The sequence below is a fragment of the Odontesthes bonariensis genome, chromosome 1, assembly GCF_027942865.1.
Source record: "Odontesthes bonariensis isolate fOdoBon6 chromosome 1, fOdoBon6.hap1, whole genome shotgun sequence".
NCBI classification, from domain to species: Eukaryota; Metazoa; Chordata; class Actinopteri; order Atheriniformes; family Atherinopsidae; genus Odontesthes; species Odontesthes bonariensis.
In genome coordinates, this window is record NC_134506.1 from 14,904,984 (window position 1) to 15,018,719 (window position 113,736).

A 113,736-nucleotide genomic window follows, 5' to 3' on the forward strand; every position below is an offset into this window, starting at 1 on the left:
GTACATATCACTAAATGTTGTTTATTGTATGAATAGCTTGTCAAGGCTAAAACAGGACTTACTAACAGGAGTGATTTGCATTTGAGCTTTTTTCTTGGTCTCTACTGCCCTCTAATGATGGTAGAGAGACACATCTCGCCTGCACTACAGGGGAGAAGGTTGACCCATTATTGAACACTAATGAACTCTGGGGCTTTTTAAAACAGTCATATAAAGACAATGTAATTGTAAGTTATTTGAAGCAATGATTTCAGCAATCCATTTTTTTTTTTTTACCTGAGGAGTCTCACACAGAAAGGTTAAGCTAAGATGACTGCAGCACTGTAGAAAAAGGGAGGAACACTTTCTTAACACTTCATTGTGGCATATCTGAATCAGCTAAATCACAGAGTCTGCAGCACTGTGCGTGCTGATTGACCTAATTTCATATCACCCACTGTCTACGGAAATTATCAGACTAAGCTTTGTGTTTTCAACTTATCAGACCCACCAATCGCTAAGTGTCAGGCAGAATGAATAAGGTGATAATGAGGGGTGTCAAACACAGAGCTGCTGTTTAATCTAAGGGTGACAGCCACTATTAACCTTTAACCTCCTTTTCTTCCTATTTTCCCTTTCCATCATACAGGTCAGCTCTCATCCCAAATTTTAATTGCTGTAGTTCAGAGACATCAAGGTTTGGTTGTCACAATGTTTCTTTTTTTTTTTTTATATGGCCATGCTAATTACATCTTAGTAATTATCCCATATAAACATAAACACATGCGTCCTAAATGGGCATGGAAGCTAAACAAAGACCTGCTTTCAGGTTTGGTTTTGTTATTTTTTTTTACAACAATAAAGACTACATTTGTGAGTCCTCACAGTGTTTAAATCAGAAAACAGAACGCTGTGTTGAAAATTAGGATATAGGTGAGTAATGTTGTCTAACTGTGCATGTAACCAGTGAATATCATCAAGCCAGACCTTTTTCTTTTATCTTACAACACTTAATGATGAACATGTAGGGGGTAGTCTGCACTCTTCTCATCTTCAAAGGCCACTTCCAGTTGTTTTGTTCTCACTCCAGGCTTCATTGTCCCCTCAGCAGATAAGAAATCTATTATGAGCTCCCTGTAAAATTTACAAGGGCTGCCGTATGACCATCATCAACCTCAAGGTCTTTTAATGGGAGATGTCTATACATGCTTTCTTTCTCTATTCACATGGCTATCAGTGTGAGAGTGATCTCTAGTTGCTTCTCTCTTTAGAAACATCTTATCAGACCTGATAGTTCAGATTAATGATCAGCCAGAGCACAGTCAAAGAGAGACAGTCTTCTTTTAAATCAGACACTATTCAAAAGCAAAATGTATTGCTGCAGTCCTTTTCCTCTCATCTAATCTTCATTAAAAAAGAATGGAAGAAAGAAAGAACACATTGTTAAACCTCATATAGTTCTTACTCTAAAGTAGCTTCTGATACAGTTGTTTTGACACATTTCTCCAACCAGCGCGTACCATTTATGATTATCCTTTGGTATAATCCAATAGACAGGTTTCTTGCTTACAAACATTTCTGGATGTTTGAGTACCCAGAGGGCAAAACTATTTTTTGCAGTAATCGGTTAAATAAACTTTAATCAGAAATGTACATTTCCATCATTTGTAAATTCTTTTTGGTTCAATAATGAAATAACTCAATCATAAAAATCTTATCCCATGATTGAAATTGTAAATATATTTACAATAACAAATATTCTTAATAATCTTACCTGTTTTTTTTTTTTTTCCATTGGTTTGGTTTATGAGCTCCTCTTCTGACAATATCTACATGATAGTAGTAATGTTGGTTTGACTGGGCTCAGTATGTAATAATGTTTATAACAAGTTATACTTTACAACCTGTAACATGAACAGAAATGAAGCCTTCTGTACAAAACACCTTGAGCCATTCATGGTCAAGCCACGAGCTGACCAAAAGCTTGGAAATATCCAAGTTCCCAAGCCTTTCTGGCCTGGGAACCTAGTTAGCCCAGATGACAGATAACTCTGCTAGTTCACAGGGTAGCCTGTCTCCCAGCCTTATCTACCCTGTTGCTCCTAGGGTTGACAGAGGATTCCTGTTGGTTTTTACAGAAAACCAACAGGAAATATTTCATGATTCTGAATTCTAAACCACACTCTTCTTATACATACATATATAAATAAATAAATAAATAAATAAATACATATATATATATATATATATATATATAGACACAAGTGTGACAGTGGGGTGGTGGGCCCGAGCTGCCCAGCAGCAGTGGCATCGTGTGGTGTAATCATTTCCTCCAGCTCTATAGGTTACTGCATTCCTGTGGTTCACCCGTCTGCCTATGCCAGACACACGTGTATCTATGCTGCATGTGTGCATGCCGGGATATAGCAGATGTTCAAAGACTCGCACCTTCAATGAATTCATTTATATGCAAACATTAGGGCTGCACATTGCTTGTACAATTTTGGTGTTGTCTTATTTCTACTACCTCTTATTTCTACAGCTTCTATTGCCATTTGCTATTCAAGACTCGACAGCTGAGTTAGAGAAATAACTCAGGCTTCGTGGGGTTTATTTCTACACCAAAACCACTCTGACCAGGCCTTAACCCAGCTGCCTCTGCATCACTGTGATTGAAACATCAGGCAACAGTGCCATCTTCTGGCTACAGCTCATTATTACAATGTGACCAGGTTTTTCATTATACTTCTTCTTCAGCACTTAATTAATCTACAGAGTGCATAATATTTCATACAAGCTGGGAAAAAATGGTAGGTTCTCAAAATATTGCAATCAATGAAAAATCTTTTTTCACCAAACAATTGATTGCTGGTGGACTACCCAACAGTTTGAGCTGGCATAAAGGCTTTAGGTCTCATTTTCTGTCATGTTTAACTGTCGCTAGATCTAGAATACAAATTCCTATTTGGCTAGAAGAAAACAATAAAATTGAGGGAACAAAACTGCAGGAGAGATGATGTTAATCACAGCCCTGGTTAAACAGCTATTCTGGGTAAAACACAGAAGGATGTGTTTATTTGATACTTGTTAGGACATGTATGTTTTCACAATGCCACCAGATCACAACGTTCTTGTAGTGGAACAAGTTAAATAGTAAACATTTAAACAAGTTAAATGTTGGATACAGTACAAAATGCAGGGTCAATTCAGCTACAAGGGAGATACCCGAATTAGGGGAACACTCCTATCCACACAATGAGAAAAGCATAGGCTGGCATATCTGGCATATGTTGTTTTGGATCCAAGTGGTATCCAAACTCCTCATTTTTTGACATTCCATAATAGAGCTGTAGCATTACCCTGATACATTTCAGGCTTAAATCAAATAAGCCTCTTAGAAACACACACATACAAAATAAACAAAAGACTGTTCACCATATTAGAGCTCTGACAGGTCAAAGTGAAATATTAGTGAAGAGAACATGCAGGGATTGAAGCTGGACAAAGGTCATTCGTCACATTCAGGCCACAAAGTGGGGTTGCCTCGCATGCACTTTAAACCTCATGTGAGTTTTATTGATACAAGAAGAAAACAAAAACTTGACAGGCCTTGCAGTCATGAGAGGAATCTTTTATAAGCCTTGTTGGAAGTGGTAATTATCTACTTCAGGAAAAGTATTCGTACAGCTAAAAGTCCAACTGAGGTAAAAGTAGAGAAGGTAGTTATGACCAGCTGAAGTAAAAGTACCAGTTTGGTCCCTCTAACTTAATTATATACAGTATGACAGAATTAGATCAGGTATGGGGTACCAGATAAACCTGAGAGGTTGTGAGCTAATTAATGGGAGAGGAAAGTTGAAAAATAAAGACATGATACACTATTCTGTTTTGGGTTTTCATACTTCTCTAATTTTTGATTTGTTGTTAGCTATAGGAATATTTGAGCAGTCATTTAAAGTGAATTTGTAGGTCTATTTGGTGTCTGATTGTGATCTCGACTACACACAGCATTTAAGGATACCTTTGAAGCGAAACATGTTGGAAACTTTTAACTTAACAATGTGTGTTGTGTGAAATGTTCACCCTCATCAACTGGAAACTAAACATGTCAAGAACATGTAAAGGAGCAAAAAGTAAAATACGCTATGTCCCTCTGAAGAATATTGTGGTGTAATGAGTCAAGTAGTAAATACAAGTTAATGTCCATTGTTGGCTGCTTAAAAGGATTCTTCAAACATTTGTTTGTTCATTGCTCATTGCTGCAATAGTTTTACTCGTAAAATGTTGTAAGGCCTGTGATGTCTCTTTAGTTTTTTTCCAAAATCAATGTTTAATTAATAAACATTTTTATTAACTTATTACCCTGGCACACACACAGACATGTACAGCAACATATGCGTGAGCCATGTTCGGAGATTGAATCAGCCTTGCTGAATGGCAGCCAGGGTTTTCCTACACTGACTTCAGGCTCCACCTGCTCCAGCCTTTGACCCTGCTGTGCAAACTGAATATCAATGAATGATCTCACAGTGATGTGGTCTCGTCAATAGTCCATAGATGCAGTACTCTCTTGGAAAACAGTAGCATTTCCATCTCCTTATGACCTATATATCCATTTGGGCTTTTACTGAAGTTAAAATACAGATTAAGTAAAATGACTTGTATACTCATAATTGCAGATTTGCATGCTCCGATGAATCCCAGAGTAAATTAATCTGACTTGCATGCATCTATACAAAATGCAAAACATAAGCAAAATTATGGTACAGACCCCATCATGCCATATTCTCTCTTTGTTCATCAATTTCTATCACAGTGTTTCAGTCCCCTGTACCAACTCAGCTAGGATTATAAGCTTTAGTAGTGTGTGTGTGTGTGTGTGTGTGTGTGTGTGTGTGTGTGTGTGTGTGTGTGTGCGTGTGTGTGTGTGTGCATGCGTGTGTGTGTGTGTGTGTGTGTGTGTGTGTGTGTGTGTGTATGCATGAGTGTTTGTGTGCCAAGCCCTTGGATCTTCTCACACTTCAGAGTGACCTCACAAATCTGCCCACACCCACCATCTGGTCTTTTGTCCTGAGTGCGTGTCTCTCTGTGAGTGTGTGTTTGTGTGAAAAAAATGATACAGTTTAATAATATGTCATATGTCATATGCAAAGGTACCTGGAAATTAGACACATACACACACAATGCAACTACACGCCTGCCAAAAACAGAACGGATTTGCAGACAGTCCAAACGTGAATGAAACGAACAGACATAATAAAGCTCAATAATGTGGTGATAAAACAGGTAATTCTGCAACAGCACAAAAGGGGCTAGGGACACTTCAATCTAATAACACAGATAAACACAATTACATTGAATTACTGAGCACAGGAACTGACCTGAATAGAATTCTAAACCCCTAAAGAGCAAAGAAAATAATTCACAGAAACACACCGACACACACATCATCAGTGGCTGTGAATCATCTCTGAAATAACTGCACTTGTGAGAGATCCATCAATTGGCCCAAGGCTGGGTGGACAGGAAGGCACAAGAGACAGATGTACTAGTTTAACCACAGTAAGACAGACTGACCTTCTTCAGAGTGAAGAGGAGAGTGGACAGCGTCTTAAGCACAGACAGAGAAAAGGAAAAGAAAGAATGTATCAAAGTCAGAGGCGATACTCTGGGTTAGCCGTCATTAATCTTCTGTATCTCTACAGACAGAGAAATCTCAGAGAGTCTAAGAGGAACTGCAGTGTATGCAAAGGAAGGATGGAGGAGGGACATAAGACAAAAAGCAAGAGATGAGCTTAGAGCACGATACTAATGCAGCTGTACGGGGTTAATAAGCTTTCTCACCAAATTCAAATAATGTGGAAGAGAAAAGAATATTGAGTCTGAGGGAATGTGAAGAACTACTAACACTCAAAAAATCAGAAAACACCTCCACTTATGAAATTACAAATACAACTGTTACAGAGAAACAACAAAATGTGCATCCATGATGTTTTTCTTTTAACCCAAACCTGGTAGTTTGGATGCCTAACCCTAAGTGGGTGATGTTATTTCCTAAAAACAACCAGGAGGTGACAAAGTGATGTTGGAACGTGTTGTTGTTTTGACATGTCACCAAGGCATCCATTAGAGTGACTGCTAAAAACAATGCATTTAGCACAAGCCATCATTATTTTCTCGCCCTTATCCAGAGGCATTTCTAACTCTCAACAATCAATGTTATAGCCGAGCCAGTAAATGACAAAAGTCACATCGTATAATTGAAAGCGTTAGCGTTAGCATAATTGCATCATCCACATTCCTTCTTCCTCTTTATGAGGACTTTATGGCTGGATAAAGGAAACCTTTTGTATTGGTTCAGTGACTGGTTTCCTCAGTTCTCATATGTTTAGAGGCTGTAGTTAAAAGAGGAGGGGATGCTACACAGTGGTAAACATGGTTACATTTTTGGCATATTATACTAAAGGTCAAAGGTGTCCAAACCATCAATTTGCATCATCATGGGAAGACCTTGCCCTGACCAAAGCTTTCAATCTACGTGACACAGTTTACTGCAATTAATGTCATAACAGGCTTTAAAGAAGGCCACATGTCAAAGTTCAATGCCTCTATCTTCAAAAGTGTTTGAAGATACTTTTACACATATTTACTTGTATATAGTTAAATAGTTTGACAGACGACACATGACAAATTTGTAAATTTTAGTGAAAAGGCCTTTTTTTTGTGTTTAATTTTGTTAAGAGTAAAAAATCCCTCTGCCACTATGATTAATTACTTGTCACTGTTAGTTCATATTTCACTTTTTTTTTTCTTTTAGTCCCTAGCGATTGTTGTCCTGTGTTTTAAATGTTTACTCTTCCTCATTACACATTTATATCATGGTTAGTGCCTCTTCAATTATTCACGTATTCTATTAGTTTGAGCAGCCATAATGCGAGAAGTTGTCATTAGTCTCAGATGTTACAGCTGAACACATTCAGGATTGTTAAATAGTCAAAAGAAGCACACAGAACTAGAAATTCAGAGACTACATGCTGAAGGATCTGAGGCCGGGAGCGTTTACAGCACATCTGTTCATGACTACCACAGAGCAATGAACACTTGAGTGGTCCGCTTAAAGCCAACTTCTAAATCCCTCTCTAGTTCTTTACTTTTTGGTAAGTAGATTGAAGTAAAAAATATTTCATTGCAAGCAATACTAAGAAAAGAATCCTTTCAAAATCTTGGATTAGTTTTAGAAAAGCAAATCATGCCCATCTTGAAGCCGACAAGACATTTAATAACGAATTAGATGTAAGGTTTTTTGAAATGTTAACGTGTAATGTTAAAAAAGAAAAAAAGAAAGAAAACCAGGTCCAGATGCATAAAAAATAAAATAAAATGGCAGTTTCCCCCCAGTTGTATCAAGACACACCAGGCCTTCAGCTCACTAGTGCGCTCCACAACGGCACGGGTGCTTTGATGCGTATATGTCTGCAGTCTAGTGCTCCGATTATGTTTGGCACTCCAGCCATGGCATGAAAGTCCCTCTTAATTTGTACTTGTTGGACAGCGGTGTATGGGAATTTGATGTACCATGGGTGATAAACTGATGAGAGTTTTGATGACTGAGGGGAGCTCACGACTCACAGAGGAATGGGACACCCCCGATCTGTCTCCAATCGCCCTCTGAAATGTTTCCGTGGCCAAAAAATCCAAGGGTGTTGACCTGGACGTGTGGTGGAATTGGGTTTGATCGGCGTGTTTCTCTCTGGAGTTGTGGCTCTAGCAAGCTGCATACTTGCAGCAGCACAGTCCTTGGCAATCTAAATCGCGATGTCAGCCGTATGGCGAATATTCGTCTGTCTCCGCAAGGATATCTACCCGGTCTCGGAACACACACTCTCTTCCAAGAGCCTGGCAAGCTAAGACATCCAAAAGTAGCAAGTCAGCCGCTGGTTACACTTCCCATTGACCTTGTTATATCCAGAGTGAAATTAACCTTCAATTAGTGCATAATTTCAAATAGTCAAACAGAATAATATCAGCATCATTATGGGGTATAATGTATATGTTTATTTATGATTGCTTCAAAGTAATTAAATGTACAATCCATTAGTCAAGCAAACTTGATTGGAATAACAGCGGACTATTTTACAAAACTCCTACGACAGCTTAGCCTGGCTGACGCATCCACATCTCGATGAGATGGTGGTCTGGGAACTAGGTGTGCATTTTCTCGTATTTGAGGCGTGGTTTACGAATGCCTAGAGCCGTTTATTGGGCGCTACGAATGTCTATCAAATGGCGTCTGGTTCTTCCCATGCTGCTTTGCGCGCGATTCATAGCCAATTGTATTACTTATACCAGATGACGTGTGTAGAGCGACAGAAATTCGACGAGGAAGAAGAAGAAAAAAAAGTCAAATAAAAGTAAACTTGCGTTCTAAGCTACTTAAAACACTTTCTAAAGCTGCATCGAACGGTAACGTTGTGTCCGCTGCCATGTTGAATTAACACTCTACAAGCTTCGGTGTCGCGCATAGACGTCGTCATCGTCTTGCTGCCCCCCCCGTTCTGTGATTGGTTCCCTAACTCAGGCAAAAATAAGGGCGGTGGTTTCCAGGCTGCCTTTGCAGTGTGAATGAAATCGCGCGCAAAGCAGCATGGGAATTCTTAGGCTAACGACAGCTCTAGATCACTCGTAAATACTGTTCGTACCTGAAAGAAAACTTGAAATACGAAAAAATTGGTGAATGTGCAAATTCTCTTTAATCAATCGTACGCACGATTTAAGAACAAATCTGTTCGTCGATGGTTGTTGCATGAGGCCCATTGTTATACTGGAAAGTTATGATTCATTATAGTTCAGCAGTAGCACTGATATATGTGCATTTGTGGTGTCTAGAAGCTTTGTCACGTTTTTGTCCCTAGGAGCAGAATGTTTTGCACCTCAGGGCTAGACTTAAACTCCTTACAGCAAGAAGCCATCCATGAAATGAGAAAATCTATAATGCATTTAATTTTGCTCTCTGTAAATCAAGCCTCTTTCTCCTGGTACCACGGGAGGGACTACAAACGCTGCATCAACCCTCTCCCAACCTTACTGCAATATCCATAGATACAGTAACTATAACAAACAAGTATCCAGCCCACCTTCCTAGTCTCTGAACCTCCTTTACAAATGCACTTTTCTTCACAAACACTTCAGCATTTGAGACTCCTCATATGCTTCTCTGTTGGCTCTGTTCTCTCGGCTATGATCTCAGCATTCTTGGCAAGCTACACAACCTGTCTGCTACTCAGGAGATGAATTCACTGCTCTCTTATAATCTAAAGTAGTTCCCTGCCATCATCCCAAGAATAATCAGTGTAGATAGAATACATGAATAAACTTGCTGGGGATCTGCATGAAACTGTCCCTCTGCCCAACTCTGTGCTGATGAAAGGGGTCCAGAGTACAGAACCATCTAAAATAGATATATTAGGAAGATTACATTTTCAGTCAAAGAGAAGCGTTTCAAAACTTCAGCCAGCAGGGATGCACTCACAGACTAAGTCATATTTCCTCAGTGCAGTCTGCCCTTTAATATCACCCAAAGACAGAGAAGATGAATGAGGCACATTTCTGGCAGCATTTCACTGAATTTCAATTTACTAGATGGCTCTCTGGGTTACATAACGCCAAACATGGATTTTACTGCTGATTTATGATGGCTTTTAATAGGCCTGTCACATCCTGGTTGTACAATGTAAATAATTACTTGGATATTTTAATGATTCCGTAATTGAAAATGCTAAAATATGATAGCATTTTGATAACATATTGATTCATCTGCAGTCGGTCCATAATATTTCATCTCCTCATTCAGCACATGCTTTCCTTTACATGATATATTGCTTTTCATTAGTCATTATGGCTGGTCTATGATTAAACAACAGCTGTAAAGTCTGACACTTGCTGTTCAAAAAATGGTTGTCACCAAATGCTAAATGGACAGACACAACATGCTATCTGATGATTTTGTTCCTCCATTGTTGTTAAGACTGTTAGTGCATGTGTCACATTCTCTCTGGGCTACTGCCTCCCAGTTTTCTGTTCTGTTCAGTGTGTCATGGTGGCTTGCAGGCAGGCCTCTGTCTGAAGATGTCACTATGGTTTAAATAACTAGGCCACTGCAATAATAGTTGGTTGTTCATCACTTCTACGTATCCTTCTTAACATTTTTCTGGACGCAGTGAAAGAGATAGTGTTATGATTCATCTGTAAAAGGTGGTACAAGAGGAGAAATTATATACAGTGAAATGGCTACACAGAAAAAATAGGGGTCTCATTTCTGTACCCAAATTTATAGCTCTCAGAACACTACAGAATTCCAAACACTGTTCTTCAGGTAAATACTGTTGACTTTTATTTCATCGTACAGTTACAAAAGCTTGACCCTTTAATAACCTTAATGTGAAGGCAAATTGATAAGCTAAACTATTAATAGCTTATTCTGAGCTAAAACTTCTATCCAACTTAATGGCACGACATATTCTATTATAATGCAAGTTTGTTAATTTAATTGGTGTAACAGAGTTACACTTGATACCATAGTAACAACCCCATTGTACTTTTTTATTATTTTGATCATTTTTCTTTACATTTTCATTGTTAAAGTGTTTTGGCTACTTCAGCTGCTCCAGTTTCCTGTTACAGTCCAGTGCATGTTAGGTTAACTGGCGATTCTAAATGGATTGGTGACCTGAGCAGGTTGTACTCTCACCATAGCCCAGTTGATAAAAAGGTCTTCTTGTAATCATAAAATTGGAAGTTTGACTCCCAGCCCCACTTATTGCCCTCAATAAGCTCAGTGGTGTGTGATTGAAGAGAAAAAGGTTCTGCATGTATAAAGTGGAAATACATGAGTGTTCGTGGATGAGGTTAAAAGGCATGTGTGAACTCCAGCTGCCCTTGAACAGGATGAAACAGGTTGATAAAGGAACTTGATGCAACTAATTAGGTATACTGGCAACAGGTCAGTAACATGATTGGAGACAAAAAGAGCACCTTAGAGAGGTAAAGTCTTTCAGAAGTAAAGATGTTCTGAGGTTCAACAATCTCCAGAAAACTGTATGCATCTACAAATTGAGGTGCTCCATCATGTGAAGATAAAACAACATGATGCAGAAACACTGCTGTCTTCTTTGGGCTAACTCTCATTTATAATGAACTGCAGCAAAGTAGAAAACTGTTCTGTAGTTTGACAAATTGAAATTTGAAATAATCTTTTGGAATCACGGACACAGCATCCTCTGAACTAAGGAGTAGATGGACCATCCAGCTTGTTGTTAGTGCCTATGTCAAAATCCTGCATTTGTGATAGTACACAGGCGTATTAGTGTCTATGGAATTGACAACTTGCACATTTGGAGATGCACCATCAATGCTGACAGGTATGTACAGGTTTTAGAGCAATATATACTCCCATCTAGATTATAGACTTTTTTTGCTTCATAGAATTTTCACTGATAAAAAAAAAGACTCAGGTCTGTTGAGCAGCTAGAATCCGACATCAGAAAAGAATAGGGTAACATTTACAGCAGCGATGTGTCATGTATAAAGCACAACTGATTTCCAATTCCTGAAGCAGCACCCAACATTTTTGGAATTAGGGTTGTACCACATGTTATGTTTTTGTCACTAGGGATACAAACTTCTTCTTGCATAGATACAAATAGATACCAATTGTCAATGTAGCCTATAATGCTTAAACTCTATTACGATACAGCTAGGGTAACAAAGCATTTGTACTTTTTTGGGACCTTTACAGACCTTTGATTTCTTAGTGTTTAGGCACTCTACTAAAGTAATTCAGTGAGACTGATGGGCGCAGATAAGGCAAGACAAGGCAAGTTTATTTGTATGGCACAATTCAACTACAGGGCGATTCAAAGTGCTTTACAGATACATTAAAACAGTAGAAATAAAAAGCAAGACTTAAATTTTAAACAAAAAAGAAAGAAATAAGAACAATAGATAAAATCAGTAGTTAAAATGTGATTAAGTTTTGAAACTCAAGTTTCAGATTTGGAGGTTTATTCAAATGCAGTTGAAAGTAGGTGTGTTTTCAACCTGGACTTAAATACACTGAGTGTTTCAGCTGATCTGAGTCTTTCTGGGAGTTTGTTCCAGACATGTGGAGCATAGAAGCTGAATGCAGCTTCTCCATGTCTGGTTCTGACTCTGGGAACTGATAGAAGACCGGATCCAGATGACCTGAGGGGTCTGGAAGGTTCATACTGGGTCAGGAGGTCACTGATGTATTTTGGTCCTAGACCATTCAGAGCTTTATATACCAGCATCAGAACTTTAAAGTCTATCCTCTGATGGACAGGCAGCCAGTGTAAAGACCTCAGAGCTGGACTGATGTGGTCCACTTTTTTGGTCTTAGTGAGGACTCGAGCAGCAGAGTTCTGAATAAGCTGCAGTTGTCTAACGGACTTTTTAGGTAGACCTGTAAAGATGCTGTTACAGTAATCAAGCCTACTGAAGATGAATGCATTGACTAGTTTTTCCAGGTCCTGCTGACACATCAGATCCTTTAACCTTGATATATTCTTAAAGTGATAGTAGGCTGACTTTGTTATTGCCTTAATGTGTTTTTCTAAATTTAGGTCTGAGTCCATCACTACACCCAGATTTCTGGCCTGCTTGGTAGTTTCTAGGTGTATAGATTGAAGTTCTGTGGTGACCTGCAATCGTTTCTCTTTGGCTCCAAAGACAATTACCTCAGTTTTGTTTTTGTTTAGCTGGAGAAACTTGTGGCACATCCAGTCATTAATCTCCTCAATGCATTTACCAAGAGCCTGTACAGGGCCTCGGTCTCCTGGTGACATTGTAATAAATATCTGCGTGTCATCTGCATAGCTATGGTAGTTTATTTTCTATTTTTTTTTATAATCTGTGCCAGTGGGAGCATGTAGATGTTAAACAGAAGAGGTCCCAGGATGGAACCTTGGGGAACGCCACATGTGATTGTTGTCTGCTCAGATGTAAAGTTACCTATTGACACAAAGTACTTCCTGTTATCTAAGTATGTTTTGAACCAGTTTAGTACAGTTCCGGAAAGACCTGCCCAGTTTTCCAGTCGTTCAGTAATATATTGTGGTCAACTGTATCAAATGCAGCACTGAGATCTAGTAAAACGAAGACTGACATTTTTCCACTGTCTGTATTCAGACATATGTCGTCAAACACTTTGGTCAGAGCAGTCTCAGTGCTGTAGTGCTGTCTACAACCTGACTGGAAGGTGTCATAGCAGTTATTTTGTTTTAAAAAGTAATTAAGCTGTTGAAAAACTGCTTTTTCAATGATCTTACTTAAAAATGGGAGATTTGAAGGGGATGACAGAGAGTGAGAGAAGAGTTCCCTTTCCTTTCTCTCACTCACTCTATAGTTCTTATAAAATGTGAGGGGAGGATATTATTGTCTACGAGTCTACAAAAAGACTGGTCTTATGGTGTTTTATTGAATCTGAAAATCCCATATCAGGCGTGCAAAGGGCAGGACACATCTTGTGGATTTTTAGACTTTTTCCTCAACGTATTGCACTGTTGGGACATCAACAAGCCTGCTGTAGGGTGGAAAGTTTTAAAAAGTATTACAACTGATGGAACAGATGCCTGTTTTGTATGTGTCTGTTTCTTGGCAAAATTATGCAAAAAACTACCTCGAGCATGGAGCTGGAGCACGGGGAAAGAAAAGGACCCTTTCAGTTTGGTGCATATTGGGATCACTTTTATTAAAACAGCTAAATGCAAAATAGCCTCACAATTTTGCTCTGTGAAACTCTTGTTAATTCAGTACATCCACATAACATGACCAAAAGATCTCCCCCCCCCCAAAAAAACTGTGAAAATTAGGTGTTTTTGCGTTGATGATACAGCTCAACTCAACATGTTTCTATTTGACTTCTCTTTACTTCTTTTCCACTGCAGACACCATCCCTTCAACGTAGGTGTGATCATTGACTCACTTGTGAAGCAGCGATGACACACAGCAGTAAAGCGGATGTACCACGTGTTAGTGGTCAACCGGCTTTGAGTGCAAAAGTGCTCGATATCTTTTCAGAGAGATCTTAACAACTGTGCTCACCAAGTGCTCACCAAAGGAAAAAAGCCAGCTGCGCAAGATTATTAAAGTTTATACATGTACTCAGGGATTCATTCACATTGATATGTGATCCACGCCAACAAAAAGGATATTTGCTTCTTATGTTTTGCGATTCGTTCTCACAGATTGGGCGAGGTGACAGGCATTTAATAAAATGAGGCATCCCTGCTCCAGAGCTGTCATTTTAAACCAAGGGTAACTAAATATGAGAGACAACTGAATCATCTAACCATTGTTTAGTTGCAGTCTGCCACTTAATTAATTATGTCTGACAGATGAGCAATGAATCAATCTGTTTGTTACCAAGTAGATTTTAGATTTTTACTCAATTTACCCCCCACCCCCTCCTGTTCACTGCTGTTTAAGAGATGTTGTTGTCAGAGATAAGGATTCCCTCTGACCAATCAATGGCTGGCAGCTTTTTCATGTCATCACTTGGCTCAGCTTTATGGGGACCACAACTTAGGCACTACTTAAAGTTTCACATCTGTGGTAAACCACTCCCACTCAAGCTTAGCTGTCTTTCAAAGAAGGTGTACCCCACTTCACACTCATTATTTTCTTGCACTCTGCACCTCAACTATATTTAAACAATATATATGAACAAAATTTATCTCAAGAACAGTGAACCATGTTGATTGCAAAAATGCAGCATGACCCAGTTCACAACTTACGATTCTACTCAAATATTTCAGATGACATATGAAATGCATACACAAATAGATATTTCTTCTTTGACACTGAGGCATAATTTCATATGGATGATGATAACTGAAAACTGTATTTTTATTTATTTTTTTATTTTTTTATTTAACCTTTCTTTAACCAGGAAATGGTCCCATTGAGTTACAATAACTCTTCTGCCAGGGAGTCCTGGCCAAGAAGGCGGCTTAAAAAAAGTTACATTACAATAAAACACAAGATACAAGACAAAACCACTACTACATCACATCTAAACAGAATTAAACATATTAAAAACTGAGTATACACAGACACTAAAAAACAGACAGCGAACAAGGAATGAAATTAAAAACAATTGCAGTGGTCAGTTAATGATAATTTTAAAAGGTCTTTAAAAGAATTTATGGATGGAAGAACTTCAAGATTTAGAGTAGCTTGAAGTTCATTCCAAGCTTTTGGTGCATTTGATGAAAAGGCTGTTTTCCCAAGTTGAGTTCTTGTAAGTGGAATATGTAAAAGTATTTTTTCTGATGACCTCGTCCTGTAAACACTATTTTGAAAAGAAAACAAATTAAAAATGTATAAAGGTAGTTTACCCATTAGGGCTTTAGCAATAAAAGTCAGCGCATGGATTTTTCTTCAGATGGAGAGAGAAGACCATTGTACAGTTTCATAAAGAGTGCAGTGGTGAGAGTGAGACCAGTGGTATAAACAATTGAACTGATATACATTCCCTTAGTATTGTGGGAAAGTTTTGTGTGAAAGGTAGTGAGAGTTAAAAAGTGAAACTCAAACTCAATATTATTTTTCTTTTAACTACTGTTGCGTTTTAATGCCGTTTTCTGTCCTCTGTCATTCTGTCATAGCTCAACTTAGGCCACAGACAAAAAAAAAAATTATTACCCATTGTCTTGATTGCCCCCCATGCCCCACATTTATGATCAATGAACTCAAATCTACAAATTGTAGCCACGTACGCATAGAACAGCAGTGCTAGAGCCGTTACACAGACTGCCAGAAATAATGGAAAAAAAAAAAAAAAAAAAAGGTCGATAACAAAACACATTTTGAGCTACTCTGGAGTTGTTGAATATAACAACGTAAACACACGACTTTCTTATTAAAGGATACGCCCAGTAAGGCTGTTGTTAACCTGAGAGTGCTTTACGTTTTCCAGTCTAGTTAACGGCGCTCTATGGTGATCCAGTCGTGCCTCGACAACGCCGTGAACGCGCATGTCAGGATCGCTGCAGAGATCCTGCTGCCTCGGCTCTCACGATTAATCGTGAGGATGGTGTTGACAGCGAGAGGCGACGGACGGGCAGTCTTATTTGTTTAAATGCAGGTCAAGACCTGATGAAATTACATTGCCACGGGTCGAAAACAACTACTCCGACGTCCCCGCCGTTTGTGGAGGAACACGACGCTGCCAGGCCAAGGACAACGTTAATGTTACTGATGGAATTCCCAGTGGTTGCTAGATGGAGAAACCGAAAGGGTGGACTCGTTGTAAATAATTAAAAAAAAGCCATCTGCTGCTAAAATAGAAGGAAAATGCATCTGCACCAGGTGCTGACGGGAGCTGTAAACCCTGGAGATTGCTGCTACTCGGTTGGAAGTGTGAATGACATTCCTTTCACGGTGGGTTTTCACTTTGATCTTATTTGCACAAGATGACACCCATTGGAGCTATACCGACTGACTGACTAGCTAGCTGGGTAGTTAGCTCGCTAGCGGTACATTCACCGTAAACGGGCTGGCCGGCGAGCTAAAGCACTAGCTAAGCGGGTTGTACGTCAGCCAAACTGCCGCACCGACAGATCCACTCACACTGAGCCGAGACTATCAGGGGGGCATCCTTATCCCAAGCCCCCGTTTCCTTTACTTTGACGGCCAGTCAGTCATTGGCGAGCTCGGATCCTGTCAGCATCTGCAAAACTGTTATTAACGCCAACGTTATTGGTGGTGTATGCATTGATTCAACACATTGTACGATAGCCATTCGGATGACCTTTAGCCGCATCTCGTAACGTTAGAATTACTGCAAGGGAATCCCTCTGCGCAGCCATAACATTATAGGGGGAAAATGTTTACTATGGGACACGCGCCGACGAAATTCTGCAGCTCACACAACACTTTACTGAGTATGGGGCTTTTGACAGGAATTGCGCACCTCTACAGATTGAAAGCACTGTATTTTGCCTGGTTGATGAACTAGCTAAGCTTGCTACCATTTGGCGTTAAATCCTCCTCACGGATCATTAGCCCGCTGTCATCCAAGCATCAGCTGCGCCAGCCGTGACGTAGAGAGCCTTATATGGATACATACGCTAAGAGGCTGCTTGTTGTTGAAAATAAGAATATATTGAGAAACGTGGGCCTATCTTTCACCATTCTGACCGAAGTAAATTCCAACATGAATTGCTGTGTGAGCTACAGGTCCATCATTCAGACGCCATGTGTTTGTAGCATACTGATTAAACAGGATTCTGTGTTTGTGATGTGTTTGACCTCTTTAGTCTGTGAAAAAATCTATTTGTCTGTCTGAGGCCTGGCAGCTTCCCAAAATTTCTCTTCGTGCCTCAAGTTGATGGAAAAGAAAAGCCCTGGGAATTCTCCATTTAACCGCAGCAAGGCATGGCAAAAACCTATGGTTTGGTACGCAGTGTTTCGTAACTCAAACATTGCTGGTCCTGTGTTATGAGTCGGAAGTTCAGAGTCAAAAGGTAGTTTAAAAACAAACAGAAGCAGGGTGTTTGGATGATGCATTTTTAGTCAGTTTTCCTTTGAATTCTGGCTTTATCAATGCCTGTATGATCGTCAGTGATATGCCATATGGAAAACCCCTCAAAAGCTAAACTAAAATAACGTGAAAACCCATTTCAAAAACAGCGTTTACTAGAACAATCAGGTTTATTGTAATGTGAAAAAGCAGCCTATCTTAATGTCTTCTATTTCACCAACTCTGCCGTGTGAATTCTTGTGAAAGTATGTTGCACAGCAACATTTTCAAATGCTGAGAGCATTGTAAGCCTGTGTGATGGCTGCCAGCTCTGCGTTTGGTCTGTTTCTGTTGTCTGTGAGTGAGATATTGTTATTGCCTTGTTTTAATCAATCAATTAATTTATCTTTTTTTTTTTTTTTTCATTTTTGGGAGTCACACACTCTCCGATTTCCCCCATTTTACTTGAATACGGTGAAGTAATTCATTGTCCTGTTAATCACTGTTTGAATGATAGGAATGTCCCCCTTTGCCCAAGCACTGGCTCCAGATCAAAGCAGTTTAAATGTAAACAGGTGAATGTCGTACCTGTGGTCATATCTGCTCAAAAGCAAAGGGCAGAGATGGTGGTGAAGCTAAGCCTAGAACGCAGCCGCAGGGCCCGAGTTTCTGTGCCCGGTGCTGTCTTTCTGTGTCGGAAAGGGTATTTGAAGAGCACTAGACATCATGTCCAATGCATTTACACTCACACTGACCCTTGGGCTCCTAGGCTAGACCCTGACAACCTAGACACACATGCACACATACGTAAGTACATGCTTCAGCATGGCATTCACAGCGTTTCATGCTCAAATTTGTCCTCTCACATATTGAAAGATTTAAGATGAGCTGGACAGTGACCTGCGGGCGTCTCGTTTTTGCCAGCCAGTGGATGGTGGTTCGTATTTGGAAGGCATTGTTGGAGTAGTTGGATCTACCAATAGGAACTGGTTGAAACTAAAGGGCAGGAAGTACACGGTGAAAACATGATTGTTGATTATTCTTCGTGACTGAGTTTTTCAAATGGTTTGAATCTGTTGCCAGTCATGAGACATATACACACGTTACTTATATGCGTCTACATTGTGTCAATGATAGTTGCAGAGAACATTTCCAGGTCTTTTACAGTGCCTCTTGACCTGTCGTTGATGCAGTTAATGTGCCTACAAACAGCCTCGTGGGTTTGATATGCAGAGCTGCAGATGTCTGATTTGCTAAAAATAGAATAAAAAGCACACGGATGAAGGCGGTGAGGGAGGGAATGCATAGCCCACTAAGACTCCATATTTAACTAAATTTTGGTATTTTTAGAGATGTGCTGATTGAAAGTCACACTTGCTGACTCTGATTTGCTTTCTTTCTAATGAATGAAAGACCGTGTTAAAGGACCCCTCTTTCACCTGAACAAATGTGATGAGAAAGTGATCCAAATTGCTGAAAAGTGGCCTTTTTATGAATGAAAATGAGTTGCAGTGTATTCCATTTCGTCTGCTGTGTATTTTTCTTCAGTGTTGCACTTTTGTACCGTAGACTAGTCTCCTGCTGTGGTGGCTGCACATCGAGGTCAGTGCTATATGTCCAGGTAGTAGGAACACTTTGATCAGGGAAGTTCAAATCTGAAAATAATAGAAAACAATAAGCCCGGCCTGTTCTGCTGGCTATTTGTACACACGTGTGTGCACGAATAAGCCATATGGCCAGAATAATTTGTGAGCTTTGGTTTTTAACTGCTCCGTGGAGAACTTCCTCACCGACAATATGTGCTGTATGTGGATATGATTTGAACCATCCTATGGTTAATGTGTAAATTCCGTTTTTGGTTGAATATTTTACAGACTGCCTGGCTGACTTTCATGATTGATAAAGGCACAACCGAACGATTGACAGGTGCATGTGAAGTTAATTTGCAACTTTATCTCAGTTAACATAAGAATCCAGATATCGGCTTAAAATCTAAAATGGGAATGCAGATTGGCCAAAGAGGAGCATCATTTTCTGAGATTGTTCTGTCTGTGAATGTTTCTAAGATTTTTAATTTTATGTGGAAAAAAACATCACAATCTGTAAGAAATGGGTTTAACCTAATCTAAAACTAGATTGTGAAGCAAAGACAAACATCCTCAGAGTCATAAGTCAGTATGGCATGAGCTTTATAATTGGTGTAATTGTTGTATAGCATTGTGTTACAGCATTAGGTCCATAAAGTCGCTTCAATGCAGCCACTCTGTCTGGCTACATTGATTAAGTTGTGAGCAACTGACATGAATGGAGATATCGATTTAAGCCTGATCTTGTGCAGTTTGGTTATTAATGCTCCTTGTTTTGTTGTGGCGACGCTGTAGAAATAAATATCAAGGCTTGTGTGGTATGAATGTAGACGGAGGGTTCAAAGTACGGACTATAGGCTTTCAAAGGAATAAACTCTTTATACGAATTGACAGAACACCGGGTTACTCCAGGTCACAATTTATCAGTTAATGTTTTAACAAATCAGCTAAAAAAGCCTGCTAGCTCACACAAACAGGAAAATGTTACATTTGGTAACATTTGTGGTTGTGAAACATTTTTACACGATTGTATTAGGCATGGGGAAACAAGTGTTGTTTGATGGAATGAAGGCAGAAGTATCTATCACTCTCTTCCTCTTATCTACTTTCATTAGCATAGCACATGACTGCATTCACTCCTTTCCACTACTGTGTATTTACCCTCCAAATCAGCTACATTTCTGTATCACGGTGGTTATCATACAAGGGAAATAGCATTTAAGATGTCCATAATCAGTGTTATGTGCATAGACTTTAGTAAACCGGATTAGAAATTGAACAATTATCTGGATCTTGCTGTTTGTCATTAGACGATCATTGGAGTTTGCTGAGCTTCTAAAAGAATGATCCAAAGAAATTCCAGAACTGTCCTAAAAAACAGCAAAGTTGATGATTCAGTTTGATCTGTATTTGGTACATTGGACAGTATTGTTATCATCACATTATTGCACATCAAAATACAATAATGGGATTACTTTAAAGCCTTGCCAAGCACTCTGGGGTCTAAAGCCCACCGGTGGGCATTTTTGACACATCTCCAAAAACACATCTGTAACTGTGAGTTTTTGTCATTGAAACATATAAGTGACACCTTGAAACTTCTAGTTTTCAAATATATATATTTTAAAATAAATTATATAGCTGGCCCTTTTTAAAGAGAGTGAACAGAAATCTTTGGATTTTCTGTAGTCTCAGACTGCAGCAGCTTCCTAGGCCACACCTATCACTATTCACATGTAAAGTACCAGGTGATTGAGTGGCTATTCACAGGTGAGAACACGCCCCATTTAGCCAGCATGTGGGGGAAGGCAGCAATGTCCTAGCCTGGCGACGCCATCCTACGTACTTCCGCCCAAAGATTTTGGCTCTGCACATAGTCTGGCCAAATTCCCCTACCTCGGTTCGCTCAGTGTTTTGCCAATCAGCAAACAGTTGCGAGTGGTGACGCAGAACTCACGCGCGGAGTCCATTGTAGTCCATATAATTGTAGTTCAACCGCAGCGGAAATAAACATGGCGACGGAAGAACGCTAGAAGCTATCCATGAAGTTGTCTCAACTCTGGAGATCATTACACAATTAAAACGAGAGCAAGAGGAATGCCTCGTCAATTTTGTTAGTGGCAAGGATGTCGTAGCTCTCCTTCCAACTGGCTTTGGGAAAAGTTTGATTTATCAAATGGTACCGGTATAATGAAAGCGGATGTGGGAAGCGTGATTCGCGAGCTAGAGCCTCGCGAGAGTAAGCTTGAACCTCGGCGCATAACCAACGTCATTTCTAAACATTATGATTGGTTAAGGGAACTCCGTTACTCCAATGAATTTAAGTTGCTGGGTAAGGTCCCGCCCTCCATGGAAACGGATTCCTCTTGGGTTTTCCCAGACTGTTTGACAGAGTCAACAGTTGGCTTTCGCCCAGGCTAGCAATGTCCTGCCAGTGACAGACAATTATCACATGGAGAGTGACAGGGGGGTGGGGGCAATCAGGCGTGTTACACACCCATCTAATTTGTATTCAACTCTCAGAGACAATGCCTGGAGTTACAATTACTTTTTTACAGTTTGTGTGAAAACAAAAAAACATTTCTGACTGCACTTTTTACTTTTATGCAGCCAACACTTTTGTTTACAAGGTTCAACCTTCAAAAGTCTTGGCTAGATATATTTATAGTGTGTTTTCTTGCACTGTTTGAAGACCTCTAACACTTGTTTTTTTGTACAGTTGTGTTTCCCCTCAATTTAAATAAAACTTGTTTGTATTACATTCACTTCACTCTCATATTGTTTTTTGTTAGGCTTTTCAGAATACAACCATATGTGTCACTTTTGCATAGATGTTTACAGTTAGTTGAAATACTTGAAAATGTCAAGGTGGTGACAACTGCCTCAAAGTCTCTGAAAAGGCCTTTAGACCCCAGAGGGTTAAGAAGATCCAATGCCATTATCCCAAAGAGGTGATAGACAAAAAAAACTATTTCTCGCTAATTATCTTTCAGTCGATTCACTTAGAAATATGGTCATCTGTTTACATGACAGTACGTTTACTTGTCATGATGTATTTGCTGTCCTGAGACGTAGCTGGGCTGAACATGGGTCTCCTTGTGCTTTCCATTAGTGCCTTGCAGATGCATATCTACATGTTATAGTGTTATACAGTCTGAGCTGTGGACTGCTCTTAGTTGTGTTTGCCGTTGTTGGTCCTTAAAGCTGCCGTCGGCAGGTTTTCAAAATTCCGAGTCTAAAGTCGGAAAATTCGAACTGATACAACTCTCAGGTCCCTCCCCCAACCTCTAACAAGCTCCGAATCGCCCCCCAAACCCCTCCCCCTCTGTGGATGAGGTTGTGCACACCAGTGTGAGCGCACACAAGCTGGGGCAGACTCACGCTCAGCAGCGTGTGCACAAGCTGTGATTGACAGGTAGGATTCCTCCACCCTAACTTGATTGGTTAAAAACAGCCGGGAGCACTCGATTTTTGCAAGCATGATTACAGGCTTCAGAGGGAGCTACAGATTTCGTTATTTTTCCTAAACAGCCTATTTAATATTCTACTTCCAGAATCCCATGACAGTTCAAGCTAATATGACTAAAAAAAAGTTGCCGACCGCAGCTTTAAGCTTTGCTGTGGAAAAGAGAGAAAGTTTGGAGGGAAACCAGGTGTTAATATTCTAAAGATTGTCCATTACAGCTTTTGCCATTGGTTTTCACCTTTTTCTTTGCTCTGTATGATTTTTGGCACTTTGTCCTCTTTGTTGTGAAATTTTTTGTTGTTGGTTCCCCCTCACTTTACTCAGCGCAAGCTTATTTCAACCAATCAGCATTCGATCAATGTGTAGCATTCAGAAACTGTGCATTATTAGCTTTCTGGAGAATTGCAGGTCATATCTGTCTTGGTTGGAAAAAGCTAAGAGCCCCACAGACACATACCTCGATAAAATGGCCTTTCATAAAAACAGCTAACATTAGCTGACAAAGTGGAAACTTTGTTACTTCAGATTCACACTCAACCAGTGCATTTATATGCTGCTGGTACTTAAGCCAACGTTTAAAATGTTCTGCTTATTGCAGGCTGCAGTGTAACATTTTTTAAACACTACTGAGATTGTTGGTGCTGCCCCCTGGTATTATTGGGTATCTCCATTTCTATTAATGCAATGCGGAACACAAACACTATAAAAACAACTGATCTGCAAATGGACTTATAATGTCTTTGTTGTCGTGTTGTGAAGGCACAAATGACATTTTAGCTGTGTTTGTTGCTGCTCTTAAAGATTGAAATAGCTTCAGTGTTCATCATAGCTGTGCAATGATAAATATGTTCATCCCCAGCCATTCACTCATGGACATTCAGTTTGTTATGAGTCCTCTGTTAAGTATGCTCAGTGACTCAAACAGTTACTGAAAGAAATCAGAGTATGTCAGAGTACGACAGGTAAACAGACACTGCAGTTTATATTAATCTTTTATGTTGAATCAATTTTTTTTTATTGTATGTTCTTCCTAAATGAACATTCTTTCCTGCTTACACTATACAACTAACTTAGTTGGCCACAAAAGAGAACAAGACACAAACCACCCTGTCTGTTTTGTCCCAGGTAAATGACAATCTATTTTAGTTGCTTTCCTAATGATACCAAAATCCTAAAACATTTTATGCACGGCTTGTTTTGAATGGTGCCATGCGTCAATATTATAACGCTACTATCTGCATTAATAAAATATCCTTTGTGTGTCTTGCGCAGCATCTTAATATTCTTTGTGTGTGTGTGTTCTCAATGTGGATTTCATGACCATAATAGAAATATAGAAGACAAACAAAAATCCACACTATTGGAACAAAACAGTGGCGACAGTCATCCTGTTTAAGGTGTTTGTGCTAAAGCTTACAACCTCAACATCCACACAGATCCAAAACAACTGGCCGACAAAGAAAGCAAAATAAGCTTACATATTCCCGTGTTTGTGTGTGTGTGTGTGTGTGTGTGTGTGTGTGTGTGTGTGTGTGTGTGTGTGTGTGTGTGCGTGCGTGCGTGTGCGTGCGTGAGAGTGAATAAATGAGAGAGAGGTGCAGAGCTGTTCTAGACGGTGCATGACGGTGACCGCATTTAATTTCTGCTGTAATGTTCCGTAGCAAATGCCGCAGTAATAGTAAAGCACACACTGCGCCTCCCTTACAACTTTTTCGTCCTCAGATCTTATTCAGTCGCATCAATAGGCTGATGAAAGTCTTCATTATAACTTCATCCTCTGGCTGTAGTGTTGTCCTGTTGTGTGACCCAGGTAGTTCTCAGCCTCTACTCCTGTTCTCCTGAATAATGAAAGACACGAGCCGTCATCCTGACTGTACGGATGCTGTGAGGCCGGTTTGCCTGTCTCCCAGGTGCTGCTATTGCTGCCAGTTTCCTTTTGTGTGCCAGCTACCGGGAACAGCCAGTGTATCAGTTTACATTCAACCCCATGCTCCCAATATTAACACAGGTCTGCCCGTTGAGCTTGGGGAAATAAACATCTGTTGCGTTTAATACATGCGAAGGCATATGTTTTTTTAAAAAAAAAAAATTTATTTTAGGGCTTAGGGCCAGTGATTTGCTGTGTTATATCTCACCTCTATAATTAGGGCCGTGCCATTTTTGAAATTTTTTTCAGTTATAATTTTGACTTCCAGTGATTTTATAAACAATACAGTGGTCTGACATGCAACATGTTTTTTTGTTTTTTTTTGCAAATTCAAAAAAGGATTAATTGTTACCAAAGTTAGCAGCTTTGTTGAATAATTATGATCTAAATATCTAATTCTGTATCTAAAGATCTCATTATTATCTAAATATTAACAACTGTCCTATATATATATATATATATATATATATATATATATAGATATATATATATATATATAGATATATATATATATATATATTAAATGAATATAGTCAAATGTATTCTTGCTATTGTATATTGGCCTTTCACTATTGCCACAAATTGACCCATTACACACAGTATGATAATGATGATAATGGCCAGTTGTTGTGTCATGGTTTATTGTATTGCTGCAGCTGCAGATGGGACTAGCTTTATGTTTATTTACACACTTGTGAGTGCCACACTTGTATTCAACATCTGCCAGCCCTTCAGCACATTGCTCTGCTGGACATATATGAGTCTCAATGACAGGTGCACTGGAGACGCCTACACAGAGCCTTCGTCTTTGTGCTTACATGGTTCAAGTAGGGCTTGAAGTGCTATGACAGTGCTTTTATTTACATTTTGTCTCCATTTTAACTGCGTTAATGTGGAAATTCAAAGCAGCAAAATGCATACTAGACATAGCTGTGAGAAACTAGAATGTGTTGTATAAAGGTGTATTCATGAATGGATGGTTCTGCTTTGCAGATGTATTTTTCAACATCTGATTTCCAGAGGTTTAGTTTTTATTTGTTTATTGCCATTTATTCTATGTTTTTTTCTTCTTCTTCTCTTTCAGGCCTACGGCTCAGGTTGTGATTTAGTGATCTTGGCTAGTGACTTTGACTGTGTTCAGATTATCCCGGGAGCTCAAAATGGAAACATACAGGTGGGCTGCGTGGAGTGCTCCCACCAGCTCGGCAGGGTAAGTGTTGATTGCACTCTCCGATGCAGACGCACGCGCAGTTTTAGTTTTCTGATGAAGCCCGAGAAGATGGTCAATTATGCTAAGCACAAAGTGGTACATTTAGCCAAGTCTGTGCCCTTCTGTTACTGTTCATGCTCGCCTTGTCATCCTGTTTGTCCTCCTCCACTCCCCATCTACATTCCCCTGTGGGAATGACTGTGCAGAAGCCCCGATGGGCTAAGTAACAAAATGTGATGATGAATGCAACTCTTTATTTTTAGATTGCGGCATCTTATGGAAACACAGTCTGCATCTTTGAACCTCTTTCTACCAACCCAAATAAACGCCACAAGGTATGTATGAATGTTAGTATTTTAGCTTCACATAGAGATTTCAGTCAGTATCTGGTGGGTTTAACCACATTTGTATGCAAATAACATTGCATGGTGTGTGTTGCTCTCCTACCACTAACAGCAGCTTAGCTATCAGTGGCAAAAGACAGGACAGTTCTTCCTTGACGCCATCACCTACAACCTGGCGTGGGACCCACAAGGTATACCTGTGCTTACTGTGTTTAACCTACGTCTGAAAAAAAAAAATGAGTCCACATGACACACAGCTCCCATCCCTCTCCCCTTTGGTTTGTCTGGAGCGACTCTAACATTATGTAAGCGTCACTGTATGCATGTGGCTCTCTGTATTGTAGAAGTCGTTGTGGGACATGAAGTGTGTAATAAAGTGCTTTTGTGGCCCCAGGGAACCGTATCCTAGCAGCAACTGAGCGACTCCAGCTGTGGGCTCCACCACTGACAGATGCCCTAATAGAGGAGGAGGATGGACAGATGTTTGAGGACAAACCCCACCCTGTCCTCAATGACTGGAACTGTGTCTGGCAGTGCAAGTATGTTTTTTTCTTTTCACATGCTGTGAAAATATCCAACAGGATTGTAAGGTATATGTGAAAAAGGGGATGACACAAATGCATCTTTTCCCACAGAACTAAGCAGTAAACAGTGTTTTTTTTTTTGTATTATGTGATTTCAAGTGAAGAAATATGTTGCTCCTCTCAGTCATACTGATAGTTCATTGAAGAATAAAGTGAGCATTGAGGGAACAGTATAGTATTACACTTGCTTGCTTGTGGAAAGTGAAACAAAAGCTACATTTTTTGTGGTTTTTTTTGTGCTTCTCTGACTGCTGATGATTTTATGTTCTATCTGTTTGTGTCTGTCCTGAACAGTCAAGAATAACCTGAAATATTTTGTGCAATGATCGTTTTGCTTATAAAAACTTAGTTACTGATTATCCAGATGCATCTGCCCTAATGTGACACACTTGTGTGCCCAGTCATAAGCCACTCATGAGTCTGCAGCCTGCACTTAAAGCTGTGTAAATAGACGTAGACATGTGATACCTTGTTGGTAATTGTCATTCGATGACACACGGGTAGCTACTAGAACAGAGAAGTGCAAGTTCAGAAATGACCAGCGATAGCCCTTGCGCAAAGCTATCACACTCTCACAGCTGACAAGAGACTCACTTGTTTGTGTGTGTGTACTTTGTTTTTTTTATATTTGTAAGGCCCAAAAAACAAGGAGCCCACTATATTTGTCTAAAACTTGGTTTTATGGTTAGGTTTAGGGTGAGTGGGTAAGAAATTGGGACATTGTAAACACGTTTGTGTGTATGTGTGTGTTTGTCTTTGTGTAGCATGTCTCCTGGAAAAGTGAATACAGCTGCTATTGTTGTTCTTCCATGTGTTTCTCCCAGGACTGCTGCATCTGTCCACATTGCCAAGTGGTCTTCTGATGGGGAGTACTTTGCAACAGCTGGGAAGGTATAAGATTCATGTCTAAACTTTTCAAAACACCTTATAGTTAAGCCATTTTCATAATTGTGAGCTGTGTTTGGATGTTTGCATACGATGTGTGTTGAAATGTTTGCGTGTTTGTGCACAGGATGACTGTTTGCTCAAAGTGTGGTATCCCACCACCGGCTGGCGCTCCGCAGTGGTGGTTCAGGACCACCCCTCGGATAAAAAGTCTCCTCCTGTTCACTTCTCCTTTGTTTACCTGGCTCATCCTCGCTCGGTCACTGGTATGTCCTGGAGGAAGACCAGCAAGTTCATGCCCAAGTAAGAAAGGACAAGCAGTCACATGGTCTTGGTTGGTGTTTTCTAGAGCATGACATCATGTTTACACTTGTCTTCTAGAATATATGGTGTCTGTCGGAGGTTTTTTCTTTTTTTTTTTTTTTTTTTTAATTATTAAGTCATTTACCATGGTTTTCACTCAAACAGTCAATCCTTAAGGACCATGTGTGACAACATAGCCAGCAGAATTTTTACATAGTAAATGCAAATAAGCTACATAGAGGGCACAAAAGCTGTTCAATATATCAATGCAGCCGCACATTTTTGGAAGGACATTTAGTGATAAAATGCAACACTATAATTGCAAAAAATGTTGGTTAATATTTTTGATACCAATGTTTTTAAAATGCTCACATTCAGCTTCATTGAATTGTATCACAAAACAACTGCGATTATGTCACAAAATGTGCGCACGCCTTATGCTAATAGACAAAAAACACCTACTCCCTTTATAAAAATAAAGAAAAGCACAACAAAATTATTCCTTTCTCTCCAGCCTTCACATTGCTGCAGCAGGCCAAGCCAACTGAGGAGCAACACCATCGGTGTGCTCGAAACTGGCCTCAGATAAAGAAACATACCCAGATGAAATTGATGTGAATTGTTCCACATTTGTGCGTCTACAGAAAATGGCCACAACAGATGTGGGACTCAACAAATGTGTCTTGTCCTCCTAAAAAGCAGATTCCAGACACCTTAAAAACCTGCTCTAGCTTCCATAAACTGCCTCTAGAAAAAATCAGTGAAACAGTTTATGTACCTGCTGGGTGCCATCCGAATTGTGATCCTGTGCTCACAGCTCACCACAGGTGGGACAGAAGGCAGTGAGTTATGAGACACTGATATTCAGCAACCCATGGTGTTGACCGATATTACTGCTGATCTTAATACATAGAAAAAAAGTTGAAGTTGAGAATTTGTAGCATCCCAACACAGAATTTCCAGAACACTTGTAGCTCAGATATGGCAGGAATATCTTGAAACCAACAATATGGAACTTCTTACCTTGCCTATAAGACTTAAAGCCTATTAGAAATATTGTTGGTGTTTTGTCACGGTTATGGGAGTCTGATAGTATGCAAGCCGTAATAAAACACAACCCCACATCAGACAGCAGAGGAAATTCCAGCCATTTTGAACAGCTTCATCAGAATGTGTTGTTTCTCTGTGTTTTAGCGGCACAATTGCTAGCAGTCGAGGCCACATTCATCAATGTCCATATCGTGGTTCTCCTGTCTGAGGCTATTTTTTTACATGTTCATAAATTCTCTAAAACAAAGGCTGTTTTTTTTGTTTGTCTTTTTATTTAAATGAAAATCTCATTTTGGAAATCATCAGAAATGGCCAGAGGGGTGCGGAACTCAACGTGCTGTACTTTAATGATGGACCTTTTTATGATGGACAATTTGCAGGAACCAAATGTAGACGAATAAAACCAAAAGCAATGATTGACTTACAGTTGCATTCTCGTTCTCTTTTATAGAGGCTCCGTGTGCAATGTTTTGCTGACATCCTGCGAAGATGGTGTGTGTAGGTTATGGTCCGAAACCCTTTTACCAGAAGATAGTCTGCTTGGTGGGCAGATTTCTGAGAACGCGCAGTCCTTCAGCTCAAGCTTGCCAGGCCTGGCAGGAAACAAGGACAAGATCCAGCATGCTCTGGAGGTAGATTAACCGCAAATATCACATTAAAAAACAATAAGTGAAAAGATGATGCGAGTGGAAGACAACTATTCTGTTGGTTTGATTTGCTTGTTCAGTCGATCCACCACCTTAAACAACTGCGCCGGGGCCGGCGACGGTCCTCTGCCCTGGTGGCACACAGTGAGCTGCTGCCTTCTCAGCTTGGCACACAGGACTCGCACACTCACCGCCACATTGCTCATCACGCCAATGCCCTGTGTCACTTCCATATCTCAGCCAGTATTAATCCCAACACAGGTACGTTATTTTTGTTGGAATAGTTCAAAAGAGAAGTAAATTACATCAGTTAGCTACCTTTTCTAAGCTTTGGCGATATTCATTTTATATTTGCTATATTTGAGCATTTCTGTCCGGTCCGTCATGTCTTCTCCTTCCTCTTTTAGACATCCCACCAGTGTTAGCTGACTCTGCGGTATTCAATCCTGAAGATGGCAGTGGTGGTGGTGGCTTCATGGTTCACTGGCTCAACAACAAGGATCTCAGCTTCACTTCCTCCATGGACCTCTTTATGCTGCAGCTCCGTAAGTTCTCTGAACAGCAGCTGGACCAGACTGCCGAGGACCCCCTGGACCCTGAAGGATCCGCAACGAAGTTTGACTTTGGTATCATCCACAACTAAGCCAACATATGATTCCCTTAACAAATCAAAAGCAGCATCATGAGCTAAAGCTAAAAGTTGTTTTCTTCCGTCCTAGACCTGGACGAGATGTCTGACAAAGCGTCCTCAGAGCACGGAGAGGAAGCCGATTCAGCAGAGCAAGGAAGCACCAAAGCATCCTCCCCCGGATCGAGCTCCAGCTTGCCTTTGCCCTCCATGCTGCTAGAGAGGAAGATGGAGACGCTGATTACAGAGTGGAACAAGAGCCCAGATATGCTGTTTACTATCCATCCCACTGATGGATCTTTTCTGGTTTGGCATGTAAAGTACTTGGATGAATTCAACCAGGGCATCTTCAGACAGGTTCAGGTGAGCGAAAGTGAAGAAGATTAAAGAAAAATGCTCAATTTCCGCAAACTCCTCTACTTTAAATCACTTTGAATTAAGTAGTGGAGGTGTTGGCCGTTGTGGGGCTTAAAACTCGAAGAATCATAGCACTTCTTTGTTTCTATCGAGTGACTCATGGAGTTCATGTTAAGTGCCAACAGCTGACTTGCTGTGGGTGTTCTTTTTTTAGTGGTGAAGGTGATTGTTAGCGCCAGCTACATGTTAAGAGCCACTGTGTGAATGATTAATAAATGTTTTACTGTTTGCTAATGAGTGAGGGCACGCTGATCCAATCCAACAGGCTCCAATCACTGATGGCTGAAAACACTTATCAGCCACTGTGGCTAGATTCGTGTTAGGTGTGTTTAACAAACACTTTGAGGGTGATATTTGTCCATCACTGTTTTTAAAAGGATTAACAGTTGCTGGGAAGATTTACTGCACTTCAAGTAACATAATCAGAGTTAACATCAACAAGACTAACATCACAACGTCACATTGGAAAAGACCAGCCTGCTCTCATGGAAAAAAGCCTTTTAAAATAGTGAATGTTCGTTGGAGGTAGAAATTTCATCTTCTGTCATTTGTGGACAAGATGGGATTTGACAGATGAAAAAGCTAGAAAACTGTGATTTTTAAGTATCTAATGCTTAAACCCAACCAAATTGTTGAGATGCATTAACCTGAAATAACGTGACCACGAGGGAATGTGGAAGTAAACATCTGGAAAAGCTAATGCGCAATGTAAAACAAAATAAAATGGAAAAAGGATGGGCTTGTGAATGAATGCCGGACCACCGCATCCTGTAACCGCCTTATTATTTTGTCCATTGAACAAAATAACTAAAAGATAAGACTCGGCAACTCTCTTATCCTCCTTATGTAAAACAAACAAACAAAAAAATCAAACAGAATCATCTCCTCTGTTTGTCTTTTTAATCCCAACACAGGTACGTTACTAGAACGTACCTGTGTTGGGATTTAGAGCAAACTATTTAGAGCAAATGTCAACCGATAACTGCCCAGAGCACCCCTTACTAATGAGAACAAGATGTAAAGATATGTATATCTGGCCAGTCTATGTCTCTGAAATGAAATACTCTCACTTAATGCACCTGAACAATTTCATGCACATTCACACACACACACAGACACACACACACACACACACACATATATCTCACTTTGAGATGCAGTGAAAAGCTTTCTCTGGGGAGCCTGGCTTTCCTGAAGAATAGTGGTGCTAAGAAGGGCAAAAACACAGTTCAATACAGAAATGAAAAGATGAGATATATTTTGAACTTTATTTTAGCTGTTACAGGTTTCTTTAAAATATTCCCAACAAAATCAGCTGGAGACATCCCTACGATAAGTCAAGGTAACATTTCACTGGTCCTTACTTAATGTGATTATTTTGTATGGAAGGCAGTAACGCAGTGCTGTTTGTGGACAGCGTCTCTCTGGGACTGTACAGAGAACACACATTTTCCATCGTGCCGTGTACACATCTACAGTACATGTATGCAGTGGAAGGAGGTTGAATATATTTCCATATACTATCCATCTGTATGGTTATGGTTAAGTTTTTGGCATCTTTTATTTAGCATATTGTTAGTATTGCCATGGATGAACTACAGAGCTGATATCATATTAGTTTAACTTTCTAATTAGAGCTGAAAGCTTATAGAGAATATGTGCCAACGTTGATTTTGGTTTTTATCTTCCTCTGTCTCTTCCACCAGGTGTCCTTCTCCTCCCGCATTCCGGTAGCTTTTCCTACCGGTGACGCCAACTCTCTTAGTAAAAACATCCTGATGTACGCCTGCACTTTGACTGAGAGTGAGAGCGCTGGCACCGGTGAGCAGGGAAGGATGGTCCAACGTCTCTCCCGCTCTGCTTCGGTCTCAGCCGGCCTGGGCTCATCCTCCGTGTCCCCCTTACCCAAACTTCGCCCTGGCATTAGTCCTGCTGTCATGATGGTCTCCAAGCATGTCGATGGGTCTCTCAACCAGGTACATCTTGAGAATCACCATTTTGTTTGTTTCAGGGGCTTTTTAAAAAAAAAACACGAAACACGAAAAGATTTTTTGACTTTTGACCAAGATGCTTCCTATAATTAAATGTTTTCCTTCAAGCACAACGAATGTAACAACACATACCATAATTTCATATTTTAATCAAAAAAGTTATTTATATTTTGACTCCTCTTTTTACAGTGGGCCGTGACTTTTGCGGAGCGTTCTGCCTTCTCCAATGTACTGACTGTATCGCACAAGGTCCGGTACTGTGGCCACCGTTTCCATCTGAATGACCAAGCCTGTCACACTGTGCTGCCACTTCTGCTGACCTCCTCTCACCACAATGCCCTGCTCACCCCTCCATCAGCCCCTGGAAGCCTGGAAGGGGAGCAGCCTCCATCCTTTCCCATACCAAAGGGACTTCCCAGGTATCAGACAGAAGGGAGGAAGTGAATGTTGGACTCTTTAATCTGGGGTCTTGCTAGGAGACTGATCTAGTGCCATTCACTGTTAGAGGGTATCTTGCTTTGGGAAAATATCAGCTGTCTGCAGACCCATTTCTAACACTTTTAATGCCAGCAGTAAGAGAACCGCAGTCTTGCTTACTCTGGCTTTGCTTCCATCCCATGCACTGTATTGCAGTGCTAATCAATCTAGTTACTTTTGGTGTCTAAAAAGAAGGTGTCTGTGAGGTAACAGTCTGCACAGCGGGTGCTTCTATGTGTAGGATGAAGGCTGCGTTAAAACAAAAGCTGTCAATTCCGGCTGTAGTGTGTAATTTGCATGCCGCAGTACATGACTAAACACATGTTCTCTGCATGTGTGAGTGCAGCTTTAAAAAAAGAGACAAGATGAACAGAAGGTGAATTGTCATAGATGCTGCTTCTTGTAACACATTGTCATTGGCTTTTACGTTGATTTGCTCCATGTGCTCCAAAATGATGTGACACTTTTGCATTAACAGGAAGCAGCTTCGTAATGCAGCTACAAGGACCTTCCATGACCCCAACGCCATTTACAGTGAGCTGATTTTATGGAGAGTTGACCACATTGGACCCCTCTCCTGCACCGGAGGCGTCTCTGAACTGGCTCGTATCAACTCTCTGCACACCTCTGCCTTCAGCAATGTTGCTTGGCTACCCACACTAGTGCCCAGCTCTGTGCTTGGTAGGTGCACAATGCAGTTTTTTACAGAAATTCAAGCTCGATACCAATACCAAGGAAAATACTCCTGACTGAAGGAAAAATGACAAATTAAGAGGCTAAAACATCCTTTAAGAACAAGTTTCCTGACTAACAACGTAAGAGCACAAAAATAAACACCCCTTTAATTGACTTAAATGCAACACTTTTATATAAGTTCATGAAGACCATACCTCGCCTTTCCGCGCAATATTTTCACCTGTGAGCTCGTTTCATGTCTGAGGGTGTAGATCTCTGCCCGCTGATTCCTCATCATTAACCACTGTTGTGTCACAGATGTGAATGCTTGTGTTCTTTTGAAAAATGCACCACAATTCAGAAGACCGAGCGAAGCAAGAGTGACGGTTCCGCTTCTCACCTACTGCAGTCATTTCCTAAGGAATATGATGATGATTTATTAATGAAGCGAGGGCAGCAGCCATATGTCTGTCTGCAGCTTTGCTGTAAAGTTGCGTCAAATTGTAGGAAAGGAAGATGGAACCGTTGCAAATCAGTTTCTAATTACATACTAATTTTTGGTATCAAATAGTATTTGTGTATGAATAATAATAATTAAAAAAAAAAACGGTTATTTTTGACAACCCTATTTTAAGATACGTTTTGTCATACTGTTGTGACTTATAATCGGAAGAGCTGAAGTATATTTGCAATGAGTTGATAGTTGTAAAGAGGGTTTGTCTTTAGGAGAAAGTGTGTCTGTTTTTGCCTCTGTAGCAACATGATATTTAGTTAATTTGATCATTTCTCAAGAAAAATCATTTAAAGCAAATAGTCTGAACGTATTCTTTAAAACCGGAATGCTTCACGCCGGCTTTGTGCTGTGTTTATCAGGGACCTACTGTAACAGCGCCAGCGCCTGCTTCGTGGCATCAGATGGTAAAAACCTGCGTCTCTATCAGGCTGTCGTGGATGCCAGAAAACTGCTTGATGAGCTGTCGGATCCTGAAACGTCCGTAAGTAAACACACACGGTCATAGCTGTACATCAGCAAATGTTACTGCTCGCTGGGATGTGACAGTTCCTCTCTGCAGTATCTGTCTGGTGACTTTTATGTATCTGGGTCTTTATATCTCACACAGTGGGTCTTAACTTTTTATCACAAAGGACCAGGGATTGAGTTTTAAGCGGGGTTAGAGGCGGCTTTATTTAAGTCTGGCAGAAGTAAATCAACCACGAAACGCCAGAGAACTGATATAACCAAATAATCCACAGGTATTAAAACTTTGTTATCCGCTAGCTCTTCAACATCTGTGATGTTTTTAACATTTTCTTTGTTTCATTTATTGACGTGAAGAAAACCCAAACCAACGATACACATGCACTCATATTCAGTCGAAATATGGGTGCATACTTTACAAAGAGAAAGGTCTTTTGGTCCGCGACATTTCTTACCATACTTCAAAATGTATAATGTTAAACTTGAATAAATCAAATGGGCACTTAATCTGGGTTTTTTTTGTTTTTTTTTGCTGACACATTGTCCGTTTAGAAACTGGTGGGGGAGGTGTTCAACATTGTCAGCCAGCAGTCCACGGCCAGACCTGGATGCATTATAGAGCTGGATGTCATTACAAACCAGGTAGGCAGCTCTTCTAGTGTTTTTTTTCACATTCAATGACTGGTGAGCAGGAGTTCCAAGTTCTGGCTTGAAAACACAGTAAACGGTTTGATGCTTTGTTCATGTGCATCCAGTGTGGCGCCAACACTCAGCTGCTGCATGTCTTCCAAGAGGACTTCATTCTAGGTTACAAACCTCAAGAAGAACCAGAGGCATTCACAGCAGCTTTTTCAACTGGAGAAGGTATCGCACACTGTTAGATTAAGCTCAGCTTAGGTTTGTTTTTGTATGTTTCTTTCTTTTTCTAACCTGATTGTCACAAGATGAAAATTATTCTTACTCAACCCAGACTACCAACCTGCCCCATTCTCTGAGAAGTTCTTCCTGGTGGTAATAGAAAAGGATCTCAACAGGAACTCTGTCCTGCAGATGTGGCATCTGCACCTCAAGTCTGTGCAGGCCTGTGTTGGTAAGTGCAGGGGTGCACCCAGTCAAGCAGGCAATGATATAATAATGGACATTACTTAGATATGTTAAGCATGACTCCATGTGCTAATCTCAATTTTGAAATTGAAATATGGACTTGTGGACTACTTCCTATATTTCTGCGTCTTTGTGTCCAGATGAGCCAAGTCCAGATTTTAGCTTCCAAAGCCAGCTAATGGTTCCCAATCAAGCAATGAATGCCGATTCATCTCCGGAGACCTCTCCTATCAGACCCCTACCGCGGTCAGCTTCTACAGCCAACTTGCAATCAGCCAGCAAACTCATTCTCAGCTCCAGGCTGGTGTGCAGCAAGCGGCTTGACCTACCCCATGGTGTGGAGGTTACCAGAGCCACGCCCTCTGCAGGTTGGATCACATCTCTCTCTCTCTCTCTCTCTCTCTCTCTCTCTCTCTCTCTCTCTCTCTCTCTCTCTCTCTCTCTCTCTCTCTCTCTCTATCTATCTATCTATCTATATATATATATATATATATATATATATATATATATATATATATATATATATATATATATTTATTTTGGTTGACGAGGTGGCATTTCAAAATTCCAAGAACTACCCAAGTAATCTGTTTGTGACATGCTATGGTAATGGAGCAGCATGGCCTCAGAAAAACACATCACGTGTTTAGATGCTTTTCTATATCTTTGCTGAGCATTTCTCTGATTTCCTTTGCCCCCACTTTCTGCCAGGTCACCTGAGCTCCTCCTCCATCTATCCTGTGTGCCTGGCCCCATACCTGATTGTAACCACCTGTTCTGATTCCCGCGTGCGGTTCTGGCGCTGTGCCGTGGAGGGTGATGGTGCCTGTAATGGAGATGACCAGGATGACCGCGCGTACCGCTGGGAGCCCTGGGCCCTCATGAATGAGGAGGAGGACAACAACAGCGCTGTGTGCGTGTCAGGACGACCCGTAGCTGTGTCCTGCTCCTACATCGGTAGACTGGCTATGGCCTTTAAACAGCCACGACCGGGACAGGTAGTAGTAATAGTTTCAGGTTTATGGTCCACAGTCGGGAAAAATTCTGGGTTCTCAGTGTACTTGAAGAACTGGTAGTTTAGAAAGATCCCTTCAGGCACTAATGAAGTATTCTCATGAGTCCACATTTCTTTATACGTAATGTATTTCAAGTGCACTTAGCGTAATCATCAACATTTTCTGCCGTATCCTTCCTACTCTCATGAATATTATAAAAAAACACTTATCTTCTCCTCAGCTGCAGGGTTCGATAGAAGATTTCTCTATGCATGTGTCCATCTATGAGTGTGAGTCAACCGGTGGCTCAGAGTGGGTTTTAGAGCAAACTGTACACCTTGATGACTTTGCCAGACCCTCATCAACCCTGGATCCAAGAGTCAGTGTGGACTCCAACCTCTTTGTCTACAGCAGGTCAGAATGCTACTACCTCTGTGTTTATATCATATTCTGTCTGTCCTTTCTTGTCAACTGTCCTCTTAAGTTGATACTTTTCCCCATGACAGGTCTGACCTATACATGAGCAGAGACCATAGCTCACCCAATATTAAGCACTTTGTGCACCTGGACTGGTTGTCAAAGGAGGATGGATCTCACATCCTCACTGTTGGGGTGGGCTCTAACATTCTCATGTATGGCCGTATATCTGGCATGGTCAATGAGCAGACGAGCAGTAAGGAGGGTGTGGCTGTCATCACGCTTCCCCTAGGGGGCAGCATCAAACAGGGGATCCGCTCTCGCTGGATCCTGCTTCGCTCCGTGGACCTTGTGTCCTCCGTGGATGGCACGCCTTCGCTGCCAGTGTCCCTATCTTGGGTGAGGGATGGCATCCTGGTGGTGGGTATGGACTGCGAGATGCATGTTTATGCTCAGTGGCATCAGGACAAGAAGCCTGGCGAGGGAGAAGAGGGCAACCTATCATCAGCCGACATTGCTGGAGGTCAAATCACTGGTTCCTCCTCGGCCTTTGAAGGGAGAACAAGGTTGAAGAGTGTGTTTGAGGGGAGTGCTGCAGTGGATGAGGCCCTCCGTGCCCCAGCAGGACTGCAGGAAGGGGGACTGTTTGAGGCAGCTCACTCCCTGTCCCCAACTCTACCGCAGTACCATCCAACTCAGCTGCTGGAACTCATGGACCTGGGCAAGGTCCGCCGTGCCAAGGTACGATCGTTTGTCCCTGATTCACTGGTTTTTAAGAAATGGAACAGAATTATTTAGAATTTTAAATTATTCATCAAAGATAACTACTGCTATGTGTAGTTATGCACATTCTTACTTGACTGGACAATCAAGATGTTTGGCAGTCTCATTGTATCCACTTTTATAAACAACTGGTTTTGTATGCGTCCAGGCCATCCTTGCACATCTGGTCAAGTGCATTGCCGGAGAAGTTGCTGTGGTGAGGGATGTGGAGGCAGGTGAAGGTGGAGCCAGGAGACATCTCTCTCGGACAATCAGTGTGACTGGCAGCACAGCAAAAGACACCATAGTGGCCGGCCGAGATGGAGGCAGGGACTATACGGAGATCAACTCCATCCCCCCTTTGCCGCTCTACTCGCTCATGTTGGCTGACCTGGACACTTCATACAAAGGAGCAGAAGAGAATGCTATGGGTACCAAGGTGGCTGATGGTGATGTAGCTCAGAAGTCTGCAGAGGACCAGTATGCTGACCTCTTCCAGGTAGGAATGATTAAAGGATCTTAATTGGTTTTGTGGTTCAAGATCCACCTCGGTCTGCTGATGCATTTAACTGTTTCTCGTCTGTCTTAACAGGTGTCAACAGTTACCACAGATGACTTTGTGAACTTTGCTACTGATAAACCGGAGAAGAAATCTCGAGTCATCAACCTCTCTCAGTACGGACCCACTTACTTTGGACCAGAGCATGCTCAGGTATTGTGCATCATTTAAAGCTTGTAAAAATGGTGGTAATATTTTCGTTTTAATGCTGTATGGGTGATAATTGGGGAGCAACGGAATTTGTATTAATATGCTCTGTTTCCTCTTGCCTGTGTCCAGGTATTATCCAGTCACTTAATGCACTCCAGCCTCCCAGGACTGACCAGGCTGGAGCAGATGTTCCTGGTGGCTTTGGCTGATACAGTTGCAACTACCAGTGCTGAGGTCACGAGCTCCACTGATCAACAGTACACAGGTTACTATTTATTGTGTTTTCTTAGGTGTCCACTGCTGTCTTAATCTACTGTGCACGGATACACCTGTGTGAACGCACTGACAAGTATGGCAGCCTGCATTGCACTAAGAATGTTGGGATGGTATGCTTATTATCAGATTTGATCATGTTTTGCCTTTACATTTCTTATGTTGATGCTTGGTCATTATGGCAGTTAAATTGCTATCTTGACTGTAGTATTAGATGTGTTGTTGGATGCTTGACAAGTTGTAAAAATGGACTAAATGTGGCACCGACATTGTGCATATAGTGTATCCACATTAATGGAAGTATTCAAACAGAGAATCCTCTGTATTTTAAACTTGGGTCTTATGCTTAGTTCTTCCCCCAGTTGTCTGATTCATGCATATTTTCACCAAACAAAATGGTTCTGTGTGTCAGTCAGTCAGTGGGGTTACATGGCACTGAAAGGATCTGATTATTGGCTAAATTACAATAATCCATCCATCCATCCATCCATCCATTATCTTCCGCTGCTCCGGGGATCGGGTCGCGGGGGCAGCAGCTTGAGCAAAGAGACCCAGACGTCCCTGTCCCCGGCCACTTCCTCCAGCTCTTCTGGGGGGACTCATTTCGGCCGCTTGTATTCGCGATCTCGTTCTTTCAGTCACTACCCACAGCTCGTGACCATAAGTGAGGGTAGGAACATAGATTAACCGGTAAATCGAGAGCTTCGCCTTCTGGCTCAGCTCCTTCTTCACCACGACGGGCCGGTGCAGAGCCCGCATCACTGCAGACGCCGCACCGATCCGCCTGTCAATCTCCTGCTCCATTCGTCCCTCACTCGTGAACAAGACCCCGAGATACTTGAACTCCTCCACTTGGGGAAGGATCTTATTCCCGACCCGGAAAGAGCATTCCACCCTTTTCCGGCTGAGGACCATGGTCTCGGATTTGGAGGTGCTGATTCTCATCCCAGCCGCTTCACACTCGGCTGCGAACCGCTCCAGTGAGAGCTGAAGATCACAGCCCGACGACGCTAACAGAACCACATCGTCCGCAAAGAGCAGAGACCCGATTCTGAGGTCGCTAAATTACAATAAGACTGAGTTATTAAGTGCATGTATACACCTTAATCTGAGAAGAAATTAAGATTAAGACTGCGGGATAACTCGGTTGAAAGTCAAAATAAACATGCTTGTAGACGGTGAAGCACGTGGTGAATTAGACTTTGCGTTCTGCGCATGCTCGAGATTTTCATTCATCGCCATATATCCAAGGATAATTACCCTTGCTCAACTAAGGAGCATACCCCAACTATAGCTGGGTCTACAGGATGAGAGTAATTCGATTATCGATTGTATCCCAGTTGTAAAAAATGTTGAGGAGGCTCGGGTGATTCATCAGGCTTGAAAGATCAAAGCACGCATGTGTTGCTTCAGGTGTTAATTGGTTAGTTTAAAGCGAACAATATATTTTGGTTTTCTGACGTTCACTTTCATCCAAGTGTGTTCTTATGTTTTATTTTTTATTTGTTTTAATTTATTTCACACTGACAGGCATTTAGTGAGCCAAGCCAAACTCAGTGGGGTTACATGGCACTGTAAAATTCTGTTTTCTTCAGAAGCGTTATCTTGATTGATTCGGGTTCTGTTCTAGAGTTCATCAAGAACTTTTCCTTTGTGGATGAATGAAACATGGCCACATTCATTAATATTGCTTTAAAGTTGTCTAAAGGTTAGAAACATAAAGATTGTGTGTTCCTGCATCTTGCTAATCTCCAGCCATCAAATCTTTTATTAACATAAACAACAGTGCATATACTGTTCCTTTGCACTTTGTCATTATCGTTGTCTTTTTTCTCTAATTTTCCATCCTATTTATTTAGTCTTTTGAGAGGAGGACATAAGCAGGTTGTTCCAGGGCTACGTAAGCATAGAGAGGGTAAGAAGGTTCAGGGACAAGAGATATATATTCTTTGAAAGGATTGCATGAACTGAAATGATACTGGAGTTGGCTTTTTCTTTATGGTAATAAAAGGCTTTTTTCTCTCTGCTAGGTATTTTTGCATGGTCGTCTGTTGAAACCTAGTGACAAACCTGACTGCTTCCTGGTGTTTATATGTAGGTGGCGAGGCTCTTGATGAGTGCGGACTAAGGTACCTGCTCGCCATGCGTCTTCACACCTGCCTGCTCACCTCTCTGCCCCCACTTTACCGTATGCAGCTGCTCCACCAGGGTAAAAAAAATAAATAATACTCTTGTTTATGCTACCGCTGGGACAAAAATGAATAATTGTATTTGATTGCAAACATAGGATATGACTGTGAGTTGATTTCATTTTTGCGTTGAGCCTTGGACATTTTGCATGTCTCCCCCACGGTCTGTCTGTGGTAGGTCTTTCAACATGCCACTTTGCATGGGCCTTCCACTCCGAGGCGGAGGAGGAGCAGCTGAACATGATCCCCGCCATGCAGAGAGGCAACCCGCAGTGGTCTGAGCTCAGAGCTGTGGGAGTGGGATGGTGGATACGTAACATCAACACGCTGAGGAAAATGGTGGAGAAGGTACCAGGAGAAATATGGGCAGAATCTGTATATTCAGTGCATCTAATTAAAATCGGTTACATTTGACCAAGTGATAATGCAAGAACAATTAACCATTTTCTGTAGATGTTTAATTGGTTGTCAGTTCTAGTTGTAGGACAGTTGTATATCTGCAGTGGCCTAAAAAAAACAATGGGAATGGGAGGGAATCTTCTGCAAAGTAACTTGGGCAACCAAAATATTTTAGACCAGGTTCAGATGGTTCTCTTCTAAAGCTACAGTTATTTTAAGCTTCTTCCCTTCACCACAAGCTCTATTTACACTGTAATTGTGTTCCTGTGGAAAGTATCTTTTTAGGATAATGAGTAATTCCCTAAAATCGGTGAAAAGAGCAGGGTAAACAAAAGCAAATCATTTACACGTGTTGCTCCGCAACAGCAACTAAGTAAGGGAATCACTTGTGGTAAATTACAGGATGATTTGTTGTATGTGAGATTTAATATTTGGAGCTTAAATATTGTGAGTGAAAGCATACTGTTTTAGTAACTGCAATGTTTTTTTTGTTTTTTTTTGTGTTTTTTTTTTTTTATATTAGTTGGGGAAAGCTGCGTTCCAGAGACACAATGACCCTTTAGATGCTGCACTGTTCTACTTGGCTATGAAGAAGAAAGCTGTCCTGTGGGGACTCTTTAGGTACAGTCGGACATTGTCTCTAAAAATCAATTTATTCTGAATAGTGCTACTGTTTAACTTTAACGAAGGCTCTCTCCAAACCAACATAAGTTATGGAGCCTTCTGGTTTTCCCCTCTCAGGTCTCAGCATGAGGAGAAGATGACTCAGTTCTTCAAGAACAACTTCAGTGAGGATCGCTGGCGAAAAGCAGCTCTAAAGAATGCCTTCTCCTTGCTGGGAAAGCAACGTTTTGAGCAGTCCGCTGCCTTTTTCTTATTAGCCGGTTCCCTTAAAGATGCCATTGAGGTGTGAACAACACACGCACTCATTAACACACTAGATCCCCAGACACAGCTTATTCCCCTCCGCTCGTCATTCATTTTATTTACAGAGGCAATACAGTGTAGATGATGAAAGAGTCTCTGTATGACAGTTAGACCTCTACATCAGTGGTTGTGCAGCTAAGAGAAGCTAGTTACTCTGCAGACCAGAATTATTAAAAAGCAGCCTAAATCATACCGATAGAATGCATAACAATCTTGCATAGTTTTCAAACACCCAGTCAAAATATAGTTTCAGCTGCTTGTATTGGCTACAGTGATAAAAGACTCCTTCAAAAGTCCTGGAACTTCTGACATTTTGGGCTTACTTAACCTTCCTGTGTAAACTGTAGTGTTAACCCTCTTTTTTTGTGATGTGCAGGTGTTGTTGGAAAAGATGGAGGATCTCCAGTTAGCCATGATAGTAGCAAGGCTGTATGAGGCTGACTTTGAGAACTCATCCACCTGCCAAGGCCTTCTTCACGAGAAGGTTTTGGGCTGCAACAGGGATGGGAGCGGCTACCACTGTTCCAGGCTGCATCCCGACCCTTTCCTTCGCAGTATAGCCTACTGGATCATGAAAGATTACACTCGAGCCCTAGACACACTGTTGGAGCGTATCCCGAAAGAGGATGATGAGAATCCTGGTCAGTACGGCACGTTAAGGCTTGGTGAACGCTTGTTCCGCTAATTATTTTCATTGTATACTATTCTTATTTTGTTTCCTCTCTTGCCTTCATTCTTGTGTGGTAGATGTGACGGTCAAATCTTGCAACCCGGTGGTGTTTAGTTTCTATAACTACTTGAGAACACATCCTTTAATCATTCGTCGCCACTTTGCTAATCCAGAGGGCACAGCAGCAGCTGTGGGCCTCCCTGCTGAGAAGAGCAGCGCAGACGAGATAAACCTTATAGAGCGCAAGTTGTTCTTCACCACTGCCAATGCACATTTCAAGGTGGGCTAGTTAGTTTTGTTGCTGCACTCTTTACAACAAACCGACTGAACGTGCAACGGATCACACATCTATGTTTTTTTTGTCATATCTCAATTTTCTTTAGGTGGGCTGCCCAGTTTTGGCTTTGGAAGTGCTCTCCAAGATTCCCAAAGTTAGCAAAAAATCGAACTCCTCCCCTCTTGGTAAGGCTTCATCCAAGGGTAAGGAAAATGCGAGTCAACCCTTGGAAAATGGCACACAGAGTGGTGTGGACTGGGGCTCCCCGGCTCCACCCACCGCTGCCTGGGGAGGAAACGATGGGGCCGGTGGGTTGGACTGGAGCCAGCCTTTGGTCAAGGTGGGAGAAGACGAATTGAAGCTTGACTGGGGAGAGGACAAGGGTGATGATGATGATGATGATGATGAAGATGAAGATGATGGTCTTACCATGAAGAAGCCGGACCTTGAGAACAAAGCGGACGAAGGCCCAAAGACTGATGGCCCCAAACTGCAAAGAGAGGACTCACAGGTAGCAGTAACACATCTAGAATCTCCTGAAAGATGCATATGTCGAATATTAAACGTGTTTGTTTAGAATTTATAAAAAAGAAAGACTTAATCTTTCTCAACTGATTATGACGGGTGGCTCTGTGCTGGAGACAGCTCTGGAGCGCCTTGAGATGGTGGAAATAAAAAAAAAAGTTGAACAAACTTTTCAATATAACGGACGAGACTGTGCATCCTCCACACATATTTGTTTCCAATACTGATAACACAATGGAGTGGCTTCAGTCAGAGGCTTCTCCAACTCCACTGCTGGGACTCGTACATAAGGTCGCGATATATAGCGATAGTCTTACATAATCAATCCTTGAAGTGACTATTTGTTCTTTTAGTTCTATTGAATGAAATAAAGAAAAAGAAGCACACAGGTTGGATCTTTAATTTGTGCAAAGCCAGATCCTTTTCAGATTCCTGTGTTGGAACTTACCTGGGATATAGGGTTATTTGATTCATAGCCGAAATGTTGAATTCAAATGAATATGATTTGGATTGAACTTGCCAAATAGGAGGTTGTTAAAAGGTATGAGGGAGACTTGACTTGTAGTCAGACCTTAATCATTCCCAACTATAAAGCCAGAACTTTATCTATCCAAGAGGCATCTAAAAAAAAAGCTTTGTTTTTGTTTTTTTCACTGAGGAAAAATTCTTTTCTATGTTTGTGGAAAAAAAAAGATAACATGAAATATATGCATGCATCTTCCGTGAACTCTCAACCAAATTTATATCCTGAGAGCCTGCAGCAACCACTTGCTGGTCTGAAGTTTATATTTAGGATGGCACTTCATTATGAATAGCAGAAAAATGCTAAAGTTAAGTTAATACATCTGCAAAGAGCAGGCCTTCACTTTTAAGCCCCTTTCTTAATTTCAGGGTGAGTCAGAGGTGGATGTGATAGCAGAGCAGCTGAAGTTCCGTGCCTGTCTGAAGATTCTGATGACAGAGCTGCGGACGCTGGCCACAGGCTTTGAGGTGGATGGAGGGAAACTACGCTTTCAGCTCTACAATTGGCTGGAGAAGGAGATAGCAGCAATGCATAAGATCTGCAACTACAAGGTACACTTTCAGAATTTCGATTTTTACTCAGCACTTTTTTTCTCATACTAGGTATTACACAAAGTTGTGTATTTTTCCTTCTTTCTTGTAAGCCATGGCAATTTACTGTATATGTTGACACACAGGTGGAAGGGAAGGAGGAAAGGTCAGAGGTCGAGCGGTGGGGAGATCGCACAGCGTCTGTGGACATATCAGACGACGCACTAGACTTTATGGAGGCTGGCGCATACGAGCGGCACCAGATGGAACGGCGTCGCCTTCAAGCCAAGCAGCAACACTCAGAGAGACGCAAGGCCTGGCTGAGGAAGAACCAGGCTCTGCTGAGGGTGTTTCTGTCCTACTGCAGCCTTCATGGAGCCAAGGGAGGGGGGGTCACCTCTGTTCGCATGGAGCTTCTGTTCCTTCTCCAGGAAAGCCAGCAGGTACACATTTACATTAGTGCACGCATTTGTTTTGTGCCATTTTAATCTCCTCTAAAAGCTAAATTACATTGTCTTCTCTTACTGTGTAGGAAACCACAGTGAAACAGCTGCAGTCTCCTCTCCCTCTGCCTACAACTCTGCCTCTGCTATCAGCCTGCATCGCCCCCACCAAGACAGTCATAGCCAATCCTGTTCTCCACCTCAGCAACCACATTCACGACATCCTCCACACCATCACACTGATGGAGACTGCGCCACATCCAGGCATCATGGATGATGGGGTCAGAACTTGAATATGAATCGAGCTTTATACAGATGAAGGCAGAATGTCTGCATAGCACTTTCTGTTTCAATTGTGTCAAAGGAAGACGGAGGAGATGAGGCAGGCTGGAAAAAAAGGTTGTCTCCTTTTTTTTCCAGCCAATCTGAGCGCTGGGTATTTTTATAAAATCTGAGAACCTTTCAGAAAGGCAATTTGTTGTAGGTGTTGTCACTGTCACTTATTAAGTATATAGGAATAAATCATCACTTAACGACAAAAAAGGGATGAGAGTTCTGGCTGTTTCTCTCTGTCTTCAGCTGTACTTAAATGATATGTTAGAAATTTGAAGACAGATCAGCACACTAACCTTTCAGCAGTAATACTGACTGTTGCTGAAAAGATTTATGCTTTAATCACTGCATGAGTTGCTCAGCAAGTTGAGACACTGGCCAAAAAAATGCTCTACCAGAGAGAAATGCTTTATGGACACAAATGCTAAATCTATAGTCTTCAGCCTTTCATAGTGATGATACTGATTGTTCATGACGATGTTCAATAATGAACTGTGTCTTTCATCCTCAGGTGAATACCCTGCACACACTGGCGGCATCCCTGTCTGCTTGCATCTATCAAGCACTGTGTGACAGCCACAGCTACAGGTAATTGTGTCATCAGCACAGTGCCATAGGTCCAGCATTCTCTGCAGGACTTTATGCCACGTCCTGAAAACAGCCTTGCGTGGTTGCAGCTGATGGTTTCTTCTTCCGTTGTTGTTTTTGCAGCACTCAAACGGAGACCAGCCAGTTTACAGGCATGGTGTACCAGGGCCTGTTGCTCAGCGAAAGGAAACGACTGCGCACAGAAAGCATCGAAGAGCACGTAACTCCCAACTCTGCCCCCGCGCAGTGGCCAGGTAACTACGCTTATACTTTACTAGCCGCTGGTATTTTGGGTGTTGGATTGAGATCGACTCAAAACGCAAAAATCAGGGGAAGTTGACATTCTTTTTTGTTTAATTACTCTTGATACAGCTTTAGTAAGACTGGACTTTAGTTAGTAATTTTCCAGAATCCTCACTGGATGCAGTGGATGGGGAAATGGCACATATGTGAGGATCAAATACACGACTGAGAGAGAATATGAATAGCAAGAAGGAGAGGAAGAGCAAAGCAGGCAATCTGTGTTTATGCAGAGAGGCAGATGGTGTTCTATAATAGGAGCTCCATGGCCTCTGGGAAGGAAGTGGAAAGACAAAGACTTATCACATCATCATGCAAATGTTCCATCAAAGAGTTCTCTTTTGTGCAGAGATGGTGTTTTTATTTAGCTGTGGAAGTTATTTTCGTAAATTGCAGGTTAATCTATTACACAAACGCCATGTACTCTCTCTGCAGGTGTGTCGTCACTGATTTCTCTGTTGACGTCTGCGAGGGAGGAGGACCAGCCGAGGCTCAATGTGCTGCTGTGTGAAGCGGTCGTGGCCGTTTATCTATCACTGCTCATCCATGGTCTGGGCACTCACAACAGCAATGAACTCTTCCGCCTGGCAGCGCATCCCCTTAATAACCGCATGTGGGCTGCTGTATTTGGAGGAGGGGCAAAAGTCATTATTAGGCCAAAGAGACCTGAACTTCCACCAGGTAAAATTGTTTTGTTGTTTCCAAAAAAAACGTAATGCTTTTCTCATGCCATGAAACCCTCTTTGAGGTGCTCCATTATCTGCCTTTTATCACGTTGTCTTCCTCCTATTCATCTGTTGGCTTTTTACATCCTGAAACTTGTCTGAGCACATGGATCTAAGCCAATGGTTCCATCCTCTGGGTCTGTCTAAATAATAGATATTCAGCTAGTCCTGTCCTGTTCTTCCAAACATGCTGCTGCTACAGGTGTGTAGTGTCTTGTGTGAGTGTGCCCTCTGCCCTGTGTCCCAGTGCCAGCTGATTTTCAGGCAGCCAGGCCAGAGGAGTCTCAAGAGACAGGAAGACCAGAGCAGAGCAACCTCACCCCAAACCCCACTCCCATGCCCACTGAAACCCAGCGCCCCAAACGACCACCTCCTCCTGTTTCAAGGGGAGACGGTCTGGGCACTGTGGCACCTGCAACTAAGGCCAGCTGTGAGTAACTTGGCCGGTGGATTGCAGTGCTGGTTTGCAGGATTGCAGTGCATGGTAATTGTACAGGTTTGCGTTGTTGCAGATGCTTGACTTACTCCTCTGTCTCTCTCGTGAAGCTGCCGCTGAATGCTCATTACAAACAACAAAGCCCACTTGTGCTATGAAGACATCTGTGCTCAGTGTTATGATAAGCCAGCAACCGTGTGTGTTTGCAGGAGAGTGCGAGTGTGTATACTGCATTGCATGTTCATGTTGTAACGTCCTCTGTGCTCATCTTGTTATATCACTGAAGCAACAGCTGGGCCTCGCAAGGAGTGTTCAGAGGCCAAGGCTGAGCAACCCTCTCAGACTAAATCTGAATCTGAGACGAATCCAGGTACACTTTACGAGGTTTTAGCACCCGTGGAACAGTGCTGTAGAGCTCAAACTGTGTTTGATCGAGTTTGTAGAATGAAATATTTAAACAAATGTGAGTGGACCAGAGTTTGTGTACATCAGTAGCTTGTAGTAGAGGTACTGATTTCATCAGAAATTGATCTGGTTTGTGGCATAAATTAGTATTTTTCAATTTGTAGAAAAGAACAGGTCGTACCCTGAGCAGCTCCGACGTTAAAAGCCTAAGGATGGCTACACACTGTGTGATTTTAGTCATCTTATTAGTTCACTGCAAGCTATGCTGTGTGACAGGCATCTAATGTGGCTACATCATGTTCTGATCTATGCAGACGGTGACACCTACTTAAATGTAGTAGGGTGTAACTGCGAAGAGCAACACAGTCTAAGTGTCACATTACCTTAAAGCTGGTTTTATTAGCTGACAGACGGCGCTCTTTACTACAGTGTTTGTTTATTTGCTCACTGGTTTGCTTCTTGGGAGTTCGAATTCCACGGTTTCTTCCTTCTTGGTACAGTCATAGTCTGAGCTGGAAGACACAACATACAGATAAGGCTTCTGCGGCCACAACTCGACCCGATTCGCTCCTTTGTTTGAATTCCACAACTTTTAACTAGTTTGGCTTCCATTTGGACTGTTTAACATAATGCCACCAGGATCCTGTTGATAAATCCATCATTACAGGCTACATTTCTAATGCCGGGTAAAAAGATGTAGGTCTTAGCAGCAGTTGCACTGCAGGGCGATGCTGTTAAATTTCTGACACTGTCAGAAACTCGTCTCTGGCTTTCTTTGGTTGCAAGACCATTACAACACTTGTGTTCTAATCTTTCACTGTCCAGTGTAGAACAACTGAGTCAAAGACTTAATGCACTTCTTTCACGCTGGTTATCTTTTGTCTGTGACTGCCAAGAATCACACAGTGTGTACCCTGTTTTAAGTTCAAAGATTGAACTTGATACAGGCCATCCATAATCATGAAGCAGAAGTGTTCCGTACTCGAGTGTTACGTGTGAGCGAGGAAGAAAGGCAATCTTAAATGTCAGACTGTTGGTAGGAATTGCTTCTTAAAGCTCTGCCATTTTTGTCTTGTATGCATGTCACAGACGCATAGCTATGCAGAGATGATGCACATTGATGCATCCCTATCACATTCCAATCAAAACTCATTTTTTGAATAAACACGTTGTAGTTGTCACTCTTGTCATGTGTCTCCCTCAAGCGCTATGGAAACAAGACAACGCTTAGCACACGGCTACTCGGCTCATTCGCCATCTTTGTCCTGTTCGTTGTGTTTTCTGTGTGTATTTTGTGTCTCGCTCTACATCAAATATTTACTGATTCAATTATGTAATGGACTGTGTGGAGTCTGTGTGTCTAACTGCACTGTCTACTCTGGTTTGTGTCTTGTCTTGTTTTGTCTGGTGCTATGAAAGAGATAGTCATCCAGGATAATGGTGCAGGTTCGTGCACAGCTGTGTGTATCTTGCCCTGTGTCTCCATCCTGAGTGTTTGTGTGTTTGTGTGTTTTTATCTCTCTCTCCCAAATGTACTAGTGATCATTTGTGTGTTATGACCCGTTAAAGTCACTAAATGGAAGTGTTTTTCTCAGCCGCTTTAACAGGATCAGGATTGTTGTGTACAGTTTAGTTCATTTGTTGGTGTAGATGCAGATTTCCCCTCCCTCTGCTGTTTTTGTTTCCCTTTTGACCTTCTTGTGGGATGAAAATAAGGTTGAGGTTCTGCTCATCATCATTCTAGGTACAGTCAATGAGCTCACGGTGAAATCTGCCATCTTCTTCCTCCTCTCCTACCCCGCAGCAGCCCCCCCTCAGGCCCCAGCAGAAGACGACAGATACAGACGTAGATTCAACATGAGGATGCTGGTTCCTGGTCGCCCCGTAAAGGAGACACCTGCCACCCCACCTCCTGTTCCGGCAGAGAGACCCGCCTACAGAGAGAAGTTCATTCCCCCAGAGCTGAGCATGTGGGACTACTTTGTCGCTAAAGTAAGACGGCGAATAAAGTGACGAGCGAATTCCGTGACTCACAGCCTCCAGATTATGTAAAGTTGTTCGTCTGTTGCTCTTACCTTCTTTGCTTTTTGCTTAACCATCATTATTTCCTCCCTCTCAGCCCTTCCTGCCGCTCTCAGACAGCAATGCTTTGTGTGACTCGGACGAAAGCGGCGCTGAGGAAGATGACGATGATGATGACGCCTTCCTTTCTGACACACAGATAACAGAGCACTCCGATCCCAACTCCTACAGGTTGAACCCAGCCTCTCCTATTTTTGCCATTTAGTTATGAAGGCTATTGTTCAGATTTTAACCTCGCGCTCTGTTTGTGGGGCTCGTAGCTGGGCTTTGATCCGCCTGGTCATGGTGAAACTGGCTCATCACAATGTAAAGAACTTCATCCCTCTCACTGGCCTTGAATTCACAGGTACACATTCACCTCCTCATTGATTTAAGCAGCTCCTTAAATCTAATTTACATCAGAATTCTTTTATGGATGCATTTTTATATTTCTTAAATCATATCATCCACTAACATAATTTAAAGTCGATCATTGTTGGCCTTTTTTTGTTGGTGTTTCTGCCACAGACCTGCCAGTCACTTCCACTCTCAGTAATGCCGTGCTGAAGGCTTTAGAGAACTGGGAGCAGCTTCTGCTGGAGCGAATGAACAGGTTTGATGGTCCGCCTCCCAATTACATCAACACTTACCCCACTGACCTCAGCGCAGGAGCTGGCCCCGCCATACTGCGGCACAAGGCCATGCTGGAGCCAGACAACACACCCTTCAAGTGAGTATTAAATATTTTACGGCAGGCAAAAATGCAGACGCCTTATCACACACTAAGGCTTTGCATTGACGCATATAGCAACTTTTACATTCTGGTTTTATTTTAAGATTCAGAGCAGATAAAAAGCAAAATTGAAGACATTTACTGAATGATTTTTCACTTCAGCCGCCACTGAATTGATCAGTCGTGTAATGGGTCAAAACTGATGTCGGCGGTACGTCCACATGTCAACAGTTGTTTAAGCTTTTAACATGCGTCACCCTTTCCGCAACTTTACTTTGGAGTATCAGAACTGCGTTCTTATTGTTCGGTAACGACAGTCACCTTTAAGCCAATAACATCAAAATATTACAGTTCAAAGAGTTCAAAAACAAACATTGTGACAGTAGTGAATGTGTAATGTACTGTACTGAAGTTCTGTTCTGTTATATATCCCTAATGTTTGAACTACTTGGCTACTTAACCCATTTCCATACAAAAGTTACCTTTTAACTAGTTACCTATTGTCAGACATGGCTCACATTTTTATTTATAATATGTGTTAGTTGTCCAAAAACAGTACAGAGTGCAAATTACTCCATTGCATATAGGGTTCCTAACATGATATCCAGATTATTTCTATACATTACAGCATATAGAAGGATGTGTCATTAATTTATCCCACCGAAGAATTTAAATTACAATCTCAAAGTTTTGGCCTAATTTTATTTTCATTATCTTAAAAGTGTTTGCAATTGTGTGACTCAGCAAAGCACAATTTCAATTATCTGTGCTGTGTAAGATGTGAGATCTTATATTACATCTAAGTGAAAATGATGCCTTCTGTAAGCAGGTGACTTTCTCCCGTCTGCTCTTTGTCTTCCAGGACGAAGAATAGTCAGTCCTTTCCAGTTCGGCGTCTTTGGCATTTCCTGGTCAAACAGGAAGTTCTTCAGGAGACTTTTATCCGTTACATCTTTACCAAGAAAAGGAAGCAGAGTGAGGTCAGCAGACGACATTCATAAAGAAAATTATATTTCAGGTTTCCTCAGTTTAAGTAATTTTTTTTTTTTTAGAATCATATTATATCATACATATACCAAATGTTTTTCTTTTTTCTATTTAGTTTGGTTTTGTTTTTTGTTTTTTTTCTCCTTTTTTGAGCACATCTTCCAGCGCAGTTGAGATTAGGTGGATTTTTAAGGTGGGTCTGTCACGTTTAACTCGTAAAGTTAAATGTCACATGTGTTGGATGACACTGACCTTTTGACAGGCTCGAATTACTAATCACTAATCTATAGTGCCAGGATCAGTAAGCAATAGCGTCCCTACGACATTCATCGTCATCATCATCCAAGTAGTTATTAAACAACTGTTAAGAGGCCAAGAAAATAACTTTTTTATTTAAATGTTTGTTTTTTTTTTAGTTATTTTACAGCAAGTCTGCTGTAAGAGCACGATGAGAACCAATAACAGAATCTACACATGATGCAAACAGTGCCTGCGTTGGAAGAGTCTTATGCTTGCAGATTAGGATTTTTGAGGTCCTTTTTTAGGTGTTTAATCTGGTCAATAATGCACCAAGAATGAACTGTTCATCATAAAAATGTAGATGAATTTGGGGTATTTTTAACCTCCTGTATTAAATCCGGGCCTGCTGCTGTAATACACAGAGATGTGCCCCTTGAGCATTTATCTCTGTTTTAAATGTTTTTGTTTGTGGGATTATCTTTGCTTTGACTCCTCGGACATCTTAAATCAAGCAAAGTGCAGATCACTGGCCTCTGTGATGTCTGGAATTATTCATTATTGTGCAATCACTGATTACAAACTTGGCTATTTAGCTGCAGGTGGAAATGTAAAGAAAATTCCAGAGGTTATCGCCCCATGCGCTCTTACTCTTGTTATCGTAGCAGGCTTTGCAAATGGGATGATCCATATTAGTCAGATCCACTGTTCTTGACACCATGCTAATAAGGAAGACTGATGACGAGGGCTTAAAGTTTACAGTTGCTGTCATTTATTCCAAGTATACAAGATCCTCTCAGTCCTCTTCATGTTCCTTTCATTTCATGTTTTTTTTTTTTTTCCTGTGTTTGTGCATGTGTTTTGTGTTGTGCCGTGTTGGTGTTTTCTGTGTCTATATTGCCTCTGTGTGTTGTGTAGTCTTTAGAGAACCATGTGGACCGTTTAAACCCAAACTGCATAGCTGGAGCTAGCAGTCCCTATAAGGTAGTATAATTTACTGTACCAGCCCAGGCCCTGGCTCTGTCTGTCTGTCTCAGATAGTCACTGCGAAGCCAAGCTTGAAGGTGCAAATGCATTTAATATATAAAAAAATAAAAATAAAGAAGTAGTGTGTCAGTTGCATCAGATTTTGGGATTTGCTGTTTGAGGTTAGGAGGTCACACTCACACCGAACTTGGTGAAGCACTTTTTTTTTTTTTTTCCCTCCCCTCCAGCTTGGCCTCATAGTGACTGCTCTGGCTCTTTTTCTGGCATAAAAACTCCTCCAGGCTCTGAGGCTTCGATCTCGATGTTTAACTTCTTCCTTTCACTGGGACACCTAAGACCTCCACTCACATAGCCTCACACCGATCCCTAAAAATAACACGTCTCCCTGTGTATCACACTCCTTTTTCCTCTCTAGCTGGACTGATTCTACTGGACCCAAAAGCAAGCGTTTAAGAGGGTTGGCACATACAGTAGATCTACTAACTCGCATGCTCACTGTCAACGCTGTGTAAGGCTTGCTAATTGTGCCATGTGTTGTCACAGCCGAAACCCAAATCAACAGGCAATACTGTCAATATTTACAGTAGCTGTATGCGCCTCCACGTGACGATTACTCCTCTCCTCTGTTGAATGTGGCTGCACATGTTTCTACCATTTTATGAACTGGGAATAAGTTTTTAATCAAAAACATTGGTGGCCCAAAGCAAGTACGGAGCTTTTCTTCTACCTTACTACTCATCGAGGGAATTTAATGTTGTAATTACAGTATTTTCAAAGAACAGACCTCTAAGCGTACAACTTCTCACTCAGTGGCCACAGGTACTCTGACTGTGGCTTTTATGTCTCTCCTCAGCTTTGATCTGTTTGTTTTTCTTTACTTTTCCAGGTGGAGGCAGATCTGGGCTACCCCGGCGGAAAGGCTAAAATTATTCACAAGGAGTCTGATATAATCATGGCATTCGCCATCAATAAGGTCAGTTATACGTGTGTTCAAACAAGGGAAATTATGGCTCTGTGAGCCGGCCTGGGTTCAAGGCTCGGGCCCTTTGCTGCATGCCTTCCCCTCTCTCCCACAACTTGAAACCAAAAATTCTTTAAAAACTATCTATCGGAATGTCTCCTTTTAATATGTAATTTGGCACTATGTAATAGGGTGAATAGATAAAACATCACAAGACAGGAACAGTTTACACAGCCAGGAATCTTTCCTTGAACTAACAGTAATGTCAGTTTTTTTCTGGAAAATGAAAAGCAAGTTTTGACAAGACTTTTCCCTGTCTCCTTCCCTTCACAGGCTAACTCCAATGAGATAGTGTTGGCCTCCACCCATGATGTCCAGGAGGTGGATGTCACTAGTCTCGTGGCTGTCCAGCCCTACACCTGGATAGGGGATGACTTTGATAAAGAGTCCCGCAGGTCTGATTCCCGCTGATTATAGACTGCTTTCTCTCTGTCATGAGAACACAACCAGGAAACAATGACTAAACCTTAGTGATGGGTGATGGCTGTGTTTTTGTTTTCCAGCTCTGATGACATAGACCATCGCTCTTCTCATACCAATATCGCCCAGGCTAGCTCTGTCTCTTTTGCACCACCGCAGATGCCGGTCTCTGCATCCATGCCATGGCTCGGTAGTGGTCAGACCAGCATGGGGGCCAGTGTGGTATGAGCTAACAAAAGCACACAGTCATACACAAGAGCAACAAAACCAAATAGTAATGGTTGTGCAGTTCTCAGTAACAACCAGTAGGGGGAAACCAAGGCCCTTTCTACAGCCCTACAGATGAAATATTAAGAGTGGAATGACTCTGCAGTCTTTATATTGCAGAACATTAGGATCTAGAAATGCTTTAATAAAGTTGAAGATATACTAACATCAAAATATAAACAGAGACCTAATCCAGAAAATAAAGTGGCCTCTTTACTCTGCTGCCCATTCTCTACACATTTTCAGACAAAGTTTATGTTTGCAATTCTTATCAACGTCAAGCCAAACAGAGCCATGCTGACTAAACAGCTTTCCTGCTGAGTCTATAGAGGTTGATACAGAGAGGGGGCATGTTTGCATGGCAGAGATGGCCGCATATAAACACAGATAGCAGCAGCTCTCACAGCCGACTACCCAAGGTACAGATTTGCGTCACACTAACTCGCAGCCGGGGTTCTGCATGTCCCAGCCTCACTGATAAATGTGTAGTGTGATACAGTGAGGAAGCTGGGATAGAGGGTGTCACAGAATGTGTAATAAGCTAGTGTTAAGCAAACAGAAGTTCTGCTCTTATACTGTACAGGATTAATTTGTTCTTATTCATGTTTTTTTCAGATTATGAAGAGGAATCTGAATAATGTGAAGAGAATGACATCACATCCCATATATCAGTATTGTAAGTGGCTACATTTAACTATAGGACAAAAAAAATCATCCTTGATTATTTTTATTTTTTTTTATTTTATTTTTTTTCCGAATGCTCTTCTGACTTAATTTTTCCTGTGCGCGTGTGTGTGTGTGTGTGTGTGTGTGTGTGTGTGTGTGTGTGTGCGTGTGTGTGTGTGTGTGTGCGTGTGTGTGGCCGTGCTTCAGACATGACGGGGGCTCAGGATGGCAGTGTAAGAATGTTTGAATGGAACAGACCACAGCAGCTCATTTGCTTCAGACAAGCTGGCAATGCTAGAGTCACGCGACTCTATTTCAACTCCCAGGGCAATAAGGTACACACACACACACACACACACACACACACACACACCCACACTCACAGAGACACATTCAGTTATGGCTGTGTTTTGTCTATATGGCCCCATTTATCTGGATTCTTCTTGTAGTGTGGAGTTGCTGATGGAGAGGGTTTCCTCAGTCTCTGGCAGGTCAATCAGACGTCCTCCAACCCCAAACCATACCTGGTGAGGTCATCCCCCCCCTCTTTACCATTTCAGTAAGAACAAAGCTTTCATTGAACTCAAATAATTGAAAGGAATATGCTCTCTTGTCCTTTCTTGCTGCCAGAGTTGGCAGTGCCACTCTAAGACCTGCGGTGATTTTGCCTTCATCACGTCCTCCAGCCTGATCGCCACAGCCGGACAGTCCAACGATAACAGGTCAGCATCTGCACTGAGGAACACTTCATTTGAACCGTTGCCACTCATGTTCTCTTTTTAACACTTGACTTACATATTTGTTTTATGTTATCCATAGAAATGTTTGCCTTTGGGATACTCTGATTTCACCTGGCAATACCATGGTCCATGGTAAGACACTTGAAATGCCAAAGCAAGGCCAATTTTTTTTTTTTTTCCCCCATTGGGGGATGAATAAAGTATTTTTCTATTCTATTTAAAGATGTTCTCTAATATCAAGCAGCTTTTATGATCCGGTTTTAACATTTCTTCCCTCCCACCACTTCAGCCTTCCCCTGCCATGAGAACGGGGCCACTGTGCTTCAGTATGCTCCCAAACAGCAGCTGCTGATCACTGGGGGCAGGAAGGGCTTTGTGTGTGTGTTTGACATCCGTCAGAGGCAGCTGCTTCACACTTTCCAGGCCCATGACTCAGCCATCAAGGCCCTCGCACTGGATGCCTACGAGGACTTCTTTGTCACCGGCTCTGCAGAGGGCAACATGAAGGTAACGTATATATTCAGTTGCTCAATCGCTGACTTGGCAAAAACACACAAACTTTTATTCTTATATTTGATCAGGCACCGTCGTTTACAAGTCGTCTAGCAAGAACTGTTCTTGGAGTGTGACTTTAGCACAGTCCTGGGTGATTTTGATTTCTTTTTTTTAATTTCTTTCTCTTTTCAAATATGTGGGAACAATATAGTGGTTCTTGTGCTCTCATTCAACCAGAATTGCCAGCGGTCTAGCTACAACAGTGTAATTGTTTCCTTTGTAATAAGCCGCATGTGTGAGATTTCCTGCTTAAAAACAAGTTCAAATAGTGGAAGCTGCAACCGCTGACAACAAAATAGTCATCTTAGCTCGGTTTCGCAAGGTCTTACATGAAACGGAGCACAGTTATGGAATTTTTTTTCTGTGCCATCAGTTTGAATACGAATTTCTAATATTGAATTTTTACAGCATCAAAATCAGACTTTGAATTTGAAAAACCAACAGTGTAAAAAAAATCAATTTCTAAAAACAAAAATCAGTGTAAAAAAATTCAACATCTAAAAATTCAGTGGGAAAAGAACCAGACTCAACATCCGGGTAAACAGGGAGAAGCAATCGATCCCTGTCTCAATTCATCCAACGGCAGCCAATCAAGTTACGCTCCATTGGACAGATCAGCCATGTCCACCAATGCGGGTGATGGTGATTGCCATTTGTGTTAGTAAAATTGAGTAATAGATATTACTAATATCTATTGAGCTGATCTGTCCAATGGAGCGTGACTTGATTGACTGCTGTTGGATGAATTGAGACAGGGATCGATTGCTTCTCCCTGTTTACCTGGATGTTGAGTCTGGTTCTTTTTTCACTGAATTTTTTGAAGTTGAATTTTTTTCACTGATTTTTGTTTTTAGAAATTGATTTCTTTTTCCACTGTTGGTTTTTCAAATTCAAAGTCTGATTTTGATGCTGTAAAAATTCAATATTAGAAATTCGTATTCAAACTCGGATGGCACAGAAAAACTTCCATACAGTGCTCTGTGATGGTTGTAATAGGTCTATCTGAACTAAAAATAGCAGCCAGACAAACCTTAATATCTGCCTCCTTTCCCGACATCACCCTTGTGAACAGATGAGGCACTGGTGGAAGGACATAGCAGAAGTATTGGCATTTTCTGTCTGGTAGACCGGGTTTGTCAGGATGCTGAAAAATGAATCAATGTCGAGAACAAACTACTGAGCGATGCATGTTTTCCCGAGGTAGCATGGCCCCTTTTTTTTGTTCTTGTTTTTGTTGAGAATGCCTATTTAGATGAATGGTGCAGAGTTTATGAATAAGTAAAGAAAGACCATCATAACGAGGAAAAAAGATATAAATCCAATTATTTTATACCAGCTCAAATTGAATTTTTGTTCAATGACATATGCACCTCATGCAAGTTCAATGCTTTATGTATTACAGTCCTGATGGATACTGTGCAGACATTTTTTGCACCAAACGTGAAGATTGTTTAAAAACCGATTAAATCATTTTCATATGTCAATTATTTTCTTACACTTTGCAAGAAAAGAGAAATAGTTCATCCATAATTTTCAAGGTGCTTTGGCCCATAGATATAAATATTGGGCATGACCTTTTGCCTTTCAAATAGCACTCATGGTATGTTTATGTGCAGTGTTTCTATGTACTTCGGTTTTACTTCGCTCTTTTTCATAGTTCCGCTAACTCAGCCTGACTCTGCTGCTTCTCTATCGTAATGCCAAAATGATAAACTGATCGGAGACCTGGGGGTTATATCATCTTGTAAGAGAGTTTTTTTTATTACCTGGCTTCAAGAATTTGGACTTTGTCAGTAATAAAGTCTCAGAGTACATATATCACATCAAAGGAGGTCATTCTCTCCTACAGGATTGTTGCTGAACTGTCAGAAATGCATCATCGGTGTCCCAGGAAACACCATGCGATACATTCGCATAACCTTTGCCCAGTGGCTAGTTTATCACACCCCAAACAGAAAGTGGACAGCTGGCTCTCACTCTGCCATTTTCGACCACACAGCTGATCAGTCAATTGCTAAAAAAAAAAAAAAGAAAGGTGACAATAAGTGTTGCAGCGATCTTCAGAATCCGAACCGGTCTTTTCAATGTTAAAGAATGTAAACCTAGTGAAGCTGGCCACCAAATCTCACATTAAACCTGTAAATGAGCATAATAATGCATTCTTTAAAGTTCCAACCCATCAATTGCTAGTACTGAATACAAGTCAAATGCATTTTACTGAATAATAGTCAAGTAATGATCACTTTTATCATCAGGAGATAAACAAATTTTGTTTTCAGATAATTGATTTGTTGACTAAATGAGATAACACTACATTCCCAAAAGCCTATTTTGATAACTATATCAGATTTGTTCAGCTGTTCACCATTATCTCTTGAAAGGGACTCAGCTGGTTGCCTGGCAACCTAACAATGATTATAAGGCTCCGGGCCAAGAAATACTATCCAAAAAGCCTCATGTCTTATTTTTAGTCTTTCATCAAAGATTGTAAAACGCAATTTGATGAGCTCACATAATGACAAAATACCTAATTTTATTACCTTATTTTATCTGTAGGGAGTGCTGCTCTTATTGGGCTCTTTATGGTGACATTTGTCAGCTTCATTTTCTTTTGGATGAGCTCTAACAATGAACAGATATTTTGTTTAAGAAAGCCCCAAAGCTCTCACTTACTTAGGGTACTTTCTGTACTGTTCTGTTCTCTGCTCTCACTGACTTCCTCTTTCTCCAGGTCTGGAAGTTGGCCGGCCACGGGCTCATGCACTCTTTTAGCACCGAACATGCCAAGCAGTCCATCTTCCGCAACATCGGTGCAGGTGTCATGCAGGTGGAGACGCGTCCAGGGAACCGAATCTTCACCTGCGGAGCAGATGGCACCCTAAAGATGAGGGTTCTCCCTGACCGCTACAATATCCCTAGCAGCTTGGTAGACATCCTGTAATGCCTATTTCGAACCTCTGAGGGTCCAAAGAGAAAAGATACAGAAAGAAAAAACACAAAAGCTTATCTAACACTCTCTAGGCATTAATGGTGTAATCGATAGGGAAAGCGTTTGTCAAAAGATCACCATGCTTTTGGGTATCTTTGGGTGTGCAGTGTTCATGGTTTTACTGCTGATGTAAGTCATATCCAGAACGACAAATGGAGCTGCAAACATTTTTTCCCAAAGGCTGAAAACAAAGTTACAAGCAAAAGGTATCATACTTGATTTTAAAGCTAGATTTGTTGTAATTTTATTGAAGAATCTCTACTCATAGAGTGTGTCCATAGGGAAGCTATGCATGTCCTGTTCTCGTTACGCAGTGCAATCACAGGTCTATTGATAGTGCTCTGTAAAAGTGCTCAAGCAAAAATTTTAAAAGTGTGTAACTGTCGTCATTTTGTGCCCACAGCTGAAATCTCTTAGCATCTACTGTAACCAGCACTGTGGTTTGTTAATAAGTCAGTGGTTTCCAGTGTGAATCAAGTTGTTGGATTTTGTTTCAATGGTTTTGCCGCCCTCCCCTGCCTTTTTGCCCGGCTTTTCTCAGCCCTTACGGAAGAGTTGATGGTGCATTGCTCCTAAGTGTGACCCCCCCCCCCCCGTTTCACTGGCTGCCCGTCGCTCACCATGGCCTCTCCTGGTTTGGGTTCGAACCCGGTCATGTTTGGCCCTCGAGTGTGTGCTCACTCTGCTGTGTCTGCCATCTGTACGCCCGCCCCGCCCACCTGCCCTCAAATGCCTGTTTGTGTGGCAGACTCACTGCTAGAACATTCTTGTTGGGAAGATTGATGTGTTTTCACTCCTGTGACTGTGATTTTTAATGTCTCGTCTGTCTGGTCTAAAGCTTAACACGCACCCACTCAAAGCAGAAACACAAAGGTTCACATCTGGTTTTTGCACAAGAAAATCTCTAAATTGTTGTTTTCTTTTTTTTTTTTTTTTTATTAAGGTGATTTTATTATTTAAATTATTTATATGTTTGTGTTTGTTTGGTTGCTTGACCATTCCTTTGTAAAACAATTTAACTTATTGCCTTTTATTTTAGGAATGTAAGGGGTTTTACCATATCTGACTGGGAGATGTGCAACACAGTCTACTGTATGTAAGTGTGTGTTAAATCGCTAGTTGTTTTTACTGTTTCATCCATAAGGAATAGATATTTGCACTCAAATTCTGGAGACACTAAAAGTTTATTTGGAATATAGGTTATCAAAGAAGAAACTGTTATATACAAATGAATGTCTGGCTTTATTTGGCCTCGTAGTAAAGCGTTTGAAATAGTTTTAATATATAAATTATATAAATATAAATATATATATATATGAACTACCACAACAGCTTGTACAAACATGAAAGCATTTCTTTATTTTTGGTTTGTATCATACCAGTTTGATTAGTTGTAACTTTTGTTTAGTGTATGTATGGTATTTATTAAAGAAATTTGTGTTTCTCTCCCTCTTTCTGCCCACAATGCATTTTGTGTATATCTTAAGTGTTTTACCGGCGGTGTTTGGTGTATAGGTGTGTGTGTGTGTGTGTGTGTGTGTGTGTGTGTGTGTGTGTGTGTGTGTGTGTGTGTGCATGCAAAAGAAAGCAATACCATGGGTAGACTCTTATCAGGGCGTCTGAGCCTGAGGGTGTGTGAGAAAACGAGTCGTAGTCAGTTTTATCTTTGTAAAGTGAATAAATTATTTTTATTTCATCAGGGTGATTTGGCACAGTTTTTTTTTCTTTTCTTTGCTATCATTTCATTTTCAAGAGGAGTAATAAATCAGGGCTCATGCTGCTTGGCAAAGTAAGGTGGAGTGTATAGGTACAAAGAAATGTACTTTATAAAAAAAAAAGATACATTAAATGAGACGGCCATGCAAACACTACATAGAGCAACAGCCACAAAATTTAAGTTATAAAACGTCATCTGAAAATGGAACCTTTTGAACAGAAGGTTTTTTTTGTTTTATTTTACATATAACCAGCAAAACACAGGTGCAATTTATAATGCTAAGATGCTCTCCACTCGCATGACTCAGTCACTGCCTTATTTTGGAACACCAGTGATTTTTCTAGGACATCCATTTAAAATCTATGCCATGGAAAAGGTCCGTTGTCAGCTGACACAAAATAAGTTTTCACACTATTAGTTTCTTTACAATGTCCATAACAAACTGGATATAAATGCAGCATTATTTATTTTTTTGACAGTATAACTTAACCAAAACCAGCTTTGCAAGGTCTTACATAAGGAAACGTTGATGGACTCATTTAACTGGAATGTGCCACAGTGCAGTAAAGACAGTAACAAGGTAAGAAGTGAAATAAGATCCATCTGCTAAAAATCTAAATCTCAAGCTTGTTAACATGTCCATAAGATGTCTGCGTCACAAGATATGAGAAAAGTCATCAGTTCCATTGCAGGGGTTTCTGCTTTGAGTGAGCAGAGCAACACAGACAGTCTCAGAAAGATGGGCTCAGACAGCCCATATGTTCCAGAACATTGGAGGAACCAATCCTGACCACTTACAGGGATGGAGCTGTACAACCTGAAATGAGGAGCTATTGCAAGCTACAAGAGCAGTTAACCGGGAATGGGAGTGGTTGTTCCCCTGATAAAGGATTAAGTGGGAACTGGTTGTTTGCCACTAAGACTCATTCAGGATATGGCCCAGTCATAGCAAGCAGCCAGCGACTGCTTACAGCTGGGACTCAGCTCCAGCAGGTGGCCGCCAGCCCCTGACTAACCTCTCCTCACAGCTTGCATTGCTTTCTCAATTCATGGTGGCAGAAAAAAGGTGTAGAGTCATACCCAAGGCAGTTTATTACCAAAAAATTTAAAACGTGTGCAATTTTGAGGGACACTGAAGTGGCACTTTGAAACCTAAATATGGTTGTTTTCTTAAGGGTAGAGTGAGTAATGCTTCGATACTGTAATGTAAAACTTTTCTATGCATCTATCTGTCATGTTCAAACAGCATCTTTTTCACTCATCAGAGATGAAGTGTACCACATAGAGCCTGACGTAGCTCTGGTCCCACACATAGAGGTGTCTGTCTTTCGGACCATAGGAGAGCATTGCCAGCACTCCACCTGGAGACCTCAAGTCAAAGGTCATGTTCACTGGCTTTCCCTTCAGCAAGTCAAAAGCAAAAGTGACTCTGGTATCCTTGGTGTCTGTCACATACAGTACACCACAGGCGATGAAGGCGTTGCCAGCCTTGGTGCGGGGGTAGGTGGTATTTATGTAGGACGTGACAGAGAAGGTCTTCTGGTCCAGCTGGGCCACCATGATGCTCTCATCCACACTTGACGCAAAGATCAGCCACAAGCCATTTTCATCCGCTCCTAGTTTGAAGTAGGTCTTGGAGTTCGGGAGCAGGTAAGCAAGGTTGTGGTACAAAGCCTTTTCTATAGCGAGGGTGTGAAGCCTCTTTGTTTTGAAGTCAAATCTGAAAACAAGCAAGTAGAGTTTTTAACTGGATGTAATAAAGCACATCTAAACTATGTGAACTCAGTTAAGTCTGCCTGGCACTTTCAGCTGCTTACCTGGCAATGCTGGCAGTACCAGCAACGTGATAATATAAGGAGCCATTGTGGACAGTGTGGCCACAACCTTGGTAGAACTTTCTAACGTCCACAGTGTCACTGCTGTTGTTCTGGAAGGCAGCAATGCTTCTATACTCCTTCACTACACGGCCTGCGGAAGAACAACCAAGGTTCAAAATATAACATTCTATAAGATCGACAAGACCTGGGATTGAAGTGGAAAAAGGTATCCATTCCTGACCAGAAAAGTGTTCTGCCACCCATATTCGCTCATCGTTCAGCTGAGCAGTGTCTTTCATCCATGTGCCAAATGTACTCTCCATCTTTGCCACATTTCTGGGATTGATCAGTGATTTAATCAGGCACTCTAAGGGAAACAAAACAATATGTTTAAACGTTTTCCTCTGCACATTATATGCTATTGTGCAGGTACACTTTTCGGAAAACGCACCGTTCATCTCAGCAGGCTTCTTCTGTGGTTTCACAGCCTCCTTCACTGGCAAAGTCTCATCATTTGGAATTGCATGCAACAACCCTGTTAGACATATTTCATCCATTCATCAGAAACAAACACTGAACGTCTGCAGTTCAGAAGACTGTTTGACATGATCAAAAGACCAAACTTGTTGTAGTTGTAAAGTACACAAAGTCTACTGTTATTACCCAGAGTATGAGCAGCCTGAAGGTGGGCTCTATGGTGCCGTGTTCTAGGGGGCCCTTGAGGTCCAGGAGGTCCTTGAGGCCCCATAAGTCCAGGAGGTCCCGGAAGTCCCGGGGGACCAGGAGGACCTGTGAGGACAACATCTAAATGTTCTCAGTGCAAAAGTATATTTATTCTAAATACAGAAAATCTTTGGGTATTTTCAAAGCTGTTTTCACTTTATTATTCAGTTGTTAAGCTGTTTAAGTGAGTAAAGCTCTTCTTGCCCTTAATAATGACATCATTGGATGGTTCGGCCGTCTCTCCAGGCAGACCTGGCTCTCCTGGCTCTCCTTTTTCCCCTTGTTCCCCTTTCTCACCTGGTGGCCCTGTGAAGGACATTGTGTGAAAAAGCTAAGATATTGTATTTAATACACTTCGTCCCATTGTTAAAGACGTGAATTATTCCGTTGACTTGCTAGCATGAATCATGCAATCCACGGTGAAGAGGAGTGAAGTGGGAGAATATTGAGAGAGATTTCCAGTTCATTCAGCTGAAGCCCAAAACCACAAAAATGAATAATCTTGGCTGAGAATGTGGAAGAAAAGCAGCAGCTTCCACCTCCTCTTTAATTCATGAATTAAATTTGAATAAGATCTGATGTAATCACATTTGGAAGCATGGACAGGAAACAGTTGTGTGCATATGGTTTTAAGGGACTGTGAGCTTATTTTTACCCTCAGGTTATGCTCAACCCTTTGATTGTTATATTCTATTAGTATTTCTTAACTAAAATGGCCGTCGTTGCCTGAGGCTTTCATGAAGATGATGGGGAATGAGAATAGAATAGAGCCTCGCTCTTTGCATACCTTTTTTCCCTCTTTTTCCATCGGCCCCGGGCAGTCCATTCAGTCCTGGAATGCCATCAGTCCCATTGTAGCCAGGCAAACCATCTGCACCAGGCAAACCTAGAGATCAACCAGAAAAAAACTTCATGATGCCCCGAATGGATAAAACATCCAACAAAGACGTGGTCGATAAAAATTTCCCTGTACTGTATAAGTGAATATAAAAATTTGGCTTCAGATTTAGGTATTCACATACCTGGTGGTCCTGGAGGTCCTGCAGAGCAAAGTTTGAGGATGTCAGAGATGAAAAAAGTCTTGTTTTCAATATTATTGGGTGTCTTATATGAGTAATACATACCAGCTATGCAGACTCCTTTAGTGCTGTTGCAAATGTCGATCAATAATTTGATCTGAAGATGAAGAGGGAATATCAAAACCTAATTAAGATACTTAGTTGCATTATATTTCAGCAATAAATAAACAATTTTAACAATTTTAACCAAAAGCAAATTACTTCTTGCATAATACACATATAAAATAGTACTAGATTACAGGACTGTCATTACTGATGCTGAACAATAAAGAAGCTTTTTATCATTGAAACTGATTAACCCAATAGCATAACTACTATAAATGCAGGTTAATATGTAACCTTGCTTAGTATTAAGCTTAAGACATTTCTATGATATATAGAATAAATGTAGTTTAATCTAGTGGAATAGAAGGATAATGTAAAATGTAAATATAAGTAGAAATAGCTCAAAAATGCTCCTGTGTAATTTCAACCATTGCAGTTCATCCGAGCTTTGAGCAATATGCATGTAACACTTTATAATAGCCGTCTATTGTAGTTCAATATTTACTGTAGGAATATGCTACATAAACTAAAATGTTAAAGGGCCTGAGACTGAAATCTAAATTTGAAAGGTAAATTCGCATCCAATCAAATTACCACCAACTGGACCTGCCGTATTTTACCCCTGATGGCTACATCAGTTTCAACCCCATGGAAATCCAGCACATGTCGGCAATGACAATCTGGTTTAGGATATTAAAGATTGTATAATTAAAGATAAGCTTGATTGCACTCTTTCTCTCGTGCTGTCTTCTCATCTCACCGGGACCATGGAGTAAGTCATCATCGTCATCATGTCGTCCTGCACTTGTGCCTTGTGGTAATGCTGGCTGTGTCGTTGCTTGTGCTTCAGCTCGTGCTTCTTCGTCTCTTTTTCCTCTCCAACCTCCTGGCTGGCCTCCTGCTGATGCAGTCCTTTTCCCTCTTCTTGGTAAAGCTCATGCTGCAACTCTTTCTCCAGCTCTTCACTCCTTTTGTTCCTAGAGTACTGATATTGTGGATTTTCTCCAATGCTCGCCCGCAGCCCCGCCGCTCCTCTTGGCACTTCCTGGAGGAACTCCACCACCGAGCTCTGCTCCACTTCTGTCAACCTCGCCTCTGACTGCTCCTGCCAGATTTGCTGCTGATTCTGCTGGACCATGAGAACCAGAAGGCCCACAGAGTTCAGCAGTGCCACGGCACACGTTCCATACAGCACTATCCGCTGTGGGATAGTCATGCTGGGTGTTGGGATCCACATGGTTACCACTTCACTGCCTCTCTTCTGAGGGTCACCCGCTAACCTTAACATTCACAGAGGAATAAAATTCCAGTCGAAATAAAACAGAACAAGTTCAATATATTTCTATGAAAGTCCTAGATACTTTCACTAAAAATCTGTCCAAGAGTCCAGCTAATCCAACAAGAAGCAAGGTCTTTGTTGTTCTGTCCAGATTATTTGAAAGCTCCAAAAAGGTCCCCTCAGCTTCAGTGTCTGAGCTCCACCCGGGTGGTCTATCTGAAGGCTGACTGGTAAATACAGTGGTTGTTGTGTTGTTCGCCAATTGGAGAAAGGGTTGTGTGTATGTGTGTGCATGCACATCCAAACCAGTAATGTAGGAGTGGGCATTACACAATCTTCTGGGCTCGTCTGGGAAGAAACCCCCGCCTGTTCAGTCACCTGATTTATATTCATCACAAGCCATTTGACTGCACTGCCGTGGGCAGACTGACATCACACACACACATGCACATATGTATGATGCAGGCACAAAACTGCTCACATACATAAAACATGCAAACATGGAATACTGCAAACAAAGTGACCTGTCAATGATTTAATTGCCCTCATTTTAGTTTGGAATAAAAAGAAAACACATTACATCGAAACACATTAACGTCACTGCAGTTGCAGTCGGTGCGTCTCCCTTTCTCCCTGGTCTTGTGTCCTCCCTGAACTTTCCCTCCAGCTCTCATCCTTGTAATATCTTTCCGGCTTCCATTCACCAACTGCAACAATGACCCATTTCCATCACTTTGATTTTAGCCAGAACAGTGATATTTCACCTGAAAGGTAGCAGTTTAGCAGAGAAAACACACTGAAAGTTGTCTCCACTGTTGGTACCCCTAATATGCAGGTGTATATACTTCATAACTGTGACCCTTTTTTTTAAACAAGTCAGTTAATTGGCCTTTTTGGAGCAGGATTTTGTTCATGTAGCTGACCTACATGCTCTTGCATCCATGTTATCCTTTCTGTAATTTCTGGGCACGCAAACACACAAGCTCCACACTGGAAGAGGAAGAAAGAAAGGAGCAACGCAACATTACTGTTAGATCCCGAGTCTGAGCTGTGTCTGTGGTGTGCAGGCTCCTGCCTGGAGGCTGTAGGTCACTGACAGCCAGTTGTTGGGCAGCTTGAATTGCTCCAACAGATGTGTAGATGTGTATGCATAAAGTCTTAAGAACACGATGGATGTTCATTTGTTGTGTCTCATTTACTGAGCTCAGCCGATACAAAGCAGAGAGAGGCAATTTTTTGTTAAACGGATCACTGAGTTAAAGTTCTCGAGAGAAAGACTGCACTGCAGATCTTATGCATGACTTGTTGCAAAACTTAATAACATCATTTAGATAAAGTGAAGATTCATGCCAACGAAGTCTCCATCCTCCAAACATTTATTAAAATTAATAATGCACATTGTTTTAAAAATGTAAAACCTTAAGTTTTAAGTGGACATATTACATGAGAGGAGTGAACAAACAAAAACCTGACCTCTATGGCCTCCCCGTGTTTTGGGAGAGAACTGTTGGGGAGTGAGTTAATCTTCCAGCTGTTATTGTATCTCACTGCCAACCCTGCCGTGCCCTTTTAAATTTAAATTGTGAGATAAATGCCTCAAGGTCGTTTAGGCAAGTCACAGAGCATAAAGTTTATAGTTTAAATTCCTATCTTCTCACTTTAACTTTCAGTGATACCCCCATGTCCTTGATTAAAGATTCATCAAAGACATCATTCACTTACTTTTTTACAATTTCTTTATATCTGGTTTTTCTACTTCTCTCCTCAAATGCAGTGAAGACAAAGATGTGGTTGACCAAAACACTGAGCTCAGAGACAAGGTTACAGAGGGGTTGCCACTGCTTAATCACGCAGAACAATCTTGGTCTAAGCCATCATACAGGGCATCGTTATCGAGGCAGGGCCTCACCACACAGTTGGCCATTTGAACAGCGCACATTCTTGGACTCGGACGTGGGCGGTGAGTGAATTCACAGAGTTCTTCATGCAGAAGAGCAAATACGGCAAGACAGAGACAAAGCAAGACAGCGGGGGGTTTGTTTCAAATTGCAAATTAAAATTAAATCATGTATGTAAAGAAAGAATGCAATTGAAAAATAATAAATATGTATTAATATAAGTCTGAAAAATGAAGTGAACAAAGCCAGTAAAAGTTTATAGTCATTTCATTGAGTCATTTAGTTCAGGTTTTACATTCATATAACAGCTTCAGTATTAACGATGGATGAACACAAAATAAGATTTTTACAAGGGAGACACATTTAAGCAAATGAAGCAAAAGTATTCTATTTGGTGATCTACAATTTGATTGAAAAGATGTTGGGACGGGGACAAGTTTATCACTGTGTTTATCCCCCCTTTTCTTTAAACAACAGTCTGAAAACGTCTGGGAACTGAGGAGACCAGCTGCTGGACCGTTGGGAGAGGAATGTTGTCCCATTCTTGTCAGATGTAAGATTCTAGCTGCTCAATAGTCCTGGGTCTTTTTTGTGGTATTTTGATGCTTAAAATATTTTCAGTTAATGAAAGGTTTGGATGGCAGCCAGGTCAGTCCAACATCTGGACTCTTCTACTATGAAGCCATGCCGTTGTGATAGATGCAGCATATCATTGTCTTGTTGAAACATGTAAGACCATGAGAAAGACGTTATCTGTATGAGAGCATATGTTGGTCCCTCTGCCATACCATCGGAGGTGCAGGCTTTTGAACTGAGCACTGATAACAATTGTCCCTCTGCTCTTTAGTCCCAATGATACCATGTCTGTGATTTCTAGGAAGAATTTCACCACAGAATAGTTTTCCATATTGCCCCAGTCCATTTTAAATTAGCTTTGGCCCAAAGAAGATGTCAGTGTTTCTGGATCATGTTCTTCTTTGCTTAATAAAGCTTTAACCTGCATATGCAATGATGTGATCCTGAGTCTATACAGTGATTTCCATGACTCATGAATGATTTAATGCAATGCAGCCCAAGGACCAAAAATCACAGGCATACAATATAGATTTACAGTTATTTCTTTTAAGTTCCACTTTTACTTCCTTTTGTTTCCTTTCTCACTGTTCATGTTTGAGGAATGTGCTGTGGCAAGAGCAAAGGAGGTTTTGACTTGCGACTCTGTGAATATATGGAGAAAAATCAAAACCATTCTTCCCCTTCCCAGGAGTAGTTGTGTAACAATGATAACTCTAAAAGCAGTGTCGAACACAAAATAACTTCTAAGCAACTATAAGACATTCTCACCTTGGGTAATGTTGATAGTCCATCAGAAGAAAATGACAGAGCTGTAAGAAGAAAGAAACTTTTATCCAAGGAGGACTTTGTTGCCAGTCAGCATTTCTGACTAAAAACAAGAAATTGCTTTAGAACTAAGGATGCACAATTCTAAAATTCTGGGCTGATATCAGAGTTCAGTATAGTTATTTGATAAATGGCTTTAATGACAGGGAAAAAAAATAAGAAATACATCATGAAAAGATATTTCAGTCCTTCCTCACACTATCTCAAAAATTAATTCATACAAGAATTTTAAATGTATTGGCTTCCATTGGTTGATGTGAACCTGTTTGCAGTTTGGCCTTAATTGGCCTAAACTGGTGCTCAGCCATTATATCCGAGCATCCCTAATAAGAACCTTACCTGACCTGTAAAACACTGCAGTAATATCATGGTTTGGGCCTGTTTTGCTGTATTCGGCCAGGATGGCTTGCCATTTTTGATGGAACAATAACTCCTGAAATTTGACCACTGTATTTTAAAGACAAATATCAGGATATCTAACTTTAAACTGAGTCTCAATGGAAAATAGGTCATGCACCAAGACAATAACTAAGAGCAAAAGTCATTCTACCATAAAACCCTGACCTTTTTCAAAACATGTCGTGGAAGAACCTAAGGCAAGCAGTTTATTTGAGTAAACCCACCAATGCAAAATGTACAGAAATAAAGCCAAATTTTGACGGATAAATATTCACCCTGATAAATTTTCTTTAAGAAACAGAATATTAGGTGCTTTTCTGTTATTCCTAGTTCAGAAGACATAATGTTCTAGTTTTACTAAAGGAATATGATGTTAGTTAGTGCAACAAACGGCAGACACAAACATAGTGTTGTGCTGATACTATCTAGTTTATCAAAGAGTCAGAGTCTGTGCAGTGATTTTGATATGGTGAAAATTCCCCCATTACTGAAGTGTATTGTATGTTTCAGAAAATTGAAATGTCTACATTAAAGCATCGATGTTCTGGTTCTCCATCTCCTGGTGAAGGAATCTGAGAATAATAGCATACATTAAGTTCGAAATGATCCCTAAAAAAGTAATTGAAAATGCAAAGTGAACGTTTAAACAGATTCAAATGAACAGATTCCAAAAAATAAAAACATTGTTTCTGGAAAAGCAGTATAGAAATTTTGCAAGAAAGATAAACCTTTCTTAATGACAGATATAACAGTGATGTTCCCATATTCTCATGGGCCAGCTGTAATGTGTAGGATTTCCAACCAAATGCTTTTGATGTTCAAAGGAAGCTCAATGTTTCTCATCACGAAAATGTCAAACACAAGCTCAGGCCAACATGCACCCATTCAACTAAGACCTGTACACTCAAGGGCACAGGCACAAGTCCAACCCCTCAAGGTCTGGACTGTATTGTTTACGATTTTCCTGCTTTGTTGTGGCTTTTGTATTACCCTGACCTGGCACGTTACCAGCTCAGACTGTCTATAAAGAGAAAGCCCGGGCAGCTTTTATCATTTACACCCATCAGGTTTGAGAAGCTGTTGTTTTAAATCTTCATTCTTATGGATCGGATCTTTGCTTGTGAACGTGCGATGACTCCTGTTGGTCTGGATGCGGTGGCAGCAGACCTGGTCTCCATGTCTCCAAATGCCACTGCAGGGCAATCATCTGGAATCCCCACGGCAATGCGAACCCTCATAGTGCTTGTGTGTCTGCTGCTGGTTGCCTGGAATCAGAGAGACAAGAAAACTGTGCCAGGTTTGTTAAATGTTCATATGTCAGCTTTGAAAATGAGTTTGATACAAGTTGAAATGCTTTTATTGTCATTTACCAACAGGTCCTCCTTTTTGTCTGGGTTTGGGTCCACTTGTTTCATATTTGAGATTTATCTGGACTGGTATTGGCACAGCGAGTAACTACTACAACAAGAAGTATGGAGACATTGTCAGAGTATGGATCAATGGAGAGGAGACCTTCATACTCAGCGGGTTTGTCAAATCTGTTTATACTAATGTTCGAGCAAAAAAAAACAAAAAAAAAACATGTAAAATAATCTGCATCCCTTTTTATTAGGGCATCCGCAGTGCATCATGTTCTCAGGAATGAAAAATATACTTCACGCTTTGGGAGCAAGCAGGGACTCAGCTGCATTGGCATGAATGAGAAAGGCATTATATTTAACAACAACGTAGCTCTGTGGAAAAAGATACGCACCTATTTCACTAAAGGTAACATCTTAAACCAGCGTTGCAGGTTGCTTATTGAAAATGTTTTGCCAACATAAATCACAAAAAGCTTTCTGCATCAGTCCTGACAGGTCCGAACTTAAAGCAGACGGTGGAAGTTTGCGTCGCTTCCACACAGGCTCACCTGGACAACTTGGATACTCTGGCTCATGTGGATATCCTCAGTTTGTTGCGTTGCACGGTGGTTGACATCTCCAACAGGCTCTTCCTGGGTGTGCCTGTCAACGGTGAATATGACCACAAATTTCATGCAAGTTGTAAATGAAGATTTTACTAGTCTTGAATGACACCAGAGGGATCTATATGAGTTTTAGCAGTGGCCGGTCGAAAGTAAACTTACTTGACTGCTGTGTTGTGTTCTTAACTCAGAGAAAGAGCTGCTACTTAAGATTCAAAAGTATTTTGACACATGGCAGACTGTGCTGATCAAACCTGACATCTACTTCAAGTTTGGTTGGATTTATCAGAGGCACAAGACAGCAGCGTGAGTAATTCAAACATCTTGTTTTCACATCACACTTCTTCCGACAGAAGACCACTTTTAGGGGTTTCTTATATACATATATATATATGTATATATATACACATATAAAATCAAGTAGTATGTGTTTGTTATCTTCCAGCCAGGAACTGCAAGATGCCATAGAAAGCCTTGTAGAACAAAAAAGGAGAGAAATTGAACAGGCAGATAAGCTGGACAACATCAACTTCACAGCGGAGCTCATATTTGCACAAGTAAGTTGAAGAACCTAAAGTTTGCCCCTTTTTTATGAAATACATTAAGTTCACTATTACAGACAAGTTAATCAAAAATATCTTAATGCTAGTCAGACGGCATGTTCACACTTCTGTGTGTTTTCAGAACCACGGTGAGCTGTCTGCTGAGAACGTCCGGCAGTGTGTGTTGGAGATGGTGATCGCAGCACCGGACACGCTGTCCATCAGCCTCTTCTTCATGCTGCTGCTCCTCAAACAAAATCCACATGTGGAGCTGCAGCTGCTACAGGAGATAGACACTGTTGTAGGTAAGCAGGATAAAAACACTGATCAAATACAGACGAGGTCAAGCTGTGTCTGCCTCTGCTTGATATCTTATATTTCAGAAGTCACAGGAAGTTCAGCTGATCTTCTTCACATTAATTGTGCATTTGGAGGTGCATTTGAACACATTATGTCACGTCAGGGTAGTTGCATGTGTAAAACAAAATTAATTTCATTTTTCCTGCAGACCGTAGCCAGTTTAGGAAGTACTCCTCTAATACTGATGATACAAAGTATATGCAATCATTTCTTCATGTGAGCTGATGTTTTGTTTAAGCTTTGTTGTAATTTTGGAAGTTGCTGGGTTTCTTTTCTTTTCTGAATTCTTCTGCTTTATACAGACAGGAGTTTCGATTATTTTGTCCACACTGCTTACAACTGTTAGCTCTTGACAGATACCGTAGGCACCTTTCGGTTCACATGCAAAACAATCAATCAAATAAAATAAAAAACTGAACATTATCATCTTCGTGGGTGTGGAACTTATTTCAGAATTTTATCAAACAAAACAGCTGAGTTAATCGGAGATTTATTTTGCGACAGGTGAGAGGCAGCTTAAGAATGGGGACCTTCAGAAATTGCAAGTGCTGGAGAGCTTCATAAATGAGTGCCTTCGCTTCCACCCAGTGGTGGACTTCACCATGCGTCGTGCCCTTTCTGATGACATCATAGATGGCTACAGGGTACCCAAGGGCACAAATATAATCCTGAACACCGGTCGCATGCACCGAACAGAGTTTTTCCAAAAAGCCAATGAATTTAGTCTGGAGAACTTCAGAAAAAATGTGAGTAGTGAGTATATTTCCAGCCAAGTTGAAGCAACTTAGGGAGTTAGAAGAATTAGTATGAAGTCAGAAGCCTTTTTTCTAATTCCGTTGTTTATTGTGAGTAATGTGAACACACAATGCTCTGCTAACGTTAAAAAGCAAACATTTTTGCATTCCTTGCTTTCTTCAATGGTGGGTAGTGGGCGTGAAAAAGGTGATGTAACTATCCTCCGTGTATCATCTGCACCAATCAGGACTTAGCAACAGTTGAGTCTGATTACAGATGCTCCTCTAAGTTATATAAGATTAGATGAATGTATAGATAAATACTTGTTGTGAATCCATGTATTTCAGGGTCTTTAACTACCTCTGTTATCTCCTCCACATGCTTCCGCCCTCTTCTAGGCTCCTCGTCGTTACTTCCAGCCCTTTGGTTCAGGCCCTCGGGCCTGCGTTGGCAAACACATAGCCATGGTGATGATGAAGTCTATCTTGGTGACGCTGCTCTCCCAGTACTCTGTTTGCCTCCACCAGGGCTTGACCCTAGACTGCCTCCCACAGACCAATAACCTTTCCCAGCAGCCAGTAGAGCATCATCAGGAAGCTGAACATCTCAGCATGTCATTCTTACCCAGACAGAGAGGAAGCTGGCAAACACTCTGAAAGTCTTACCTTTGGTACCTTTAGTATATTTACTTTGAAACAGAAATATATATATGTTTGCTCCCTATTATTTCATTTATATGATCTTGCAATTGTACAAAGCTGAGCTGTTGTATTTTGGTGCACATTAAACCTGTTTTTCTAATGACTTGTAATGCATTATTTCAAATCTAAGTTTCTACATGACATTATAGGAGTGAAAGTAAGTCATCATGTCAAATTTGTGTGTTGATGTCTTTCTTTTTGGTGTACATATTAGACATCACTCATTAAAGTCTTGTTAACAGACCATTTACAAATAATTGTCTATTGGTAGTGAGCCTAGTCAGCTTAAGCTGTTGACATGTAACAAAAGTGTGGATAGATGTCAAATACAATTCAAATAAGAGGATGCAAATTCACAAAGGAACAATCGTAAAATAATATTAAAATCAGCATAACAGGAGGCCACAGATGACATGTAAGCAAAAACAAATAAAAGAAAGGTTCATTCAGCGATCAGTTCTGCATAAGCTTTAACTTTCAGAAGTCACAGACGACAGAGAAGGGGAAATTGTGTTGTAAAATGTTTGTAATTTCATATATTGAACAGAAGAGGGCACTATAGCACCTAAGAAAGAGGGTGTGGTCTTGCTCTTTAGCACAGCCTAACGAAAGTCACAAATCTAGTCATCATGCTCTGTTGCACTTCCTCTGGGAAAATCTGGCAAAACGTTGGACACACAGATACATCAGTTTGTATTGTTTCCACTCTCTAAACACCAAGTTCGCTTCAGGGAAAATGCAGAACATCAGAGCAGCTCTATTCACAAACATGCTTTATTGATTATGTGTTTGAAAATAAAAAAAAAAACAGAGAGGGAGTCTTTGAGAAAGAAAATTAAGATAAATTAAGCTTTTCAAGTAAGTCAGAGTTTCCGCTGCATAGTACAGTTCCTCCAGAGATGTCAGCTGTCTGTCAGAGATGCAAGACAGCGAAATGTCTAAATTAAAAGAAGCTCAGTCTCAATTCTGCTGACACCAAAACACCTGGGACCTGCTTGCTCTGATTAAACTGAGATTGGGCAAGAAAATACACACACAAGTGCTTCGTAGACAAATCAGTATCTGCAAGAAACAGCTTCACTGCCTCCATAATAAGTTTACACACCGTGTGTTACTTCTCTGTAAAAAGTTGTCTGTGCACATGTCCATATAAATGGCTTTGCAAATGTGTGTGAGTGTTTTGTTCATTTCTTGAGTGCTTGTAAATGTCTCACAGGCTGTTCTCTGTAAGTGTTTGGCAGATAATAAATCATTACATTCTCATTAACCTCAGTAACCTCCCTGGATCTTGGATGAAAACAACTTCACATGTACAACAATAGCTCTGAAGGCACTTTGTTGAATTTGCCAGAAAAACACTCATTGGCACTATCATCTCCACCACATCTGTGAAGTAGAATTAAGCTATTAGAAATAAAGGAATACTGAGAATTACAGAGGAGGCTGCTCCAGAGAAGCAGAGCAAATTCCTGCTACTCTATTCTTGGGAGGCAAGATGAGCATTAAAAGAAGTAATTAGTAGAAATGAACAACTAAAAAGGGGACAGTCTGTTAAAAGTACACAGGGTTATTGATCATTCCTATTAATGGAGTCACCAGCCGCTGCTGGAGAAAGCTGAGTATCCTGCGGTGATGCTCAGTTTCTGAAATTCACGTCATGTCAAGCTGCTTTTTCAGAACTCAAAAACCCTAAAGGCCTAACTTCATTTGTAAGAAAATTAAAGTAAATGGAATCATTCTGTATGTATACAGACAAGCAGGGTCCTGCGAGGTGACGATTTAACATGTAAATTAATTGCAGATCTGTATTAGTTGAGGTGCCACTTCGCAACAACATCTGACAAACATGTTAACGCTTACTGTCGGGTACAGGACTAGCTTCAGGGTGAAAAGATGCTGTAATTATCACTTCCTCACTTAATACTGTTGCTTTCAGTCATCATCTATCTATCTATCTATCTATCTATCTATCTATCTATTTATTGTTTGCATACTGTCTTGCCTGCACCAAGCTGGAGTTATTTTGGTAAACTAACTGTTTATCTAACTTGCCTAACCGTTCAATGATCAACCAACAGTCTGAAACTGATATCCACAACAACTGATACACTGACTGACAAGTTTCTGAAGCATCTTCACAGTGAGTGATACCAACAAATAGAAGATAATAGAGAAAGCATGGCTCCAAAGAGAGGGATGACAGGCATCTGCTAAATACATCAGTGATAACGTTCATTTCCCATCTACGGCTGGGGGTTGCAGTGTGCTTGCGTATGTGTGTATGTGTGTGAGTGGGCAGACATTACTCATATTGTGGGGATCTTGATCTGTTTACATAGTCACACTTCAGGGACTCGACTTCCTCGAGGATACAAAAAGCATCCTTTAAAGGTGAAAACATGTTTTAAAGGTTAGGTTTAGATTTAAGCGAAGAAAAAAAAAAGAGGTTTAAATTGACGTTGGGGACGGGGTTCGGGTAGTGATTACTCACACAGCACAATGAAGAAAGTGAAAAAAAAAAGTTAGAATTCGAGTAAGAATCAGTTAAATGAGTCAAGTCAGTGTCAGTGACCTCTGAACTCATCAGTCCACAACTCTGATGAGTGTGAATATATGCAAGTGTATGTGCGTACTTGTTCTTCATCACCCCTTTCTGACCTTTTACAGAAAAAACATGGACATGTCCTCATGGGGGACCAAATCCCAGTTCTAATGGGGAAAAGTATCATTTCTGGGGTCGTAGGTAAGGGCTGGAAGTAACATAAGAATAGGGTTCAAGCTAAAGTCATGATTAAACATGAATTGTTAATGGTTTAAGTCATGCTTGAAGTTTGGGTTAGTATGTCTAGAATGGATGGACGCCAAAGTGGTGTGCTAATCCAGATTGCTGCACAAGCTTGTGTGCGTGTGTGTGTGTGTGTGTGTGTGTGTGTGTGTGTGTTTGTGTGAGCCAGTTTGGGATATACTTGTAAGACGGAATTGAAAAATACTTGTGGTTTCAAACTGTCCCAGTCGTGCCTGTTTTAGGCAGAATCATTGCTCATGTGCCATCCCATCATCCCAGTGAGTTTAAGGTGAGTTTTTTCACTTTTAGTAGGAGTTCATCTAAAGCCACCAAAGATATCTATGCTGAAAATCTACAACACAAAACTGAGTCTCACTTCGACTTGCTATAACAGTTTATTGTATCATGCCGGCTTGATACTATATTCACAAATATTCAGTCTCCTTTTTTTAGGAGGTCCAGGCTTCTTTATTTGTGGTTTTTGTAAGTCGCGTGCTGTATTTTTTCCATCTCCATCCATTCATTCAATTTGACTTCTGCGTGACAGATTTATTGAGGCAGGATGCCAGACAGCTTTTAAAATAACTGTAACGTAAGAGCCTGGAAGCAAAACGTTGACACCGTTCTGATTGACAACCTGATTGATTAAATACTGTTTACCACCTACACACACACATGCACGCACACCCCCACGCACGCACACACACAGATACACAAATACTCTCACACCTTAGAAACACAAAAACACACTTTATGTCGAGCTAAAATTCTCAAATGCCAGTGGCCACACTGTCTCTCTCTTTAAGTCCCCTGCTGGATTAATGCATCATTAAAAGAGAGCATTGGTTGTCATGGAAACATCTATCAGAAAGGGAAAATTGGCAATGTACTCATCTATCAACATTGCAGGGACACTGTCAACATGAATCATAACTTCTATGGTTAACAATGACACTGTTTTTTGTGATGTTGGGAGACATTTGCCTGTTTTTTGCATGCTTTATCACCTCACTGATCAGCGTGTGCACCTATTCACAGCACATGTCAGATCTTTTAATAGAAATGAGACAAAATTTGTCACCCAGTGCCCGTATAGAGAATCTCTCTCATGAGGCTGGTCTGTCTGGAAGGCTCTGTGAGTGCACTGGATCAAAGGCAAACTTTCTCTTTATGGCCTTTTCATGAAGCTTACTTTGGGAAGTCAGCTCATTTGTTTCCCACTGAATATCAGAGAGGAGCGGCGGCACTCATTTCAAGAAGCATTTCTGCTTGTTCCTATTGTTATTATTTCAGTCCCCTTATCTGCTTGCTTTCAAAACAACACCAGCCTGGAGGTTTCAGGGTTTTGAGGGTGGAAGTTTTGTACAGCAGCTTATATACACATCAGCGCTCAAACCTCATTTCGGTCGGGCTTCGAAAGCTAGGAACTTTGTTATGGTAATAGTTGTGTTTCTAGTTATTATATGCACAGACAAACTCACATGACACTGCACAGAACAACTTATTATAGATATCATAGATATCTACTTTGTACATATTTAGAAATCTGTCAAAAGAAAAAAATTCAGTTTTGCAAGACTTTGAGTTCAGACATACCCTGCTTGGATCAGACTCTTTGGATAGATATACTAAATGAAGCTCCGGTTTCCTCTCAAAACCAATGCTTGTAGGAGGCGTTGCCCTTTTGAATGTTTAAATGTTCCAGCCTTTTGACCTTTCCTACCGGTGTCCAGTGCAACCTGAGCTGTATGAACTCATTTAAAAGACAGCAAAAAGTTTCCTGAAATAAATAAATTCAGCATCAGAAATTCTAAATCTCCTGTAATAAATAAACATGACATTAAAACATGAAAGTACGCTTGAATTAACTAAATGTAGAATATTGACACAACCTCTAAAAATAGATTTAAAAAAAAGAATAGCCTTGAAAATATTTTAAGATAAACTTGTGTTCATATCAGTTCTATATGTCAATCTTCATTTTTGTAATATATTGTTTTAGTGATTTCTTTCACCAGCATGTTCGTTTGTTTCACTGACTGACTGCTAACAGTGACTTGAACCTATCAAAAGCCCTCACCCTGACCCCCACATTTGTAAGTGCATATTTACTGCTGCCGATGGTTTCAATGTTAAGCCAAAAGCTCATAGTAAAAAAAAACTGACTCAGGAACAATGTTCAGTTTCATGTTTTTTGGTTCTTGTAACAAGCTGACGCACTCTATCAAACAAACAAAGGTACTGTAGACCAACATGCTATTCTGTCTCAGGGAAATCGCACTGTGTGCTTCTATTTATGCCCACACAGCCCACACACTCACTCTAAATTTCTCATCATGTCAAAGGGAAACACAGCTTTTTTGGCAGGATCAAGGAAGCTCAGCTTGTTGTTATTACTGGCGTGTACATTTTCTTTTCTGCCTCTGCAACATGGCAGAAGAAAGTCACCATGGCACTATGGCTTGCAACAAATGCACACACAAGCCTTGGGCACTGAGAAAGAAGGCTTAGGCCATCTGGTGCCCAGTGCTCATGCTGAGCAACAGTGACCTCCACACCTGGGATGATAGTAACGCCTGCAACTGTTGTCGGACCACCGACTGCACACCCACCTGCCCCCAAACACCACACAGCCTAATCTTTGTCAAACTCAAGCTGACTAAAATATAAACTTTTATACAGTTTAAGGTCAGCAGTCTATGTTTATCTGACTTATTTCAAACAATATTTTTCGGATTGCCTGTGTCTGTTTCCTGTTGTCGAACGTGGAAAAGAGAAAAAAAGCGAGAGCTCCACTTAAAGTTACAATTTGTGCTCGAAACGCTTCAAGTGAGACAGTCTGTGTATCCCCCTCCACCATGTCTGAATAAATGTTGAATGCATAAAGTCATGAGCCAAACAGAAGAAGCTATTGTTTACTTTGGACACCAACACTTGTCAGTCTTGAAACTGCAATGCAGCTGTTCCTCAGATGCTTACTGATATTGCTAAATATTCAATTCAATTCAATTCAAAAATACTTTATTTATCCCAGAGGGAAATTAAATGAAGGAGTTATTGTAGATGCTGATGGCTGTGGGCAGGAAAGATTTCCTGTAGCGGTCCGTTTTGCATCCAAACTGAAGAAGCCTTTGACTGAAGAGACTCTGTTTTCCGATAACAGTCTCATGGAGAGGATGTTCAGGGTTGTCCATAATTCTCTTGATTTTATGCAAAATCCTTCTTTGCATTATTGTCTCCAGAGGTTCCACAGTCGTCCCCAGAACAGAACCAGCCTTCTTTATCAGGTTGTTGAGTCTTTTTAGGTCCCTGGTTCTGATGCTGCTGCCCCAACAGATGACGCAAGAGGAAATGACGCTCTCAACAACAGACTTGTAGAAGATCTGCAACATCTTGTTGCAAACCTTGAAGGACCTTAGCTTCCTCAAGAAGTACAGTCTGCTCTGTCCTTTCTTGTAGATGGCTTCACTGTTGTGTCTCCAGTCCAGTCTGTTGTCCACATGAACACCAAGGTATTTATATTCCTCAACCACCTCCACTTCTTCTCCTATATGAGATCAACTGTGCAGCAATTCAAAAGTAAACTGACATCACATTATCATTAGTTGTTGAGGCAAATGGATGCTTGGTGAAGATTTATCCCAACAGCTAGAGTCTTTCCCTCCTGGCACTGGGAGAGCCAGGCTGGACATGGGTTTACAGCAGATTATTTTCTTTTAGAACAGCTTCCTGCTGAACTGCAACAGTGAAGCAGCAACCAAAAAAAAAAACCTAAATAAAATGCTGAAAGATGCTTAAACACTCTAAAAAGCTGATAAATATGAAAATAAAAACAATCCTGACAGAATATTTGATGTTATCGCAACACCTAAACTCATTGAGGTATAACAAAATACTTCAATTTATTCATTGCTATAACAATATTCTGCTAACTTGTTATATTATGTTAAGTCAGTGTTCTAACATAAAGCAGCCCAGTCAAGAAAATATGTAAAAAGATAAGTTTCTCCACATGTCCAAAAATAAAGTTCCAGAAATTGTGAGATGTTAACGCTTTTCATCGGGTGCTGTTTTTCCCGTGGAAGCATTTAGACATAATGTGAACCTGTATTTATCTCATTATACTCATTCCTAACCAACTGACAGTAAAGTCAAAAAGGAAAAAAATTGTGTGGCAATATTAGGTCAGATGAGGCTTGAGTTGCATTATTTTGAGTACCAGTCCATGGTTTGACACCACCAAACTCCACCTTCTACTGCCTTATAAATCTCTTCAAACATGTAACAATTGTGCAATATCACATTTGTGACAGTTTCCCCTACAGTCCAAGACATGAGCATGTTACAAATTGAAAAAGAGCATGTTGGCGTTTAACACTTTTGAAGCTTCTGAAATATCGTAATTTGACCATTTTTGATTATGAGCGGCAATTTCACAAAACTTTATGCTTTATTCTGAGACAGAAACATTCTGCTGGTATTTCTCACTGATCAGCTGGAAGTTCATGGAAGGCTGTACTGGTATAACCATAAGTAGATCTGTCCCTGTGAGGCCTTCCAGCATATACATATAGGTATCATAACGTCACCTACCATGTTCATTAACACTAGAAACTCCAAAATAATCTCACAGCTGGTCTTGAAATTGGAATTTAATGATTTGTGTTTTGGTAATCAATTTTTGGGTAGGTTTAGATGTAAAACAGTAACTGTTGAAGGTTAAAAAACTAATAGTTTGTCTAGAAATAAATACTTTCACAGCTGCAACCCCATTTAACAATTTCTTTTTCCTAGCCATCCCAATGGCAAGTCCTCAGCCATCTGAAAAGGACACAAAAGGGATGCAGGTACCCTTATTCAAGCTCTTATGATTACCTAAAGATAAATGTGTGACATGAATGCTTCATTTTTTCTTTTTCTTTTTTTCCATCCTGAAAAAAATACTGTTTCTCAAGCAACGATGAAATATCACATGCCAGAGCATCCTTGACAAACAATCAAACAAAACAACAAGCAACATTAAATAAATGAATAACTGGGATAAGAAAATCTACACATATACTTTGCTTCAGTAATCAAGTAATTAGGGCTGGGGTGCACACACAAACTAATATTTGAATTATCAATAGTAATCTAAACACAAAGTGATTCAAGACCTCTCTGAACCATTTAATGATTACCTGACATCATGTGACCACCACAGATTGTGCATGCCTTTTATATCAGCCAATAACAAGAGGTCATGGGATTTTAACTGCTGGAAATGAATTTCAAGTTACCATGAAGGCGTCTCTCCCATTCCTCTGCTAAAACACAGGCAGTACTTTTACCCAGACACTGAGAGGGAGGGAGAGAGGAAGAGACAGCGCTCACAGCATACAGAAAGAGGTAGAGAAAGAGTTTGAGTGGAGGGAGCAAGGAGCGGCTGAATGTGACAGCACCGAATGAGGGGAGGAGGAGGAGGAGGGACATGGTGGCAGGGAAAAGGGAGGGAGAAAGTGAGAGGGGGGCGGACCGGGAGGGAGTGAGGGGAGGGAGCATCAGACACGGGAAAGTAGATGAGAGGGAGAAGTAAAGAGGGAAACTGAGGGAGTCAAGAACGCAAAAAACAGGAGGATAGCTCAGCAATTCAGACCAGTAGCATTCCTCTCACAACTGCAGAGTTCCTGCTTGGGAGGGGAGGTTCAGCACACAAGGAGCAAACAAAAAAAAAACACACAAGAAGTTCATTTTTATTTCATTGGGTTGAGAAATCTCAAGATTCCCTGAAGAGGAAAGGGAACAAGAAAAGAACGGAATAAGAGAGCTTCTACAGCCTCCAAGCATTCTGAAGGGGAAGATGGATTCAGACTCCGGAGAGCAAAGTGACGGAGACATCTCTGCAGGTAAGCATCAACATCAGTATCTAGTTATCAGTCTATCCAGAGGCTCACTGACTTTGTTCTTCCTGTTTTACGGCACATTTTCAGCATTTTTATCAGTTACTAGACCCTCAGCATATACGTGGGTAGTGTGGCTCATCAACTCTGTGCCACTCCTCTCACAGATGCAGCTCTTTACAATGATCAGCAGCCTATTCTCAAAAAATACTAAATACTTTTTGAGTTCAAGTCTTCCACACTGTATCAATTGCCTGTAGCTTTCTGAGATGTATGTAGGGCGAGCTTCTGGGCGCTCTGTATACTCTGACGATGGTGACAGGCAGAGCCTCAATGACAGTACAGATGAAAGCCGGCTCAGTCACCACCAGGAACAGGCAAGCTCTGACACGTGCAGCCAGTGTCTTCATCAACGCATCCAGCTACAGAGAGAGCACACACTCCCAGAACGCTAATATCTTCCTCCTGTTTGTGATGCAGCACCCGTTCAGAGAGCAAAAAAAAAAAAAAATGTTAAGATTTCGTTTCCTGGAATTTGTGTGTGGTTGTTTCTTTAAAAAGGGAGAGGTTTATGGTGTCAGAGCATAGGGCAACAATTAACTGCAGTGTTGAAAGTTAGACTTTAAACATGCAGATAGACACACAAACGCTCCTGGGAGCTAACTCTTATTGAGTATTTCTCAGCCTTCCACACATGTGGGCGGTTTTCTGAGCTGTGAGTAGTTAAAAGATTCAAGATAGGAGATGAAACGGCCTCGTGGAGAAACATTTGAGTTTGAAGATTTGGAATCAAAGCTGCCTGTGGGAGGTTTTTCACAGTAAAGGGCTGTGCTTTTTTTATCATCGAGAAGTGAAACTTTCCTCTTCACTTTTTTTGTTCACACAGATCTATTTGAAAACTGTGGGTTCCCCTAAATTCATTTTGATCAGACAAATGTAAGCACTGTCACAGAGTCTTTATGGTACACACACCTGAGGTATTAACTGATTTTGATCATTTATTGTTTATTGGTGTCGATGCTGGTGTGGCTTTATTTCAGATTTGTTAGGCAACAAAGAGCTTTCTGTGTTAATTATGCTCTGATGAACCATCTGTCTGTCCATCTGGACATTTTTCTGTCTGTTTTGCAGTCCATTTGCAAAGGAGGAGGAACACAGATTTTAGAGCCAGAAGTCATTATTTACATAATCGGTGGATGATTATTCATCTGTATCATTTTCTGACTTCAGGCACACAAATGAGAATTAAAACATCAACCAACCCGAACTTCAGCGTGAAGCGTGGTCTAGCCAATCCATAAAGACATAAAGCTTTTTTTTCACAGATGCTGTGATGTTCTAAAGCTTCCATGAATGTAACAAGACTTGTCAAGTACTAGGGACAAAGCCTTTTAGACATATCTTAGCTGCTGGAAATGTTGTAGCACATGTTGAATGGAGCACAGACGGCAGGATATTCTTCCCAGTTAAGAGCTCGTAAGAGCCTGACTCATGCTCAGAATGCATCATGCTTTGTTGCTGTGCTTCAGTCCCTTTTCGTCAGCGGACTGTCAGTGAAAAAAAATAGTATGAATCAATTCAAGAGGTTAAATGTTGCACCCATGCCTGAGAAAAGGTATTTTAAAAACAAGTCTATTTTTGAAATTGTGCCATACACAAACATGGCCCTCATTCCTGGAAATGAGGATTGGGGGGGGTATGTAAGCTTCAGGCTTACATACTCCAAAACTCCAGCAGTGTAAATACCGAGGTGTTTTGTTTCAGGTGGCTCTGACTCTCCAGCCTTCTCCTGTTGATGGTAGCCGTTACAGTGTATCTCAATTTTCTTCTTTTCATTTATGTCCTGCCTTTCTTTCACACTTATAAGTGCCTCTGCTTCCCAGCAGAGTCGCACAGTTTCTGAGGGTAATAAGATATCTTCTAACAGGGAAACCAAACGAAAATGAATGCTGTACAGATGTTCATTCATTTTAGATAAAGACAAACAGACTGTTGCTACTGTTCGGCCACTGTCAGGCTACACCCAGCACAGCTCGCCCTTCAGCTCCCAGCCAGCAAAACTCTTTCCTTCTCGCAGCACAGAGAAGGAAATAGTCATTTTCCACAAAACAAATTCAATTCAATTTTACTAACAACATTTAGTAAGTAAATGGCATTTAGTCAGCAGATTTTTTTTCAATTCCCGTCCCTGGAAGTGAAACTATCGGTACTATGTTCATTTAGCTGCATTCCTGCACACACCGCTCACTGGAAGTCTATGCAGCTGCTTAATGTCGGCATTTCAAATTCCCCACCTCTACCTTCAGCACCACGCCTGCATGCTTCAGTTCTAGCTTCCCTCCGATGTCGGTGACATGTCTCCCCATTCCTTCCTGAGCTGTGCACAATGTTTCTTTAAAAGCAGCGTAAAGACACCATACGTTAACATTTACTTCTAATCTACAACGATAGCCTTCAATAAAAGAAAAGACAGTATACATAAAAAAAATGAATGAATCCAAAAGCAAGCTTCTGATGGGCTTAGAGAAAGCGACTTCATTTCCCAACTTTGTGTCAGGTGGAATTAAGGTTGGTGTCTTCTTACAGGGACAGAGCTTCTTTACGCAAAGCAATTTAATTTATTTCTTCATTGTGTTTTTCTATAGTTGTTCCCCTGTTCCCTGCACTTTTGTCTGCTTCAATCACCAGCGTTAAAAAAGAAAAATAAACAAAATCGCAGACACAAAGGATTACATTTTTACCAATAACCATCCAGTCATGCAGCAATCATGCCTCCGACCACATAGCAGCCACAAACTGAATCACCCAGCAGCCCTGTCCTTCCTTCCTGTGGTGGACTGGAGATGACCACACCTGATTATGAGTCAGGGCGCGGCTCACAGTCATCACCTGTTCTCCTACAGGTTTGAAGCTCACAGAGGCTGGACACTGCTTTTTATTAAACTTTAAAATACCCCTGATTTCCACTTTAAACTATTATCCGGTTGTTATATCAGTCTGACATTATGCTGTAGAAGAGAGTTGAATAATCATCCCACGGTTGACTTTTGTCTGATTCATCATGGTGATGCGACTCTTAACACCAAACCCCAATCACCCATCTGTGGAACTATTTCCAGCGGTTTGTTTTACTGTCAGTTTTTCTGACAAAGATAAGCTGTTTGTCTGATGTAATAACAGCTGTGAGATGCATAAGGGCTGTTGATGTCCTTTTATTAGAAAAACCTGCAGACGTTGTTTCATGATACAGCTGAAATCTAATCTTTAGCCATACTAACATATGCTGCAGCTCCCTTCTTTCTGTTAATTACCAAAAAATCCCTGTTGCCCTAAATAGTCCAAAGAGCACTCGGCAACCACAGATGAGCTTCTGCCTCATGATTGCCATGTTGGAAGAATGGCCACATGCTTTACACATACCTTAGACAGGCCGAGCGAGCCGGCTCTGCATACTCTGTGGCACTACCATATGCTGACAGATACACTCTCGCTCATTCTTCTGCTTACACATGGATCCCTGATATTTTTTTCCCCTCTCTGCCTTTAATCTGGCCCACAGATGGAGACTGCACTAAAAACAGCCACACACACACACACACACACACACACACACACACACACACACACACACACACTCAAGACACCAAGAGCTGGTTCTGGAAAATTGTAACAAGAACTGAGGGAAAAGGGAAAAAAAGAGTGAGGCCATAAATGGAAAAGACGACTCAGGAGAAAGTGGTTTGTCCTATAGCTGCGGTAAAAGACAAATCCTATAACTCCCAGGACACTGTTTGTGAAAAAATTTCCCTTATGAGCACATGTATGCATGTATGCACTGACACTGTAATATGGTGGTATTTCACTGGGATAGTGGGACATTTGGAAAGAGAATTGTCTCCCTGCGGCTGAGCTATTGCTGCAACATGGAATTAGATTGTGGAGGCACTTCCACTGGCATTCTAGTCAACGGCCTCATAGACACACATTCAGAAAGCTGTGGTGTAACTCGAGGGCCATTTGAAGCAAAGCAAACAGTTGCGAGTGTGAGGTGAGCTCTTTGGGGGGTGTTGCAGTTTGCATTAATGGAGGGCTGGACGGTTATCAGTGCAGCATCGAGCCTGTACAGATGCCTGATCTGTGGATAATGCGTAATGTGACGCGTCGCATTATTTCTTTTAACACTTGTTTCGACTCTACAGTTATTCCAAATTATTGACAGAAATTGTGAGGGAAAGTTTTGCTTTAGGTGTAGTTTTGGGTTTCAACTTTATGGATGACACAAGATTTCTCCATTAGTGCCAATGAAAAGTCTGACGTGTTTGTGGGAAGCCACAGCCATCTGGGTTTGTCTTACTTAACTCCTCTCAATATACTGTACCCTCACTAAATGCAGATGGTATCAAGCTAAAAATTTCTTTCTACAATAGCAGCATAAATATTTATATAAAAAAACAAGACAGAGCGGGAGGCAGCTTTTTGCACTGCTTTTCACACTTAACTCTGGCCTGACCAAAATGAACTGTGCTGATTATAGTATTTCAAGGTTGTGGTAGGAAAAAGAATAACCACGTTCATCATAATATTTCACAGCAGTCGGTTCAGCAGCATGTCACTTTAAACTGCATTAAAGTTGCAGGTTTAGACATTTTATTGACAATAATGACAACATCGAGACAAAAAAGTTCCACAAGTTGCTTAATGCTTAACATTCAGAATAATTTATGGAATAATAATGTTTAGGCTTAAATGAGAAGTTAGAAGAGAGAAGGTAGGCACCAAAGGTCAGAAACAAATCCACGAATGTGTCTGAGTGTGTGTTTGTGTGGACCACAGTTATTTCCTGGTCATTAGTTAGCAGTGGGTTGGCAGCCAAGAGAGCAAAGGCACTTTGGCTTTACACTGCAGCATATCATGCAGAGTGAGGGCCTTCAAGGCCAAAGCTCACAGTATATCCAGTTTTATCACCCCAATCAAAGCAAGAGCAACCTTTTAATTTAGGCTTCCAGACAGCCGAAGCCCTGCCACATTTCCTGGTTAACCTTTGCCTCCATATCATTTTACCATAAAGGGCTGCTTTTAACTGCTCATATGAAAAGCAGAAATGTCTCCTATTGGCAAGTAGAATTTGAACACCCTGTGAATATTTAGATTATTCTCTCTCATCTAAAAGCAACCTCCAAAACCCTCTGCCTTAATATTATGATGGATTATGGGCCACAAATACCAGAAAGATGGGTTTTCCATGGCTACAATCAAATTACCCATGTCAGTTGTAGCGAGGGCAGCCTGGTCAGGGGGGCAGGGTTCCAGCTCTACATAGGGGCAGTGACAAAATGAGCTTCCCTGTCAGTGATTTGTGGGTTCTCAGTGCCTCGTTTTTACGTAAACCCAGTTAAAGTGAGTGAACTAGTAAACAAACCAGGGGGCCAAAGTTCTGGGGAAAGCTGGCAAGGCCTTGAGGATGGTGCGTGCAAGCCTTTCAGTGTGTGCGTGTTTTTGCGTGCATGTGTGTGTCTCTTTGTAATACGATGCCACGGCATGCTGAGACTTGGCTGGGGTCTGTGAGAGGAGCGACTCACCCAGGGCCGGAAAACACTCACTTCCTTGCCACTCAGTTTTGTAGATGTGGTGAGAAACTGACAGAGAGGAAGAGACAGGGGAAAAAAGAGACCAGATAAGGACGTTTCAGCCAGTTTTTAATACAGCTGCAGATTATGTATAAGGCAATTATGGAGTTTTTGGTCTTGTGGGAGTCTGGGTCTGTTTGGCAACAGCTAAACAATCAATTTGAGGACATATGATTCCATCTCTCTTTCTTCAGCACTGTCTCCCTCATTCTCTCCATCAGTCCTCTACTGTCCTTTTTACTGAAGTGCATCATCTCCAGCTGTGTAGAATGGCTTTGATCGTACATTATGTTCATCTTTTTTATTTTATATTCCTTTTTGATGATTTAGAAAGTCCTTCAAACCTGTCCTCTTGTTTTTCGTCCTTTCCTACTTTCACCACCTCACTTCTATTAATCTTGACTGAAAGGTGTGAAATGAAAACGTACATATTGCCAGTTCTGCCCATTTCCTCCTTCTTTCACTCACCCCGCCTTGCCCCTTTGCAAATAGTCTCTTTTAGATGGAAAATGTTGAATAACTTTGTATCTGATGTCCAGGAAAGATATAGTGAGGATAGTCCAAATATATTATCCTCCACTGTATTTCATCAAGCTTTGGCCAAACAGTCTGTCATTATAGCTCACACACATTCATACCAGACTTTCTAGAAATAGAGTGGCACTTCTCTTAACCAAATAATTCTTTAGGAAGCTTAGCGGCTAGATTCTTTGCTCAGCTGCATTTCCAACTCATTGCATGTCAGTCAAACAGTAGTTTTGGTGCTACTTCCCATTTCTTTGCATTTTGGGTCTGTTTGACTGTAGTTGGTGATCCAGTTATAATGGCTCCTGTTGTGATTGCTTGAATAGAAAAGAAAAAAGAAAACGTTGTGTTACAGAAATCATCATTAGAGATATTCATTATTTTGGGCCTCAACCAACACCCACATAACTGGAGTAGTTTTCCAGAGAAGTTCCCAGAGGATTGAAGCAGAGAAGGGAGACAGCCTCCAGCCCATGCCCAGCTAACCAGCTAACTGTGGCCTGGCTCTCCATGATAGCTAAACAATGGCACAGAGAAGGAAACCACAGCTGGTGAAGACATTAGTTTTACAGCAGAAGTGAGGTCAAAGTGCTAGATTCTCACAGGACCCTGCAGTCCATGCTGGTTCTTAACGGGATGTCCTGGATACCATTTCTCATCCTCAACAGACCACTTGCTCTTCTGGTCTTCATAACAAGTAGTGATTATGATGAAAGCTACAGGCAAGCCAAAAGGTGGAGGTCAAATCACTGCCGTATCTCTCAGTCCCTCTGGTCTCCCTTTCGCTTCTTGTGACAGGCCATCAAGCCTCCGGCACGTTAATCCATCAGACATCTCCTGGCTCTTCTTGCTTTCCCTTCATCCGCCTAGCTGAGCTCTACATGGATATGGCTATTAAAATGAGAGACTGAGAGAGACAAAGAATGAGATCAGGGATGGAAGATTAAATAAGGTTGTGCAGCAGCGAAAGGCAATCTGTTCTTGGGTCCCCTCTGATTCAGAGAGGCTCCTAAGTGCCTTTCCGTGGATTGCTTGTCACAGTAGAGACGTTTATACTAGTCCCAGGATAAACAAGCTTATAGTTTCAAACACTATCTTCTAATGTGTGACAGAGCTCTCCATTAGCCACAGCTGCTATAATATACATCCTTTCTTTATAATTTCCAAAGGTTTGTGTGTTGATGCATTTTCCAGTAATGTTGAGTCAAACTTTGCCTGACATACACAAACTTGCTCAAACTAAATTGCTCGTCAAGCTTTAGTTTTGACTGTTCAATTCCACTGAACTAATCTTTCGTTTGACTTATAATGTTAGCAAAGGATTTATAAAAGGTTTGTAGATGAAAATAAAGACTGTTTCGGGTTAACCTGGAAAAAAAAAATTCCAACTACACCATTACTGACTTGATTACGTATTTTTTTTAATTAAAAGATCCACACATTTATCAATGACTACGCTAACATTTCAGATCTTGTTTAAACTACCAGTTTCAATCTTTTATTTTATGTCTGTGGAACAATAAACAAAAACAAAACACACATGGAATATGATTATTTAAAACTAGATCCAAACCACATTTGGATGTTATTCTGATCCAGTCTCCATAGAGTCCACATGCTCCAATCACTCTGTCAGTTTTCAGATTTAACGCTAGCAATGGCAGCCCTGCTTGGAAGTAACATGGCTGAGATGAGTCTGTAGGACAACGTGGAGGATAGTCTGAGAACGGACGGTGAAATAAATTGCTGACACTTTTGGAGGAGGCTTCCGCACAGGAAAAGCTGGAAGGAACCTGCAGCACAGGAACTAAAGAATTTATGAAGAGATATCTCACGGCATTGAGAGTAGCTTCATATGTGTAGTCACAAACAAGTGATAAATTAAAGGAAAAACATGTCTCTGTGACGTCTGCAGTGGCTCTCCAAAGCTATGTTGAACATTATGCTGTCTGTGTCCGTTTTATCCTATGATGGACATCTCCATCCTGATGGAACTGTTCTCTTTGAGGATCATAATGCATTCTTTGGTTATTTCTGTACTTCAGTATCCATCTACATGCAGCTCATATCATAAAGATTTTTTAGGTTGAGGAAAAATCATTCTTTGACTGAAAAAGTGTCACCAAAAAAAGTGACCACAGTATCAGGCCTTGATTAGACCTCTTACTTGTAAACTTTATTCATAAAGAGTTGGTTGATTGAGGCTGTATCTCATTCCCTGCACCAGCACGTTTTTACTAAATTAAAATTTACAGAAACAAATCAAAACAAATGGAAAGACAAGCTGTGGTAGACTCCACTAGAACAGTCAAAAGACTATTCTTACAAACATCTACTTATTTCCTTGATTTGTTTCTGTGATCATTATTGTTTTCTCCATCTTTATGATACTTATGTTATGTTTGTGACATTAGTCCCTTTTCTGACTCATGCCATCCATAAATAAAATCTGGGTTAAAGCAGAGCACCTGCAAAAAATATAACACCATAAGAAAATGCATTTCTCTTATCATGTTTTTACACAAAGTTAGCAGTTTCCCAGGAAAATATACAATATGCAATCTTACCATTTCTCCTCCGTAAAGCAGCCTTAACCTTTAGATTTCAGTTTTAGCCAGAAACTTGACATGATGGACATTTGTAAAAGGAAATGAACTTTGAACTTGGTGACCCCATTTCACACAAATTAAAGTCACAGAACTGAGTTGCTTATTAACCCTGAAGGTCTTAATGCTCCTCTACATCCTGAGTAGCTGTTAATAGCACTGTGGATGATCTCTTTTAGTACCAGACTATCCTTTCCAATCTTTCCAATCTGTTTCTCATCAAATCATATCTTCCTCAAGCTTCATCATTGCCACTTACTTTCATCTAGAAACAAACACACACATGCATTACAACAGTCTGAGATTGTGCAGGGGCGGTATTTCTGAGTCATCATCTGAGTCGCATTGTGGGAGTCAAAAATATGCCTGTACGGAGCCTTTGCAGGTCCAGAGTGAGTGGAGGAGAGGTATAAAATGATAAAAACTGTATTCCAGTGCTTGAATACTTCTGCAGATGTATGATGGCCTGCACTGAGATGCATTTTTAGGCACTGTATTAACTATACATCTGTGTGCTTAAGTGACAGTGAAATAGTGACACTATTCAACAAGTCAGCAGCCTTTAGATAAGCTCGACAAAATGAATGATTCTCCCCAAGCTTTAATGGTGGAGGTACCAGCTGGCATACAGAACTCCTCCTCTGCCCCCTTCCAAGTGCACTGGCCTCTCAGGCCCGTTTAACACTAACCCAGCAGGCTATTAAACCCCCTTTAATACTGCTGAATGACCCATTCTATTGTTTTCCTCAAGCCTTGTAAATGCAGTCAGAGAGGCTCTGCTGCAGCTCCTTATTGGAAACCAAAAGCAGAGGAAAGGGCCAAGGCAAAAGAAGTGGAAGTCAAGCGGTCACCCTTTTTCACTTCTCCTATCTGAAGAGCATTTTCCTGACATTTTCATTGTACTGATACATTTTTAAAGCTGTGCTTGTACTCTCTGAAATGGCATCTCTGATAGATGGCAGACTTTATGAATAAGGGCTTTACCTTGACACACACGTCTGTCTCCAGTGTGTGAAATATGAATTAATGCAGCTTCTGCTCAAGGTCGGGTTTTCAGCACACCTGAGACCAAAAGGGGATGAAAGAAAATGCCTGAAAAAGAAAATGCCTGGAAAATGATTGCGATGGTAGCGTTTACAGGGTGCAAAGAATAAACTACCAACCAGTCATTTCAGAAAGAGGCACGCAGTTAGAAAACAGTCCTGCCTGTGAATGGAAAATTGGTTGCAGATGGGAAAAAAATGTACATATGGGAATATTTGTAATGGCTTTAAATAGGCTTCACGGATGTGTTGCAGAACTCAACGGTGCTTTTGTTTGTTACCCGAGTGCAACCACACACCTTTGTGCATCTCTGAAATAGTTTGCCTGTCAGCAGCCTTCACTGTTTGACTGTTTGAACTAATAATGTTTGGAGGGGGCTTTCATTGTAAAGCAGTTGACAGTATAGTAAACAGATGTCCCCTTACGCTTGTCTTTTCTACTGTCCTGATTAGCCAGAGGCAAACATCCAACCCCACTTGGAAGAATGGGTAAGAGCACCTGTGCCTGTTGTGTAAATACTAAATTGTGTGTGGTGAAAAAAAAACCAGCATCTGTGCTGACTGTGTGACCTGTTTTTGTCCATACTGAAAACACACATGGTGTCATTAGCAACTTCAGTCATAGAAAACTACTTCAAGTATTTTTATTTCCATGTGTGTATGTGTGTGCCTCATGTTTTGGGGCCCTATCTCTTCACACAGTCACACTGTGAGAAGCTGTCCCTAAAAGGTCCACATAAGATAAATCATTTTCATGTATAGTATGGAGTATAGCGCTAGTTAAGGTTTGGATAAGTTAAAGTAAAAAAAAAAAAGATTTCGGAGAGACTTTCACGGTTAAAAACAGGATTAATAAGATCTCCAAGATCCGTTAATTCCATGTTTCCCATTCATTTTCAATATAAAAAGCCAGTCAATGCACTCAGTTCGTGAAATGTTGCATTCGAAGGTGTTGGCTACTTCCTGCAAATCCAAGGTGTTCATTGCAGACTTGCTGACCTTGGAAACTTCCAGCAAATTTGAAACTATTTATTGTCATTTTAAATGAAGACAGATTCAGCAGATGCAGCCGTGATTCAGGAAGGGAACACCTTTTAATCATTGTAACAGGCACTCTCCTGCAGGCCTATCAAGAGACTAATTCTGAGAAGCAATGCAACCCTTCCAGTTCCCATGGGAGGAAACTTCAGTCAGACATCGAAGGGCTGGTGGGGAAATAAAAGTGGGTAAGCAGTTACATAACTTGGCATAAAAACCCACATTTAAATGTAACCAGTGTCCTGTATCATGAATATCAGACAAACAGTTTGAAAAAAACGTACTTTTCAAGTAAATAGAAATACAACAAATGTATGAAATCTGCTGCTCTTAAATGTTACAACTTTGTAACATTAAAGTATGCAAAACATGTATTTGAGTGAGACATTTATTAAATACTTAAGTTTTATTGATATTGAATGATTTACAGTCAAACTGTGAGTCGAAGAGATCATGTGGCTCTCTGTCAGTTTTTGGAATCAGGGGCTTGTGTTTTAAAAGCACAGCTAAAATGACAAATAGTAGAAGTCTAAAACATTACATCCAGATATTCTGTTTTCATGACAACACCTGTTTTTTTTTAAGAGTGCAGCAAAAATGATTAGAGATTGAATGAATTAACAGCGAAATAATTATGCTGGGAATTAAAGTCTTCTGGAAAAAAATAATTAACAGCTGTTAAACAAATGCAAAAAAGAGCTGCATTCATGTCCTCTAAAAATTGAACTGCCTTGTTTGTATAAGATGTGAACAACAACTGAACTTTCACACGTTCCTCAAATCACTGAAGAAGCTCTGAATATTTCAGACTACACAAAAAACTATCCACAAATTTGGAAAAACAGCTACAAAAAACAGTTAAAGTCAGTAACCTTGTGTCGTATGTATTTTTTCCTCTGGAAACACCGCCCTTAGTCTAATTCTGCTAAAAAAAAAATGGTAAACGGTCTATATTTATGCAGTGCCTTTTAAACCCTGCCTAGGTTCTACAAAGAACTTAACATGTGTTTCTCATCCAACCATTTACACAAACACTCAGTGATTCATATTATATATATACACATATTTGCAGTTGGAAGACGGCCAATCTACCAGCTGAGCCACAGTCGCCCCCGATATCTTAGATCATCACAGGAAATAAAAAAGTTGTTCTTTGGAAGGTGATGATGGCTGTGCTCAACATTCAGTGAATGGCAGATTATTTGTTTTTGCTCTCAACAAAGAAACCTAACATACACAAAGAAATACACACGCTCGCACTGTTGCCTTAGTCGGGCATGTGTGCTCTGTGGCGTTCCGGTTTTTAGGTGCCTCCAGCGTTGACTCAGTAAAGGCCAGTTAGTGTTAGCTGCTGGCCCCCGCTAAAGGCTCATTCTTCTGGTTACTCTGGAATAAGACCAGCACAAGCCTCAGGACTCTTGTCTCACAGTCAGTGTGCCACAGAAATGTCCAGATTAGTCGTTAATGTTTTGCTGAGCTTTATCGCTTTACATAAATAAGAAGCCTGCCAAGGTGCCAGAATCAACTCACTTTATATCCAAAGAAATTATATCCTAGTTATTTTTGTGGATTAACTGCGTAATTGATTGAGTGCATAGTACACAAAGGTTTTACTGAATGCTGACTTTTGCTTTCTTAGAAAGATCAAATTCTAAGACTGAGCAGCGCAGAGCACAACATTGCTTCAAGAACCGCACAGAAGTCACACTCAAGCTTATTTGTCGTTAAGTGATATTCATATAGATTTGCAGCACAGACATTATAACCAGACAGCAAAGCTGCAGCTCAGTCCATCCCCAAAGTCACTTTCACTATGAGGAATAAGCCTCAGGGTCAGTATGAAGAATTGGAACAGTTGCAACTCATGGACACACCAACAATAGTTTGAAACAAACTTGAAAAATCTGAAACGTATACATTTAGATTTCATTTTAGCTGTTTATTGAAGTGAAAGTAAGACTCTGATGCGACTTATTCATGATAATATGCATCATTTTCATTGGCAGTTAGCTAAGCTTGGCACAAAACCTCTAAACCAATGAGTTAACAGTTAATGCAATTCTCATCACAAAACTCAACATGGGTAATTCTTCAGCCATTAGCAAAAAAATTCCCCTCCTTGATTTAAGTCTCTTTTACTAAAATGGAAATGAATCAGAGCAGAGATTTTTAGTTGAACACCTCCTTCAGCAGAGTAGGTTTGGCTGGTCTCCATGTTCCACACTGGATGTATGTTCTGACGCAACGCAGCAGAAAATGTTGACTCAGCCCTCTAAAAACATCAGGCGGAACAAAGAGAGACTGTCTGGTCAACAGCCACAGCCAGAGAGCAGCAAGCACCTTACTAATCCTGATGTTAAAAGTAAACTTTACCAACTCCCAAAACACTCTTATGCAACCACTTTGATGGGCCAGTGCTTCGGCGACTCGCCCTTCATCGGTGGTTTGTTTTCAGTAAATTATTCTCACCATGCTACACCGAGTAACCACTTTACTTTGTGAAAACATAACACTTGAGGACAAGTGAGGCGGAGAAAATAATGAGCAGGTAGCAGAGAAAGTGCAAGAGCAGGAGGAAGATGAAGAACGGGCTAGACAGTTTTCTGGCCATCTCTCTCCTGACAGCATGGAGTCTTCTCTAACTCATCCTGACAGTCTGGTTCATCCATGTCATTCATCACAGACTCTGGGTGACAGGCTGTATGGAAGTGTGTGAGAAAGTTTGGACTTCTCAGTGCCTTTGTGTGCACTTCCCATAATCATCTACCCTCACTTACCCTGTGTGCTAATATTTCTTGCCAGACTCTGAATCACCCACCTCCTCTACCGATGCTCTGACTTTTACTTACTTGTACCCCCCCTACACATTTCTTAATTTTTGCTTACATTCTTCATCTTCATCCCTCTGAGATGTGCAAAAAGACTTGAGTCAAAGCGAATAAGTCAATAGCCACCTGCTGGTCCTCAGAAACAGACTCGAGGCTGTGTGTTGAGGGTGGCAAGAGAAAAATTGGCCTGCTCATCTTCTGTACTTAGAATACAAAAGGTTCCATACATTTCAGTATTGGTTGTAGTAATTAAGGTAATTGGCTTTTTAAATGGACAATAAAAAAATTAATTTCGACAGTAAGTTGTAACACAAATTGGTCTAAATCCAAATCGTCTGCATGACCATTGAACTGACAAGGCCTGCTTTATGGAGCAAGCTGTCACCTTTATCAGTGTGCCAGGGTTTCAGAAATCCATCCAATTGGGTTTCTGAATATCAGAGGCTCAGTGGAACAAAGAACTGCTTGAGAGAAACAGGCAATGACAGTGACAAAGAGAGCCTGTTGATGAGAGCTGCAGATTTGGCTCATGAAAACCAGTAATATATCCTGCTGCTGCTATTCAAATATAATGGAAACTATCATGTTTTTGTTGTGACACTTGTTTGCATGTTATCTATTTGTCACCTCAGGCCATAACGTTACTAGTTTCATAATTTCAAACAAGTCTGCAGGAGCGATCTACTCATACGTTTCACCCAAACTTACATGAAATGTCCTTGAATCGTTTAAAGTAGTGTCATATGCTGGCTTTGGATAAAAGTATATTATACAACTCCAATTCCAAAAAGGTTGGGACCCTGTACAATTCAAATTAAAACAGAATGAAAGGATTTGCAAATCTCAAACCTTGAAAGTGAGACATTTTACTATATCATGAAAAGCATTGGCCCCTCTTGAATTTGATGGCAGAAGCATTTCTCAGAAAAGTTGGTATGATGTCAACAAAAGCCTTGCAAAGTAAGTGGTGGTAAAAAGATGCCACTGGGGAGACATCTTGCACCTAACTAGGTTAATTGAAAACAGATCAGTAACATAGAAAAAGATCACCATGGAAAGCAGAGTCTCTCAGAAATAAAGATGGGAAATATAGCACAATATAAATATCTAAATAAAAATCTGTATATTTATAAATGCAGTAAACACAAGATACTACCATCCCTCAACAGCCATACAGCACTGTAGCCAATCAGAAAAATTCAAAGATCATGTGATATATAACATATATGACATAGCTCTTTTAAAAATAAAGCTAGTTTCTCAGTAAAGCAGAATATAGAAAAATGTAGCATTAAGAAAATGTTTAAAAAATGAACAATCATTTTGGATCGTCTTGAAAGTGTTTCTACCTACCACGGAACAAGGAGCACAGAACAGTAACTTATAAATATGCTTGCTTTTTAGTTTCCTTCTTAATTACTTCTAAATCAGTTAAAGTTACACAAATGAATATATTATTTTAAACATTGCAAAAGTGACTATGTGCAAAGGCAGCCTGTGGTTATGTGATCAAGAGTAGTACGATTTCTGCTGGTATTGCCATAGAAAAGGTAAAGTTCTGATAGAAATAATGATCGGTCCTAAACTAAACCAGGTAGTTTTGTTGCCTAAACATAACAAAACAGCCACTGAAAAAAATTAAACAAAATTTGAATTACAAAAATGCAACTCAAACCACGGTCGACCGTCCCGAAAATGGGTCACGTTTCTTCCGGTCACTGACGGAGGAATTTCTCAGTGTCGAACAGATGATAACGGCAAATTCTTCAGCTTATTTTCACTGCCTCAAAATCGATTTTTAAAAACAGAAGAAAAACAGTCAAACATTAACTATTGTGCCCAACTACAGTAAGAAACTATGGCACGATTAGAAGAACAGTGTCTTTGTGTACATACACAGCAATATTCCAACTACTCACCTCAAACAAAATCTGGCCTTATAATGTTTACATTTTTCAAATAGTGAAGCATTAGTCAGGTTTCACAAGTGACTCGGTTTTTGAAAAACAAGAAGCTTGAAGTCAGAGATAAAAAGCAGTGAAAAGCAATTCGGTGAAAACACAACATTGATGTAACATTGCAATACATTAATTGAATTATTGCTTGCTCTGAGCATTACCTTATTCAGATGACTGTAAACAAAGCTAATGACCTTCATTATATCTTGGTCATTTGTAATTAAAAAAAAGTAACCACCATCAGATTACAAGGGAACTGAGATGGGGTGTTTTCATACTGATCACATTCACGGTTACAGAGTTCTTCATACAGTTTGCAGATAGAAATCTGCTGTTCTATTTCTATAATGAAAGTGCAGAATGATCAGTAACAATAAGCCCAGAAGCATTAACACTTCAGTAGTTAGATAACACTGACAACTGCTGCATGTGCGATATCTTCATACTGTTTAATCACACTTTTATCTAACATACAATAGGTCTCACCACTCCTCTCATGAAGCTGCATGGAAGAGGTGGTGAAAACATCGGATTTTCTGTATCAGGGGAAAGATTGTAGACAAAGGAATTAGCCTTATTTGCTGTTAAATGTCATGGTGGGCTAATTATATTACATGAAATGTCATTTTGCATCAGACCAACGCATGAAATGTCACTTCTCTACATTTATGCGAAATGCCACGGATTGAGTTTCCCCAGTTGTGACGCAGCGTTCAAGCTCTTTTGTGTGCGTGTATTTGAATAACAAACAACCAGATGAAGCGATGATGGTGTGAATTCTAAACAGTCAAATATCTGTCCATTTTAATGAAATTATAATGACAACACAGCAGGTGTTCCTCCCTGAATTTGGGCTCACTACTGCTCTGTGCTAAACCCACTTGGTAATGACACCCCCTTCCACTGTCTTCCGACTCTTTCTGCGTTTACACAAACATGTGGAGGAGGAGGAGGTTGACAGTGTGCCCGGGGAGCGGGAGGGAAAAATGAAGCCTCTTTCCTTTGCTTTATCATAATAGGACTTATCTGGTGTGTAATTTGAAGCGGGGTGGCACCTAAATAAAAAACCCTGTCCACCCTCCCACTCCTCACATTCACAGAGGCGTATGTCATGTCAGGCTACTGGCTTCGCTGTATGAGGACACAAGGAGCCTTTCATGTTCGCCTCCATGATAAATTGTGACTTCAGTGGGACACAACATAAAACAGTGCTTATTCTGGACTTGTAGAGAGACAGTGTTTAAAAAGGTTCTTATCAGAGTACAGCTGTTTGATGTTATCCAGAGGAGATAGTCATTTCTCCCTTAGCCAACAAACTGCACCACCGTTAGCTCAAGGAAGGCCACCACCCTGCTATAGAATGTGCCTGCACCTCATCCAATACTCCTCAGCATTTACATGTTCAGATTGTTCTGTGTTTCTTTTTTCAAGTCTGTTGTTACCCACAAAGAACCTGTTGGTGCCTTGAGTAAAATAAATTGTTGAATATCCAACACTATCCTGAAACTGATACGATTTTGCCTTTGTTTATGCCAAACTTTTATTCATCCAAGAGGAGTTTGCCTCAGCGCTGTGTTGTCATATTTACTGAAACCACAATATTCTGCTACCAATTTTCCTGTTACACAACACTGAGTTGTGCAACGCAGACTGACAAAGACAGAAACAAAGACGTCTGTGTCTTCACCTCAATATAAACTAATCTTCTTATGATCAAACTTTTTAATCACGTAGAGTTTTGAATGGAAGGCCAATGTCATGCTTGTAAAAACTTGGGAAGGGAAGGATGCATGCAATGTTTTCATAACTGCTTGTTTGTTCAGATTCATCCAGCTGTTACATGCAAATGTGCTGAACACTATAAGGGCATTGGTTAAAGACCATAAGAAAATCATGTAGGTACAGAGATGCACCGTTAAACCTGTTGCACTTTTGTATTTTATAGATATTATCAAAAAGCACCAGGGCTGATAAATTCACAAGCAACAATCCTTCAAATGTGCAACATCTTTTAGTATGATAATTCACATCAAATCTAAAGTCCCAACTCCAGCAGCTATTACTTAACTAAAAACTCAGCTTTGTTCTTCAAAATTATACATTTAGAAAACTTTGCCCTGAAAAAAATTGTTATGGCTTGGGTCTGGCTCTACACCTTTTTCCTTATTCAGAGAATGGGGATTTATGAATACTGCATTTCCTTATAGGGATAGTTCGCCTCTTTTGACATGAAGCTATATGACATCCCATATTAGCAATATCATTTATGAACATTGACTTACCCCCCGCTGCGTCCTGTGAGCCGAATTCCAGCTGAGTTTTGGCGTTGACGAAGGTAGTCCGGCTAGTTGGCTGGGGCTAAAAAAATAAAAAGTCTTGCTTCTCAAAACAATATGCGTTCAAAAGAGTAATACATTTGCATCACAAAATCGTCGATCTAGAAAAAGTCAGACCTCACATCGCTTGGCGCTATTTTTGCCTCCCTTGATATCAATGCGTCCAGCCACCTAGCGATAGCCGCACCTGTTACGGTGTTTGCTGCTCGGAAGCAGAGGACTGCTCGGTCTGCTCTTCGGTCTGCACAGTTTACGTTGGACGCATTGATATCAAAAAAGCCTCAGCCTTCAAATAGAGGCCGAGGCTTTTACTTAAACTGCTTAGCGTACCAGGCCTTTGATAGAGGCAGGCCTTTTTCTAATTACCATGGTTATTATTAGGACTTGTCATGTTTTTCTAAAATGCCAGATTTTAATGCCTTAGCTAATCTAAAACAATGCACATAAACACTTGCACTTCTTTCCACATACCTTAGTGTTTATATGCGAGTAAACCAGACCCATTATTCCATTAATTCCTCCATAATCGCAGCAGATGTGCTTTTTTTGTGGATTATCCTACTTTACAATTTGTCTTGAGTACATTGGAATAGTTTAAATTCTGCAGTATATTGTGGAGAGACACCGCATTCTGAATTTAATTAGATAGAAACCTTCCTGTTGTAAACAGATCTTTTATTGTGAAACAGCTTAGTGGATTGATCCAGAGTGGTTCAAGACGAAGGAATCAAATGGTCACTTTGACAAATGTTTAATCAATACAACAAACTGTTGAAAAAAGAAAGGTGGTTATTTAACTGTTTACAAAAAAGAGGTATGAAATCAGATTTGTCACCGCTGATAGGCCACTTGTTTACTCACAGTTCATGCTAAATAGCTGTATAGTCCCACTCCACTGGAGTTTCCTTCCAACAATCTTTTACGTAGAACATACAGGCTGTCTGACCTCGCCTTTCTGAGACTGTGGGTAAAATCCCCAGCCATAGCACTGACTGATGATTTAGCTCATGATATATTATATATTATGGCACATAAGAAATGGACATGTTAACATGGTTAAAAATTTGATTTTGGGGGGACAATTACAGATAAGTTGCAACAGAATTGAGGTTAAATTTTGGATTGATTTTCCGTTTTCGCAGTGTCCTCAACAACAGAATAAACTCATTAAAAATGAATTATTATTATTGTCATAAATTATATAAATGTGATGTTCTGTTCCTTTAATGCATGTTGCAGTGACCTTAAGGTCTGAGCTCACAATGTTTCCCTATCTTTTCTCTTCCTTCAGGACAGGAGAGCTTTAACTCTCGCTCCCTGGCCTTGCAGGCCCAGAAGAAAATTCTGAGTAAAATGGCGACCATGGCAGTAGCCAACATGCTGACAGATGATACCAGCAGTGAGATCCTGGACGAGCTCTATAAGGTGAGCCGGGAGTTCACCAAGAGCAAGAAAGAAGCCCACAAGATCATCAAGGACGTCATCAAGATTGCCCTGAAGATTGGCATCTTATACCGCAACCACCAGTTCAGCCAGGACGAGCTGGACACAGTGGAGCGTTTCAAGAAGAAGATGAACCAGGCCGCCATGACAGCAGTGTCATTCTATGAGGTGGAGTACACCTTTGACAGGAATATTCTGTCAGAGCTCCTGCTGGAGTGCAGGGACCTGCTTCATACCCTGGTTGAGCAGCACCTGACCACACGCTCACACGCACGCATCGATCATGTTTTCAACCATTTTGCCCATGGGGAGTTCTTGGCTGAGCTCTATGGGGATGGAGAGGAGTACAGACTCTCTCTGAGGAAGATCTGCAATGGCATCAACAAACTGCTGGATGAGGGAACGCTTTAACCTCTTGCACTTCACCTTTTTCACCTCTAGCTCCTTTTCTTCTTGCTCCTTTTCTTGCTGGTGTCTCCTGTCTCCTTCCATTTCCTTTTCACTTGCTCACCCCTGGCATCTACGTCCTCTATCTTCTTATTGCTCTTGTCTTCCTGTTTCTTCCATATCCCTTACCATGGAGGTTGTTGTGACATCCTGCTGCTGTGGTTAAATGAGGGAATTTCTTTAGACTGTCCTTCCACTCAGTGGATCATTGCTGCATACCAGGACACCCTGTTTCACATTGTAAGCATTATACAAACCCTTTGTGTGCAAAAGTGTACTGTACCAATGGCCAAAAAAATATAAAGTAGGATGTTTGGAAATGGAAGATAATCAGTTTTAGTAATCAGTCTATGTGTGTGAGTGTGCGTATGTGTGTGTGTGTGTGCGCACATTTGTCTGTGTGGGATTTGCTTGAATAATTTTGTGTAGTGTTTGTACATAAGACCAACAATGCCATGGTGAGTGTGTCATGTTTCTGTGTCAATCTGCTCAATAAAGGTGTAAGACCTGTCTTTTATTAAAGATTTCTTAAGATCATTTTTGTGCAGTTCTTCTGACGGCTCCATGTGAACTGGAAAATTCATAATGAGAGGGCGTTTCTTCCGTCTTGTTTGCTGTCGTAACAATTATTTTCTCCTATGATCAGGATTTCCTTGTCAAAACAAAGAGGAAGACAAGAATTTGCTTTTCCACTTATCTGTTACTTCCTTAATGCCTTAGATTTACCTAAATGTTTTTTTGATCTTTAAATCCCGTGAACACGCAGAGTACCTGATCACAATCACAATGCATCTACCTCAAGGAAAAACGCTAAAGTTTTTTGTGTGCGTAGTCTTTCAGTATGGATGCATAGGGAAATACACATAAAACCGAAATAAGAAAGACAGAAGCCAAACAACAGTAGGCATGTTTTCAAAGAGTCGAAATTATATGACTGCCAGCTGATAATTTGAGACTTTGGTTCAACTATGTTAGCATTAAGCACTGCTAAATACTAGCATTGGATTGACTGTGGTCCTGATTTCTAGCTTAAAAAGTTAGCCGACATAACTGGTTCCTTGGGTTAGATATACAGTATATGAAAAACTAGCTGTTGTATTCATGGTTTTGAGACTGCTGTCTTTACTCTGGAGTTCAGGGGGAGAAAAACTCAGACGTGTTGTTGAAGAAAGCCACAGATGTAAAAGATTTGGAAAATAGTCACAAATGATGCATAAAGCTGCCTCTTTCCTGTTCATTTGACCCATATGCACAGGAAAAGATTCACTAGCACATGTTTTGAAATGAGCAGGAAAATGAGTGATTTCTGGTTCATTAGATGCCCTCTGCTCTGCTCCCAGCTCCCAGAAAACATATTACCGGTGGTTTGGTGAGACTCCAGCTGAATAACTTTGGCAGCCAGAAGAGAAGACGTCCAGTTTTATGTCTCTGTCTCATGTAGAAACACAGAACAGACAGACCACCCACTTTCTGAGCACCCATTAGTACACACAAATACACACATTAATACACATCTCGAGTCAGTTACACAGATGAAATGTGTTTATGTTACTAGACAATGACACTGATGTCATTAACCATTCACTTAATTTACTTTCAACCTCTATTCTTCTTGTCTCCAACTTAATTAGACACTCTGGATATAAGGGCAATAAAAGTATGTCAAAGACACAACATCCGTTTCATAACAACAACACTTTAAACTGCTTTGATCATGGATTTGACTGCATAGGATTTTTCTTTTTTCAGTTAACTATGTAAAAACATGACGGTGCAGTGGACAGTGAAACAATTCTAGGTTTATCTTTCTGTATGGGATTTTGCCTGTTGTCCCTGTGCTTTTGTGGGTTTTCTACAGGTGACTTGCATTCCTCCCACAACCTACAGACATGCATCTTAGGTTATTTGGGGATTCTGAATTGGCTATGTGTTAATGTGAATATGAATAGGTGTGAGTTTGGTGATGGATCACATGTCCAAGATGTACCGTGCCTCTAGAATGTCAGGACAGGCTCCAGCTTCCCTCTGCAGCATGAGGTAGGTATTACTATTGGATGGATCATCAATGTTGTTTTGGGAAGTAAGACTTTTCTTCCATATTATATGTGGCCAAAATCATTTTGGAGAAGACACAAGTTACAAAAAGGGGAAACAAATGGCTGCCTATGACCAGAGTTCAAAACTGTCACCTCCAAAGCCCATTACCAACTGTAGCTTCATACTTAAAGATGCATTGTGCAATATTGTTGTTTAGGAGCAGCAGCGGAAAAGGCTCTATCTCCTCTGAGCTTCCGTTTAGCCCTTGGTACCTCCAGAAGCAGCTGATCAGCTGACCTGAGGCACCGGGCAGGAGCTTAAGGCAATTAAACATCCAATGAGTTTAATATGAGGTGAATAAGAAGTAGCTCTACCAAACCTTTTTTTTCTTTTTATATGTTCGATGGTTTCCTCTTCTTGCCAATCATTTGAATCACACACAAACAATAACTGAAGCTACGTTTTGTGCTGTAGCCCGACATACTGTAGCTATAACACTTTCTTGAGCGAGACTGCGTTACCTCTACATACGTTACCTACGACGTGCCCTGCCTAAGACCAAGTCCACTGGCAACAGCAGGCTCATCACCTTGCTTGTTGATTTTTGGTAATTTTTATATTCATTCAAAAGCAAAATTATTACACAAATATGTGTAAATTAACATGAAAGTGGTTCCAAAATCTTAGGGTACTTTAGAAGAAACAAAAGTAAGCCCTTCCACCAACCATTTTTTACAAAAAGAAATAAATTGATACTTATTGTTTCCTTTACCCCTGAGACGTAGATTTAATGCAAATACTAAAAGGTTAGTTTACCAAACTTTAATTACTTTAATCAAGCTCAAAAAACATCAGATACCACCACAATTCCCAGATTGCAATCAATAATCATTTTCTTCAAAACCAAACTGACACAAACTCAGATCTTATAAATTCCTTGGCCCCTAAATTTGTAACACAGGCTCCATGCCAAGTCAAAAATAACCTGCACGACATAATTGGAGGTCATTTTCTCAGACTTGACAAAGCTCGTCCTGAAGCCATTGCATAACTGTTTCAGAATGCTTGTTTTAAAAATGTTCTTAAATCATTCAAATTTTCATTCGATTATCAATACCCCTCAACCCCACCAAGACATCATAAATATATGCACATAAACTAAAAATGACCAGACGAGAAGCTGAACAAGACCGAACACACAAGCCAGCAAAAAAAATAATACATTATTTTCATCATAGAGTAGGATTGGGCATCTAAATTGCCCTGAAGCATTTTGAACTTCCGAAGCTACCCCAAAGGATCAGAGAGTGAGGAAGGAGTCAGCAGTCATGTTACTTAATGTCAGCTGATGAAAGAGAGGCTGGACTGTTTATAACACCCCTGTAAGGTCACATGTTGGATCTCCACTGCAGGACATGTGACCTTTCAAAATGTTCAAGAATACTGGCTCATTTACTGCAACGGCCTACAGGTGGTAAAATATTTAAATAGTACAGCTAGCAAAATTTAAAAAGGTCATATTAATCCTTGATTGGGCTGTGTCATGTAATATATGTGTAGTGGCGTTTAACCCACAATTAAGCCTCATTAAGAGAAGTTGGCTCAGATTTTGGTGCTCTCTCTAACCTCTCTTTGTACCTCTACTGTGGAATTTAGTAGTTGAGAGGAAAGCATTGGGTGAAGTGACTCTTACAGAGGTCATTGTTTTACAGAGGATGAAATTATAAAAAAGCAAAACACAATTAATAATTAGAAATAAGTTCCTCATTAAATGGTGTAATCAGTGTGATTTTGTAGTCAAGTAACAATTTGCTCTGTCAAAACTGCTGTCAAAATGGTACAAAGAAAGCGCTTCAGATGGAATCTGTTTGCACAGGCCTGCTGACCACAGATATGAATCTGACTGAAATAAATAAGCACCCTGACCACATAATCGACTGTTTGTCCCAAATAACCGCAGGGTATTTTTTTCCTTTCTTACTGAATAAATGAAGTGTTTCCCTGCAAGCTGTCTAAAGAAAGCTTCAAATAGATGGCACATCAAAAGCACCCCCTTCCCTGAGGTTCTGCTGAAATGGAGTCTTTGAGGTCCAAACAGAATTCCCCAGAGTCTGATATGAAGAGAAAACTCCTCTCCTTCCATTTCAGAGTTGTTCCCCAGAGAAATCTTCTCTTTTGGCCTTATCTAAAAACGGAGTCAGAGGGCATTTTTGGAAAGAAACAGAAAAAATAAATTCCATGTTGCTGGTTTGCCCCAACGCCCCTTGCTTGAACACAAGTTCGGTTCACATGCACAAACGGCAACAGTGATTCTCATGAGTTTGGTTTATCCTCATTTTGGTCAAGTGTGCAGTACATTCAATCCAAACAGGTCTTGTAACTTCAAGTTAAATTTTGATCATTAAAACAGCATTACATTTGTGAAAATGTGATGGTGTAATCATTTTCTTAACCAGAGAGTGGTTACACTCTCCATCTGTATGCGTCATAGTCCAAGCTCCTGTGTTGTGGGTGCCACGCATACATGTTAGGACATGTTAAAATGAAAAGACAGGAGTTGGCCTTGTTTGCGTTTTCGGTTAAATTTAGGTTGCAGTTTTGGTCTGACTTGGACTAAGATTCTTCAGCTCAAGTGTGACACCCAGTGTTTTTTTAAAGTTGTACATTGTCCAACTTTTCAAAGATGTTAAGCATTGTTCTAGCAGTGTGTAGAGGGTATTCAAAAGGAAATATGCATTTCATACATAGAAGGTTGTAGATAGTTGTGAACAGCCCTGATTAAAAGCCTGGAAGGGTGAAACTTGAAGAGATCATTAAGCTTGTTTTTTTTTTCTCCTTCACTGTGTTACTGACGATTTTTTGCACAAAACTTTAAGTTTACTCCACAGGGATGTATTCCTTCAGGGAAAACATTACAACTGAATTGCCTAATAAGCCTTGTTGGTGGTCAATTTTTTTCTTTTTTTGAGTGTGTGTGTAACTATGGAAAACATCTGCATCACGCCTGCTTTCTGGGTATTTGGGTAACACCCTCAAACAAATAGGAACAATTGTTCGCTATCTATTTTAAACTCTGAAATGACTGAGATACAAGCAAAGCATGCCACATGTTCTTTTGTTGACTGCAATGATGGCAATTCTACGGAGCCCGGTGGAGATCAAACAATATCTTTTTCAGGGGGTTTCAAGAAAGCGTTCTCTCACTTTTCAAAGTGTGCCCTCGCTTTATTAAATCGTGCGCTCGTCTAAATAAAGCGTGCGCGTGTATACATAAACCGTGCGCTCGTCTTACTAAAACCGTGCGCTCACTGCCCCTCAGTCGTGCCCACATTATATACCTTGTGAGCACAATAAACAAAAGTGTGCCCACGATCTGTAAGACGTGCCCACGACATTCTGTATGGCAACAATAAATCCAAATTGCTTGAAACGTTCGCACGTTGTATTAATTGTGGCCACGAAATCTGTTACCATTACAGTGTGAGCATCTCACCTTTTTAATCTATTTGGAAGTTGCTTGGAATGGAACAGTAAGTGCATTGTGCTATGGCGAATGTATGCCTAAGCAAGTATTATGGGACGAACAGTGTCCCTTAATGTAATGTATAATTCAAGTGCTTGGTCTGGACTGTTTGTCAACTGTAACCCTCGTTCTTGCATTATGCCTGTGCAAAAATCAAATACATCGATGTCGCATGGTATGGAGTCGAGGAAGGTGCATTTCCACTTGCAGACGGTCAGATTGGCTTCATCGAGAGGAAAGAGATGATCTTCAGCCCCCCACAGATGCGGAGCCAGGTGCATTATATCCGGTATTCCAGCCGGAACACCTGGGTTTCTGGACGGACGGATGCGATGTGCATTCCATGTGTCTTGGATGCTGTTCAATTCATCCTGGGGAAAAAATTAACGAATGCAAATAAATATTTTAGGATTTTCATTTGGCTACAGCCCTGACTTGGGCGCCTTACAAGGCAGCCTTGAGAACAGATGAGGGTGTGTGAAGTACTTTGAGTCAACTAGGCTCATGATGATGCCATGACTGGACGCCAAGGTTGAAAGAATATTCTTGTATTCCATACCTAGCCCATGGTAAACCCTGATTAAGTCCATTTCAAAATGGTGAAGAATCATATCCTGCTGGTAAATTTGGCTCATGATGTTATGAGAGTGTGGAATCGTAGCCACGCTTTGCTTACTTGTGCCAATTTTAATTAGGCTATACATTTCTTAAATAACGTTAACACGTTTTGTGAATCATGACCACGCTTTAGTAAATTGTGGTCACGAGGTATATAACTTTGTTACTACAACGAGAGCAAGAAACTACTAAATCGAGCGCACGATTTAGGTAAACGTGCGCACGTTGTATTTCAACGAGAGCACGTTTTGGTTAAATGAGCGCGCACTTTGCAAAGTGAAGACACGTTTCAGTAAATTGTGCTCACGAGGGATATAACGTGAGTACGACTGTATTACAGCGAGTACACGACATTAGTAATTCGAGCGCACGATTTAGGTAAACGTGCGCTTGCTATATTTTAAGGAGAGCACGGTTTGGTTAAATGAGAGCGCGCTTTTTAAAACGGGTGCACGCTTTCTCGACACCCCAATATATTTCACCTTAAGACTCAAGGGGCTCCGTACAATTCAATTCAATTCAATTCATTTTTATTTATACAGCACCAAATACAACAAATGTCATCTCAAGGCACTTAGATAATAAGTCCAATTCAAGCCAATTGGAATTCAATTAATTGTAATCATAATTATTCATAAAATAATCCAATTTGTTCATATAGAGCCAATTCAAAAACAATTTTCTAGCTAAGGAAACCAACAGATTGCACTGAAAACTTTTTCTTTTTCGGTCCAATCTGCCAGCCTGAGCGTGCCTGAGGCGACTGTGGAGAGAAACGACTCCCTTTTAACAGGAAGAAACCTCTGGCAGAACCAGACTCAGGAAGGGTGGCCATCCGCCTCGACCAGCTGGAGTTTGAGAAGACAGAAAAGAGGGGGAGGGGGGGCAGCGGCACTGTAACACCATTCAAAGGATATCTGTTGGAACAGGGAAACACGAGTTAATGACCACAATAATGTCACATATACATAAAGAGAGTGAAGTGAGGAAAGGTGTGACAGATGAGGCCCCCAGCAGTCTGGGCCTATAGCAGCTTAACTATGGGATGTTTCAGGATCACCTGAGCCATCCCTAACTATAAGCTTTATAAAAAAGGAAAGTTTTAAGCCTGGTCTTAAAAGTGGAAAGGGTGTCTGCTTCCCGGACATTTACTGGCAGCTTATTCCACAATAGAGGGGCCTGATAACTGAAGGCTCTGCCTCCCATTCTATTTTTAGAAACTCTGGGAACCTCAAGTAAACCTGCAGTTTGGGAACGAAGTGCTCTGTTAGGAACATATCTTACAATGAGATCTTTAAGATATGATGGAGCTCAGTCATTAAGAGCTTTATATGTTAGGAGAAGAATCTTAAATTCTATTCTGAATTTAACAGGGAGCCAATGAAGAGAAGCTAAAACTGGAGAAATATGATCTCTCCTGTTAGTTCTCATCAGAACTCTGGCTGCAGCATTTTGGATCAGCTGAAGGCTTTTCAGAGAATATGTGGGACAGCCCAATAATAAAGAATTACAGTAGTCCAATCTTGAAGTAACAAATGCATGGACTAGTTTTTCTGCATAACTCTGAGACAAGGTGTTCCTGATTTTAACAATATTACGAAGATGAAAGAAGGCAGTCCTAGAAACCTGTTTTATATACGAGTCAAATGATAAGTTCTGGTCAAAAATAACTCCAAGATTCCTCACTGTAGAACTAGAAGCCAAGGAAATACCATCGAGAGTAACTATATAGCTAGACAATTTCTCCCTGAAACGCTCAGGTCCAAAGATAACGACTTCAGTTTGTCTGAATTTAGCAGCAGACAGTTCTGAGTCATCCAGGTCTTTATGTCTTTAAGACATGCTTGTAGTACGACCAACCTATTGGGTTCATCTGGTTTTATAGATAAGTACAACTGGGTATCATCAGCATAGCAATGGAAATTTATGCCATGCTGTCTAATAATATTACCTAATGGAAGCATGTATAAAGTGAAAAGAATCGGTCCAAGCACAGAACCCTGAGGAACTCCATGAATTACTCTGGTGTGTGAGGAAGATTCTTCATTTACAAGAACAAACTGAAATCTATCAGATAAATATGACTTAAACCAGCCTAATGCAGTTCCTTTAATCCCAATAACATGTTCAAGTCTCTTTAAGAAGATACTGCGATCGACCGTATCAAATGCAGCACTGAGATCCAACAGGACAAGCACAGACACAAGTCCGCTATCAGAGGCTAAGAGGAGATCAATGGTAACTTTCAGCAGTGCTGCTGTACTTGATGATACATCACTGATAATAGTGGGAAGGACTCCATCAATCTTCTCTCTAATAGAAACAATTTTATTGATAAAGAAGCTCATGAAATCATCACTGCTGAGAGTTAGTTAACTGGCTCAACAGAGCTCGGACTCTTAGTCAGACTGGCTACAGTGCTGAAAAGAAACCTGGGATTGTTCTTATTCTCTTCTATCAATGATGAATAATAAGCAGTTCTAGCTTTACGAAGGGCTTTCTTATACGTTATTAAACCATCTTTCCAGACTAATTGAGACTCTTCTAAATTAGAGGAACGCCACTGTCTCTCCAGCTTTCTTGCTGTCTGCTTTAAAGCACGCAGCTGTGAATTATACCAAGGAGCCAACCTCGTCTGACTGATTTGTCAGGAGTCTGGAATGCTCTTTGTGTTTTTTGTCTGCTGCTTCCGTGTGGCTTCCAGTAGGTGGCGCGGGTCCTCCAGGTGGTTACTGCAGCAGGTGCTCTGCATCAAGAGCTCGTTAAGGGAGACTTAAAGGAAGCTTGCTGCCAACGCCTCGCTGCCAGAGTGTTAGAATGTGTGGTACGTTTGCTACCTACCTGACCAAGCTAAGAAGTACAAAGTTTGTCCATGTGTTCATGCTTAGTTCCAAGCTACAGAAATCTTCCTTGTCTTTGTCTCGTTCATGTGTCTATGCTTTGTTCATGTGTCTATGCTTTGTTCATGTGTCTATGCTTTGTTCCAGGAGATTCTGAGTTCCAAGTTCAGTCACAGTTCCTGCCTAAGGATACTTACCTCGCTGCCGAAGAAACCACAACGGATCTTCTACACCGAACCCTGCTCACCCTCCACCGCCACCTGGAAGCAAACAGTCGAACATTAGATTCCGGACTCTGTCACCCTCTCCAAGCCGTGTTCATCTACAAACCTGTAAGCCGCAATACTCCAAGATTGTCACACAGTACTCACATAGAAATAACCTGGACTCTTCCCCACAGTGACACCGGCTTCCGGAGAAGCCTGTCTCCAGTTCTTGCCGATTTACATTATTTCATAATAAACATTATTATTTTTCCTACCTGGTCTCCTGAGTGTGTTCTGCATTTGGGCTAAATCTCGGCCCAGCATCATGACATGATTACCAATGCATACATCGTCCAGTGCTGTATGCATTGATCATCAAGGTAATGCGTACAGCACTACAAGGTATCCACAAAGATAAGAAAATCCTAATTGCTGGAATGTTGATCAGCGACTGTGTGCGACTCAGACAATATTCTGAGGGACAATCAAAAATGATAACTTCCATCCATCCATCCATTATCTTCCGCTGGTCCGGGGATCGGGTCGCGGGGGCAGCAGCTTGAGCAAAGAGACCCAGACGTCCCTGTCCCCGGCCACTTCCTCCAGCTCTTCTTGGGGGACCCCGAGGCGTTCCCAGGCCAGCCAAGAAACATAGTCTCTCCAACGTGTCCTGGGTCTTCCCCGCGGCCTCCTCCCAGTGGGACGGGCCCGGAACACCTCACCGGGGAGGCGTCCAGGAGGCATTCTCACCAGATGCCCGAGCCACCTCATCTGACTCCTCTCGATGCGGAGGAGCAGCGGTTCTACTCCGAGCCCCTCCCGGATGACCGAGCTTCTCACCCTATCTCTAAGGGAGAGCCCAGACACCCTGCGGAGGAAACTCATTTCGGCCGCTTGTATTTGTGATCTCGTTCTTTCGGTCACTACCCACAGCTCGTGACCATAGGTGAGGGTAGGAACATAGACTGACCGGTAAATCGAGAGCTTCGCCTTCTGGCTCAGCTCCTTCTTCACCACGAAGGGCCGGTGCAGAGCCCGCATCACTGCAGACGCCGCACCGATCCGTCTGTCAATCTCCTGCTCCATTCGTCCCTCACTCGTGAACAAGACCCCGAGATACTTGAACTCCTCCACTTGGGGAAGGATCTCATTCCCGACCCGGAGAGAGCATTCCACCCTTTTCCAGCCGAAGAATGATGAAACCTTAAAACCACATTTTCTTTTTTAAATCCCTGAAAAACAATGCATGTAAATTTGGATATTGTTAAAGGAATGACACAAGATTACAAAAAGCATTGCCCATAGTGTAACAAAGGATGTCTGGGAGAATTTGGATGAATTTCCAGCTTGTTTTTATTGTGGTTGGTGCTCTAATAAATCAGAAGTGGTGACAGTCTATGTATTTTATGAGCTCCAATCTAATACACCTAAAAGCAAACTGAACTGGTGGAGAACAGC

The 113,736-nt window shown here is 40.9% G+C and overlaps 4 protein-coding genes across 18 annotated transcripts; 3 read left to right on the top strand and 1 right to left on the bottom strand.

Annotated features, from left to right (window-relative positions):
• Positions 1 to 16,017: 16,017 nt before the first annotated feature.
• On the top strand, positions 16,018 to 61,453 carry dmxl2 (Dmx-like 2). 14 transcript variants are annotated; one of them, XM_075478406.1, is made up of 56 exons: positions 16,018 to 16,437; positions 25,582 to 25,707; positions 25,971 to 26,042; positions 26,164 to 26,242; positions 26,446 to 26,590; positions 27,460 to 27,526; positions 27,648 to 27,823; positions 29,325 to 29,505; positions 29,601 to 29,781; positions 29,928 to 30,146; positions 30,240 to 30,511; positions 32,272 to 32,541; positions 32,746 to 32,975; positions 33,512 to 33,714; positions 34,582 to 34,703; positions 35,240 to 35,329; positions 35,443 to 35,551; positions 35,658 to 35,777; positions 35,932 to 36,159; positions 36,503 to 36,789; positions 37,028 to 37,200; positions 37,293 to 37,944; positions 38,135 to 38,464; positions 38,558 to 38,677; positions 38,804 to 38,939; positions 41,046 to 41,156; positions 41,315 to 41,484; positions 42,059 to 42,156; positions 42,277 to 42,442; positions 42,839 to 43,103; positions 43,210 to 43,412; positions 43,516 to 43,920; positions 44,826 to 45,008; positions 45,134 to 45,430; positions 45,520 to 45,711; positions 46,275 to 46,351; positions 46,475 to 46,605; positions 47,087 to 47,332; positions 47,624 to 47,806; positions 48,099 to 48,182; positions 50,022 to 50,209; positions 50,337 to 50,470; positions 50,560 to 50,645; positions 50,807 to 51,008; positions 51,874 to 51,991; positions 53,154 to 53,219; positions 54,109 to 54,195; positions 54,517 to 54,638; positions 54,747 to 54,885; positions 55,546 to 55,606; positions 55,804 to 55,931; positions 56,046 to 56,123; positions 56,227 to 56,318; positions 56,416 to 56,468; positions 56,626 to 56,843; positions 59,623 to 61,453. In XM_075478406.1, the coding sequence occupies exons 1-56, from the start codon at positions 16,351 to 16,353 to the stop codon at positions 59,830 to 59,832; spliced, it is 9,468 nt and encodes a 3,155-aa protein (XP_075334521.1). In that variant the 5' UTR covers positions 16,018 to 16,350; the 3' UTR covers positions 59,833 to 61,453. The 14 variants fall into 14 exon arrangements, with proteins under 14 accessions (XP_075334521.1, XP_075334408.1, XP_075334425.1 ...); XM_075478293.1 differs by lacking the exon at positions 48,099 to 48,182 and having other exon boundaries at positions 36,503 to 36,792; XM_075478310.1 differs by lacking the exon at positions 48,099 to 48,182 and having other exon boundaries at positions 36,503 to 36,792; positions 50,025 to 50,209.
• Positions 61,454 to 61,475: 22 nt separating this feature from the next.
• On the bottom strand, positions 61,476 to 66,732 carry gldn (gliomedin). Its single transcript, XM_075478441.1, has 10 exons — positions 66,022 to 66,732; positions 65,262 to 65,313; positions 65,160 to 65,177; positions 64,925 to 65,023; positions 64,342 to 64,443; positions 64,078 to 64,203; positions 63,866 to 63,949; positions 63,656 to 63,781; positions 63,415 to 63,565; positions 61,476 to 63,317 (listed from the first exon to the last, which is right to left on the bottom strand). The coding sequence occupies exons 1-10, from the start codon at positions 66,547 to 66,549 to the stop codon at positions 62,852 to 62,854; spliced, it is 1,752 nt and encodes a 583-aa protein (XP_075334556.1). The 5' UTR covers positions 66,550 to 66,732; the 3' UTR covers positions 61,476 to 62,851.
• cyp19a1a (cytochrome P450, family 19, subfamily A, polypeptide 1a) lies at positions 66,082 to 74,639 on the top strand. 2 transcript variants are annotated; one of them, XM_075478427.1, is made up of 10 exons: positions 66,082 to 66,124; positions 71,479 to 71,535; positions 71,615 to 71,765; positions 71,851 to 72,005; positions 72,086 to 72,250; positions 72,393 to 72,507; positions 72,647 to 72,758; positions 72,886 to 73,048; positions 73,608 to 73,849; positions 74,237 to 74,494. In XM_075478427.1, the coding sequence occupies exons 1-10, from the start codon at positions 66,082 to 66,084 to the stop codon at positions 74,492 to 74,494; spliced, it is 1,461 nt and encodes a 486-aa protein (XP_075334542.1). The 2 variants fall into 2 exon arrangements, with proteins under 2 accessions (XP_075334542.1, XP_075334534.1); XM_075478419.1 differs by lacking the exon at positions 66,082 to 66,124 and having other exon boundaries at positions 71,295 to 71,535; positions 74,237 to 74,639.
• An 8,233-nt stretch (positions 74,640 to 82,872) lies between these two features.
• On the top strand, positions 82,873 to 103,591 carry tnfaip8l3 (tumor necrosis factor, alpha-induced protein 8-like 3). Its single transcript, XM_075470490.1, has 2 exons — positions 82,873 to 83,209; positions 102,456 to 103,591. Exons 1-2 carry the CDS (start codon positions 83,164 to 83,166, stop codon positions 103,016 to 103,018), a joined length of 609 nt encoding a protein of 202 aa, XP_075326605.1. The 5' UTR covers positions 82,873 to 83,163; the 3' UTR covers positions 103,019 to 103,591.
• Positions 103,592 to 113,736: the final 10,145 nt, after the last annotated feature.

Bases quoted from the DNA above. Each gene is read 5' to 3' on its own strand.
- tnfaip8l3 (XM_075470490.1), top strand. From the start codon at position 83,164: ATGGATTCAGACTCCGGAGAGCAAAGTGACGGAGACATCTCTGCAG. The intron at 83,210-102,455 runs GTAAGCATCAAC...CTCTTCCTTCAG, and splicing joins TGACGGAGACATCTCTGCAG to GACAGGAGAGCTTTAACTCT.
- dmxl2 (XM_075478406.1), top strand. From the start codon at position 16,351: ATGCATCTGCACCAGGTGCTGACGGGAGCTGTAAACCCTGGAGATTGC. The intron at 48,183-50,021 runs GTACACTTTACG...CCTACCCCGCAG, and splicing joins TGAATCTGAGACGAATCCAG to CAGCCCCCCCTCAGGCCCCA. The intron at 55,607-55,803 runs GTAAGTGGCTAC...GCCGTGCTTCAG, and splicing joins ACATCCCATATATCAGTATT to ACATGACGGGGGCTCAGGAT.
- gldn (XM_075478441.1), bottom strand. From the start codon at position 66,549: ATGTTAAGGTTAGCGGGTGACCCTCAGAAGAGAGGCAGTGAAGTGGTA. The intron at 63,782-63,865 runs GTGCGTTTTCCG...TGTTTCCCTTAG, and splicing joins GAAGCCTGCTGAGATGAACG to AGTGCCTGATTAAATCACTG. The intron at 63,318-63,414 runs GTAAGCAGCTGA...GCTTGTTTTCAG, and splicing joins GGTACTGCCAGCATTGCCAG to ATTTGACTTCAAAACAAAGA.
- cyp19a1a (XM_075478419.1), top strand. From the start codon at position 71,340: ATGGATCGGATCTTTGCTTGTGAACGTGCGATGACTCCTGTTGGTCTG. The intron at 71,536-71,614 runs GTTTGTTAAATG...ATTTACCAACAG, and splicing joins AGACAAGAAAACTGTGCCAG to GTCCTCCTTTTTGTCTGGGT. The intron at 73,049-73,607 runs GTAAGCAGGATA...ATTTTGCGACAG, and splicing joins GGAGATAGACACTGTTGTAG to GTGAGAGGCAGCTTAAGAAT.